Source organism: Eretmochelys imbricata, chromosome 12 (assembly GCF_965152235.1).
Source record: "Eretmochelys imbricata isolate rEreImb1 chromosome 12, rEreImb1.hap1, whole genome shotgun sequence".
Lineage (NCBI taxonomy): Eukaryota > Metazoa > Chordata > Testudines > Cheloniidae > Eretmochelys > Eretmochelys imbricata.
The window spans coordinates 11358235-11477570 of record NC_135583.1 but is presented as its reverse complement, the minus strand read 5'-3'; the positions used below and the strand labels follow the sequence as shown (position 1 = coordinate 11477570).

Genomic DNA, 119336 nt, shown 5'->3' with positions numbered 1-119336 from the left:
CTTGGGCAACACATTGTGATAACAAGCCAACAAACAATCTGTTAGCTTTCAGAGCCATAAGTCACTTTTCCTCGTCTGGGTCCTCAAGGATGTTGAGTTGCCAAAAGCCACAGGCCATGCAGCTGCCAAGAACCATCTTCACTTTGCTCTGAAACCCAGACAGGGCAGTAGGCATGTTGCTCCTGGCTACTGCCCTTTCCACAGTGCTCTGAAACTCCTGAGAGGTGAAGAGCAGAGTATGTGGGGCAGTTAATGCCCTTCAAGCATCTTGAACCTTCCACAGCTTCTTAGCCCTGGTCTACACTAGGACTTTAGGTCGAATTTAGCAGCGTTAAATCGATGTAAACCTGCACCTGTCCACACGATGAAGCCCTTTATTTCGACTTAAAGGGCTCTTAAAATCGATTTCCTTACTCCACCCCTGACAAGTGGATTAGCGCTTAAATCGGCCTTGCCGGGTTGAATTTGGGGTACTGTGGACACAATTTGACGGTATTGGCCTCCGGGAGCTATCCCAGAGTGCTCCATTGTGACTGCTCTGGACAGCACTCTCAACTCAGATGCACGATTGTTTGCCGTTGCTCTGACGCAGGGAGGGGCGACTGACGACACAGCTTACAGGGTTGGCTTGCAGGGAGCTAAAATCAACGAAGGGGGTGGCTTTACATCAAGGAGTATTTCAGGCAGGACTTCACAGAGGGTTCCAATAAGAAATGGTGCACCTAAGTTATTGTTCTTATTGGAACAAGGAGGTTAGTCTGGCTCTGATTGATACATGGCTAGATTTACCTCATTGCACCTTCTCTGTGAGTGACTGCAGTGTGACCTAGAGGAATGAGTCCCCTAGACGGGGGAGAGGGGGTTTGCAAATGAGTACAAAACAAATCTGGTCTATTTCTTGTTTTGATACACTCCATCTACCTTTTACATCTTTGGCTGGCAGCAAACGGTGCAGAAGGACTGCATGCCATCCACATCTAATGGCTGCTCGGCAGAAGATGGTACAATAGGACTGCTAGCCATCCTCATCTCTTGCCTGCCCGGCAGAAGATGATGCAATAGGACTGCTAGCAATCCGTATCACCCGCCTGCTCACCATAAGATGGTTCGATAGGACTGACTGCAGGACTAAAGAGAATGACTTGATCAAGTCACTCCAAATTTAGTCCCTGCGCCCATGCCTGCCCAGACGCTCCTGATCAACCTCACACAGGCAACCAGGAGCACCTCGGACATGACGATGACGGCTACCAGTCCTACTGTACCGTCTGCTGCCAGAAGGCAATGGGTTGCTGCTGCTGTGTAGCAATGCAGTACCGCGTCTGCCAGCACCCAGGAGACATATGGTGACGGTTACCTGAGCGGGCTCCATGCTTGCCGTGGTATGGCGTCTGCACAGGTAACTCAGGAAAAAAGGCGCGAAACGGTTGTCTGCCCTTGCTTTCATGGAGGGAGGGAGGGAGGGAACGGGGGCCTGACAATATGTACCCAAAACCACCCGCGACAATGTTTTAGCCCCATCAGGCATTGGGATCTCAACCCAGAATTCCAATGGGCAGCAGAGACTGCGGGAACTGTGGGATAGCTACCCACAGTGCAACGCTCCGGAAATCGACTCTAGCCTCGGTGCTGTGGACACACTCTGCCGAGTTAATGCACTTAGAGCATTTTCTGTGGGGACACACACACACTCGAATATATAAAACCAATTTCTAAAAAAACGACTTCTATAAATTCAACCTAATTTCGTAGTGTAGACATACCCTTACACTCATTCTTCCACAGTTCTTGAGAGAGACCCTTTCGCTTAGAGCAGCTCCTTTTCTCCATCCCACCTTGGCAATGCCCTGTTTCACCCAGCCATGGGTTGCTTTTTTGTGGAGAAAGAAAATACATCTGCTCAGACAGCATACTGTGTTATCATTCCCCTCATCCTCCAGACCCCCAAATGACCATCTGATGTTATGCATCCTTTCACACTGCCTGGTGCCAGCAATGGTCCCTGCAGCTTTCAGTTAAGAGAAAGAGCCAGACAAACAGGATGAAGTTTTGAAAGTCAGTAGACAAAAGACAGACAGGGATAATCTCCTTATGGTTCTCCAGATTGCATTTAATGCCAAAAAGTCAGTCACTCTTCCAACAATGGGAGACAGACAGAAAGCAATGAGCCATTTCCTTTAGCTTCCCTCCAGAAGAGAATTCTTACGCAATCTCTCAATTCCATGCCTCCTCTAGCACCTTGACAGAAGTGGATCTGAGACTTGTACCTACACCAATCAAGACAATCACATATAAGCTGGCAACCAGGCCTTAAGTCTTTACAAATGTGCAGCCTCAGATGCAAGGATCCTCAAGTGAGACAGGAATTTGTTTTTAATCTTGACCTTGATAAAGAGAAAATATTTCCAAAGCGTAAGGGTTTTGTTGTTGTTGTTTGGGTTTTTTTGCAGCCCTCCCAGTAATCTTCTCCAAACGTCTGATTTTAAATGTATTTTTGTTACTTGCAAAGAAATCCTACATGCTTGCTATGCAATCAGTTAACAGTGAGCAAAGAGGGTTCCTTTGGTAGGATTCTTCCCTGTACGAAAGAAAGAGAGGTCTAAGGAGTTTAAAAGTAAATTTATTCATGCTACTGCATACAGACCAGACTCTACAGTTCTTTGACTCTCCAGATTCCAGATAACACATAACTTGTGCTGCCTAATGTCACCACATAGGGCCATCCTAAATGCTGACCTGAACAAATCAGACATGAAAGGCACTACAATCCTATATGCCAACAGCTAGCCACACCAAAATCATGTTCATGTTAGCATTGCCTGTGTGCTAGAATAAGTGCATATAAAAGCCAGGTTCTCACAGACCAACTGGGGGAACTACAGTAAAATACAGTCATGACTAATAAAATAAGGAAAGTTCTTTTACCAAAAATGTAAACAATTTCCTCTTGTGAAGGATATGGGAATTTAATAAGCAGAAAACCACTTGAAGTTATAAGAGCAAGAAATATCTGTTTGCACTGATCATGGTAACTGAGTGGATTTTATAACCTTTTTTGAGGCATTTGATTTAGTACTACGTGTCATTCTGATTAAAAAATTTGCACTATAAAATACCAATACAGCACAAGCTAAACGGATGAAGAGTTGGCTAACTGACCAATCTGACAATAGTCAGGGGCGGAGGGGATGTTTCCACACATTCGTACTAAGTCTAACACTTTTCAACATTTTCATCAACGATCTGGAAGTAAATATAAAATCATTGCTAATAAAATCTGTGGAAGACACAAAGATTGATGGAGTCGTAAATGATGAGGACAGGGCAATCATAAAGAGTGATCTGGTTCACTTAGTAAGCTGGATTTATTCAAAGCAAATGTGTTCCAATAAAGTCAAATGCAAAGTTATGCATTTAGGAACAAGGAATGCAAGCTATACCTACAGAATGCAGAACTGTATCCCGGAACACAGTGATTCTGAAAATAATTTAGGGGTCACAATGGAAAAGCAACTCAACAGGTGCTCTCAGTGCAATGTTGTGGCAAAAAGGACATGCAATTCTTGAATGAGGAGAGAAGTGAAAAATTGTCAGGAGGTGATTTTACCTCTGTATATGGCACTGATGAGAACCAATACTGGAATACTGAGTCTAATTCTGATGTCTGCATTTTAAAAAGCATGTTGGAAAAACTGGAGAGGGAACAGGAAAGAGCCACAAAATTATTTGACGACTGGAAAAAATGCCATACAGTGAAATACCTTAAGAGCTCAATCTGTTTAGTTTATCAAAAAGATTGAGAGGTGACAGATTACAGTGTACACGAAGCTTCATGGGAAGAAAACACTGAATACTAAGTTTCAGAGTAACAGCCGTGTTAGTCTGTATTCGCAAAAAGAAAAGGAGTACTTGTGGCACCTTAGAGACTAACCAATTTATTTGAGCATAAGCTTTCGTGAGCATAAGCTCACGAAAGCTTATGCTCAAATAAATTGGTTAGTCTCTAAGGTGCCACAAGTACTCCTTTTCTTTTTGCTGAATACTAAGTGGTTCTTTAATCTCATGGAGAAAGGCATAACAAGAACCATGGCTAGAAGCTGAAGCCAGACAAATTCAAATTGGAAATAAGGCTCAAATGATTAAGTATTGGAACAAATTTCTAAGGGAAGTGATGAATTCTCCATCTCTTAATGCCTTTCTGAAAGATATACTTGAGTCAAACACAAGTTGTCAGGTTCAGTACAGAGGAAACTAGGTGAAATGTAATGGCTTTAGCCTCGGTGAATCTATGGTGGACATATGAGGAGCCATGAGTTTCCATCTTCCTTCCTATTCTTACAGCCATTCCTCACCCTACCTTTACTCCAATGTAAAAAAATTAACAAAACCCCAAAACATGTAAATTTGGTACCAATGCATTTGTATGTTATATCCTCTTCCCCTTCCCAGAATCAGTTCTGAATCAGACTAAGCTTCCAGGAACCAATTCTGAAGCACTTGGAGGAGAGGAAAGTGATCAGGAACAGTCAGCATGGATTCACCAAGGACAAGTCATGCCAGACTCATCTAATTGCCTTCTATGACGAGATAACTGGCTCTGTGGATGAGGAGAAAGTAGTGGACGTGTTATTCCTTGACTTTAGCAAAGCTTTTGATACGATCTACCACAGTATTCTTGCCAGCAAGTTAAGAAGGTGTGGGCTGGATGAATGGACTATAAGGTGCATAGAAAGCTGGCTAGATCGTTGGGCTCAACGGGTAGTGATCAATAGCTCCATATCTAGTTGGCAGTCAGTATCAAGCGGAGTGCCCCAAGGGTCAGTCCTGGGGGCGGTTTTGTTCAATATCTTATTAATGATCTGGAGGATGGCGTGGATTGCACCCTCCGCAAGTTTGCAGATGACACTAAACTGGAGGAGAGGTAGATACGCTGGAGGGAAGGGATAGGATACAGAGGGACCTAGGCAAATTGGAAGATTGGGCCAAAAGAAATCTGATGAGGTTCAACAAGGACAAGTGCAGAGTCCTGCACTTAGGATGGAAAAATCCCATGCACTGCTACAGACTAGGGACCAAATGGCTAGGCAGCAGTTCTGCAGAAGAGGACCTAGGGGTGACAGTGGACGAGAAGCTGGATATGAGTCAGCAGTCTGCCCTTGTTGCCAAGAAGGCTAACGGCATTTTGGGCTGTATAAGTAGGGGCATTGCCAGAAGATCGAGGGACGTGATCATTCCCCTCTATTCGGCATTGGTGAGGCCTCATCTGGAGTACTGTGTCCAGTTTTGGGCCCCACACTACAAGAAGGATGTGGAAAAATTGGAAAGTGTCCAGCGGAGGGCAACAAAAATGATTAGGGGACTGGAACACATGACTTATGAGGAGAGGCTGAGGGAACTGGGATTGTTTAGTTTGCAGAAGAGAAGAATGAGGGGTGATTTGATAGCTGCTTTCAACTACCTGAAAGGGGGTTCCAAAGAGGATGGATCTAGACTGTTCTCAGTGATAGAGGTTTTCAAGGTCAGGCTTGACAAAGCCCTGGCTGGGATGATTTAGTTGGGGATTGGTCCTGCTTTGAGCAGGGGGTTGGACTAGATGACCTCCTGAGGTCCCTTCCAACGCTGATATTCTATGATTCTATGATTCCAGGGACAGGGATTGTTTCATCTTTATTTGTAAGGCTCCAAGCACAAAGGGGCTCCCAAACCGAGTTGAAGCCTTTGAACTACTGTATATTGTAATATAAATGTTTACTAATAATCTAATGCAGCATGGCACAGACTCATTAAGCCAGGAGTAGAAGCTCCCATAGGAGCTTATTCCCATATTTGTAGCAGGTTACAAGATGTAACAGAGAACACTAGCAAAGTAAAAACCTCACCTGAATCAAATGTAGCCCAGGACTTGAGTTACAGAAGCTGCAATGTTGTTTACACTATCAAGGCAAAAGAGAGTCAGCTGAACAGAGAGTTGTTTCACTTCTCTAGTGCCCGATTCTGTGAGATGGTGAGGGCACTTAATTCCCATTGACTGTGACAGAAGTTAAGGGGGTTCAGACTCTTTAGGATCTAGCCTGGATAATTTTATCACGGAGAAAGTTATCGTGGCTGATGATTCTTATGGAAAGATTTATTCATAATTATCAAATTATTTGATAATTCAGAATAAGAAACTATTCCTAATTGGTCAGAGTAGGTTCAAGAACCAGGGCACAATATCAAACCTAAGTGCGATTAACTAGAAAATGCAGGCACTGCTATTTGTCACAGAGCAGTGAATATGCAGAAGTTAATACTATAAGGAACATAAAACCCAGTGGTATCAGTTTAAGAAATTGAGCTAATGCATTTCATAGGATTTGGAGTGGAAAGAACATAGTAAGGATAAAACAAAACGGATTTCCCTTATTTGGCCAGATCACTATCAAAAACTACGAAGTATTATTTATATTTGGTTGTGACCCACAAAATGGCACGATATAGCAAAAACATCAGGCAAATCCTCCATTTAGGAATATATTCTTACTGGATTATTTCATTATTTCAAAGCTGTTCATGAACGGTCATTCAATTTCCACATTATTCATTGGTTTCATGTTGGTACCATTTGATTAGCTATTCACACAAGTTTTTCACACAGGTGTTTGGGAAATGGCTGGTCTTTACACTGATTCCAATACCTTCATGCAAACAAAGGTATTTGTGCGGGAAGCCATTTGTTATTCTTCTATTTAGAAAGTTTCATTGACTGAATCAGGGAGCTGGAATGGCGTGACAAGTCACACCATGATTTATAGCCTGCAGCACATAAGGTAAAAATTTGTCATAAACTCAAAGTTATTCATCCAATTCAGGGTAAAATTCAGACAACTCACAGAGAAAAGTCAGGAAGCTCTGATAGCTTCTGTTCTAAACATTACATGAAACAGACCTGTGCTCTTAGCATGGGAATTATGTATAAAAAGGGTTAATGTGCATTATGTGGGAGTTTTTCACAACAGCACAGTTAAGATTGTGTTACAGATTTCAGACTTTAAAACACTTAAATTTATGATTATGTGTGTTTGTGGGGAGGGGGTGGGTCTTTTTTGGGTCAACGAAATTCACCGCTATGCAGTGTCTACATTACTTCTGAGGTACCTCATCATCTGTGCATTATCTAGTAATGTATAGAAACAGGTTACTTTACTCGCCAGTAACATGAATAGGAAAATGGATAGAAAATTGCAGTGGGTCCATTGTAAGCAAAGCTCCCTCTTAAATGTAGCAGAGATAATCACCATGGTAACTTTTCAGTGCAGAAGCCATTAAACCACAGCGTGACCACTTATATCTGTATCTTTTTGCCTTAAGTGGCGTATTGTAGTATTATCTAGAAAAACTGAATAAAAGGATTAGTTACATGGTAAAAGCCCATCACTTATTTAGTGGAGTTAGTACAGAATTTTTTGATGTTTTAAAGACAGACAGTTGCCAGGATATATCCTGTTGCAAGAAAGGGAAGTTTTAACAGAGGAATAGGATAGCGGACGCTCTTGGGTACCATATATTAATGTTAGTACTATGGCCTAACAATATATGCACTTAGTTTCATGATTTCCAAATTAATCCAGGAATGGAAGCCCAGAACACAAGCAAGAAAGATTTTTTTGCTCACACTGTAGCTATGTGAATAGCAAAAAAAATACTCCTGACAAATTACCACAAAAACTTGCAACCTTTTGCCATGGTTGTCTCAACTAAAGCAGATGTTATGGACCCGCTGTGGTTTTCATCACTGCTGAAGCTATCTGAAAAAGTCCGTGTATTCTACTACTTCTATTTATCTAGGCATCAGATTGCCGACTCATCGCCGCGGCACCTCCTGCTGGTCGTCCAGGAATTAGCTCAATTCCAGCCTCAGAGCGCCTCCTGCTGGCCGGTGTCTCTCCTGCCTCAGGCCCTGTATCCCTCCCAGACTTTAGTGCCCCTTTCCCTTGGGGTTCTGCCCACCACAGTACCCCCACACTCTGGGTCTCCCCTCCCAGGGGAACCCCCAACCCTCTAGGCCCACCTCACCTCAGTGGCTACTGCCACTCATCATCTAGCCCCCTTTCTTTGGTGCAAACTGCAGTCTGTGATGGCCACTCATCACTGGCAAGGGGGTTGGACCAGCTGCCTCTGCTTATCCCAAGGCTGCACCTCTGCAGCCCCAGGACCTGCTTAGGCCTTAAACAAGGTCTTAGCCTGGGGAGTTGCTAGACTGGAGCTCCCCAGCTCCTCTTGCCCTTCCCCAGCACTTTACACCAATTCCAATACCTTCATGCAAACAAGGGTATTTGCTCTGCCCCAGGTACCCTATACTTCCAGGCAGCTAGGTCCTTCTCACTCCATGACTGGAGTGAGACTGACCTGCCTTCTGGCCCCACAGGTCTTTTATAGGGCCCGCCTGGCCCTGAGTGGCTACCTCCCAGCCTTTTCCTATTGGCTTTCAGCCTCAGCCCTCTGCCAGGGCTGGCTTTTAACCTTTTCATGGCTGGGGTGACTGCCCCACTACAGTCCCGCTCTAGAGTCAATACTGACTAAGCTGGAGCCTCCCCTTCAAGCACAAGTGCACCTGCACTGACCAAAGGGCAACATTCAGGACAGGACAGGCCACGCCAGGAAGCTGGTGCAGACCTCAGAATCACAAATGAAGGGAGAACCTCAGCACTTTAAGTGAAACTTTAATAGCATCACTACTTCTATTTATTGGGGCATCTATGCTGCTCACACCAGCACAGTACCTGGGCATCTAACAAAAGGATTATCAGATCGCCAGTCTTAAGTTTGCCTCCAACTTCCACAACTCAACATAGTTCCTGAAAAATCTAAGCAAACATTTGCTTCCACCTTGTGCTGAATCAAATTAATAATAATAATAAAATAATAATAATAATACCCAACTAGTTGAGATATACATTAACAAATATTTTAGATGCAAGGTATGTGTAGTCCGTCAGTTCAACGATAACGTTTTCATGCTCTCTCTTTTCGTAGATTCTGGAGCGACTGACGTCCAAACCATGACATGCATGCTCATGAGCAAACGGGGCAGACAAAGTCATGGGTGAGCATCTTGGTAGTTATAGCAGTAGTATGACTGCTTTTCCCTTGCAGCTAACAATCGATTACTTGTGTCCTCTTCAAAGGCTTGGAAAGCTCTGAGTGTTGTGCATAGCCATGCTGATCTATGTAACGCAACCTTCTCAAGATCATCCAGTTTTATTGCACCAAAGTGTATGCTGTTCTTGATGCTGACCTTGGAGCGCTTTCTGGGGTGGCCTTGATTCTGGTGTCCTTGCACCAATTCTCCTTGTTTGACTCCATTTGAAATAGGAAAGGAGTCAGTGAGATCTCCATTAAAAAGTGCCTGGCCTTGCATCCCCTCATGAAATAAATGAATGATCTTTACCAGTTTTGGTGGGCAACCAAGTTTTCTGAGAATCATTCATAATCCTTCTCTATCGACTGTATCAAATGCTTTTATCAGATCAATGAAAACACTGAAAAGACTCATGGTTTTGTTAAATACATTTTTCTTGTATTTGCCTGATACTGAAAAGCATGTCTATGGTGCTACAACCAGGGATCCAGGGTTTCCCTCTGTTCCCGGCGTGCCTGGGAGGCAGACACGACCGGGGCCACCGCTGTTTTTGCGTCCGTCCCCCCCCGGCCCCCATGTGCCATCCCAGCCGCACACCCATGTTGAGCTCCCCAAAGCTCCCATTGGCTGCGGTTCCCAGCCAATGGGAGCTGCAGGGGATGGTGCCTGCAGGCTTGGGCAGCACACAGAGCCCTCTGCTCCCCACCCACCCCCAGAGGCTGCAGGGATGTGGTGCCGGCCACTCCCAACAGTGGCTGGGACCAGGGCCTTAGCCCCACTGCGCCACTGAGCTGGCAATCCCGTGGGCCGGATTGAAAGCCCTGATAGCTCGGATCCAGCCCATGGGCCACAGTTTTCCCTCCCCTGGGTTAGACAAACACCTGGCAGGGATGGTCTAGATAATACTTAGTCCTGCCATGAGTGCAGGGGACTGGACTAAATGACTTCTCAAGGTCCCTTCCATTCCTATGTGACGAGAATTTTGAACCAATTAGTGGTGAAATAGGCAAAGCAGGGAATAGATTTTACAATATGATTAATCTCCTTGAAAAATGAGAAATTTATGCAAACGAGATTTGCATTTTGCCTTGACTAATTACTGATTTTCCCCTGAGAAAACAAACCAATTTTACATGTTTTAAATTAGAAGTTTTAAATCAGAAGATTTAGTCTTTAAAATTAACTGCTTGTAGCTGACTGGGTACTTTAAGTAACCAGCAGTCAATTGGTGGAATTAATTAATTATAGCAGAGGGTCACGGTCAACCACTTTAGCAGAATTTAGGGACTGACTCATTTCCATGATCAATTTGTGTTTATGCAAATAACAGTATACACATGACAAGCATAGTTAAATCATGGTTCTAGGTAAAGTTCATCTGCATTAAGAGCTGGAGGCCCCCAGGGTCAATCAGCAGAGTAGATCAGAACCTTCACACAGCTATTAATTATTCTTCTTGTAGAACTACAGACAGGGAGGTACAAGCCTAAAAGGTGGTTCGTCACAAGGCTTGAAAGTCTGGACAGCCTGTCAGATCTCTAAGACGGTTACAGGACAGTTACCTCCCCTAACCCATGAAAATTCAGTGTGCAGAGAGGACAAGGGATTGACATGCTAAGGCCTCTTTATATGTGTAATTAGAGGATTCAGCAATGCAGGAAGACAGAAGAGCAAAGAGTAATAATTGTGCAAAGATGTAGCTGAGAAATTAGAGTTCAGGTCAGATCTCATTGAAAAGATTAAGATTTTTCCCCCCTCACAAAGTTTTAGTTCTTAGGCACATATAAAAACTTGTATAAAATAGTTACTCAGAACTTAAGTTTCTCCTACCTCATCCAGGTTTAACTTACTGGCTCATGACTTGTTACTGAAGCCCTAACACCTGACATTGCAACCACTACACACTGTTATTAGTCCTACTCACATGAGAGCCCCCCCCGAACTGAATGATAATACTAATAAATAAGGTTTACAGGATCTATGAGTTTAGGGCCAAAACTTACATTTGGCTTCCACTTTAGGTTCTGATTCTGCAATCCCTTGACTACAATGGTACATGCATGAGCTAATGAGGGTTAGCAGGAAGCGCCTACAAGATTGGGCACTTAAAACATGCATTCCACTGAAATGATGGGCTTGTTACAGAGTGCTGTAATTAGTCACTTCCAAGTTTGGAAGTCTAATGAGATTTATTTATACAGTAATTGAGGGAAGACTATTTGCTTCAGTTAATGCATCAATAAATTCCAGGTATAATTTAATGTATTCAGGCAATGGCTGTCTTGCTAATTTGATGGCACTGATAGCTCTCATTTCCCTACAGTCTGGTGTTTAATTCTCAGTGACCTTACTTAGCACTGAAGCTAGCTCAGTGACTGGATGGTGACACATTACTGTCTTTTCTACAGTTAAGCTGAATAGTGCATAAAAGGCTGTCGCTCAGTCCCAAACAACACTGGCTCTGTTCTTTCATCGAACAATCAACACTCAACAGTTGCAGACACTTGGAATTAGGTAAAAGCAGGGACATGATTTTACAAGTGGAATGAAAATATTTGACTAAAAATCAGTATCTAATTGTGACCGCTCTTGTTCAGTCAACATGTTACATTTTTAGCAAAAAAAAAACATTAAGAAGATAGAAAGTATTTTTCAATGAAGTCCAGTTGACACTTTGAAACCAGTTTTACACTTTATGAAGTCACTAGTGTTTTTTAAAAAACCTGTATGTTACCAAGTGTTAAGCAAACAGTCCATCTGGTTCTCCACTATCACATAATCCCTTTTCAGAGTGGTAGCCGTGTTAGTCTGATTCAGCAAAAATAACGAGGAGTCCTTGTGGCACCTGGACTCCTCATTATTTTTACATAATCCCTTATAACTCACCAGGCCCACAGCTCCCAACAACGAGCCTTTATTAATTGTTATTATTACTACATCCTTTCCATACCAATGTTGACACAAAGGGCAGACACTACTCTTCCATAACTAGAGTTCTTATGATAATTACTTTTAGCACTTGCTGCTTCTAAGCTAGTTCCTTGTTTCTCAAGTTCAGACTGATCTGATATTTGTATAGCCGTGCATAGAGTTAAGTCTGTGTTTTATTGTTGTTGCTGTGAAAGGTTCTTGTCTACAAGACCCATAATTAGCCTTTACAATTTTAGCTTTACAAAGTAGCCTTTACAATTAACTTTACAAAGTAACATTTACAAATTTGCAAATGACCACAAATATCAATTTTGGTAGAACTGTGTATTTCATGCTGGTGAAAGTTGTCATATTGAGGCTCTATTTCTCTTTCAGGGCTTTCCAGAGCAATAGGAGCAGGTGAAGGGAGGCAGAACCTTGTCTCTTGCATCCTACAGATGGGATAACCAGGGGAGGCTGAGGGGATGGTTACTGGACAGGGGAAGCACACTAGGGTTACCAAAGACCGGCATTAGCCCCATCAGCCCAAGTCCTCTTAGGCCAGCTGTGCTCTCTGGGGCAATGAAGATCACAACACCGCGGATCAGAGGTGGTGCTAGCCCAGTGGGGGCCCCATGCAAGAATATTATCGGGACCCCTCTGACCTTCACCCCCGCCCCCAATACACTAATTGCATTATTTCCACAAACCAAAAAATATGCTAACCCACCTGTTAAAATATCCACATTAAACAAGATGAATGGTATTTGGGGGGTAATACTACATTGGAGGCTCATTGAGCAGCTTGGGTCCCTAAGCCATTGCTTAGTCTGCTTATGTCTGGCACCACCATTGCTCAGGATGAAGGATGTGAGCTGGGGCAAAGTGTTCTCAGTCAAGTGGATGGGCTACAGATCCAACTTGCAGAGGAGATGAGAAGAATCCAGAGCCTGATCATCTTTAGGAACCTTGCAGAGCCATCCTGTCTGAGAAAGCCTTTCCACCATAAGTGACACTCATGATATGAGCAGCCCTTTTATTCCCCCCTCTCCAAAAAAACCCCCCAAATCTTAAAAACCTACCTCAAGCAGAGTTCTGACTCCATAAGGAGAGAAGTGCTGGAGACTCAGTGAAGGCACTGGGGAGCTAGCTCCTGATGCTGATTTTACATGGGAGAACCCAGATACTATGATGATGGGCAGCAGGATAAATCCTTAGACAGAGGAGAGATAAACAGATTAGCTCTGTCCTATCAACCCCAGGCAGCTCCCCAAAAGCCCCAGCTCTCCCAGCACCCCCACCTCCTGGGTTGGGCACTAAGTCTGACACGCCCCACCCCACCCCCCGACACACACAGACACACACAGTTCCTCCATGTGGCTGAGTGAGAACCAGCATTGGGGTGGAGGGAAGGGGTAGAGAATAGGCACCGGTGGAGGCAGAGGCTGCAGGCTCAGCAGATGCCACAGCTGCCTGTGGTGGCCGCCAGGAGACACTACAGCTGGTACCAAGCCCAGCTGGATGAATGACATCCAATCACAATGGGCCGTGGGGCTGCGAGTGACACTCTGCTGCCTCCCCCACGGTCCAGAATGTTGCGTAACTTAGATCGATCCCCCTCCCCCCCCATGTAGACCAGGCCTTCCAGTGCTTCTGTGGCTGGCTGGTGTTTCCTTCTCTCCGCTTCTCTGGGCTTTCTGCCTCACCTTCACTACCACAAACCTTCACACAACAATATCCAGAGAAACCCCTCACCCTCCATGCGCACTGCATAGGACATTGTTTTGGGCAGTAACATTTGCCTGTGTACTGAGTGGAGGATGTTGTTGTTTCAGCTAGGTGGTTCCACGAAGGAGTTTAACTGTTTCTTAATCTATCCCAAATGAAGGGTGGCTGTTCTACCCATCAGTTTCAGTGAGAATTAACCCAAACCATAACACTACACAATAAATAGGCAAGTATTTTGCCCTTCATGTGTGGATATAGTAAGACTTGCCATCTGCCAATATCTCCTACAGTGCGTAAGCAACTCAAAGGGTACACACTGCAGCTGGGAGCATGCCTTCTACCCCCCATGGACAGGCTCCAGCTAGTGTGCTAAAAATAGTCGTGTGGACATTACAGCTCAGGAAGCAGCTCTGGCTCTCAAGACAACCCATTCTCTTGGGTCTGAGTTTGGGTGGCTAGCCTGAGTCTGTGGCAGAATCGCAATGTCCACATTGCTCTTTTAAGTGCGCTAGCTCAAGCCAAGCTATCAGAAGTCTGTCTACCCAGTGTGGGAGCCGGAGGCTTGTTCCCAGCTGTTGTGTAAACATATCCAAACAGCCAATGCAAAATACATTTATTTCAATTCCATAATCAGCTGTACTATTAATGAAACTTCATGCCAGTGCCTGATTAACTTAACAGTTTGAGAAAAGATGGGCCAAGTTTGATGACTTCAGTAAAAGAATAAAATTACTGTCACTCAGAGGCAATACTGCCTCAGCTCTGCTGTCTTACCTCGCCCTTGTATGATAACCTCTTGCAATAATTGGTGGGAGGGGAAATCAATTCTACTGCCAATTGTCATTAATAAAAAGCTTGAAGGGTTGAAATCTCAGCAATTTTTCCTAATTTAAAACCCCTTTCTTAAAACTGGATTTTAAATTAAATAACCCCTTAGCAGGACTAGGGGGAATTTATCAAGGCTCTTTAATAGGGATTTATCTTTCCCAGAGAAAACAAGTAGAGTATAACAGAGAGGACAATAGCTTGTCATTATATTACAAGTGTTTTTCCAAGAGTCTGGAGGCTTAAAGTGCTAATGTTCAGCCATCAATTTAACCACAGCCATCAATGTAAGAAGTGGTTTGTTAGGTACCTCATATTCCATGTAATTAGGAGATGTTACTCTTATTAACATTCACATACAAGGAAAATGATTCTGTACTTTTATTCACAGGCTGCCTGAATGTTACCAATATGATCTCAACTTTTACTACTTTTTAAACACAGGCATGCTGCTTTTCCCCTTCTTAATGTTGTATGCATTGTTATGACTGGGGGGGCAGGGTATAGGTGCTGGAAGTAGGATTGCTGGGGGTGCTGCACTCCTTGGCTTGAAGTGGTTTCCATCATATACAAGATTTACAGTTTGGTTCAATGGCTCTCAGCACCCCACTGTACAAAGTGTTCCAGCACCCCTCAAGTCCCCTCCAGCATGCCTTTTCTTGTTTTTAAAGCATCTTTCTCCAAAAGCTTTGTTCCTACTGCTAAAACAAACACATCTTTTGTTTTAAGACAGCTGTCTGATCTCCGAGTACCACTGGTCCGGCTCCCAGAGGAGAGAATCACAGATTTCCAAACTCATTTGGACCTGCAGGGTAAGAATTGTGGATGCCCCCGGACCAGTCTAGAAGTGGGAAATTGCAAAATTCCATTAAGATGGGCCTTATGCCTTTACATAACACCTGAGGAGATGCACTCAACCCAGAATGGGGTGCAGTTACCCCTGTAACTGTGACAGATGGGATGAAATCAAACAAAAAAACCTCTGAGGAATTATCAGAAAAATATCCTAGCAAAATCATCTTTTATTCTGAAGAGAAGCAGAAAGCCTCGCTCTTGGGTGATTTAAAATTAGAATGGACAAAGCCATAAAATACAAAAGGGAACAATCCAATAGAATAGACTACAGGACAAGTAACTTGAGGTCTTTTCCATGTCTGATTTACTCACCTTCAAAACATCCCTTGTATCAGGTATCCAGCTCCTAGGAAATGATTGCAAGGTTTAAATCTGCTGAACTGAAGACCCTTCATCCTAAAAACAAACATCAATTGCTTTAGCGCCTATTTAAAATTTCTCTTGTACAATAAATGCTAATATTAGCATCAACCACCTTTCATAATTAAGAAATCGTTTACTCTATTGTAGTGCTGCTAAGGAGCGCACCCCTTTACAGATTGCTCAGAAAAGCATGCTGAAACTCAAGATTTGTTACACCCTTATGGAAATCAATGCATGGGAAAAACTGCACCACTCAAATTAAACACAGTCACTTTTTGAGGAGTTTCATTCACATAGCTGAACTGCCTCATAGCTGCTCAGGCATTTACCTCTCCTCATGTATACACTTGAGAATAAACTGCTTCTCAACTCCCTGTAACCTGTTACACAGCTATATTGCTATTCTGATTCTAACAGTGTGCCCCAAAAGATAGCAGGACTATGCCATGGGCTGCCACTGTTAGTTGATCCTTCAGTGCAGTGGCGTTTTGCAGAACTCCATATCTGCTTCTCTGGCATAGATACTCCTTTGAGGGAAACTCATACTAATCCTGGACTCTTCCCATTGGTATTAAGGATAAGGAACAAGTTTCCCTGGTTCCGAATAACACCAATTAAATGTCACTGGGAACTTAATTCCTGATTGATCCAGAAAGGGAAGGGGATGCCAGCATTTCAGTGTGGGGGCACCAGGTTTCCCAAGATGAGCTCAGTAATTCATTAGAGACAAGCCAGCAAAGCAAGTCAGTTCTAAACTGCAACAGTTAACACGCCTAGAAACTAAGGGACCACATCCTTCTCCCAGTGAAATCAAGTTGCCATTAACTCCAGCACGAGCCTACCATGCTGGCACGTCTGTGTTGCATTGTGCAGGAGATCCTGTAGGTACTATCCATGGGGTGCAGGCAACGCTGGATCCTAACGGACAGAACAAAAATTTTAACCGCAATTTCCACTGCCTATATGGAGAACCAGAATTTGGTCCACCCAACAAAAGGCGCTCCATGCTTCCAGACTTTTGTGACCCTGTTGCACTGAGGTCTGAATTTGTTTGCACTAGTAGCAGTTATGCCTATGCTCTATTTAGGTGTTTAGAATTTTGTGAGCATCCAAGAACTGTCAGAAGCTAGCTGCTCATTCTGGGTTTTTGCTGCACTCCTGCCAGGATGCAGCAAGGTCCAGCTAGTTTGTGCACTGGCATCAGGTAAATCCCTTCCCTTTTGATAGTGCAATTTAAGGGCTGGCAGAATCCAGGTTTTACAGCTCTAAAATCCTGCTCTTACCTCTTTCCCTGTCCTTGCAACAGGTGCTCCCCAGCTCTACTCCTTGGGAGGGCCGTACAGATTTTCCCTGGGCAGCTGCTGTTGGATCAGCCTCTTTAAATCAGAACTCATCTTTGCTGTCCTCCCCCTTCCTCACGTGCATGCCTGCCGGGGTGGAGGAGACCGGGGCTTCTCCTCTAAAGGAATCAGGGCCCGGACAGCTCCCCGGTTAACTTAGCTCCATTGCTGTGAGCGCAGCTGGGGACGGGAGGGGGGGCGGCAGCTGGATAAGTGTGGGTGGAGAGGGGAGGCGTGGAGCAGAGGAGCTGGAGCAGCGCGGATTGCACTCAAAGCTCCCAGTGCATACGCAGCCCCTCTGGCATGTGCTCCATTCTCTAGTCCCTCTGCTTCTGGCACATCACCACCACCGCCAGCTGCTGCTGAACCCCCTGCACTGTCAACAGCACCCAGGAGCGGGGTCAGAGAGCCTGAACAGAGCCCCAGAGAAGAAGCCCCCCAGGAGCCCAAACCCTGCAACTGGAGGAACCTACATTCTCTTCACCCCCTGCAGAAAGAGTCCAGGCAGAGACACCCCAGAAGGAGGGAGCTCTTTGAAGCAGGGCCACTGAGCACCAAATATCTCAGACAGACCGCCGCTGTGGGCACTGGGAGTGGCCCCGAGCAGGCACCCCCAAGGATCCAGTCTCTCCCCTGTACCTACCCTGGCTCCATGGAGGAGGAGGAGGCTGTACTGTCTCCTGGGGCTAACAGCACTGAGTGCGGCGTTGGGGCTAACTGGACAGGCACCCCAGTGTGTTGGCTGCAAGTGTCGGGGGGTGGCCCCGCGGTCGTGATTGTGCCTGTGCTCTTCGGGCTGATCTTCATGCTGGGCATGGTGGGGAACACGCTGGTGTTAGTGGTGCTGGGGCGAATCCGATCTGGGGGACGCCCTTCACGCAGCGCCACCAACATCTTCATCCTCAACCTGAGCATTGCAGATTTCTCATTCCTGCTCTTCTGCGTCCCCTTCCAAGCCACCATCTACTCCCTGCCCGAGTGGGTCTTCGGCGCCTTCTTCTGCAAGTGGGTTCACTACCTGGCCATGGCCACCATGCTCGTCAGCATCTTCACCCTGGTGGCCATGTCTGTGGACAGATACATCGCCGTGGTGCACGCCAAGCGCTCGCCCTGCATCCGCAGCAAACGCAACGCCTCCCTGGGCGTGGGCATCATCTGGCTGCTGTCACTGCTCATTGCCATCCCTGTGGCCCAGCACCAGGCCCTCATGAGTGGCCACCAGCAGGCACCCAACAGCTCCTTCTGCTGGGAGCAGTGGGCTGATGATTCAGCTGCCAAGCAAATCTACAAGGTGACCATCCTGGTGGTGGGGTACCTGCTGCCCCTGGTGCTCATTACCTGCTGCTATGCCAAGGTGGGTGAAGGGAGAGGAGGGGGAGGTAGGTGGCGGTCTTATAAGGGGTTCCAAAATTGCCAATTTCCCTTACTTCCTACGCCAGGACTCATGATCAATCTATCCACCCCATATTCCCGACGGATGGAAATAACCCCCACCACTCCTTGTTCCTTTCCTAAAGCTGAGGCTATCAATTCCACACCAGAGTGGGAGTGGGTGAAAAGAGGGGAATGGGCAAAATTGGGGTAACATAACAGATCTCCAAATATTTATTTGCCTATTCCCTCCCCAGGATTGATGGGTGAGGGCACTGAAACAATCCCCATGTATGCCTTCTCCAGGATTGACAGAGACTTACCCCTTACCAGCCACCCCAACTCCCATGCTGATTTTTGTAGCTTTACAATCGTTTTCCTACTTTTGTAAAATGTTCCTCCCTGTGTTGCTGGGCAAGACCCACAAAAAAGGGAAATACTGTTAAGAGACTTTTTCTCAGACCGTTAAGCTACAGTATTAGGTAATGCTTCCAATTAAAGTGACTTAAGTTGCTGTCCCTTTAAGATTAACTGAATATTCTTCCAGTATAACAAATCTTCTTTTAAAGTGTATGCTTGAAATTTCAGTAATAGGATTTACATTAGAAAGAGGCCTTAACTCTTCTACTGTGTTTATACTGAAATCTCTAATCTCTGTCCCTGTGTGTGTGAGGGAAAAAAAGCCTTAATATACAATCTTTCAATAAAGAGCTTAGCTTCCCCTATGGTAGCTTAAATTGATGCTGGTTTCTTTCCAGTTCATTGCTTATGGTGTGTGTACTGGCAAATGGCATGCGAATGACATTTAATAGATGGATTTTCTTATAAATAATTGATTTAGGTACATTAGTCTCCTGGCTCCAATAGCCAGAGTATAATAATTGCCTGGTTACAGCACTGCTGTAATTGTGTTTTTAAAGGTTAATTTAAATTCTGTTAACGCACTGAATGGAAATTATCTTCTTAATAGTTTGTTGGTTTGTTTTGTTTTTTATAGTCCTGCATCTCTTTGAAGTCAGAACCTACAGGTATGTCTACACTTAAAATGCTACAGCTGCCGTAGCCGTTCAGTGTAGACTCTACCTACACCAACGAGAGGGGTTCTCCCCTCAGGGTAGGTAATCCACCGCTCCAAGAGGCAATAGCTAGGTCAATGGATGAATTCTTCCATTGACCTAGCACTATCTGCATGGGGACTTAAATCGGCCTAACAACGCAGCTCAGGGGTGTGGATTTTTCACACCCCGACCGACATAGTGAAACTGACCTAATTTTCTAGTGTAGACCAGACCTAGATAAGTAACTTTAAATTCAAGTTTCAGAGTGCCCAGTTAATAGTTATGCAGTAAGTGCCCTATACTGACTGGATGCAGAACTGACAGTGAGGTACTGACCATGTTACATCTTTATGGGACTTATAAATGTAGTTGAGTTAACCTGATCCAAAGTCCATCAAAGCTGCCATGGACTTCAACAAGCTTTGGATCACGCTGTTTATGTATAATGAGCAACTCCTTGTCCAATCTTAGCTTTTTTCATAATTTTCCCCAGGAAACAAGCTTTTAGAAGAAACCTTAAGAGTTAAAATCTGGAGCTGAAAATTTCAAAATGTATTTAACAAAGCATTGAAATAGACTTTTGTTGAACTCTAACATCTTCGCAAATCAGTTCTTTTCATTCTTAAATGTTTCTACAAGCTGCAAGGCCATAGACAAACACACGCAGCCTGTAATAGCATTTGTGCATGTGGTGTCTACTGCTAAATTATTATTTATTTTTTTTTAGGTTTTATATCATCTTCATAAAAAAGTGAAGAACATTTCCAAGAAGTCGGAGAGATCAAAGAAAAAGGTAAAATAAAAGCACTTCCTTAAGTCTGTGGAAGCAATTAATTATAAACTTTACTTCTATCATATCCTGAATATAATGTACTGCATATGACAGATCTTTAAACTGACTAATGGCTCTATATGCTATACCTGTGATTAGACTGGGGGCAGTCCAGGAGCACAGGTGAGAAAAGAGTGGAAGGGGCAGGAGCAGAGAAGTTCAGCGCTCCACCCACTGAAGTGACACTGTCAGCATTTATGTAGGTGAATGGGATGCTCAGCCGCCTCACTGCTGGGCTATACACAGTGCAAGACTGTGGCTTTACCTGCCTCCCTCCTTCCTGGAATTCCGTGAAAAGGCAGTAGCAGGAGTCAAGCTCTCTTAATTTGCTGGGAAGGTGAAAGGAGAAATGAATGGGTGGCCCATCCTCCCCCTGGGTTCCTGGAGAGGATTGCAAGGAGCAGCAGAGTTGCAGACCTGACAGGGCTCTGTCCCTCTCTTTCCTTCTGAATTCATTGGTGCTGCAGCAGCAGGAAACAGGCTTCGTTCTCCTGTCAGAAAGTTGAGGATGGAGTGAGTGAGAGATCCATTCTGCATGGAGGAGCACAGGAACCCATACTGATAATTATATTAAAAATAATTCCTTATAGGATATATCCCTGGAAACTACGTGGGAGGCCTTTAAATCAGAATAAGGGGACACATTATCTCATAAGAAAAGAAAGACATAAGCAAAAACAGGTAGACTTTTAGGAGCCAATTTATTAGTTGGCAGAAGCAATATTATTTGACTAATAATGCAAATTTACTCCAAGAGATGAAGAATGCAAAAAGAGGATTTAAAAGCACTGATAACAGGAAAGAAAAACAGACAGCTCTCTTATTTGCCAACCAAAGGCTTTATGAATGAGGGAACAAATCTGGCAGATTACTAGTCAGACCAATTTCCAACAGAAAATCCAGAACAGCCTTAAGGACAAAAAAATGGAATATTCCAAAAAACAAGGGTTCTTAACAAAGTGCTAGTGGAATATTGCTGAGAGAGAAATACTAGCAAATATGCAAACATGGAAGAACTGGGAGCATGTACTGCAGGATTTTAAAATGCCCAGACTGACACATAATGACAGAGTAGTACTACATGGCACAACAACACAGGAAAAAATAAAGATGGTAATCTCACTACTAAAATCCGGGGGGAAATCCTGGACCAGATAGTCATGTTGAATTCTATAAAATGTTTAAAACATGGGTAACTCCATTGTTAGCAAATGTATTTCAGTCTTCCTGAGCAACAGAGTGCTTACCAAATATCTTCTATCAAGCAGATACAGTTTTGATACCTAAACAAAATAAGGGCTTATCAGATCAAGCATTTTACAGGTTCATTTCTTTAAATATAGGTAGTACTATTTTAACTAAAATATTAGCATCCAGATTAGAGACAATAATGCCTAAATTAGTACACCAAAGCAAAACTGCCTTTATAGAAAAGGAAGAAGCCCTTTAAATAACATAGAAAATTCCTATGTGGTATAGGGTTCCAAGAGTGCTAATAAAGAAGCCTGCATTCTAACTATGGATGCAGAAAAGGTTTTTAACTTGGTAGAACACCCATTTTTGTTTAGAAATATGATTTTGGGGAACACTTTCAGAAGTGGATTGAAATCTACAAAAAATCCTATAGCATGTATGTGGGGAAATATCAAAAAGGCTGCATTGATACCATTCTACAGAGAAACAAGACAAGGGGGTCCCTTATCACTCTTATTATTTGAGGGGCATTGAAGAAATTCAGGCAATCAGTGTTCTGGGAACAGAAAACAAAATTTCATTATCCTTATGCTTGTTATACAAGATATAAATAAAAGTTGGCTAGTATCACAAGAAATAATCAAAGCTTTTGGTTAGGAATCGACACAGACTAAACTACTCCAGATCAGATACTATTCCTGGGCTTCAGAAGATACACAATAAATGATAAATCCCCACAGAAAAGTAGTGGATGATACTTTAATGACTAAATATGTAATTTTAATCACCTTAAGTGTGGGGGTGGGGACTAAATATTGAGTCATTAATGAAAATTATTTAAAAAGACTTGAAAGGGAGGCATTACCATTGACTTTGACAGGTAGAATTGTGTATTTTAAATGAATATCTTGCCCAGGGTCTTGTCTCTTTTTTCCATGGTTCCCTTTACACCTCCCAAAAATTAGTCAGGAATTTTTTTAAAAAACCTATTCGAAGATTCCTGTGGTCAAACTGGAAATCAAGAATCAAAACAGAATGGTGGGAATGTCCTGGTGCTATCAGACTTCAAGAGATATTATAGGGTGACGCACATTAGACTGGTACAGGAATGGATTTCTCAGAGAAAATCCATCACAAATACAGATAGAACAGAAAATGGCAAAACCCAATCGCATATAAATTGTGTGCTGGACTCTTATCCCAAAATTCTGGCACCAATGAAATATCGCCCACTACTTAAAAGTGCACTGACTGGTTGGGCATATGTGAGGTACTTGACCAAACAAAAATAAATATAATAAATAAAATAAATAATAAATAAAAAATAGAGCTTTCAAAGCCATGTTGAATAAGGAAGATTTTAGATATTGGGGCAAATATCTCTATAATAAGTGGAAGGATTTCTTTATGGATGGCCAACCCTTAAAAACAAACAGATGTCACTGAAATATTTTCTGAAAAAGAATGTGCAATCAGAGGGGTATGGAGGGCGGGAGGGGGTTCAGGGCTGGGGCAGAGGGTTGGGGTTCAGGAGGGGTCATGGGTGCAGGCTCCATGCAGTGCTTACCTCAAACAGCTCTCAGAAGCAGTGGCATGTCCCTGCTCCGGCTCCTATGCAGAAGCATAGCCAGGAGGCTCTGTGTGCTGCCCCGGCTGCAGGCGCCGCCCCTGCAGCTCCCATTTGCCACCAAGTTGCCAGCCAATTGGAGCTGTGGGGGCAGTGTGCAGATCCTCCTGGCTGCCCCTATGCGGAGGAGGAACATGGCGCTGCTTCCGGGAGCCATGCGAAGCCCTGGCATGCACTGAGCGGGGCAAGCCCCCAACCCCGCTCCCTGGCTGGAGCTTGAGAGTTGGATTAAAACCTCTGCAGGGCCGGATGCAGCCCCCGGGCCATAGTTTGCCCACCCCTGCATTAACCTGTATGTCTTGGCCAAAAGCTCATTTGGATAGCTACATGCTGTTTATCATGAAAATATCCCTGCCACGTCAATTGAATAGCTTCCTGCCCTAAACTGTCTAACCCAGGAGGTGGTTGCAGTGCAGTGGTGTAGGTGACCTGATTTCTCTGTATTATGTGCACTAAGTTAAACTCTGGGATTCATCAGGCGGAAAGTTGATGTTAGGAATACAGCAATCATTCTTTAAGTGTCTCAGGCAACAAAAATCAGGCAATTCAGAGGCAAGATTGAACCATTGTTCAGCCTGCACTTACTACATAATATTCCATTGTGTGGAGCAGAATATATGAAATTATTCTGTACAGTGATTCTGGAGCTAATCTAAAGTCCACTATCTACACCATTTTTGGATCTGTGTGTGCTCCCAGTAGTGAATCCTTTATTGATTTTACCTAACCGGACGGAGAGACTGCCGAGACTCATCAAGCCCTCGGATCGCTACCCCTTCCTGCTTCTCCACGTGGGCACCAATGATACTACCAAGAATGACCTTGAGTGGATCACTGCGGACTACGTGGCTCTGGGAAGAAGGATAAAGGAGTTTGAGGCGCAAGTGGTGTTCTCGTCCATCCTCCCCGTAGAAGGAAAAGGCCTGGGTAGGGACCGTCGAATCGTGGAAGTCAACGAATGGCTACGCAGGTGGTGTCGGAGAGAAGGCTTTGGATTCTTTGACCATGGGATGGTGTTCCATGAAGGAGGAGTGCTGGGCAGAGACAGGCTCCATCTTACGAAGAGAGGGAAGAGCATCTTTGCGAGCAGGCTGGCTAACCTAGTGAGGAGGGCTTTAAACTTTAAACAGGGGAAGGAGACCAAAGCCCTGAGGTAAGTGGGAAAGCGGGATACCGGGAGGAAGCACAGGCAGGAACGTTGAGGGGAGGGCTCCTGCCTCATACTGAGAACGAGGAGCAATCAGCAGGTTATCTCAAGTGCTTATATACGAAAGCACAAAGCCTTGGAAACAAGCAGGGAGAACTGGAGGTCCTGGTGATGTCAAGGAATTATGACGTGATTGGAATAACAGAGACTTGGTGGGATAACTCACATGACTGGAGTACTGTCAGGGATGGTTATAAACTGTTCAGGAAGGACAGGCAGGGCAGAAAAGGTGAGGGAGTAGCACTGCATGTAAGGGAGCAGTATGACTGCTCAGAGCTCCGGTACGAAACTGCAGAAAAACCTGAGTGTCTCTGGATTAAGTTTAGAAGTGTGAGCAACAAGAGTGATGTAGTGGTGGGAGTCTGCTATAGACCACCGGACCAGGGGGATGAGGTGGATGAGGCTTTCTTCCGGCAACTTGCAGAAGCTACTAGATCGCACACCCTGGTTCTCATGGGTGACTTTAATTTTCCTGATATCTGCTGGGAGAGCAATACAGTGGTGCACAGACAATCCAGGAAGTTTTTGGAAAGCGTAGGGGACAATTTCCTGGTGCAAGTGCTAGAGAAGCCAACTAGGGGGGGAGCTTTTCTTGACCTGCTGCTCACAAACCGGGAAGAATTAGTGGGGGAAGCAAAAGTGGATGGGAATCTGGGAGGCAGTGACCATGAGTTGGTTGAGTTCAGGATCCTGACACAGGGAAGAAAGGTAAGCAGCAGGATACGGACCCTGGACTTCAGGAAAGCAGACTTCGACTCCCTCAGGGAACGGATGGGTAGGATCCCCTGGGGGACTAACATGAAGGGGAAAGGAGTCCAGGAGAGCTGGCTGTATTTCAAGGAATCCCTGTTGAGGTTACAGGGACAAACCATCCCAATGAGTCGAAAGAATAGTAAATATGGCAGGCGACCAGCTTGGCTTAACGGTGAAATCCTAGCGGATCTTAAACATAAAAAAGAAGCTTACAAGAAGTGGAAGGTTGGACATATGACCAGGGAAGAGTATAAAAATATTGCTCGGGCATGTAGGAATGAAATCAGGAGGGCCAAATCGCATCTGGAGTTGCAGCTAGCAAGAGATGTCAAGAGTAACAAGAAGGGTTTCTTCAGGTATATTGGCAACAAGAAGAAAGCCAAGGAAAGTGTGGGCCCCTTACTGAATGAGGGAGGCAACCTAGTGACAGAGGATGTGGAAAAAGCTAATGTACTCAATGCTTTTTTTGCCTCTGTCTTCACGAACAAGGTCAGCTCCCAGACTGCTGCGCTGGGCATCACAACATGGGGAATAGATGGCCAGCCCTCTGTGGAGAAAGAGGTGGTTAGGGACTATTTAGAAAAGCTGGACGTGCACAAGTCCAGGGGGCCGGATGAGTTGCATCCAAGAGTGCTAAAGGGATTGGCGGCTGTGATTGCAGAGCCATTGGCCATTATCTTTGAAAACTCATGGCGAACGGGGGAAGTCCCAGGTCACTGGAAAAAGGCTAATGTAGTGCCCATCTTTAAAAAAGGGAAGAAGGAGGATCCTGGGAACTACAGGCCAGTCAGCCTCACTTCAGTCCCCGGAAAAATCGAGGAGCAGGTCCTCAAAGAATCAATCCTGAAGCACTTACATGAGAGGAAAGTTATCAGGAACAGTCAGCATGGATTCACCAAGGGAAGGTCATGCCTGACTAATCTAATCGCCTTCTATGATGAGATTACTGGTTCTGTGGATGAAGGGAAAGCAGTGGATGTATTGTTTCTTGACTTTAGCAAAGCTTTTGACACGGTCTCCCACAGTATTCTTGTCAGCAAGTTAAAGAAGTATGGGCTGGATGAATGCACTATAAGGTGGGTAGAAAGTTGGCTAGATTGTCGGGCTCAACGGGTAGTGATCAATGGCTCCATGTCTAGTTGGCAGCCGGTGTCAAGTGGAGTGCCCCAGGGGTCAGTCCAATATCTTCATAAATGATCTGGAGGATGGTGTGGATTGCACTCTCAGCAAATTTGCGGATGATACTAAACTAGGAGGAGTGGTAGATACGCTGGAGGGCTGGGATAGGATACAGAGGGACCTAGACAAATTGGAGGATTGGGCCAAAAGAAATCTGATGAGGTTCAAGAAGGATAAGTGCAGGACCCTGCACTTAGAACGGAAGAACCCAATGCACAGCTACAGACTAGGGACCGAATGGCTAGGCAGCAGTTCTGCAGAAAAGGACCTAGGGGTGACAGTGGACGAGAAGCTGGATATGAGTAAGCAGTGTGCCCTTGTTGCCAAGAAGGCTAATGGCATTTTGGGATGTATAAGTAGGGGCATAGCGAGCAGATCGAGGGACGTGATCGTTCCCCTCTATTCGACATTGGTGAGGCCTCATCTGGAGTACTGTGTCCAGTTTTGGGCCCCACACTAGAAGAAGGATGTGGATAAATTGGAGAGAGTCCAGCGAAGGGCAACAAAAATGATTAGGGGTCTGGAACACATGACTTACGAGGAGAGGCTGAGGGAACTGGGATTGTTTAGCCTGCAGAAGAGAAGAATGAGAGGGGATTTGATAGCTGCTTTCAACTACCTGAGAGGTGGTTCCAGAGAGGATGGTTCTAGACTATTCTCAGTGGTAGAAGATGAGAGGATAAGGAGTAATGGTCTCAAGTTGCAGTGGGGGAGGTTTAGGTTGGATATTAGGAAAAACTTTTTCACTAGGAGGGTGGTGAAACACTGGATTGCGTTACCTAGGGAGGTGGTAGAATCTCCTTTCTTAGAAGTTTTTAAGGTCAGGCTTGACAAAGCCCTGGCTGGGATGATTTAATTGGGGATTGGTCCTGCTTTGAGCAGGGGGTTGGACTAGATGACCTCCTGAGGTCCCTTCCAACCCTGATATTCTATGATTCTATGATTTTAACCCTGCCTCAAATTAATCTCTGCTGAACTGTTCACCCATGCTTTAATATTTACCCATGAGTATCTCAGCTACTTTGTGGAATTGCCCACCTACAGGAGACAGGACCAGATCCAAAATTTTATGAGGAGCTCACTGGATCTCAATGATTTTGTTACCTATTTTGAATAACTAAAGGCAGTTCACTGTAGCTTATACAAGATGATAAGAAAATCAAATTAAGGTACTTTACCAAAACGTTCCTCCATCTCTTTGTACTTCTAATACTTTCCACCACAATATTGTCTTTCTCTAGCCAGTAATGCAGGCATTATTGTCCAATTTATTAGCTCACTACAAGTTACTGTTATCAGAATACAGAGACAATGACCTAAGCTAAAGTGCTGCGGCTATAGCAATAAATACTGTGGCAGTATTAGAATCCAGCAAAAGCAGTTCTCCAAACATTTGTTTAATATCATTAAATTTAACATCCCTGTGGTGGGGAAAACACCACAGCAGCCCAACACTGTCGCATTTAATTTCAGAAAGGGGGACTATGCAAAAATGAGGAAGTTAGTTAAACAGAAACTAAAAGGTTCAGTGCCAAAAATGAAATCCTTGTAAGCTGCATGAAAACTTTTTAAAGACACCATAATAGAGCCTCAACTTAAATGTATACCCCAAATTAAAAAACATAGTAATAAAACCAAAAAAGTGCCACCGTGGCTAAACATCAAAATAAAAGAAGCAGTGAGAGACAAAAAAGACATCCTTTAAAAGTGAAAGTTAAATCCTAGTGAGGAAAATAGGAGCATAAACTCTGGCAAGTGAAGTGTAAAAATATAATTAGGAAGGCCAAAAAAAGAATTTGAAGAACAGCTAGCCAAAGACCCAAACAGTAATAGAAAAAAAAATGTTTAAGTACATCAGAAGCAGGAAGCCTGCTAAACAACCAGTGGGGCCACTGGACAATTGAGATGCTAAAGGAGCATTCAAGGATGATAAGGCCATTGTGGAGAAACTAAATGAATTCTTTGCATCAGTCTTCACGGCTGAGGATGTAAAGGAGTTTCCCAAACCTGAGCCATTCTTTTTAGGTGATAAATCTGAGGAACTGTCCCAGATTGAGGTGTCATTAAAGGAGGTTTTGGAACAAATTGATAAACTAAACGGTAATAAGTCACGAGAACCAGATGGTATTCACCCAAGTGTTCTGAAGGAACGCAAATGTGAAATTGCAGAACTACTAACTGTAATTTGTAACCTCTCATTTAAATCAGCTTCTGTACCAAATGACTGGAGGATAGCTAATGTGACACCAATTTTTAAAAAGGGCTGCAGAGGTGATCCGGCAATTACAGGCCAGTAAGCCTGACTTCAGTACCGGGTAACAGGTTGAAACTATAGTAAAGAACAAAACTGTCAGATGCATAAATGAACATAATTTATTGGGGAAGAGTTGCAGATGATACAAAACTACTCAAGACAGTTAAGTCCCGAACAGACTGTGAAGAGCTACAAAAGGATCTCACAAAACTGGGTGACTGGGCAACAAAATGGCAGATGAAATTCAATGTTGATAAATGGAAAGTAACGCACTTTGGAAAATAACATCCCAACTGTACGTATAAAATGATGGGGTCTAAAATAACTGTTACCACTCAAGAAAGAGATCTTGGAGTTGTGGATAGTTCTCTGAAATCATCCACTCAATGTGCAGCGGCAGTCAAAAAAAGCTAACACAGTGTCGGGAATCATTAAGAAAGGAATAGAGAATAAGATAGAAAATATCATATTGACTCTATATAAATCCATGGTATGCCCACATCTTGAATGCTGCATGCAGATGTGGTCTCCCCATCTCAAAAAAGATATATTGGAATTGGAAAAGGTTCAGAAAAGGATAACAAAAATGATTAAGAATATGGAATGGCTTCTGTATGAGGAGAGATTAATAAAACTGGGACTTTTCAGTTTGGAAAAGAGACAATTAAGAGGGGATATGATAGAGGACTATAAAATCATGACTGGTGTGGAGAAAGTAAAAAAGAAAGTGTTATTTCCTCCTTCTCATAACACACCATCTAGGGATCACCAAATGAAATTAATAGGCATTAGGTTTAAAACAAACAAAAGAAAGTATTTTCTCACACAATGCACAGTCAACCTGTGGAACTCCCTGCCAGAGGATTTTGTGAAGGCCAAGACTATAGCAGGGTTCAAAAAAGAACTAAATAAGTTCATGGAAGATAGGTCCATCAATGGCTATTAGCCAGGATGGGCAGGGATGGTGTCCCTACCCTCTGTTTGCCAGAAGCTGGGAATGAGTGACAGATAACTTGATGATTACCTATTCTGTTCATTCCCTCTGGGACACCTGGCATTGGCCACTGTTGGAAGACAGGATACTGGTCTAGATGGACCTTTGGTCTGACCCAGTATGGCTGTTCTTATGTTCCTATAGTCAATCCCTAGCCCTTTATCAGATGTGTTTTTTCAAGTCACCTGATGTTTTGTCAATAGGCACCACAAGTGCTGGCAGAGCAGGTGTCACTACCCCACAGAGGTGCCCCAACACTGACTTGGAGGTGCCACCTTCTGGGATGATGGGGTCCTGCCAACAAGTATTCCAGGTGGTGTTAATGTTGGTGGTTGTTGCTAAGGAACTGGATCATTTACTTCAGAGACCACTGCACAGCCAGCAGATGGTAAGGTAACAGAATTTAGGGACCTATTTTACCATTCTTATTCAAGTAAATCTTCCATTGATTTCCATGGAAAATGAGCCTCAGTAAAGAGTGTAAGATCAGGTCCATAGTCGATTCAGATTCAGGGTATTGAAAAGCTAGTGTCCTGGCTATGAAACGCCATCACTCATGAGCAGTCCCTACACCTTAATATTGCAAAAAATTTATCAAGTATTGTCCATGGTATTCAGTGCTTGCCAACACAGGTCTCTTACAGTGGATCTACTTGTTCAAAAGCAGATTCAGTTTTAAATGATGGGCTAACACAGCAATACATCATTTGATGACACTGGTATAGTTATAGTGGAAACTCCAAGTTTACGAAGGCTTAAAACAACATTCTAGTTGAGTTTTAGACCTGTAACTCAGCATTTCTACTGATTCAGACAGCAAAACCAGCTGCTGACTCACCAGTACATAATTTAAAGCTATTGCAGAGATTCTGCCAGTCTTTTATGTGAATAAATTGTTGAGTTGGGGCTTTAATACATAATCATCATAACCATTTTCATTTAACTATATGTAGCACTTATTATTTCCATTATATATAATATATATGGTTTTCCATATATTGTATTCAGTAGCAAACTCACCCAGTGTAGCTAGGTGCTGTACGTACATGATCCCTGCCCCGAACAGTTGACAATCCAAGTCTTAGTAAGTTACTTGTGTAGACTTTTACCCCTGTTATGTGTGAAATTGTGCAGACTTGAAGGGGTACCAACTGCAGCCCGGTTTGAAAACGTAATGCTGAGTATAAAATGACTTGTAAACATATCCTCTAGAAGTACTGTAAAATACACAACCAGTTTTCTGGGAATTCTGTTTACCTACTGCTCGGTAATGAGAAACTAGCTTAATTTTCCAAAAGTGAAGCTAAGGAAGATCAGAAACTATATTAGAATAATTCTCCTTGGGATCTTTTCCCCCTCATAATTAGCTTTTAATAGCTGCATTAAATTGCTCATTTCAGATGCAAGCTATTCTCCCACTATTAGAAATATACTGCTAACTGCATTGTATTATCCATTCTATCTTAGAATTAGGTATTTGTTCTAATAGTGTTTTTATAGCCAGTCCTGTCTAGGTATTCAGGAACTTTCTTACTTACAAAAGTGAACTATGGTGGCAAGTGTAACAGTGACTGGACAAGTTTCTGACTTGAGGTATAGTTCCACCATTTAAAAGCTAAAAGACTCTTTCTTTTACTCTGACACCATGAGTCTCTTCTCCTTACCCTAAATTTACTGCTCCACTCATCAGTCATAGCTTTGAAAGCTGAATCAGAAACATGAGTAAACAGATGCTATTCAGTAGGTGCCGAGGAAATACACAAATCACCTTGCCAATTCTCTTTTTTATCCTACTCTTCTCTCCTCTGCTTTCTTACCTTTTGTCAACAGGGCTTCCATTTGCCATGCTATCATGGCAATTTGAAAAGGCTCATAGGACCTAATGAGGCTGGTTATTCTGAAGTTCAGTGACTGATTAAACTACATGTAGTGTGAAGAGTGGAACAAATAGCAAAGATAGGGTGTAGCAAATAGCAAAGACAGCAGTAAAATGCTCAGAGAGGCACACAAGTGTGGTAACGTCTCACTCTAAAAATGTGTGCCATACCACGGAGTGGCAGCAGTAGCTCCTGCTATAGAAAGTCGTGGTGTGATTGCAGTGTACATCTTCTTGGTTATCCATCACTGAGGGAGCAAAAAGGACAGTGCTTTTGTACCCGTGAATGGTGGATCCCAGCCATGCGGGTTTGTGATGCTGGAAGATCGCTTTAGGTAAGAAACTACTTGAGACAAGGATTTTAGCCTGGCAAAGCTAAATTGAGACTCTAAAAAGCGTGCTTTGCTTTTGTTTCAGATGTAACTATTTCTGTTGCCACTATTAGCCCTACTCAATATCTCTTACCCTTTGATAATAAACTCACTAACTGTATGTCAATGCTCTGATGTGATAAAGGACCTGATTCCAAATTGTACCAATCAAACGGTGTGTGTTCCATTCCCTTGGAAATAGCGAACCTGATAGGTCTTGTGAGTGTCCAGTGACAGGGGCTGAATATTACAGGGGACACTTCAGAGGTGCCTAAGGACTGGGGCACAACAAGTGTTAACCTGCAAGGCAAAGGAAGGGCTAGCAGATCCCTGAGGAGATGGTTTAGGTGGCTAACAGACTGAAAGTGTCAGGGAGCTGACACCCAGGTTAGCATCAGCAAGTCTCTCTCTCACTATGTGTGTGTGTGTGTGGGCGGGGGGGGGGGGGGGCGCGGAAACAGTGACATACAGTCCTGGGCACCTTGAGAAAAAGTGTCACAAAGTGATCACCCATTTTTATGTTATTAGTACTTAACATGAAATCAAACTTACTCTTCAGTGTGAGTCCTGTCTTGTGGTATGACACCTTTTACTTTCTCATTTTGGTACTCTTCACTCAGCAAGTGCTCTCACATCTCCCTGCTTTTCACAAGCAGGATTGGATTGTCATTTTCTTTCCCAGTTTGATTCAGCCATTTCATTTCCCCTCATAAGCAGTCTCTACTAGGCAGTTCTCTCAGGCGTTCTCAATTCTTGCATGTTCTTTCAAAATGTTTTTAAAACATGTAGAGTGTCAGCCACTGGCACAGTAGGTATTGCAAAGAACACTTCACAACAGGCCTTGACAGAAATTGAATTACTTCTTGTAGTTTTTATTAAACTACCTTCCCTCTTATATAACTAATTGGTCTGGTAGAGCAACAAGCGGATTTATTACAAACCTGGTCTTAAAAACAAAGCAACAACTCTAAAAGATGAACAGCTTTCACTTTACTATTTTGTTTCAAGCTGTCTGCACAAAGCTGCTTGCTTCATGTCTGAAAGTCTAAGAATAATTTGGAAGCTCCAGAACCTCTAGTTCTCTAAAATATGCTTATAATTCCACAGTGATCAAAGCATAATTGCCTGAATTTATCAAATGTAAAATTAGCATAAAAACATGGTCTCTTTGAATGAGGAGACAGTTTTATGTCTGGACTTGATTTGTATCTTCCGCTAGCACATTGAGATGGAAAACAAAGTGCAGTCATCTTAACTCCATGGTTAGTGGTTCAACCATCACTCCCTTCTGCCTTGCTGCCTGACTACCATAATTTCAGCCATTATTAGCTAGAGTGGTTTTGTTCAATGTTTTTTCCTCCCCTGTGCAGAACCAGCAAAAATAAAATAAAATAAATAATTTTTAAAATCCAACCATCCCTTTTGATTTTATGGGAAAACAAAGGGTTGGCTTTGTGAACCTTTACCCATGCAAGTCTCACTAACTTCAGTGAGTCCAGACATGATTAAGGGCTTCAGGATCAGGCCTAAAACCTTGCCATACTTACTAGAGCAAATCTTCACCTGAAGTGGTCAGGGCATAGTAGCCTGCATTACTGTTTAAAACAAAACTCATTGCTAAGTGTCAAGTTCCAATAGTTTACTTAAATGAGATGTTTAACACTGTTATCTTATCAATGTTTTGGACTGTGGATTCCATATGTAATATTCTTTCAGATTAGGAACACACTGAGGGCAGGATACAGCCAATACACCATAAAAGCACACTAAGGAAGATAAACATAAGGGATGTAAGGAGGGAAGCAGGTACCAATGGACACCACTCAGAGCACTTACCAGTGGAACTCCAGTCATTGCAGCCAGGAGCTCAGTGCTGGGTCAGAGACTCCCCTCCATGCTTTTCAGGGGCATTATCTAGCAGCCTGAAAATATCTGCAGCTGTCAGTGACCTTAATGGAATTTGTGTTCATCATCCCTGAAAAGAAGGCAAGGAGATCAAGGAGAAGAGGCTTAGGCGGGATAGCTGCCTCCATCTCTAACAAAGGATCAGCCCCCCTGATTTGACTTAATAAGTTCATGTGCATGAATGTGTGCAGGAGGGGAACACTTCAAAGCTACCTAAAAACTGGGTCCTGAGCTGCTAAACTTGGCTCTCTAGCCAAACGACCTGAAAGATCAGAAAGGAGTTGAGATTTGGCCTCAGATCTCAGTTGGGCCTCGCCAGTGAAATTCAGATCACTATCTAAATCCAGATGGAGCAAATGTACACAAATCAGAATGGGAGAAGGTGTTTGATCTAGGGTAATTGTTAATAGAGACATTAAACAATTGATAAAATGGTTATTCATAAAATGCTGCTCATATTCTTCAAATAGGCAAGTAAATACTTGACTTTCTTTATTTTTTTTTACACCAGCTTGATAAACATCTTATGTAATAATGGAATTAAGTTGATATCAGTTGTAAAGTACAATAATAGTGCTGGACACTTATATCAGTGCAGACCAGCCTTCTCCCTCCACTATCACTTAAACAATGCAGATGGTTGTAGCAGTATATATCAATGTCCTTTAGAAAAATTCTGCTTTTCCCTTTAGAAACTTTCTGGCACAGTCAATATCGCTTAATGTTTGTTGCTCATCCAACATATGCTGCCTCTTTCTGTTCTAGAGATTCTCCATCTGCTGTTTTGGCACCTTTCCTGAGTTCTTCCTCCATTACTTTGTTATGTGTTCTCCCCACACAATATGAAGTTCCATGGTCTTCTTGCGTCTGCTTCTTCACTGCTGCTCTCTGAATTGATTCTCTTCTTTGACATCTTGCCTATTATGTGCAATCTGCATCATAGCGGAGGAATAGTACCCGATATTTGGGCAAAGCTGTGCACAGCGGCAAATGTGCATTAGTTATATAGTTAGGGTTTATTTTTAGACTCTGAGATCATTTGAAAAACTAAAACTAAAATTGCTGCATACTTGAGGGCAGCTTTGATGCAAACCCTCTCTGTCTCCAGATTTATGCTTTATTTGCCTCATTGAAGGGTCTCTGACGTATACTGTTCATACAGCATTTTTGCCAACTCCTAACATTCAAAGAGCTAGAATCCTTTATGTCAATGTACTAGACAGCTATACGTAATATGAAATGGATCCTTACAAAAAATGGATCCTTATTGTACAAAGCTTGTTCATCATCCTCTATTCCATTTAGCTTCCAAAATGATTAGTGCATGCTCCCACTCATCAAATCATGAAGTAATTGAGAGAAGTTTTCAAATGTGATATTTATGAGCACTCTTTCAATTCACTTTGATGTTCAGGGTGTACTGCTGAAGACAAACTATTTACTCAAACACCTTGAACCGAATATACTGAGATTGAGCTGGGTGGGAAGGCCTATGGAAAGCATGCAAAGCAGCAAAAGAGAAGTGGAGGCTGTGCTGAGTCCCTATCAGTTATCTACTAGTAGTGAGAGGAAAGACAAGGTTAAAAACAAAGGGTGAGGTGCAGAAGGTATTACTAGGTTTAGTTGTTTAAAAAAAAAAACCTACTTAGGTGACCTCATGTTCTCAGAGCGGGCAATGCCTGGATTGGGCGTGCCAGAGGGAGCACTGGGCTTCCCATTCAGAGCTGTATCCATTCTGCCAGTCAGAGTTGGCAGCAACAAGGGCCAGGTTCATTATCTAGGGGTTCCTTTTCAACAATACAACACAAAACCAGCTCGAACCCCCACCCAGTAACCTGGGACAATTACACACCACCCCCTGGGAACCTCTAAGAAGCAATAGTTCCCCTCTTGTAAGCACAGAGTCTGAGTATAGCAAAAAACTTTTAATGAAAGGAGAGAAGTAACTCAGCATTAATTTGGGAAAACACCGAACTAGGGCTCAAACACAAACCATGAGCAAAAGACCCATCCCCAAGTAAGTTGGGCAGTGTCCTTTTTCCCTCAGGTCCTTAAGTCCAGCAACCCAAAAGTCCCTTCTCTGCACCCCACTCACAGTTGCTGTCCTTGGTCAGTGCAGACAGAGTTCAGAGGTTCATCCGCAGAGTTCACCTCCCACCCTGGGTATAGGGGGAGTGGGTAAGGAGGTACCTTACATGCTCTGCTACTCGGGCACTCACTCGCTGCCCCTCTCCGCCAGCCAATTGCCATGCCTCTCTGTAGGGCTCTGTTCAGGCCCTCTCCACTGCTCACTGAGATGTCTTCAGGGCCCACCACTTTACAAAGCTCTCAGTGATTTCAGCTTTCAGTGGGGGAACCTCACTGCTGGTGCACACTGGGCAGCCTCTTGCATCAGAGACACTGTCCCACAGAAGGTCTAATGCTTTGTCCTCGGTATCAGTGATTTCAGCTCTGCAGCCTGTAACAAGACTCTCAATTGAGTCTAAATTAGCTCTTTTATTACACAGTGGAGAGAGGAAGGGTCAAGTGGTGCCTATGACCCTTAAGCAGGGCCCACACCACCAGGTTCAAGTACCTATCCCCACCCTCTCTCAACTCACTAGGCTTTGGAACCCATGTCCCCTGCCTAGCAAGTGCCATTTAGTTGAGGGTGAGTCCCTCCATAGGGATATGCCAAGTCCAGCTCTGCTGCCCTCCAGCCAAGAATTTGTCATCCCGACAAATCACACTCCATATTATACCAAATTCATTAGTTCCCCCAAAGGGCCTCAGGAAACCCACTATGGCTTTCACAAGCCTGTGAGCTAAGTGTATCTCCATGTACATGTGTGTTGTACTCCCACCGAGTGCTTAGAGTAAGGGTCTTGTATCCAGTTCCAACTTTACTTTGAAACTAGCCCAGAGATGTGTTTCATACTGAATACTTGAGCTCAGCATACTTGACAACATAAGTCCATCCATGGCTATAATGTAAGAGATACATCTCAAGGTTTTTCTATTCAGATACTTCATTTCAAACTTAGGGCACGGGGGAAACTTTGAAGGGTCTCACATGATGGATATTAGTCACTTTACAGTATTGATTTTCAAGTGTTTTCAGTCTCCTATTCCAAAGGGAGCCCTCAAGCAGCAGTAGGGAGTCTCTGAGAATTCACTCTCCTGTTTCATTTGGTGGCACAACCTGGTCCCAGCAAAAAAATAAAAGTCGAGGATCTCAGTTCAGTATGTTAATTTGCAAGTATCATGAGCAGAGTAGTTTCACAGATCCACAGGGTCTGGTCTATGCCCCAGCCTGTAACCAGGCCCTTGGGAGTTACTCCCCTCCCCCGTTATTGTGCCAAACCCCAACGTTCACACAGCTCTACAGGGGCATGCCTGTGGCCTCCAAGACTGAGCCTAGGGGCTGTAGTACTCTGGCTTCACACCTTGAGCTCTGCCCAGTGGGTTCAACTGACACAGACTCCTGGTCAGAGGCTTTTACATTCTTCAGGGACCAATGAACCTCAGCAAGTATTTTCAAAACAGAATAGGATTTAGTCAACGGGAGCACTGCATCGGAAGGCCTTAGGTTAGCACAGAGAAATAAAGGTTAAGACATAATCCATTCTGGGCAAGCCACTGCAAGCAGCCATCCAAGCTGCCATGGACACCATTTCAGGCTCTGTCTCTGTCTTTGTCAGTCCAAGGCGAGAACTCTGTGTCTCTCTAGAGGGAAGCATTTAACCGCACCATCAGACACCTTCCCCTTTCTTCTCAAGCTGGGACCTCAGTTCAGTTTCCTTGTGGAGAGGTGTGGGGGTGTAGGAGGGAGATCTCTTTCCACTTGGTTGCTAGATATGAGTGCTCTGGCCATTGTGGCTTCTGCTGTCGTTTTGGATTCTCCATTGACATGGGTCAGTTTTGAGCCAGTTGTTTAATGATCCATTCAGCCTGCCTGTGACAGTTACATGACAACAACTCTGTCTCCTGCTCAACCCCAAGAGCAGATTTATCCCGTTTGCACTGACTAGGTAGCAATGCTAAGTACAGAGAGAAACTGAGGAACATACAGGCATAATAAATATTACAGAAAATTCTCACTTTGTCACAATAAGGAAAGCTCGGCCTCATGAAAGTTGGACTGCTCTTGATAACTACGTTTTCCAACACTTCCTGTTGAAGTATGTGATTTTTTAGGACTTATTGCTGCTGCTATATTAGTCTGCTTGAAACTGCAGATCTGCTTTCCAAATGCTATTGCTGCCCAAGAGAAAAGGAAGCCTCACCTCATTCATTATGGTTTGTTGACTAAGTGTTGTATCTGTTTTCCACCACATGTGACGAATACACCAATGCCTTGTATAGAAAACTAGCAGAATTCCTACAGATGCACCTTTAGTGTTTCTACCATTAGGCTTCTTCTCCCAGTATGACTGGCCTTCCTTGGCGTCAGACACCTCATGCTCAAGGATTCCGTTGTCTCTCTTCTATAGCTCTGTAAGCGGAGTCTGAATGAGCTCTCCGCTGACATCTAGTGATGAGCTGTGGAGGAGGACTTCAGGAGCTGATCCTGTTTGCACGGGCACACCCACCCTGCCTAGGTGCTCAGCATGATGGCATTGCTTGCCCAAATGATCACTTTTGGCTGGTGTTGGATCCCCAGTCTCCTTGTTGGGTGAATTGAGAGCAGCAGAACTGTACTTGGCATAAAACTTTCTTACAGACAGTATTATGGGTATCTGACTCCACATCCTTGTTCAGGAACAACAAAATATATACCAGTTAGTGTTCTATCAAAGTATTAATGGTTGCAGCTTGCCAAAAATACCGCATTAATTTCTCTACTTTTTTGTAAGAAGGAACAGGTTCTGATGAGGATTTTTCTTAGCCGGTCTACAAATAGAGCTGTGCAGATTACCAATAAATCCTTCAATTTTACCTCTATTTTTCATTTAGCAAAGTACAGATGTGTTAGAGCTTCCAGACCAAATGCAATATCATTGCTCAGTTCAGTGTGTAGCAAGTAGGTGAGTGTTTTAGTAGCTCATTGTGGTAGGCACACAAATCCAGCAACTGTCATCCCTGTTTCAAAGAGCTTAGAATCAATCTCCACGGAAGATATACAACTGTCCCAGCCATGCAGTTGGTTTATGTGCATGTGTCACATAGCTACAGGGTTAAACTGACCTTGAGTGAAATGTCTAGAATCTGCACCAAAATGTTCATTGCTATTGTGAATTACCAGATGACATTCTAGCAAATGGAGCAAGCTTGAGATAGTTTCAGACTGCATCAGTCAAAAATAAGGGTAAAGAACAAGAACAAGAACAAGGGGGGAGGGATAGCTCATGGGCGGAGGGATAGCTCAGTGGTTTGAGCATTGGCCTGCTAAACCCAGGGTTGTGAGCTCAATCCTTGAAGGGGCCATTTAGGGATCTGGGGCAAAAATTGGGGATTAATCCTGCTTTGAGCAGGGGGTTGGACTAGATGACCTTCTGAGGTCCCTTCCAACCCTTTGATATTCTATGATCCAGAATCACAACAACCTTGATAAACCTGCGTATCCTACAGTGCTTAGCTCCTAATATTGTCACTTAGGAAAGGCAGAACATGAAAGGCTTGATCTAACTCCCCAGCTACCTCCATGAAATGATGAGCAGTAGTCTGGGATTTAACAAAAGGATGCATGTACTCCCATTCTAAACATACCAGAGCATAGTAGGTTTCTGGGGACTTGAGTGATCTGTTCTGCATATTTAATACAAGTTTTATTTAATGGGATACATCTGTTTGGTTTACATTCTTTGCTCTTTTGTCAGTTTGATGGGAGAGCTCTCCCGTCAGCTTAATAACTCCTGCCTCCATGAGAAACGGTAGCTATGTCAGTGGGAGGAGATCGATGGGGATGGGGGACAGTCTTCAAATATGTGAATATCCGTTATAAAGAGGACTATGACCAATTGTTCTCCATATCCACTGAAGGTAGGACAAGAAGTAATGGGCTTAATTTGCAGCAAGGGAGATTTTGGTTTGATATTAGAGAAAAAAATTCTAACTATAACGATAGTTAAGCGCTGGAACACACATCCAAGGCAGGTTGTGGTATCCCCATCACTGAAGGTTTTTAAGAACAGATTGGAACAACACCTGTCAGGAATGATCTAGATTTACATCAGCACAGGAGGCTGGACTTGATGATATCTGGAGGTTCTTTCCAGCCCTGCGTTTCTATGATTCCAGGTTCCTTCTGTGCCTCAGCTTCCCAATCTGTGAAATGGGGATAATGATACTGGCCTCCTTTAAGTGCTTTGAGATCTATAATTATGATATTATTTTCCTTGAAATGTATATACAGAGCTAATCCAGATTTTCATCAGTAAATAGAAAAATCTGGTTCTTTGTCTTTTTCCTGGAGCCTGATACCTGCCCAGCCAAAGAATCCATTTCATGTTTTTCCCAAGACCTTGCTAGGCCAGGACTTGAGTTTCAGTGATTGATGTGGGCATTCAACCATGGTGGATGTGGTCAAATCTGACAATTCATTACATTAATAAATACTTCTTACAGTACTAATGGCTACCAGTGAGCTAGCGTACAACAGCCACATCCTTCCTAGTCCTGCTATCCTGATGTCAGACAGTCTAGGTAGGAGCAGGGAGGGTTTCAGAAAATTAAAATATGGCCATTGGCCTGCTGGATGACCTATGGATTTTACTAGTTCCACCAGTCTTGACTGAAACCATGATCAAGTCACCATTTGTAAAATGGGTGTCCAGCGCACATCACCTGAGTGACTGCCCTGTAGGAAGACTCCTTGAGAGTTGAGATTACCTTGAGTTCCTGCGAAAGGCTCACTCCTGTGGGAGGCAAGTAACGCTTGAACAACATGGACTGTAGTACACACAGTGCCTCAGACGTAGTGAGGCTTATTTAATGACTTTGTGACTTTGCACTTCTATCGCAGCTCTCAACAAAGGGGATCTCAAAATATTATGTTACCAAATTACATTGAATATTGCAGGATGGTGAAAGGCTCAAGGTTGACATTGGAATGCCACAGTCTCTCAGATCTCATCTATATGTGGACACAGTTTCATGACATGATTCCTTCCACTTAAATCTTCAGGAGAGCTAGTGCATGTGGGTGTGAGGACGTCTACTCCTGCGTGCCATGGAGCCCAAATCTGGGTGTAGACCTGCCACTACCTAGATCTTCTGCCATTGCCCCTTGTTCTAGTGTGGGTGGTAAGAACAGCTGTAGCAGCCAAGACCTTGGGGAAGAATCCTTTTGATCCCCCACAAAATCTCCCTGTGCCAAGTCCACCTATTGGAGCTTGGCACTGATTTGAACTTCTGGCAGGAGAGGAACTATTCCACCCTTATGTCCCTTCAATTCGGTTTAAGTAGTCAATTACTTTCTTTTTTCTTTTTTTTAAAAACACCACTATAAATTTGCTGTTAGGAACACGCTTGTCAGAGTTAAGTGTGAGAGCAGTTAGCAGTCACTTTCCCCGCTACCACCATGTGTGTTCCTCTCTCTGGACAGACTGACACCTGTGCTGCGTCCCACTGCTCCCGGCATACTTGTAAATATAACAGTTTTGTTGGTTAGCAGTAGGAGGTGTTCATGCGACAGGCCCTCAACAACTTTTTTGGACAACACAGTGCTGTAGTCCCTCTCTTATCAAGTGTTGTAATCACGAAGCACAACGTTAATAGTCGGAGCGTAGTGCTGGGAGCTTAATAGGAAATTCCGTGGTCTCATCACAAGAATGAAATTGGAAGTCTTGCTTGCTTTCCCAGAAAGGCAGACCAGGGTGGGTTAAATGCTACTAAGGCTATGTCTATACTGGCAGAGTTACATCGCAGCAGTTACAGCGCTGCTCAGAGAGCGCTGAAGGGAAACTGCTGTTGTGTGTTCACAGTGAGCTGCCTGCACAACAGTGTGTTCACATTTGCAGCACTTGGATGGGTATTCGGAGCGGTGCCCTCTGGCTAGCTATCCCACAGAGCACCTCTTCCTCTTTGGCCGCTAAGAGTTGTGGGAAGGTTGAGGTGGTCTTGTCCCAGTGCCCTGTGATGCATTGCTTCGCATCCCAGCAATCCCTGTGCTTCCATCTGCATTTGGTGTCATCTTTCAACGGTTTGTGTATTGTGTGCTCTGCCTCTTCGGTCTACAGGAATGGATCCCGTATTGTTGACCAATATGCTGCTTGCTCTCACTAACACGTCACGAGTGGCAGTGAAGTTATTCCTTAAACTACAAAGGCAGGAGGAGTTCGACATTGATCTCGCCACATGTAGTAGCTATGACACGAGATTGCTTGTGTATTCATGGAGATGCTGACCACAGTGGAACGCTGCTTTTGGGCTCGGGAAACAAGCACTGAGTGGTGGGATCACATCGTCATGCATGTCTGGGATGACGAGCAGTGGCCACAGAACTTTTGGATGAGGAAAGCCACATTCATGGGACTGTGTGAAGAGCTTGCCCCAGCCCTGCGGCGCAAGGACACGAGAATGAGAGCCCTGTCATTGAAGAATCACATGGCAATTGCACTGTGAAAGCTGGCTACTCCAGACAGCTACCGATCGGTCGCTGACCAGTTCAGACTGGGAAAGTCGACTGTTGGACTCATATTGATGGAAGTGTGCAGGGCCATTAATTGCATCCTGCTCCGAAAGACCGTGACTCTGGGCAATGTGGGTGACATTGTGGATGGCTTTGCACAAATGGGCTTCCATAACTGCGGAGGGGCGATAGATGGCATGGATATTCCAATGCTGGCACCAGACCACCAACTACATTAATCGGAAAGGGTATTTCTCTAGGGTTCTCCAGGCACTTGTGGATCACCATGACCATTTCACAGACGTTAATGCAGGCTGGTCCAGAAAGGTGCATGACATGCATCTTTGGAACACTGGCCTGTTCAGGAAGCTGCAAGCAGGGACTTTCTTCCTGGACCAGAAGATCACCATAGGGGAAGTTGAAATGCCCACTGTGATCCTGGGAGACCCTGCCTACCCCTTAATGCCTTGGCTTATGAAGCCATACACAGGGCACCTTGACAGCAGCAAGGAGCAGTTCAACAACAGGATGAGAAAGTGCAGAATGACTGTGGAGTGTGCTTTTGGCCATTTAAAGGCCTGCTGGTGCTGCCTATATGGGGGACCGGACCTGGCTGATGACAATATTCCTATGCTTATAGCCATGTGCTGTATGCTCCGTAATATTTGTGAAGGGAAGGGTGAAAGCTTCACTCAAGGCTGGACTGCAGACATTCAGCGCCTGGAGGCTGAATTTAAACATCCAGAGACCAGGGCTATTAGAGGGGTGCAGCGTGGGGCCCTAAGGATCAGGGATGCCTGGAGGCAGCACCCATGGAGGTGGGGTTGCTCTAATACAGAGTATTTCAGTGGAGTTTAAAGGTCTGGCTCCTTTTTGCCTCCTCAAATATTTCTATGTAAAGATTTCAAATAATGGCAGGAACATAATAAGCCCCTGCCAATTTCACATGAAATACTAGAGATTATAGTGATGCTGCTCCAGTGCGCTGAGGAACCGCTAGATATACTAGTACAAGTGGCGTCATTTAATCAGTTCACTAGAAAATTATCCCCTTTCTAGGAAAATAATTACATGTAATCCACTTGAACACATCATAAGGATCTGTGTTAACAAAGAACAGTGAAACTGGATATTGAAGTTGCATCAGGCCAGTGCATTAAATATTATCAAGCCAAAACGAAGGCTTGGGTTTACCTGACCTGGCTTTTTAACCAGCATTGTTTTGCTGCTACATCATTTTTTGTGCTCTTATGACAACTCAGTGTCTGTCTGTATATAAACAATGTTGCATAAAGGTATTAAGGTGGTTTAAAAAGTGTAAATAATTATAGAATACTAAAATTATGCATTTGGAGGGGAAGATGCCCTCCATTTCCCTTTATGGGTTAAAAAAAATTGGTTACTTTAACTTAATTTAGACAGCATGTGGTAGAAGGACTGTGGTGCTTTGGGGGTTCACCCAGACTGGTTTGGGGTTCTGTCACCGCCTGCCTTGTAACCCTGGGTGCTGTGCAGCTTTGGCTCAGAGCCCTGACACCAGCAGCCTGCTCACAGCATCCTCACACTGACTTCCACCACCTTGGCTATTCCTTGCAGGGTGACACCAACAACCCTTCCTGTCCCAAGCCGCCCCAAAACGGTCTCCCCTGCAGTGTCCATGCCCAAGAAGTTAAGTTTGCTTCCTCCAAAGTGACAGCACACATCAGCCTGTTAACATAGGACTTGAGTACCCAGAAAGATAATAGAGAAAATAATGAAGCGATTTGCAAACACCTAGAAGATAGTACGGTGATAAGTAACAGTCAGCATAGATTTGTCAAGAAGAAATTATGTCAAACCAACCTAATAGTTTTAGTTTTTTTACAGGGTAACAAGCCTTGTAGATAGAAGTGCTCAGTGTGGTATATCTTGACTCTAGTAAGGCTTTTTAAACCATCTTGCATGACCTTCCCATAAACAAACTAGGGAGATATAGGCTAGATCAGTGTTTCTCAAATGCAGCCACCATGGCTGCATGCAGCCACCGGGGCTTTTCTTGCGGCCACAGCCTCCTGGTTGGTGATGGGGGAGAAATGGGGGCTGCAAGGTGGATTTGGCTCTGCCCCCCCCCCAACTTGAGCCACTAATGTAGGAGGCAGTGGGGCTCAGGCTTCCTGCCTCAGCCCTGGTGTGGCAAGCAGCAGGCTCTGGCCACACGGTGGCAGGCTCTGGCCAGGAGCTCTGACCATGGGGCTTTGGCTACACAGCAGTGTGCTCCATCCCCCGGCCACTGGCCTTCAGGCTCACACACACCCTTATCGCCCCTGGCCCCCGTTGCCACCCTTGGCCCCTCACCATCCATCCCATCACCCTGCCCCCACCGTCTTCCTTCCCACCTCCCATCCAACACTTAATTTGTCCCCCAGCTTGCCAGGGCTAAGTAAGTCTGCTATGAAAAGTGATATTTGTGTAGTTGTTAATATCACTTTTCACTGCCACCCAGCTAGCTAGCTAGCCTCTGCTGTGAAAAGTGATATTAACATACAAATATCACTTTTCACAGAAGCAAACTTCCTAGCTAGCAAGTCTACAAAAAACAAACAAACCCCACAACCAAAAAAGCAAAAGAAACAACAACAAAAAGACAAGAACATGCAAAGCACCTTATTTGTGTTTCTATTCTGTTTAGGGCCAGTAAAGAATGGAGACAACTTTATGTTATTACTGAGACTGCAAAAACACCCCTATATAAATTACTGTGATTGGACATTTGTTTTCCCTAAAATTAATTAACTATTTTAGGAAAAAATTGTCAAAGCGTCCACCAGTGAGAGTCGGTGGCTGCACTCTGAGGCCACCAAAAAATTTGTTGTGAGAACCCCTGGCCTAGATGGAGCTACGGCAAGGTGGGTGCATAACTGGTTGGAAAATGGTTTGCAGAGACTAGTTAGCAGTAGTTCACAATCAAGCTGGAAGGGGACAGAAAATGGGGTCCCATAGGGATCAGTCCTGGGTCCAGCTCTGTTCAATATCTTTATTAATGATTTAGATAATGGCATAGAGAGTATACAAAAAAAGTTTGTGGATGATACCAAGCTGGGAGAAGTTGTAAATGCTTTGGAGGATAGGATTAAAACTCAAAATGACCTGGAGAAACGGTCTGAAGTACATAGGATGAAACTCAATAAAGGACAAATGCAACGTCCTTCACTTAGGAAGGAACAATCAATTGCATACATACAAAATGGGAAATGACTGCTTAGGAAGGAGTACTGCAGGAAGGGACACAAGGGTTATAGTGACTCACAGGCTAAATATAAGTCAACAGTGTAACACTGTTTAAAAAAAAAAAAAAAGGCAGCAAACATAATTCTGGGATGTATTAGCAGGAGTTTTGTAAGCAAGACACCAGATGTAATTCTTCCACTCTACTCTACGCTGATAAGGTTCTGTCCAGTTCTGGGCTCCACATTTCAGGAAAGATGTGGACAAACTGGAGAAAGTCCAGAGAAAAGCAACAAAAATTATTAAAGGTCTAGAAAACATGAACTATGAGGAAAGATTGAGAAAATTGCGTTTGTTATGCTGAAAAAGAGAAGGGGAACAACAGGATAAATTTTCAAGTACATAAAAGGTTGTTACAAGACCGAGTGACAAATTGTTCTTGTTAACCTCTCAGGATAGGACAAAAAACAATAGATGTAAATTACAGCAAGGGAGGTTTTGTTTAGCCATTAGGAAAAACTTAACTGTCAGGGTGGTTAAGCATTGGAACAAATTGCCCAGGGCAGCGTCTCTCAAATTGGGGTCTGCGAGGGTACTCCAGGGGGGTATGCCAGCCCCGCTGATCAACTCCTCTTCCTCCCCAGTTACAATAAAACAAAACATGCTTTCTAGAGATTAAAACTTAACTTCAGCAAGTTACAATCTTTGTCTAAACAGTTGCTCACTTATAGTCAGTTCCAGTTACTCTCTGGTTTTCCGGCCAAGAGGATCCACTTTTCATGAGCTCAAAGGGCACTGCTATCCCTTTGTTCTTTAGGTGATGGATGCCAAAATAGCTTTTTCTTTCTGCTTATATTTCACAGTCTGTCTGTTTCATGAGACAGGAAGGCTTCCTGGGGGTGTAAGCCCCATCCCCTCTTGTGATCATTAAGTGGTCTTCCTCCCCGTTCATTACCTTGATGGCTTTGTTTACCTTATATATAGATGTACTTTTCACCATTCTCTAAGTTATTACCTGGTTCAATTTACACTGAAAACACAGGGAAACAGAAGAAATGCATTCCTTTGCCTAGGACAGGCTGGGATTATATGCTGCTTGCAAAATACCTATTAAGAACATATTTCCAGCACACATCTATAATTCTTTATTTACTACCCATACATACATCACTTAATAACATTAATGACCAGGGTATTATCAGTTTGTATATGATGCTGTATAGGACACCTTTTAGATACAGATTATAACAACAGCGTGTGTGGGGCAATGAATGTGTCAGGCCTAATGTGTCCTCTGCAGTTTGCATTGCAGAGCTCCCTGGGTCGCAAGGGCAAAAAACACACTCCTATATTTCTGCAAGTGTGAAATTCTTGTGGCTATGTTCTCACCACTGGTTGATGCAGTAGTGCAGCAATGACTGGAACAGATAACTGAAGATGGACACCATCGTGATCAATTTCTCAAACACCACTGCCCCTCCTATTTTTTTTTAAAGACTCCTGAGGCCAGATTGACTTGCTCTACGTAGGGGCTAATGGTAGGGAAAACACAAAGAGACCTCCCCATTCTCTGTACCCCTATACAGGAGTTGGCCATAATGTGGCTAGGGAGCAAAAAGCCTTCTGTTCCTTGCTAGCGTTCTCCATTTGTGCTTACCTCAGGATGCCAATAAAAGGGAAATGTGCCCTCCCCAGTCTGTCACCAGCCCCATGCTCTGCTCCCTTTGCGTAAGTCTGAGGAACAGAGCTCCCTGCCTGTAGAACTCCAGGCTAAGAACTGGATGTGAAGAGATCAGGGTGTCATTCTCCTTCCAGTGGACCCCTTGAAGTCTGTGGGTACAGAGAATCCCCAGTAGTTTCAAAACCTTCTGGTGGAAAATCGTTTCCATTGACAAACTTCCCAAGTGAACGGATAGAGACTTGAGAGGGGTCTCTGCGCAGGGAAAAAGGGCTAGTAACTTTTTAAAATGTAAGCTTAGGCATCTATTGATGTGTTCCCCCTCTGCTTTCCAGAACAGTTCCATAGTGACGTTAAATTCAAAAGTTAACCAACTAAATTAGGCTCCTGGTTCTGAACATTCGATTGAAATTAAAGAACAGTACAATTTTAACTCTTCCCCCTTATTCATGTATTTTTGCTGCAAAATGACAAAATAGGTAGCCTTAAATCACTAAACACCTCTCTTTGTGTCATTAATCACCTACTTATCAAACTCAGGTTTTCTAGAAAAACCTCTACCTCAGTCCAAGATGTAAGGATGTAATGGTCCCTTCTGATCTTAAATGCTATAAAATTACAGTACAGCAAATAACTACAGTAAATTTTTTAGAGCATGCAGTATTGTAAAATTCAAAAGCTTAGTAGAATATTTGACGGTTCTCAGGGTAGCCAGGACTCTGAGTCACCTTGTTACCCCACTTCTCCAGCAGCAGGCAGACTTGCCTGCGCTTAAGTGGGGGTCAGCTGCCCGTGGAGGCTTGGAGCTCCGGGGACAGGCACAGGCGGTAGGGGTACCCTGCAGCTCCGTGCGGCAGGAAACAGCTCCTGACCACCGCAGGCTGAAGACATGGAGGTCGCTGGAAGTCATGGATTCCGTGACTTCCGCAACCTCCATGACTAAACCGTAGCCTTAATTATTAACAATATTGCATGATGTATGTATGGTTAGTGCACAAAGAGTTACATAAGTGTCCTGAAAATATGTTCCTTAAATATAGTCAGTCAGACTAAGCACTCTAAGTAGAGCGTATAAACAGGTTTGGGCTAGACAAAAAAAAGTAGATTCACCAGTCTACTGGGTCAAGCTTTGTAAGCCAGAGACAACGAAAACACATTTGCATCTAAGGTAAACAAAGTAATCACATCAGTAGGATGAGCTGGTTTTCAAGAAGATAGCATGACCTCTGCACATCAGCATGGGAGAATTTTATCTGGTGACACACTTTAAAAGAATACATTTGAAAGGTTTACTGGACTATTAGAAGGGAAGAGAACCCCTCAGTTATCCATCACTTAAGGGGCAAGAGGCCAGCTCTCCTGGAATCCTTTAGCCAGGGTGGAGTGAAGATGCTGAGAATTGGTGTAGATGAGAAACTGCCTGAGACCAGGATTGTAAACTGCTAAGTTTTAGACCCTAGAAAGCATTTTTTACTTTTGTTTGTAACCATGTTTCTTTTTCTCTTGGTTAGTATCACTTAATATAGGATACTGTGAGCTAGTGAGGAAATATCTCCTTCTGCCCTGTCTTATTTGTAATTCAGAATAACCAACTTATTATCCATATTTTGTTTTCAGTGAGCTTAAGGATATTTCAAAGTTTTGGGGAGAAATGGCTTACTGTATAGATCATTGCAGGCTGACATACCATATGAACTGCTATACTGAAACAGACCAATTCTCCTTGAAATCTAGTATTCGGTCTCCGACAGTGGCTTAAAGTAGATGTGTTTCTAGGAAAGCACCTTGTATGTTTTCTTGCATTTGTATGTAATAACCTGCCCATTAGGGCAGTAGGTTTCTTCCTAAGTTTATGTGGTTGGCTTATTTTATAATACAAGTTTGTATCACTTCAATTTTGATCCTACATAATGTAACTACAGATAGGATATTCCTGATGCTACAACTTATATAAAAGTCTCATCCTCTCAATCCTGCTTGGCCTCTCACGTGGCAGTTCCACAGGTTATGCATTGTGCAAATTATGTCTTCTCCTCAAGTCTTAATTTCTTGAGAATTTCATTGGGTGTTCATTGCCTCTGAGCAGCATGGGTGATGATCCTTCCAGATTTCACAGTAATTACTTAACACTTTTACAGCACCTTCACTGACACAGATCTCAAAACACTTCAGTTAGTTTATCCTGTGTCTTTGGAGTATTATTTCAACTTTTATAGACTGGTTCCTCATGTTATAGTTAAGTGACTGGCCTAAGACTGCATGGGAAGTTTGTGGCAGAACTGAAAACAGAATCTCTGTTACCCAAGTCCAAGTGTGTTTGGGCTAGAAGACCATCCTCCCTGTTTAAGGCTTTGTCTTCAATTCAAGTTTTTTTTTTTTTTATTTACAGTGAAAAAACACACAAGTGATAGAATTTTACAGTGAGCTAAGTGGAGACAACGCACTGGAAGGGTTTACCTTGAGGTAGCTAAGCAAGGTCAGCACCGTACCTCCTTCTGGGCTTGACCTCATCTAGTTTACATGGCAGTAAAATACAAGTGCCTTGTCTTCTGTTTCCATAGAGGGCTAGCTAACACACAGTAATTATCAGCTGGTGCTAAAAAAACAAAAGCTCTTTTCCTGTCAGTGAGCCTTTACAAGTAGGAATGAAGATCCTGACAACTTATTTAGGAGGCAACCTGAAAGCATGAAGAAAGATGTGAGGGTGGTGGTCTATCAGGTTGCATTCTTCCTTCTGAGAATATATTGAACCAGAGTTCCAGCAGTGTATTAAGGGTTATGGTGGCTTGAATTTCTTTCAGAGAATAAAAAAAATCATCCAAGGTCCTGACCTGAGGTAATTAAATCTCATTATTTAACCTGGGTCTGTTGGTCCACCTCAATTCCATTCCACCTATCCAAAATAGTGTTCCTGTGTTTCATTACACAGCTGCTGCATTTCAGTGATGGGTGAAGTGGTCCACTGCATACAATACCTATTAGTAAGCACTTCAGAGAGCTTTGAAAGGCAGGCACTATAGATCTGCATAGTGGTAACATTAATGCTCTGCAGAGTTCAAAGAAAAGCATGAAACAGAACTAAATGTGGTATTGTTTTTAGCATTTTGAAAGCATAGGATTTGTCCTACTGGATTTGATCACTGGTCCAGCAGTGGCCCGTGCTGCAGGCAAGGGGGAAAAGAAACCTTATAATTCATAGACAAAACAGATCATCTCTAGCACTGGCTGTATCTAACACGTGGCTTTGTCTTTTCCAGACAGCGCAGACAGTGCTACTTGTGGTTGCTGTATTCTTGATTTCCTGGCTGCCGCACCACATTATCACCATGTGGGCAGAGTTTGGTCAGTTTCCCCTGAACAACATCTCCTTCACTTTTCGCATCATCTCTCACTGCTTAGCCTACGGGAATTCTTGCATTAACCCCATCATCTATGCTTTCCTCTCGGAGAACTTCCGCAAGGCCTGCCGGCAAGTCTTCACCTGCAAGTTCCTCCTGCGGCCAACTCCTGCTGAGAAGCTTGTGAGAATACGCCTGGAGAACTTTTCTACCACCCACTCAACGACTAATGTGTGACCTGGGCATAAAAAATGAAAATGCATTTCAGTAGAATGTACTGGAAAAACAGAGAAGATGGGGAGAAGGAGGACCCCACTTTTATAGATATGATTCTGGAGCAGAGTGCCTCAAGAGTAATTCATTCATCCTGTCAATGGAATCATGAGCCATTCCTTAATGCAGCTGTTAGCATACTTCACACAGGAACAGCTGCTGCTAACCACTAGATTCTATATAGCAGAAGTGCTCAAACACACCACACAAGCTCCTAAATACTTCCAGATTCACACAAAGAGGCTGAGGCATAAGTTTAGATGGAAGGTGGAGTTTTATATCTTATAAGAAAATAATTCAGTTCTGTGTCCTGCAAAGAGCAGTCGAGCTGAATACAAACTGGGATGTGGTTTATTAATGATAAAAAGTATGGGGAGAGATGGCTTGAAGTAGTTAGGAAAATGTCTTGTTGCAAAGTCTCTAATGCTACTGTTGTATCTTAAATCACATCTGGATGTCAGTGTTTCTAGTGTATGTGAGCTGCATTTATTTTTAATTAATTTGCTGAGACTGGGTCTCCCTTCTTCATGACAGGTTTTCCTAGCCCTCTTTGACAGAGTAAAAGCAGCTCAGTGCATTCATGTAACTGACTAGAGTCACAATTTATGTCTCAGAGGTCTGAATATTTATATTTGTCTGCTCTGTATCACCTTGTATATTTCCTGGTTTGAATGTTAGTACCAGTTATATTCAGGAAAACATCATCAATCATTGTCTCTAATGCTGGTCTGTTTAGGACCAGCGAGGGGGAGACAGCGAGATTTAAAACTAAAACTCTTAAGAGTATATTGTTAAGTGTCAGTGTCTTTCTGTTCAAAGGTATTGTTTACACAAGGTTTTGTTTGTACACATACTGTGAGCCTACCTTGCCAAAGCATCAACTGTACCATAGCAACCATCATTCTGAGGCCTTTGAACTGAGCATTATTGCTGTAGAAAGCTGGTGTTTGTAAATATACAAAGTGCCATGCTAGTTCATTTTTTACATTGTATGGCTGAATATTTTATTTTTTCCACTGTTACGTAATTTGAAAACATTGCATTAAACATTGTGTTTTACAATTCAGATTGAGCAGTGTTGAAGTGACCCAACAGAAGGGGGGGGGGGGGGGGGGGACACTTGCAAGCTGCTCAAGGGACTTAAAATAAAATCCTTTTCACAAAACATTACAACAACCACCTTTATTAAGGTTTTATGGTTTTCAAAGGGTTAATAAATGGTTTATTGATTAACCAATGTGCCAAACAGGTTGCTTATACCCACGTATAAAAGCTTCTACTGCTATAATCATCTGTAACATATACTAATGTCTGCAGCATGGTTATAATACCGGTCAATCACTTAACCCTTTACCACTTTATAGTTTGTACCTTAATATGTGAGCAAAACATAGTTCACAAATTTACTGGGATCTTAAGACCATACCAAAAAACTAAGGCTCTCTTCACTGTCCCTCATCATAACCTGAGGGCAGAATTATCTTGTCTGATCCACATAGTGGATACCTTATTACATTTCTTCGCTCATTTCCCTTGAAGAACTCTTGATATCAAGGAAATGTGTGTAATGGGGAAGAAAGAGCATTATCGAGTAGTTCCAGCATGGGACTGGAAGTCAAGAGTCAAAACTCATGTAACTGAAAGAGTCAGGGTAGCTCAATTTCCCCTGTAACATGGGGATCCTATATACCTCCACATTGGCTGGTGGGAGCTTAAACTGGTTAACTACAAGATGTACTATACACAACCAAGATTTGCAACAGTGAAGAATGATGAATTTTGTCCTGAGAACTTAATTCCACGATGAGACGTATAGTCCATTGCGTACAACAGCTAAATAATGGGAAGAAGATTCAAACTCGGTATCAAAAATCCAAAACAAAAGCCTTTACTAAAAGTAAAAAGTCTGCTCCATCTGCTTAGCTAGTAGACACAGCCATTAAACCTAAGGAGGACAACACATTCCATTAGACTGGTGCCAACTGAATACAGAAGCTAATGAAGTAAGCTGCTACAATATAGCTTTGTCCCTTGTCTTGTATTAGATCAAAGACATTTAAACACCACATGCATTTCAGGCTCCCTTTCTCAGTGAACCTCTGACAATGGACTGGAATAGAGATTCAGGCTCTAAGTGTCAGCATTTTGCCTTCAGAGACATGTAGTTGCCCAAACAAAAATATACAGCCTCCCTCTTTAGCATCAGACAGTCTTGTAATCTTTTAATGGAGCACAAAACACTGGAAACAGGAATCTGAAAAGGAGAAGAAGTTTGAAACCAAATAATAGAATCTAAAGCCAGAAGGGACCTCCAGATCATCTAATCTGATCTCCTGTGTATCAGAGACTACCAACACCTTCTAGCATTCGCACACCAAGCCAGCAACAAAAATTAGATCACGGTTAATTACACCCCTAAGACGACTAAACTATTATGTACCACAGGCAGAGAATAGGTGGGACTGAGGAGCGCCAATGCTGGAGGCATTGCAGTAACAAGGGATTAAGGGAGAGAGACCCAGATGATCCTGACAAGCAACCCACACACCACCCTGTAGAAGAAGGTGAAAACACCCCACAGGTCATGGCCAATCTCACCTGAAGGAAAGTTACTTCCCAACTCCACAGATGGCGATCAATTAGCAGCCAGCTAAGCACCTGAGAGAGTGAATGCTCACTACCGCCTCAGCACACCAGATTGAGTGTCCCACTGCCAGCTGTGGCCATCTGATGCTTCAGAGAATGGAGATAACTCCAGCACATATGCTACAGGGCTTCAGCCAATCACCTGAGATTTTAGGATCAGACATAAACCAGAAGAAACCCTCAGGGCTGCATCCCACCATCACAAGCCACCTTATCATATGATCCCACTCAAATTTGTCCAGCTCTCTCAAAACTAGTTAAGTTGTTTGCCCCAACTCCTCTGAGCAGGCTATTCCAGAATCTCACTCTGATGGTTAGAAACCTTCTAATTTCCAGCCTGAATTTGTTCATAGCCAGTTTATACCTATCTGTCCTTTGCTGTCATTTAGCTTAAAAAGTTCTTCACCGCTTCTGAGGTTTATCCCCACCTCCCCCACAATGTATTATAGAGACCAATTATATCCCCTCAGCCTTCTTTTTGCTAGACCAAACAAGCCAAGCTCATTCCAGTCTCCTCTTATAAGACAGACCTTCCATTCCCCTGATCATGACAAGTAGCCCTGCTCTGCACTTGTTCCAGTTTGAATTCATATTTCTTGAACATGGGTGACCAGAATTGTACACAGTATTCAAATGACCAGTACCTTATAAAACAGCATTAATACTTTCCTAGAAATGCCTTGCATGATACATCCTAGGATCACATTTACCTATTAAGGTCCATCTGTAGCTCACGAAAGCTTATGCTCAAATAAACTTGTTAGTCTCTAAGGTGCCACAAGTCCTCCTTTTCTTCATCCCATTTCTATTACTCCAGTCTTCAAGGTCATTCAGTTCCTCCTCTATAATATTCTGATTCTCTTCTGTATTGACAATGCCTCAACACACTCCTACTTTTTGTACCAAGATCACTAATGAAAACATTAAATAAGACTGGCCTTAAGACTAATCCTTGGGGAATTCCGCTGGTGACTTCCCTCCAGTCCAACAGTTCACCTTTCAGCACAACCCACTCCCTTCTGCCCATTAGCCAGTTTCTTACCCACCTTATCATTTGTTTATTAATCCCCATCTTCTCTAACGTAACTAATTTCCCATGTGATACCACAACAAATGCTTTACTGAAGTCCAACTATATTAACTGCATTTCCCATTGCATTTCCCTGATCTGAAAAATCATTAAACTTGATTGGGGTGCCCTATTTGTCTTAGAGAACCACATTATTAATTATTATTATTACTACAGAGTGCAACGCGAAACACACAGAATTACAGGCTCTCTTTCCATAGCATGACTGTAATTGGGTCACATTCATCTCTCACAAACGTTCCGTGTGCCTGCATTCACTTTCTTAAGTTTGTGGTGGGTCTTTGGTGACTTAGCCCTCTGGCCGAGTCTCACACTTTGTATGTGAAATAAAAACTCCTTCCGGGGAAACAGTCCAACCGGGGGCTCTCAACCTTTCAGGAGTCTGATTTGTATTCTGTACCCCCCAAGTTTCACTTCACTTAAACTACCTGCTTACAAAATCAGACATAAAAATACAGAAGTGTCACAATACTATTACTGAAAAACTGCTGTCATTTTTACCATATAATTATAAAATAAATGGGAAAATAAACATTGTACTTACATTTCAGTATATAGTATGTCAAACAGTATAAACAAGTAATTGTATGAAATTTTAGTTTGTACTGACTTTGCTAGTGCGTTTTATGTAGCCTGTTGTAAAACTAGGCAAATATCTAGATGAGTTGATGTACCCCCTGGAAGATCTCTGTGTACCCCAGTTGAGAACCACTGCTTTAAGGCTCTCTCTCTGGAGGCAATGTCCTCACCTTCTCTGGGCCTTTCAGGCCCCAGCTCTCCTGCTGGGCCTCTAAAAGAGTTCATTTCCCCATATGGGATGCATCAAAGTCAAAGCCACTTCCCTAGTGGCTTCGGGGAGGGGAGGAACCCATTCTCTACTCGATCCCAGCTCAGCCCAGAGATCCTAAAGATAGCACCTGTCTGCCGTGCCCCTTTAACTAAGATGCATTGCTGCTATGATTCCCCGGGCCATTTCCTCACAGTCCAGGATGTTCTTCATCCTTACCTCAGGTCCCAGCAACCAGTCCAGAGCTCCTTCAACCAGCCAGACACATCATCTATGCTTCTCCAACTCCAGCAAGGAACTAATCTCACACTGGCCCTGCAGCTCCTCTTATACTAGACTGCTGGGCCCTGATTGGCTGCCCCCTGCAGCCCCTTTCTGATTGGCTGTTTCCCACACAACCACTTAAAGTAGCTTGGAAGACTCTCTCCATAGCCCTTCTCTGGTGTGAGGTGTGGCAGGGTCATGAGGCCTCAAGCAGGGGGCATTAGGGCCTGGTCCACCGTGCCAAAGTGACCATATATCCCATTTTTGCCAGGACAGTCCCATTTTTAAGCCCTGTCCCGGACATCATGCCATTTTTGGTAAATCTGGGCATTTGTCCCATTTGCTCTTACCCCACAGGGGCGCAGAGGACTGTTCGGGCAAGTGCAAATGGGACAAATGCCCAGCTTGGGGAAAAAAAAAGTTTTAACGGCCCCTCTGGCCAGTAGCGACACAAGCCCTCTTGTGCCAGCAGCCCCTGCAGGGCTGGCCTGAGCCACCTGGTGTTGCCACTGCCTCTCTGAAGAAGTCAATTGTTATTTCTGCTTTTAAGTAAGTTGCATCTAATAATCACTGCCTACTTGAGGGAATATTGTGATTATGCACCGATACCTTATCCTGTACTATGTTCAAGACTATAATAAATCAACTAATAGGTAATATCTTCAAGTCATGCCTAATTTAAATCGAAATGAAAATTACAAGATTTCAGGAACTGATCAAATGCAATGCAGCCCTTACTAAACAGAGGAAAAATTTAGCATTTATTTATTAGTTGTGGAGTTTGTTACATCTGTTTAGATTTAAAAAAGCATGAAGTAGCAGTTCATACTGATATGCATCAGTGCACCTGCCAGTAACTAACCAGGCAGAAGTGGTAACTTTAACACTTTTGTTATGTTGTTTCTTCGCACATATCCTCATTTTGACTCACAAAACTAAGTTTAGCTGATTTAGCCTTCAATAGACGTCATTATCAGTACCCTAAATCCAATTTGAACATTAGCATTTCATTCTTCGTCAGCCTGAGTCGGATCTGTTTTAGGCAAAGGCTCCTTAATGGCAGTCTCCATCCCAGGGAGACTGGTCCTTCTCCGGGCTGCAGTCTCTATCTTCCGCACCAGATCAACATCCCAACGATGGGTTACAAAACTAACCACAGTCCCAGGCACCTTGCTGCCTACACGCCCAACCCGCCCCACCCGATGGAGATAGTCCTGCAACGTGGATGGGAAGTCATAGTTGACTACAAGCTCCACACGGCTGGTATCCAGTCCACGGGAGGCTAAGTCTGTGCAAATGAGGACATCCCTTTGTCCCTTCTGAAAGGTGGTGAAAATGCCTGCTCTCATAGCTGCAGGCATCTGTCCCTGGAGCCTCAGGTGCTTGATTTTGTGATCATCTAGGATGTAGCCGAGCCAGTTGACGGTGCTGGCATTGTTACAGAAGACGAGAACGGCTCCGCTAGAGGGGCCCTGGTCTTTGATGAGCTGCAGTAGCTCAGATGACTTGTCGCTGCCTTTGAGGCGGATGAATTTCTGCTTGACATGGGGCAGGAGGTGGTGCAAGTTCTGGCTGGTGAGAGTGATGAAGTGGCCCAGATCGGTGACCTTGCTCAGCAGCTGACCTAGCCCTTCAGGGAAGGTGGCTCCGACGATCACTAGCTGGGTTTTGATGTCCCACTGGTCGGCCACTTCCTTGGGGCTGTGGGCGATGGGGGCTTGCATGAGCACCTCCTCCACCAGATCCAGGAAAGAGGAGTCCAGCAGCGTGTCAGCCTCATCCAGCACCAGACAGCACAGCCGCTCCAGCCTCACCATCCGCTTCCGCAGCGCCTTGCACAGGGCCCCAGGCGTGGACACCAGCAAGTCAGCATCGGGGTCCGAGCGGAGCTGGTTTTTCACGCTGGCCATGCCCCGGCCCCCGCCAATCTCCCGCACCCGCAGTCCCAGGGAACGGCCCAGGGAGGAGGCCACGCTGCGCACCTGCTCCGCCAGCTCCCGGGAGGGCAGCAGCACCAAGCTGCGAGGGGAGGGCGACCAGGCCGGGCCCAGCGCGGGCCGAGACAGGAGTTTCTGGAACAGCGGGAGGAGATAGGCCAGGGTCTTGCCGCTGCCCGTCTCGGCGGCGCACAGCGCGTTCCCCCCGCGCAGCAGGGCGGGGATGGCGCGGCGCTGCACGGCCGTGGGCTGGGTGACGGAGAGGGACCGCAGGGCGGACACCAGCGCCGGCCCCAGCCCCAGCGCCTGGAAGGAGGCGCCCCCTCCCGCGGCTCGGGGAGGCTGCGGGGCCAAGGCCGGCGCCTGCTCTTGGGAGCGCTCCAGCTGGAAGTAGTCCCCGCAGGCGCGCCGGTGCTTCCAGCCCGCCGAGACCAGGAGCGGCCGCTCCCAGCGCCCCAGCGTCAGGCAGCGAGGCTGGCTCAGCTGCGGCCGCCGGCTCCGCAGCAGCAGCTTCCCCGCCCGGGTCGGAACCACCGGCACCTCCCGGCCCCGCCTGCGCGGCTCCCGAGCCAGCCGCAGCTGCAAGGCCCGGGGGATCCGCACCACGTTCTCCGGGGGCTGCGGGCCGCCGCCCTGCGCCCAGCGCACCAGGAGGAGCCGCGCGGCGGAAGTCCTGGCCCCGCCCAGCGCCAGCTCCCCGGGGGCCGCCATCAGCCGCCCGGCGTTGCTCAGCGCCATCCCGGGCGACTACCGCGGCCCCGCGCGAGAAGCACCCACGTGGGGAGGCGAAGGCGAAGGGGCGCCCCCTGATGACGTGCGATACGAGCGCCGGGAGGGGAGGCGCATGCGCAGCGGGAGCCGGTGCAGGCTCGGGGGGTGGTTGCGGCCGTGCAGCGCGAGGGCGAGCGAGGTGCCGCCGGCCAGGCTCAGTTCGGCAGGTGAGCGGAGCTGGCGAGGCCTGGCTAGGGGCGGCGTTAGCCGGGCGGCTCCAGTGTGTGTGGGGCGCCCTGCCCTGGTGGGCTGGTTCTCCGCGATGGGGATGGGCGCCCGCTCCCTCTCCCGCCCCTCAGGGCCGGCCCTGGGGCTCCCGCCCGCCCCCCAATAGCTGCCTCAAGCCCTGCTCGGCCGGCCCAGGGGGTCCCCTTCCCTCTCCGGGGCGCCCTCCCGCCCCCCCCCCTCGCGGCCCCCTTCCCTCCCTGGGGCGCCCTCGCGGCCCCCTTCCCTCCCCCCCCCTTCTGCTCCAGGTCCTTCCCCATAGGCCCCCATTCTCATAGCCCCTTGTGCCTCCACACACACCCCTGTCCCCAGGCTCACCCATGGCAGGCTTTGTGCCCTCACAGTGCTCCGGCTCCTCCCTCCCAGGTCCAACCCCTCCCTGCGGCTGCCCCAGTGCCCCTTTCCCCCCTTTATTGCCATGGCCACCGCCCTGTCATATCCCCCTGGGCTTTTAACATCCTCGCAAATCCTTACAGTTGCTATAATCTCTCCTTCCCCTGGCGCACCGGGCTGTTACCCCCATCTCCATGGCTGCTTCAGTGGCCCGCGTTTCTCCCCATTTTTATAACTGCTCCAGTGTCTGCTTCTCTCACTCCCCTACCCCTGGTCTCCTTAGTCCAGGGGTGCTCAGATTGTCAGTATAAAAGATGCAGGCCCTTGAGCACCATCCGGGACCAATCCCTTGGCAGGAATCCTTGTTATTGGGTGGGAGCCAGTACTGAGAAGACCGAGCTGCGCCCTAGGGCACCATGGTGATAGTTTGTAGAGATAGAGATTACAGTGGTGCTTAGCATGTGCCAGGCACTTTCCAGTCACTCCCTGCCTCGTGCAGTGAGAAAATTTTTTGTCTCTTCCACTGCACTAATGGCTTCTTTCTCCACCCCCAGATCTTGCTGTATCCGCTTCTAACTAAGAGGCTTAGTAGTCACCTCTAACTAGTAGATATCTGCCCAATTTTTAAACCATAAGGTTGTGTTCTTCAGATGCATGCGCAGATGGTAAGCGTTAATAATGCTAATGGATGTTGCATGTATTGACAGAACTCTTACTGACTTATCTGGTAGCAGAAGCAGGTCCCTTGTTTGTAATTAAAATTGGTTGGAAATAAGAAAGTGATCTGGTCAATAGGGGCCTCATGCACCACCCATGGAAGTCAATGGAAAGACTAATTGACTTAGTGGGCTTTCAATCAGTTCCTGAGAGAGTAGCAAAGTATGCTTCAAAATATCTGAATGCAAATCATTATTAAAGGTGATGAAGACAGCTGCAACAACCTCTCCCAGTTTTTATTCGAGGGCACTGGCTCCTGGCATACTTGCAACTTTAAAAGTTAGATCACGTGCAGATGTTATATTACACGTTACAAGTTGTTTCTAATTAGCCAGTTCACCTAGATAGGAGCTCCTTTCATATATAGTTTAGACTTATTCCAAATATGCTGTTTTCCTATTTATTCCAAACTCTAGTTGCCTACTTTAGATCAGTCTTAAATATACGCTGACCCAGTAGGCAAAGAAGAAAAACTATCCCCCAGACCTCTTACCATGAATTGTCATCTTGCATTTGTCACTTCTTTTGTGGTGAGGAACTGCTTGAGAATGTAGATTCTGGGTGCTCTGATTCTTTAGGCTATTGACTCTGGTTCTGCTAATGTGTCAACTTTTGCCTCTGACTTAAAATTAACTGATCAGTTGTGTGAAAAATTGACTTTACATCCGCAAGGCAGAGGATTGAAACCCTAATAACGAGAGGCCAATAGGAAAGATGAAGAGGGACTTTCACAACAATGAGATCCAAAGATGAAATGCAATGGCAGGAAAATGTCAGGGGGAATGCTAGAATAGATCAGTCTGTTGTACCAGAGAGCCTCAGCCCCCTACACCCAAAACTCCCCTCCGAGCCTTCCAAACACCCATCCCACTGAGCACCACCCAGCATTAGGGTTGCCTTGGTCGGTGGCTCATACCCTGCACTGGGCTCAGCTGCTAGTCCCGGCTGAGCTGGGGGTGGGGAAGGAGCACAGTTCCCCTGCAGGGAGTTGCTGGGACTGGGTCAGACCCACCCCCATAAACTTTCCCTGGCTGCAGGAAATGCTGCACCCCATCTCCCGTTTCCTGCGCCCATCACTACTTAGCCACGGGGGAGCTGCCCTTCCGTCCGCCCAAGCCCTCCGCACCCAGACTCCCCCGCTGAGCGCTCCAGACCCCCCCTGCTGATCCCCATTGCCCTCCAACACCCAGACCCCCTGCTGAGCCCTAACCACATTCGTCTGGATGCCCTGCATAGTCCCATTGCCCCTGCACCCAGAACCCCACCATCAAGCCCCTGTGCATCCAGATCCTTCCTGCACCCGGACCCTCCACTGAGCCACTTGCACTCAGATTTCCCCATACACAATCCTCTTATCCCACACCTGGAACACTCCCCCCCCCCCCCCCCCCCCGCTGCCCCCTCACACACACACACTAAGCCCCTCCACACTTGGATCCTGCTGGGCTGAGCTGCCTGCCCACACCTGGTGCTCCTGGCACAGAGGGGCAGAGCCCTGGGATGTGCCTCACCACCAGGGGTGGGGGGTGATGTCCCACCCCTGGTGAAGTTAGTGGCCTATTTCTCACTGCAGTGCTGAAGCCTCCACATTTATTTATTGACAAATAAAATATGCAAATTTTTGCAGAATTTTAAAATAGTGTGCACAGAATTTTTAGTTTTTTGGCACATAATTCCCTCAGGAGTAGTATGTAGCTGACTCCAGCTACTGTAACAGTTTATTGTGAAAAAGGACACAAGCAAGATAAGGCTGCAGAGCTTGAACTCCACAGCTTCTGTTGCACTCAGCATCACGTAGGAAGCCTAGTGCAGCTGCTGAAGAATTGGTGTGATGTGATCTCCATAGCTGATGTCTGATGGATGCTTTCTACATCAGCTGAAAGTGAGCTTGAAGTATAGCCCTAGCAGAAGAGTATTGCAGTTCTCCAGTCTAGAAGTCTCAAAGACGTGGACTGTTTATTCACATAAATTCCACACCACTTCTTTTAGTCAGATAAACTGAGTTCTACTGTGTATATCAAATACACAAACTAAACTGAAATAACATTATTAAGGTTGCAGAGTGAAGCACTCAGAAGTAAGGAAATGCTGGAATTGAGGTTGTCTGTGTAACTTTAATTCACCCCTCTCTTGTGCATATTAATTGTGATAGTCTTTGATTACATGTTCACATGGTATTTTTTTTTTCGATGGTACCTGATCACTATAATGTTTGTGAAGCACTTGCACTCAGATTTCCCCATACACAACCCTCTTATCCCACACCTGGAACACTCCCCCCCACCCCCCCCGTGAAATTCATTCACACTAATGAATTTATTTTCACAGGAGATCTGTGAAATGAGAGGTTATTATATCCCCATTTTACGGATGTGGGGACGGAGATTAAGATCAAAAGCATCCATAAATTGCCTAGGACTGAGTTTTACAGACTCAGTAACATTATGTAGGACTCTGTGTTCACAGCTCCAATTGACTTCAGTTGTAATTGTAAGTAATCATCACTTTTGCAAATCACATGCCGAAGTCTCAAGTCAAGTATCCAGAAAATAAGCAACACGTAATTAGTGACCACCTTTGAAAGGTTTGATTTAAATGAGTTGCCTAGCATCACACAGGGACTCTGTGGCAGAGAGAATCCAGTTCACCAGGGCAGCATTCAACTGCCTTAACTATGAGACCATCCTTTCTTTTCCTGCAAGCCCCTGTTCAGTTACTATACACTTTCCAGATTCTGCAACAAATGAAGCAGGGGTCCTACAGACAACAGTCTCCTTCATTACACACCCCTGATTCATCCACAGAGCAAGTCTGTCCTGTACACTGAATGAGGGAGGAATGCTTTGGAAAAATGGTATGTAATTAAAGTTTGTATCGTAATGCATATGCTCAAAGGAGGCAAAGTAAGGTTTCCCAGGCAACCTTAATTCTAGCAATTCCTAAATCTTGAGAGCTTGACTTTGCAACTATAATGTTTTCATCTAGTGTTTTTGATTTCTGTGTAATTTCGTAGGCTATAAAAAACTAAACTGCAAAAGCACAAATTCCATCCTGTGACATCTTATCAACCCCTACATGGGTCATCAGTAGAGTTAAAGAACCTTTAATTCTACCGTACACACCTCTGGTACTTGAGCTAATGGAGTAACTGATAGTTGATTGTAATTCTGTATGTGTACCAGCAGTAGAGCGAAATGAGACGCTTTGTCAGAGGGTTTCACAAGTATTTGGTGACAGCAGAGGAATGGTTAGACTCAGGCAGAAATCTTTGGTTCCATTGCAGGCTCTGGAAGGGAGTGTGCTGCAATGGGCACAGACCCTTCTGCTCATGCCATCCAAGCTTTATCCCTTTTGCCTTGTTCCCTCCACCCTGTCCCTGTCCTGGTCTGCTCACACAGCCACTTCCACGCTCCACTTCTCCGGCTTCTCATGCCAGTCTGTTTGCCCAGACATTCCAAACTCTTCCTCCACCTTGTCTCCTGTCTTCTTACCCAGCCAATCTCAGTTCCTCCCTCCTGCAGCTCCTTGTCGAGTCTGTTTTTCCCATCCTCCTCCTGGTGTCCAGTTGACTCCTCTCTGCCACCATGCCTCATCAACAATAACTGTGCTCCTAGACAAAAGATGTACACCGCTGCATGGACGGTACTCCTGTCTATGAGTGCGCAAGCTGCTTGCGCACACTAGCGTGACCAAGGACAGCTACTGGTGAGCCTGGTGCCCACTGGAAGCAGTAAAGCCATGCTGGAGGAGCTGACCGGGCTGGGTGCTGGCTCCTGTGAGCGGCATCCCGACATGCTGCTGCAGTTCCTGGTAGAGCCCTGCATCTCCACGGACATCCACTTTATATCCACAGATATCCTCATCCGCCGATATAACTAGAGTCGTGTGCAGATACAAAATTATAAGTACACAGTAGTACTTATAAGGCTGGGAGTGAAGGCCCACCTGTATTTCTGTTAGATGGTTGGCTTATAAAACAATCTACTTTGCTCCTTAGCAGTCAAATGCAGGGATTCCTGAAGAAACTCATTTGAGAAAATGTGAGGTTAATCCCTTTAGCTAGATCCATTTTCTATCAAAATGAAAAAGCAAGCTGACAACTTTTTTTTAGTAATAAATTGTAGGTTTAAAAAAACAAGAACGTGAATTTTGATGGCAGTGGGGTAAGGAAATCTTGATTCTACATGTACACTGGCAGAGAGAATGTTTCTCTCATTTGTTTTGCTTTCTGTTTCAGAGCATACAACAAAAGGAATGACTGTGAACACTCCAGCACTCTGTTTCAGAAGCAAGAAAATTCTGGCTCCTATGGTGCGGGTTGGAACATTACCCATGCGTCTTTTGGCTTTGGATTTTGGTGCTGATATTGTATACTGTGAGGTATGAAGGCTAAGGAGATGGGGGAGGCTCTGTTTTCTTATGATATGGCAGTTTTATGAACAATATTGGTTTCTCAGTAGTCGTATCCTCATGGATGTTAAAGGGATTAGCATTGTTACTGAATGGTCTTCAAACTTTCATGTGTAGCCTTTTATTTTATTTAAAGTGAATTTTGTAATGTGGTATTACACCCCCATGGGTTTGGCTCTGGTGGCCACAGTTTCAAGCTTAATGGAGTGAAAGTCACCTCTGCTATTTGCTTCAGATTTAGCTTCTCTAGGAACACATAGGGACCAAGGATAGTGACCACTCATACATTTACAAGTATAAGTCTGTTTTATAAATTTTATTAAAGTTATGATTACACACACACATATATATATAAATAAAAATTCTATAAAGACCTCTGCACAAGTTACAAGTATAGTTATACTCACATCCTAAACAATATTCTTATGGTCTGGTGGCTGCCTTGCCAATTGATCACTAGTAGAGGTATGGTTCCTGCTAGAGTTTTCCATAGGAAGCTCAGTTTTTCTAATCTGGGCAACCTCATTTTATAATATGATTCTGACTACACCTCATTAGCATTTACACAAATAGTGTACCTCGTGGTAAGAGCATGTGTCAGAAGAATGTGACTACCAGGTATCTTGTCAACAAAAAATTATTTTACTGTTCATTTTTCGCAAGATCACCCATAGGTGCATCTTTTCCTTTAATCTTGTGGCATGGGGTCATTCTTTGGTCACTTACCTGTGTCAAGCATTTCTTAAGCCAGTGGCCTAGTATAGCTAAGCTAACATTTTACAGGCCTCAGCCTGTAGGCCTTGCATTTCAACCCTACTTACTTAGGGTATGTCTACACTAAGAAATTAGGTCGAATTTATAGAAATCAGTTTTGTAGAAAGCATTTTTATACAGTCGATTGTGTGTGTCCCCACACAAATGCTCTAAGTGCATTTAGTCGGCGGAGTGCGTCCACAGTATCAATGCAACCGTTGACTTCCGGAGCGTTGCACTGTGGGTAGCTATCCCACAGTTCCCGCCACCCATTTGAATTCTGGGTAGAAATCCCAGTGCCTGATGGGGCAAAAACATTGACGTGGGTGGTTCTGGGTACATATCGTCAGGCCCCGCCCCCCCTTCCCTCCCTCCCTCCTTCTGTGAAAGCAACGGCAGACAATCGTTTCGGGCCTTTTTCCATCACAGATGCCATAGCACTGGGAACATGGAGCCCGCTCAGATCACTGTGGCAATTGTGAGCACTATAAACACTGCGTGCATTATCCAGCAGGATATGCAGAACCATAACCTGCAAGAAAAGTGAAACCAGGCGGGGAGGAAGCGACTGCAGCGCAGTGAGGAGAGTGAAGAGGACATGGACATAGACTTCTCACAGAGTACGGGACCCTGCAGTGTGCACATCATGGTGTCAATTGGGCAGGTTCATGGTGTGGATCGCTGATTCTGGGCCTGGGAAACAAGCACAGACTGGTGAGACCGCATAGTGTTGCGGGTCTGGGACGATTCCCAGTGGCTGCGAAACTTTCGCATGCGTAAGGGCACTTTCATGGAACTTTGTGACTTGCTTTCCCCTGCCCTGAAGCACAAGAATACCAAGATGAGAGCAGCCCTCACAGTTGAGAAGCGAGTGGCAATAGCCCTGTGGAAGCTTGCAACACCAGACAGCTACTGGTCAGTTGGGCATCAATTTGGAGTGAGCAAATCTACTGTGGGGGCTGCTGTGATGCAAGTAGCCAACGCTATCACGGAGCTGCTGATATCAAGGGTAGTGACTCTGGGAAATGTGCAGGTCATAGTAGATGGCTTTGCTGCAATGGGATTCCCTAACTGTGGTGGGGCGATAGACGGAACCCATATCCCTATCTTGGCACCGGAGCACCAAGGCAGCGAGTACATAAACCGCAAGGAGTACTTTTCAATGGTGTTGCAAGCACTGGTGGACCACAAGGGACGTTTCACCAACATCAACATGGGATGGCCGGGAAAGGTACATGGCGCTCGCAACTTCAGGAACTCTGGTCTGTTTCAACAGCTGCAGCAAGGGACTTACTTTCCAGACCAGAAAATAACCGTTGGGGATGTTGAAATGCCTATAGTTATCCTTGGGGACTCAGCCTACCCCTTAATGCCATGGCTCATAAAGCCATACACATGCACCCTGGACAGTAGTCAGAAGCTGTTCAACTATAGGCTGAGCAAGTGCAGAACGGTGGTAGAATGTGCATTTGGGCATTGTGGGAGGACAGCATGAGGTCAGAGAACATTTCATCGTGAGTGCGTTTTTTTCACCTTCTAATCTTTACTAGCCTCTGGGAAGGAGAAACATATGCAGCTGGTGGAGGGGGAAAAAAGAAAGGGAGAGTGGTAGTTAAAAAGACACATTTTATAGAACAATGGGTACACTCTTTCATGGTAAACCTTGCTGTTAATATTACATAGCACGTGCTTTCATTACAAGGTCGCATTTTGCCTCTTATTGAAGGTATGCCGGTTTGGTGTGAGAGATCACTCATGCAGGGCCAGGCAGTAGAATTCGGCTTGCAGGCAGCCATGGTAAGCCACAGTCTTTTGGCTTCTTTAACTTTCATAACATGTGGGAATGGCTTCAAACAGCAGCGCCCTCGTTTCCCATACGAAGTAGCCATTGGGTTGCCCATTAAAAATGGGTTGGCAATTTAAAAGGACGGGCTGCGGTTTCCGGGTTCATGTGCAGCAGAAACCCAACTAACCCCCACCCCCACACACACCCAGTTCTCTGGGATGATGGCTTCACCCCTCCCCCCACCGTGTGGCTAACAGCAGGGAAGTTTTCTGTTCAGCCACAGGCAAACAGCCCAGCAGGAACGGGCACCTCTGAATGTCCTCTTACTAAAACCACCCTATTTCAACCAGGTGACCATGAATGATATCACTCCCCTGAGGGTAACACAGAGAGATAAAGAAGGGATATTGTTTGAATGCCAGCAAACACCAGGACCATACGCTGCAATGCTTTGTTCTGTAATGATTCCCGACTAGGTGCTACTGGCCTGGCGTGGTAAAGTGTCCTACCATGGAGGATGGAATAAGGCTGCCCTCCCCAGAAACCTTTTGCGAAGGCTTTGGGAGTACATCCAGGAGAGCTTTATGGAGATGTCCCTGGAGGATTTCCACTCCATCCTCCATCCCCAGTAGCTGAACTGGCCGCGAATGCCAGGGCAAATTAATCATTAAACACACTTGCTTTTAAACCATGTATCATATTTACAAAGGTACACTCACCAGAGGTCCCTTCTCCGCCTTCAGGGTCCGGGAGCCCGCCTTGGGTGGGTTCAGGGGCGGGGGGTACTGGGTCCAGGTCCAGGGTGATAAACAGATCCTGGCTGTTGGGGAAACCAGTTTCTCCGCTTCCTTGCTGTGAGCTATCTACAACCTCCTCCTCATTATCATCTTTCTCGCCCCCAAAACCCACTTCCATGTTGCCTCCCACTCCTGGGACGGAGTCAAAGCACAGGGTTGGGGTAGTGGTGAATGGCGTGCAGCTCATCATAGAAGTGCGGCATGTCTGGGGCTCTGAACCGGAGTGGCCGTTTGTCTCTCTGGTTTTTTGGTAGGCTTGCCTGAGCTCCTTAATTTTCATGCGGCACTGCTGCAGGTCCCTGTTATAGCCTTTGTCCTTCATGCCATTGGAGATTTTTTTCAAATATTTTGCATTTCGTCTTTTCGAGGGGAGTTCTGCCAGCACGGATTTGTCTCCCCATACAGCGATCAGATCCCATACCTCCCGTTTCGTCCATGCTAGAGCTCTTTGGCGATTCTGGGACTGCATGGTCTCTTGTGGTGATGATCTCTGCGTGGTGACCTGTGCAGGTGAGCTCGCCACACTGGCCAAACAGGAAATGAGATTCAAAAGTTCACGGGCCTTTTCCTGTCTACCTGGCCAGTGCATCTGAGTTGAGAGTACTGTCCAGAGCGGTCACAACTGAGCACTCTGGGTTAGCTCCCGGAGGCCAATACCGTCGAATCGTGTCCACAGTACCCCAAATTCGACCCGGCAAGGCCGATTTCAGCGCTAATCCCCTCATTGGGGGTGGAGTAAAAAAATCGATTTTAAGAGCCCTTTAAGTTGAAAAAATGGGCTTCATCGTGTGGATGGGTGCAGGGTTAAATCGAGATAATGCTGCTAAATTCGACCTAAACTCGTAGTGTAGACCAGGCCTCAGATATCTAATACATACTTATCACTTCTAATTATTGATCATTCTTATACTTCTATAATCCTACAATTGAAATCTATGTAGCATACAATGATTATCTATGATATAGCATATGAGTTAATTATAAAATCACACAACACTCAATAAATGAATGATAAAATGGACCGATTGGCTACACATGCACTCCCTTAATTAAAAAATAACTTTAAGAGGAAATAGATGACTCAAGATATTGGTAGATATAGAGCCTTTCATTATGTTGCCATTTGAATCCAGCACAGGTTGGTCATGAAAGTTTATTTGATCACTGTTTGGGAGCCTCAATGAAAGGAACATGGTGGTTTAATTTTAGTTGCAAATGGAAAATTGTCTATGAACAAAAGCCATCACCAGAACTACCTCTAATTTTCACACTTGTTAGCATTCTTGGAGGAGAGGCAAAGGATTGAAGTGGGCTAGTATTATGGGGTTTGTCTATAGTACTTCTGGGAGTGAGCCTTCCAGGCAGAGTAGAGAAACTTGCGCTATCTTGGCTTGAGTAGCAGTTTCCAACTCCTGTCTCTGAATGCTCTCAGAAATTACCAGGTAAGCTGGCCCCAAAGAGAGAGTGTACACACAGCTTGACTGGTACAACTCAGGATCTGGTCCTTAATAACATTGCAACACTGAAATATATTTATAGTAAAACTTTAAAAGATAGTGAATAAGGCTGATAAATAGAAATGGTTACATATATAAAACAAAACATAAAATGAAATCTTAGGTCTACACTTATTAGTAGTTCCAGTTCCTGTGTAATGAAGTTGATTTTCTCCCAAGGATTCAGTCTTTGACAGAGCTTCTGGTTTTCAGTCAAAACAAGGATCTGAACTTTCATGAACACCCTCACCCTTCAAGGAATTTCCTCTGTGAATTGATGATAAAAATTTCGCACTTATTGCTCAGTTATAGTTCAGTAAACCTTTTGAAATGCTCTCTGATTTTAATCTACTCTTCTTGATAATTTCACATCCCCTTGTTGGTTGCATATACATATGGGGCTTCCATTGTATTGAATAATAATGCTTAGCTTACATCTGAAACAGAGAGAGGTGACTAAACATGCTTTTTCAGGCAAAGAACTTGTTTATGAACTCTGCCATGTTACAGCTTTTAAAACGTATCTTCAGTGTGTAAGTGTAACTCCTTATATAGTGTCTATACGTTCATTTCACAATGATTAATTAATGAAGGGTGTATCATTTGATACCTTACATTTAATACCTTGCAAGATGCTATTGATTACTCCTCCGGGAACTCTGCGCCAAAAAAAATTATGCACACAATATTTTAAAATTCTGCAAAATGCTGCAAATTTTATTTGTCAATAAATAAATGTCTCTCCAGCATGGCATGGGGAGCATAGACCACTAGCTGCATTGAGGTGGGAGATCACCCTGAAGTTCCAACCTCCATCAGTACAGAGACTCAGCAGTGAGGCTTCACCTGACCCTGAGACAATGCAGAGCTGGGCCTGCCCCAGAAACATCCTGGGGCCCTGTCCCTCTGTGCCAAGTGCACCAAGTGTGGGTGGGCAGGCTTAGCCCAGCAGGATCCAAGTGTGGGGGGATCCAGGTGTGGGGTGAGAGGGTTCTGTGCGGGGCAATCTGGGTGTGGGTGGCTCAGTGGGAGATCAGGATGCACAGAGGCTTGTTGGGGTGTTCCAGGTACAGGATCAATGGCATTCTGCAGGGGATCCAGGTGAAGGTGGTTGGGGCTCAGGAGCGTGGAGCTGGGTGTGGGGAGATGGGGCTCGGTGGGGGGGGGGCTGGGTGTGAGGGGGCTCATTTGGGGGGTCTGGTTGCTGGGGGAGTGGGGCTTGGTGGAGTGGGGATCAGTGTGGTGGGGGTCTGGTTGTGAGGGACTCCTTGGAGGGGTCCAGTGTAGGGGGGTTGGGCTTGTCAGGATGAAGGTTTGATGGGCCTGCTTAACAGAGGAGCACCAGCTTCTGCCGAGCGGATGCCACCTGCCGGGCTCCAGCTTCCCCCAGCGATTCTCCTATCCCCTTTTCTTCTCCATCCCCCTCCCCCATTCCAACCCCCCTTCCTTTCCCACTGCCTCTGCCCCCATCCCTTTACCCTCCTTTCCCTCATTTCCCCCACCTCCCCCACCCAGCCCCACCGCGGGCACTCACTGTTGCACAGAGTAGAAAACAGGAAGGCTCCCAGCACACAGAAATGGTGTCTGACTGGCACTAGGACCCAAGAGGCAGCGTTCAGCTGCAGTCAGTGGGAGCTGAGACACAGCTTCCTTCAGCTGGGCAGCTCTGCGCTTGTGGAATGAGGGGGGCGCAGTGGCATGTTAGCCCGTGCCTTGCCTCTGTTTGGAGGGGGGCAACTGCCCAAAAAAACTGCATCCATGGGTGCGCAGTCCCACAGACTCCCCCCCCCACGAGTATATTGATGGATAAATACTATGAAAGCAAAAGGAAAAGGAGTACTTGTGGCACCTTAGAGACTAACCAATTTATTTGAAACTATGAAAGCAGTATGTTAGGTGTAATGAGCTTGTCTGGCCTGATAGAAGTTGCTTTTACAGAACAGTGAGCCCTTTGCCAATTGGCATTAAGAAGTTCTGATGATCACACACACTCCCCCTTACAATGAAACAGCATAGTCAGCCACCAGCTATTCTGCAGGCTTTTGGTCATAACCCTCTTGCCTGGACGAGTATCTGCCACAATATTTTTTCTTCCCTTAATATGCACAATTTTCATGTCATAGAATCATAGAATATCAGGGTTGGAAGGGACCTCAGGAGATCATCTAGTCCAACCCCGTGCTCAAAGCAGGACCAATCCCCAATTTTTGCCCCAGATCCTGAAGTGGCCCCCTCAAGGATTGAGCTCACAACCCTGGGTTTAGCAGGCCAATGCTCAAACCACTGAGCTATCCCTGGCTCCCCCCCTGCATTGTAGTTCACTTTAGAAGTGAATGTAGTTCATTCTCCTGAATGTCCCTGTGTAGAGAAGACCAGAGAAGACAAATCATCCCCAGTTCATAGATGGGGAACTGAGACACAGATGACTTGCCCAAGGCCATGCTGAAAGTCTGGCAGAGTTAAGAGCTGAATGCAGGTTTGTGTCCCAGTCCAGGGGAAGCAGCTGAATCAGTTCATACTCTAGATGCTCTGCCCAAGCATACCCTTTTACTGGCAGCCCATGCCAGTTTTCTGGATTGTACCTGCTGACTTTGGGTTCCTTGGCAAAACAGTGTTGTGGATTGTCTGTGCTGCCAAAACACCCTTTTAGGCTTCCTGCGGTCTGGGGTCTTGAAGCTTTGGTTTCCAGCACAGAAGCCTGCAGAAAAGAACCTATACATTTTAATTCCCAGGCTGAGACACTTTTTATAGTTACAGCCTGCAGCTTTACCATCCAAATTAGAAGCCCTGAAAAATTGATTTTGTAATAGAAATACTGGCAGACCCTTTATGTTGATTGTGGAATGGCCATTGTAATAGTCTTCAAAATTATCACAGGATATGAAAATGTCCTGTTCTGCGGGCCCCGCAGACCCAGAGTGGCCCGGGGGATTAGCGGGGGGCTGGGAGCAGCCCGCTCCGCTTCCCTCACCCTGGCCCCAGCTGTGTTGCTCGGGGGAGGGAGCTTGGGGGAAGGGATCCCTCCCCACACACACTCACCAGCAGCGATGGAGGCGGAGCAGCCTGGCTCCAGCCCGCTCCACTCCGCCAGCTCCCAGCCACGGTGTCTGAGTGCCTGTCAGGGGGCAGGGGTGTGAATAGGTGTCGGGGCAGTCAGAGGACAGGAAGCAGAGGGGTTGGGTAGGGGATGGGGTCCTGGGGGTGATTAGGGACAGGGGGTCTCTGGAGGAGGCGGTCAGGGGACAAGGAGTAGGGGGGCCAAAGCAAGTTTGATATAACGCGGTTTCACATATAACGCGGTAAGATTTTTTTGGCTCCCGCGGACCGCATTATATCGGGGTAGAGGTGCGGTTTGAGCAAAGACAAAAAATCATATTTATTGTTGCCTCGTTTAATGGCTGTTAGATAGTGAAGAAATGGAGAAAAGTTGTCAGTAAAATCTGATTCTTTCAGCATTTGAGAATATCTCCAGGAAACTGCAGAGTTTCTCCGATATAGAGAGGTGGGTCCTGGGCTTCTCATCAAGGTAATGCTACTGGACTTTGCTGATGAGAGGTTGCCCCCTTTTGTATCAGCCTCTGCATGATAGGATTAGTCTCCTGGCTATAGGTGTCTGGTCACTTTTTGCCCCAAGCTCTAGAATTACCATAGGATAGTTGATTAGATAGGTCACTGATCTAGTCTGCTGTTATAACATTTCTGTACATATGGTTATGAAATCTAATTGTGGTCATAAACTATTGTATTTTACAGTGTTTCTTTAATTTTCATTCATGTCCTCTTGTGCTGTTTCTCTAGAGCTGAACTATAATATCTGTCATAAGAGGCAAATTAACCAATTTTACGTTGATAAACATGCTAGTGTATTTTTATTTTGTTTTTTTAATTCACTTGCATATATTTCTGATCTTATTCTAAGGAGCTGATTGACATAAAGATGGTGCAGTGCAAAAGAGTTGTAAATGGCAAGTACAATATATTTTGATAAAAACTTTCAAGTACCATTTTTCTTCAGTAAATGCTGAGAAATGCTCGTTTACTTTGTTGATTTGGTAGCTAGAGACACTTAAGCAGTAGCTACAAGAGGTGTTAATATTCCCATTCCATTGTATAAAGAGTTAGAGGGACACATTTGGGTTAAAAATAAAATGGAAAAAAAATAATTTCATTGCTGTTATTCATAATTACTTACATTATTAAAACTAAAAGGTTAAGATCTAATTTGTTTTTAGCAACTTGCACATAATTGGTGAAATCTTTTAAAATGACTTCTTGCTTAAAGAATGAAATGAGTTTATATGTTCTCCAACAACTGGGTCAGTTTGCTCAGCTTACAGAGGATTTTGGTTTTTTTTTTGGTCAGGTTTTAGTTCTTTCTGTTATAACAGTAATAAAGTTTCCATAACTGAAATTTAGTTGATAATTTGGTTGGTGTCACATTATATAGAAAGATTCCAGCTTGCTTTGCAATGGATGTATACAGCTAACAGGACTGAAAGCATTTTTAGTAATGTTTACAGATAGAATTTGAAGACGAGGGCTGGTTGATTTTTTGAATGCAAAATGTTTTAATAAAAAAATCTCCTTTTTGTAATGGAAAATTAGCACCAAAAATGTGGGATTTTTTCCCAAGTTTTCTGGTTTTCAACTGAACTGGAAAAATAATTAGTCTTTTTTAATGTATTTTTTAAAGTTATCCCCTATTCTCTCCTTTTTCCCCTTCCCCTTTTATTGGCAAAATGGAAAAAAGAGTGGGGGGAAAAAAAAGGAAAAGGGTAGGGGGGGAGAGGAAAAAGGAAGAAAATTACAGTGGGGTTGTGAAATGGGGGTTAAAGGAAAAATTAAACTAAGAGAGCAATGTTTGAAACTGAAAATTTTCAAAGAAAATATTGTTCCATTTCAAAACCTGCAAAATTAAAATGACTTACAAACTCTTATAGAAAATATTGAAGTCCTTTTAAGTGTACTTCTGCTTTTGACCAGCTCTATTGAGGAAACATTGGGAGCATTTATGTTGAATTATAGATTCAAATTAACGCATTTACAATTTTGTGCCCTTTTACCATTTAAACTGAGGTGGTTTTAAGTGCACTCAATGCACTTATTTCCATTAAATGTACGCTGTGTTTTATCTCTATATATTCAAACTCATTGGTGCTGAATAAACTTCCTCCTTAATAACTTTATATTGGGAGACCTCCAGTGAGCTACATCACATATAGTAGTCTTCTGATTAAGGATTTAAGTATTAAAGCTGAAATACAGTGGGTTTTGGGTTGTTGTTTTTTATGAGAAAACCTAGAGGCAATTATTAGAACAGACCTTGGAACACACAAACATTCATGTTCGCTGTTAGGATATAGATATGCAGGCCTACCTGTAAAGGCCTATACTTTAAGAATTTAGGTATTTGTTTATTATTTAGCTAGTTATAGAGGTATAAAAGAAAGAATCAAGCCCCCTAACATTCACAAATAACTATACCAAGCAGTCTCTTCTTTAATGTGATAGCTCAGAGGGACACTCAAGGATAATAGTCTTTAACATAGAGCTATTCTCAGTGTAGGTCAGTTTTTTGAGCTCTTGCCTTGGCTATTTGGCTTGCCCCTCTCCCCATTCATAAGCTGAAAACCTACAATTTCTATACTGTTTTAAGGTACATAATGGTGAATATCACAATAATGGTGCTGTACAACCCAGAAAAGCACATGGTGAAATTTTTGACTATCATGTAAACATGTAGCAAGCTGGGTCTTGATTTGTTTTGTTTCATAAATGTTTGTTTTAGTAAGTTAGTTGAAAAGAAAAGATAAGATACACCTGAATTGTTTGAAAATGACAATGGGGTGACAAAGGTGTACGTCAATTTTTACGTTTCAGAATAGTCAACTAAAATAGTGGCTTCCACTTTTGTACAGTGCCTAATGCAATAGGGTCCTGACTTGGTTGCCCTTAAGGTGCTACTGCAACATACATTTAAAATAATGAGTGGTGACTGCATGAAAGGGGTGAAGAACTGGACTAGAAACAAGGCAGAGCATACGTATTAATGGACCGGATGGAACACATTCTGTGTAGATTTATATAGTTAATATAGTCCTGTTGGCTCTAATGAATTTTGCTGTGTAAATCATTACAAGATGACCCAGTTTATGTTAACAGTTTGAATGAGAAGGGCTTAACTGACCCTTCTGAAAGCAGATAAAATTTGAGTCTACAGGTATATGCTTTCAAGAAATAAGATTCATCCCAGTGTGAATGATCCCCACAATGCTCTATACACCTCTTCTGCCCTTCAGAGAGGATCTTAAGAGATAAAGGGGGACTGGCACCTTCATCCTAAAGGTGTCAGGTGAAATTGGCAATTATGACTTCTAAGGAATTTGTATATGGTGTGGTGTATTAGTATACTTTGTCTAATATTATTCTTATTTTTGCTAAAAGACCACATTTGTTTTCCTTAGTTGCTGACACCAGATGTCAATCTATTTCATCTGTATTTATAATGATTTTTCATTAGGACGTTCTAGGTGGCATCTGTCAGCTAATCACATGAAAACTGCTGCTGCATAATAAAATTCTTTAATGTTCCAACTCAACCTTGGAGTCAGTTTGCTAATTTTTATATTAGAGAGTTATTGGCTAGAAAATTGTATTTTTTTCCCCCATCAAACTTACAGATTAATGGAATTAAAGCCAGAAAAGGCTATTGTGATCCTCTAGTTTAATCTCCTATATAACACAGGCCGTAGAACTTCCCCAAAATAATTCCTAGGGCATATCTTTTAGAAAAATATCCAATCTTGATTTTAAAATTGTCAGTGATGGAGAATCCACTGCAACCCCTGGTTAAATTGTTCCAATAGTTAACTGCTCCCACTGTTAAAAAAATTTCTGCCTTTTTTACAATTTTGAATTTGTCAGGCTTCAGCTTCCAACCATTGGGTCGTGTTATACCTTTCTCTGCTAGATTGAAGAGCACATTATTAAATGTTTGTTCCTCTTGTATAAACTTCAACCAAGTGACCCCTTAATATTCTCTCTTTTAAACTCTAGGTTGAGCTCCTTTAGTCTCACTATAAAGCATGTTTTGTAATCCCTTAATCATTCTCGTGGCTCCTCTCTAAACCCTCTTTCATTTATCCACATCCTTGTTGAATTGTGAACACCAGAACTGGACACAGTATTCCAGCAGCGGTCACACCAGTGCCTAACACTGAGGTAAAATAACCTCTACTCCTACTTGAGATTCCACCATTTATGCAGTCACAGCTTTCACTTTGAACACTTGGAGTTATGGTTTTTCAACCTTTTATCCTTCTGCTAACCCACACTGAATCACTTTTTCTGTTCTGTGATCCCATATTTACTACTTGCAGCCAGTCCTCAGTTACACCTCAGAATCCTGTGTGCCATTTTCCATGAGAACCAGTATAGTGTTTTATGGGTGCATTTGGCACCTGAGGACTGCTTTCAAGTGGTTAAGGAAAACTGGATGAGGAGAGCCATTTGCTTGTGGCCATGTTTTTAGAACCGCTCACCTAGATTAATGAACATAGGCCAAATTGAGCCTTGGCATAAGTGGGTGCTACTCCCATTGAAACCAAAATGGAACTGCTCCTACTTAAACCATGGTTTAATTTGGCCCCATGATGGGAGTAGAAAAGGGGACGTTTGAGGTATTTGATCCAGCCCACTTTAATATAGGAATATCAGCAGTTTTGAAAAGGTAAAATTAGTTACTGTATTTTGATATATAATCATCTATAAAAATATTCAGTCTGAACGAGTAGAAAAATAAACCATTGAATCAATGTTACTTACAGCTTCTCAGTGGCTTGTCTGTTTTCGTCTTGATCATGGAGTTAAATTCAATTGTTTTATACTCAAATGAATTCACTGTATTAAATTCAAGGCTTCATAACGCATGTGCAATTCTCATTAAGACCTTTTATCAAGAAAATTTTAGAATCTGGTAATTTCTGTAGGCTAATACAAGTCACTGTTTTGCTGTACCATACCTCTCTTCAGAAATGTTTTAGAATACTGCCGTAATCCTTTTGGATTTAGCACATGGATTTTGCAGTAGTGATCACAGCTGCAGTCCTTCCCAGAGGACCTGGCAGTGTTTTGGGGAGAGGAAGAATGCTATGTATGCTTTCAGTAAATTACACAAATTTGAGATGCCATCAGGTTAGCTTGGGCTCAGTATGTTTTCTAAAAACAAGATTTAAAAAAATTGAATTTTTTTCAATTGGATTCAAGTCGTTTTAATTCTAGTATAGGGTAACGGTAGGAGATGTCTGGAGTCCAGCATTCTCCTGGGGTATCCATAAGCAACACTGCAGCGTTATGTCTGGTGATTGAGAACTGGAGCGTGAAAGTGACTAGTTCACATGCATTGTGCAAGGTGAGAGAAATTAATGAATATTAAAGGTTCACATTTTAAACTACTTCTCGCTCTTATTAGAAATTGAAAGAAATTAAACCTATAAACCTATTAACCTAAATGTTAACGTTCCAAGTGTCTTTGACATAGCTCACAAAGGCAAATAATAAAACTAGTAACTGTTGTTTACCCCAGGAACTACACATCTTTACACAGGCTTTAATCCTTAAGCCTCTCTCTCTCCAAAAGCCTTGGCATGGCCTGAAAATCAACAGACATATTTTTTGTTTTATTTTTTCCAGAACATAGGCTAGATTTTAAAGCTGAGGCCGCCTCATAATGAAGGCTCTACCATCAGCTTCTCCTCTAAATCAAGAGAGATCCAGTTCAGGTTCTTGCGCTGATTGTGGGTGGATCAGTATGGCATGAGAGAGGGACATGGACAGTCCCTCAAGTAGTCAGATTGTAAGACATTTAGGGCTTTTAAAAACCAAATCAGTACCTTAAGCTGGACTAGGAAACTAGCCAGTGCAGAAGATAAAAGTCCATGTCAGTTCCTGTTGGTAAGCACAGCCTGCCAAATAGGCTGCCTCTGGTTCTGCATCAGTTTCAGCCCCCTGGTTGGCTTAAGGTGCATTGCAGAAGCTTACAGTTATATTAGTAGCATTGACCAAGGAATTTTAAAAAATACATATTTCAACATAAAATTGTCTTTAGAAAAGCTAGCCAAAGTGCATCACTAACAGACAGAGCAGAAGAACTGCTCTAGCCATTCAGGGAAATAACTCATTTATTTCTATGTCTGCTTTCATAAACAAGTTTTGTTAAAATTTCAATAACATCAAGTTAATAGTTTAGACTCGTGAACTAGGACATTCAGCAGTAAGTCTTGCATTTCATGCTCTGATTCTAAAACCACTGTTTTTCACAAATATCTGTGTGAGGGATGAAGCATTGGTTGTAATGCTTAATTGTCCGTTGTATGACAACCTAATGAACTTTTTGCATATATGACTCAACTCTGCATTGTTTCTTGATAAACTTTGATTCTGACAGTGAGGTGTACAGCTTTATTTGGTAGAAATTCATTTTATATGCACATTGTATATTTTTAATTGCTTCGGCTGGCTTATTTTGTGATTATATTTAGCTATATTATTTTCTCCCATTTTTTGTCTCTCTATCCTATTTCACGTAGAGGTGCTTGAAACAGTGGACTTTGTAGCTCCGAACGAAAGAGTTGTTTTCAGAACCTGTGTGAGAGAGAGAGATTGTGTTGTCTTTCAAATGGTAAGACACCAAGAACAGTTACATTTCTGATTAATTTTATTGGCACTGTACTGTTTAGATATAGCTAAATGTAGCTCTGTGTCAGATGTTAAGCAGCTCCCAGATTTCTCAACCGGTGTTAATCTTTCTGGACTCTAATTTCACACTGAGTGCATTGCAAGATTTCTAAACTAATTGTATGCAAGCATACACAGAATAGGTGACCAATGTGTGTATTGTGGGCCACAGATGTAGCTTATTTCTACACAATGTCATCTTAGCTATGTGTTCAAACATACTGGTACCAAAACTAAATTACAGTGAAATGTGATCTTACCATCATTTGTAATTTCATTAAATAGAACTCATAGCTAGACATCATTTGTGTTTAGTAGTTTTAATAACGTTTAACACTTTTTTTATCAACATTTTTTGTTGTTCATTCATTCAGTTAACTGGTTCATTGGCATGTGTCAATCCTGTAAATAACAGTGATGTTTAACATTTCACAATGCCATACAAGTCACAGAAGAAAGAAGAACATTGTTCCCGCCCCAGATAATACAAGTTTTAGACAACGCAAGCAACGTTTGGTGGGCAAGGATTACAGAGCTACAGTTACACAGGTCTCAGTTTAGGCATATCTGTGTCATGGTGGTTCAGCTAAGATTTGCACATTTAGAAGAAAAAGGGACAATATTTATTGTGAATATAATGTTTTTATTAGATTAAAACAAATTCAGTTTTGACTTTTAAAATGCAGGACAACATGTGTGTTACATAGTGGGCCCTGATCCTGCAAAGATTTAAGTACATTCTTAACTTCACACACTATGCTGGCTTCAGATTTGTCTTTAACTGACTAATTTTGCTACCGAGTAGTGGACCTCTGTCATATTATACATATACCCACTCTAAAAAGTGTATAAAATATGTATATCTACACGAGGAGTGGCCAACCTGTGGCTCCGGAGCCACATGTGGCTCTTCAGAAGTTAATATGTGGCTTCTTGTATAGGCACCGACTCCGGGGCTGGAGCTACAGATGCCAACTTTCCAATGTGCCAGGGGGTGCTCACTGCTCAACCCCTGGCTCTGCCACAGGCCCTACCCCCACTCCACCCCTTCCTGCCCTGAGCCTTGAGTGCCCTCGCTCCTCCCCCTCCTCCCCAGAGCCTCATGCACACCACGAAACAGCTGATCAGGAGTTGCGGGGAGGGAGGGAGAGGTGCTGATTGGCGAGGCTGCCGGTGGGTGGGAGGCACTGGGAGCGGGGTTGGGGAGCTGATGGGGGGGCTGCTGACGTATTACTGTGACTCTTTGGCAAAGTACATTGGTAAATTCTGGCTCCATTTCAGGCTCAGGTTAGCCACCCCGATCTACACAAAAGCATTTATTATAAAACAGAATCAAGTGAACAAATATTAATTATATCCTTTTTGCCCCACAGGGATCAGCAGATGCTGAGAGAGCCTTGGCTGTAGCCAAGCTTGTGTAAGTTCTCATAGAATCTTACCTGAAAATAATTTCTTTCCCTGTGGCTTGCTGGGGTGTAATTTAATTTGTAAAGACTAGTTTTCAGTTTTATCCAAATGCAGCTATCATTTGAAACCAGGCATTGATGCAGTTTGATGTATTTTTTTTATTTGTATTATTATTAGTAGTAGTGGTAGGTAGGTAGTTAGTTAGTTATAAGTTTTCAAGGGGAAATTAATATTTTTAGAGGTCAGAAGTAAGGTATGAGAGTCCTGTGTGATTAGCAGAGCTACTAGGGTAAAAAAAAGTTCGACTAAGCGTTGAAGCAACTGCTCAGCAAGTTGCAGCAGATTTCGCCATCTAGAAAGATCAGTGGGGGAACAGCATGAACAGGCTGTACTCCTGCTCCCATTAGCAGTAATGATTTTTTTTCAAGGCAGTAGCTGCTCAAGCAATTACTTTTCATGCTAGTGACTGCTGTGCAACTTTGTAATAGGCATGCCAGGTCTCTGTCCTCAGCGTGTTTTTTTTTGTGATGCTGCACACCTGCTGATAAAGCCCTATTGACCAATTTCTTGTGTTATTTGTGATTTTAAAGCTCTCAACTGGATGTGTGTTAAACAGAAGAAAAACAGTAGAAGTTTTGCTTCAGTGGTGAGGAATATAACTTTTAAACCCACATAAAATCACCTGAGAAATCATGAGAAATTTTTCTTGTTTATTTTTGAAAAATGATATAAAACAATATTTTGCAGGGTATGAGTTTGTAGGGAGAACATCCTAGCTATGTTTGTTCCCTAAGAGTCAGTAAGAGTCTTTGAATTCTTCCATAAGGGCAAATGAAATTCTTATATACGTATTGAAGTGGTTTTGGAGACCACTGTATAAATATACACAAAATTTAAACTAGTGAGGAGATAAAAGAAAAGATTCAGAGGTTTGGAAAAAATCTCCAAACTTCAAATTCTCATCTAAACCTCTTGGGGATGGAAAACTCACTTAAGCAGGCTCTCTGGCAAGATGCTTTTTTCCTTTTCTAGTCTGAAATATTTGTGGGGATTTTTTGTTCTTTTCTTTTCAGAGAGAATGATGTAGCTGGGATTGATATCAACATGGGCTGTCCAAAAGAATATTCTACTAAGGCAGGTTGATTTTAATCCCTTTAAATATTCTCTTTTCCTGCTTACAGGCACAGGATGCAACACATGTTCTGCTTTTCTGGTTCTGGCAAGTTGTTATTTGATTTTCTCTGTTCTGAATGTTCAATTATTTATAGTTGCAATGAGTCATTCTATTCTTGGCTGCAACTGTGATCTCTTAACATTCAGAAATAAGGGCAACTGTATTTGTCCAGACCATTAGAATCATCAGGCCAGCCATTTTATTGTTGCTCCCTTTTCCCTGATCTGTTGTCAAAATTTGGGGCCTTGCAGGCTATTTTAAATTAGCAGAAGAATGAAATTCAGGTATTTCTTAGGTGCAATCCTGCTTTTTTACAAAAAATGTACATGCAGTCATCTTTCCCTGAACACAGTAGGAACAAAGAGGAGGCAGTTTCCTTGAACAGAATTTCAAGTCTCTTTCCAACCAGTATTCTGCTCAAAAAGAATCTCTCTCTCGGCTTTCTCCTAGGGCCATGTTAAAAGTGTTTCTCTCGCTGTCTGCTGGCTTACCTGCTATTGTGCCCCTACCTTCCTTCACTGCAATTCAATCAATCCCCCTGTTTCTGTTATCACTAAACAAAAGGGAATTTCGTTGCTCCCTCACTTAGGCTGAATGAAAGGCTGCCAGAATGCTCTCCAGCATGGCATCATAATTGGAAGGTTCTTTTCAGCTTAAACAATATTTCATCTTTAGGGATGCCGCGGCTTCAGAAAGCTGCACGTGGTGGCTGTTCATCAGGCCAACCTATTGACAGGAATAATTAGCTTGTTGTATGAACAGAAAAGCAGGGAAGCTTTGCTCCAAGTAGATATAATGCTTCTGGGGATAGGGGACAGAGGTGTTAAGTGACCCCTGATTTCAGTGCATCTCAGTTCTCTATTGGAGGGTTACAAAACCCAAAATCTTAGCCTTCTGGTTATCGTTGTTGGCTAAAGAAATTTAGTTTGGTATTTCAACTTCCTTTAAGTGAAATATATTGGGATTTTGGATCAGTTCTATTCTAGCAAGGTGATGCAAAAGAGTCTGACTTGCAGCATCCTTTAACTAGATATCAGAATTAGCATTAACATTGACTGGTATTTTAATTGCTGTTATTACTGTCAGTTATAAAAGAAAAAACTAATATTTATTCCACTCTTAACATGAAAAAGGAACACCTCAAAATGCTTCATATAAAAATTATTTTATTAAATAAAGAGATAGCAAAGAGAATTAATACTGTCTTTCTCAGAACCAAAAATCTATTTTATTGAGGAGGAAAATTTCATGTTTATATTTACAGCTCATTAATATTAAATAAATACCAAATATTCATTAGTACCAAATGATGCTGATTAGTTAAATCACACAAATAATCTTTAACAATAAAATGATTGCTAAATAACCAGTTAACTGGGAATCAATGATATTTTAAAGACAATAAAACCACAACATTTGAATAGAATGATCAATTTCATTAGAATATAATTCTTGATCAGTTCCTATTGTCCATATGACATTTTCATATGCTAATCTACTTATGGTTATTTATAACAGGGTAATGTTTCTCCTGTGGAATTATATCAAGGACAGAAGTAACAAAAAAGTTAAATATAGATTATATATTTTGGATCTGAAAATCAGATTTTGATACCTTTGAGCAGTTTGTAGCTGAATTGTGAACAGTATTCTTTCTGCTATAAAATTGCAAATAAATGTGGATAATCATAATTTTTAGGATATACATGTTAACATATTTCAGAACAAAATTGGTACGTCTCTTTACAAGAGAAGAATAGATAAAATATTTTTTGTACACGATAGTGGTTTTCATTTTGAAACTATAATAAGAAATTTACCATCATCTTCAATTGTTGAATTAAATGAATATGTTGTAATCAGAGAGAATGTTTTAAGATTGATAGGTTACACAGACGGCTGGTAACAATGCCTATAGTCATGGTTTTCTAATGCTTTCTAATTGTAAGACTGTTTTCAGTTGGAAATTTCAGGTTGAAATGTTCTATGCTGGTCATCTGCCTCAACCAGAATATTTTTGGAAAGTTCTATCGAAAAAGATTCAGCTATTTCCAAGAACAAAGTTAGGAGGAAGTGTTTTGCTAATATTAAAAAAAAACAGCCTACCCAAAAAAACCACCCCAAACTAACCCAATTTGTTGAGAAGCATTAGTTCCATGCTTGGAACAGGGACTTAAAATTTGGCAGGGGTCACTTTGGGATCCCCATGATCGTTCACCCAAAATTGGCAAAGTTATAAACCTCCGAAAATCACCATTTGCACATGTTTAGTAGGGGTTTGTTAGTAGTTGGCAACAAAATTTTCTGAACATTGCGTCTGCAGGGCCTGAGCAGTATTTTCCCTGCAGTTGCTCTTCCTGGTTGCTGTGATCCCAGTCCCCAGATCTGAAGGCACAGATGCTCTCTACTGTATTCTGAATGCTTTCCTGCTGTTGCCCAAGCAGGATGGAGAAGGAATCAGCCTTACTTAAATGCAGGTGAAACTGGAATAGAAGGGGAAATGGGGATGAACAGGGCTGGAGAGACTATAAGTTCCGAAATACTCTCTTTCAGAATTGAGCCCAAAATTCCAGAGTGCCAACGTTACTCTCTTGTTTAGCAGATAGCTGTGAAGCACGCTGAAAAAGTTCATAACTCCTCCCCTTCTAGTGGGTAGCCACATATAACAACCTACTATTAAGGTACCAGTTGCTCCAATAGCTCAAGTAATAGAGCTCTGTACTGTGAATCTAGAAGTCCCAACCCTGCTTATGATCTATGTGAGATGACTGATATGGTTCCACATGATGGAATTTGCTTTTTTCAATTTTCCTTTTTTAAAAACTGAATTTTTAAAGTTTGTAATTTCCTGTGGTACGAGACCATTTAGCCCACTCAAAAGTTAGGAAATTGCAAAATTCAGGTTGCTTGTGCAACCTTAATTTGGCTCCCTTGTTCGTGTGTTGTGGCAGTCTTTTAATTACATAATCTGTATTGGTCTATTCCATGGTAATTGTAAGATCCTTCTTTAAATATACAGGTGTCGTTTGAAGAGTATCAGCAAGATATTTTAATTTTGCTGGGGACTTATTTAGGTTTTGCATTATTTTCAGGTAATGGATATGTGATTTTGGGTGATTGTATGTTGGAAGGGGAAGGTTGTTGTGGAGTTGTGGGGTCTGAATTCCTGTAGGTATAAAAAAAATTCAGTGTCGTCAACTTAAGGTGAGATTTTAAACCAATTTAGTGAAACCAGCACAAAAGACTATATGAACATAGACAAATCTTGTGTGCTTTGGATATTTTGACCCCGATCCAGCAAAATACATAAGCATATTCTTAATTTAAGCATTTTGCAAGTTTGCTCTTATATTTTACTGAAAGGACATGGTCTTGAAGGGAGGCTAGTATGGATATTTAATGTTGCTTAACTGGTGATTTCCTTGATTTTTAGTGGTGGCATGCCCAGGAAACTTAACTTTTTTAAAATGTAGGAATATATGTCACTGAATATAAAAGAATTCTGTAAATTATGATCTGCAATATTGACTACTACATTTTAAATAGAATTTTAGTTAAATCAACCTTACAAAACATAGTTTCCCACTTTCCTGAGGCAAATAAATTCCTTGATGGATGAGTATAATATTTTCCTCCTTGGCATAGTAAAGATGAGTGGCTCAGATTTAGATCGAGGCAGGTAAACTTTAATGACAGTTTTGTAAGCCTGAGTTTATGTAACTGGTTAGTTTTAATAAATATGTTGGGAATGAACAAATCAAAACACTACCCCTACACATGCAACATTAAAATAATCCTAAATCTTCTAAGGTTAATTTGCATTAAATTAAATTTTTAACTTTTTGACATTTCTAAACCAGCTGAAGTATAAATAGAGCTTTTAACAGGCCACGTTGCTCCACTTTAATGTCAGGTACACAAGCAGAAGAAAATGCAGAAATGTTGCAGCGATTGTCACAGCAAAGAGCTGAAGCTCACACAAAATGACTTATGACGTCATTCCAGAGAGAGAGAGAGAGCCTGGTTACAGTGTTAAAACACTATATCCTGCTGTCCTTAATGCTGTTGGCATAGTTAATAAACCTCCTGTGAGATGTAGCTTTCAGGCTTCATCTTGCAGAGACTGAAAAGACAAAGCAGCTTCACAGGTAATAATTAAACATTGTCATTCTGTATAGTTTATATTAGAATGTGGAGTATTTTACCATATGATTATTATAATGTTGGGATAAGTGAGTGTTAAATCTCGACTTAACCTGCTGATCAGTGTTCATTTAGCTAGAGCCATATTAAAAAAACCCTTAACTATTTTCATCTAAAAGCTTAAGACCAGTTTCTGTGGTATTTTATTATAGCTAACCTGTGAATAGTCTTAGAAAGCTGTTTGAAATCAGACCTTCTAGTATTCCAGCTGGTTTGAAAACATTGCCAGTAAAGTGGGGAATAATAAAAATGCCAAGGCTCACATTGCCAAACATGTCCCTGTAATGTGTATTACCTTGATATTGCACAGACTCTGTTTTGCAGTGCAGGCAGAGCTCTTTTTTCTATTTTTCAAGCAACAGGAATAGGATACTTATATCTGAAAGGACTCCTGTTTTCTGGAACATTTCTTTTTGTCAGACTGTTTGAAAAGGAAAGGTGTTTATTTTAGGCCGCATGACCTTAGTGAGATGGAAGAAAGGTAGAGTTGTGCTGTGCAATAGGTCTGTTTTATAGTAGATGAACCAAAGAAACATAGTGACCTTCTGCAGGGGATATTAATGGGTAATAGTGCTTTTTCCCATGCCGAAAATTGTGTTAGCTGTGGACACTGATGACTTAAGGAACATAAGAACATAGAAGTTGCTTTGAAATAAGGCATCTTAACTTAAACACTCCAGTTAGTCCCTTATCTAGGGTCTGACCGTGGTGAATATCATATGACTCAGAAGACTGTGCAAGAAAACTTACAGTGTAAAACTATAGAGTATCCAGTTCCTAGGAAAAGTTTCTTCTTAACCCCTTTTGGTCACTTGTTGGCTTATCCATTGAAGCATGAGAGTTTATATCCCTTCTAAAAGTGTGTTTTATCTATTGTAACTATGGATAGTCTCATCTTTATAAATGTCTAATCCTTTTGTTTGAATTCTGCTAAACTCTTGGCTTCGACAATAGATTGTGACAATGAGGTGCACCAGTAAATTATGTATTCTCCAAACAAATACTTGCTTTTATTATTTTTAAACTTGTTGCATTTTAATTTCATTGACTGTTCCCTTGCTCTTGTATTGTGAGAGGGTAGATCAGAACCTCTCTATACCATACATTATTTTGTGTGCCTTCCTTTTGTTCATCTTCTCCCTAAACTAAACAGTCCTAATCTTTTCTATGTCTCTGTTTTCATCACCAGTCTCTGACTATTGCCCAATCCTCCCACTCCCACCTCCGCCCATTCCTGCTGAGTTTTTGAAATAAGGTGGTATTTTCTCAGCACAGTATTTTGGGCCATGGTGCATCATTGAGTTACAAAATGGCATTATAATATTATCAGTGTTGTTTTCTTTTACTTAATATTTTCTTCTGTATCTTAACTAGAACTGGGTAGAAAACAGTGTTTCTCTGAAAAACTTGCATATCTTTCTAATCAGGATGAAAGGACAAAAATATTAAAAATTTTGCAGGAGGGAAATACTGAAGAAAATTATTTTCAGAAGATGCAAAAAGAAATTTTTTGGCATGTTCCCTGACAGCTTGTCACAGTGGACAGGCAAGACAGCAGGAAAACAACCAGAAACCTGCCTGGTTTCTGGAGGAAGTTTTGCCGCAATCAGTGTGTTTCTGGTTTTGATTTCAGTGAATCTGCTTTTTCTGACAGAAAAGTATTCCATCCAAAAATTTCCAAACTGATCTAATGTTAACACTTACAGCTAGCTGATTGGGTGTCTGTGTGTATGTAGACAGGGTGATCGAGGAAGAACATCCAAATTAGAGGAGTGGAAAGTTATATTTTAAAAATATTAGTAGTTGTTTTGTGCTGCCACTTCCTTTTGTGTAGGTACATAGTATGGGAGACTGTATTGGGACCATTGACATTTGGGGCTCATCAATCAATTGAATGGTGCTAGGGAGAACATATGAATGAAATTTATCATCTAATAGGAAGAAACAAAGCAATTCGTGCTTACATGAAAACATTTTTCTTGTATGGGAGGATTTAGTTTTGCTGTAGTTTCCCGTTGGGCAAGATGCTTCTTACAAAACGAAGAAAGTGTTGATTTTTTTTTTAATGTTTTCCGGTCTGTAATTTATTCTGTTGCCATGTGTTTCCCCAGGGAGGTATGGGAGCAGCACTGCTGTCTGATCCTGACAAAATTGAGTGTGTAAGTATCCAGTTTGTTGGTTTTATTGTGCCTAGGAAAATATGGTGCTTATGTACAATAATTGAGTAATTCTTGAGCTGCTGGATTTATTGGAGTGAGAGAGAATTGTGTGAAAAGCAGATATGGGAGAGTAAGGGATGGAATAATGTCTAAAGTTTTGCAGGTTCAAATGAAATCTACTTAGATTATACTGCTGGTTTAGTTTCCTTTATAGCCACAGGAACAACAATATTGCTGCTGACTTCCTTTTCAATTTTTAAACTTGCACCTTTTGGTGCTGTAGTTGGATTTTCTGTTTTTCTGGTCATTGACAACCTTTTATTTTTAGTTTAATTCTAGCACAAAGCACAGCAAACACTTTACAACAGCATGACACAGTCCCTGCCCCTGAGTAGCTTTACAATGTTTAGTTTTCAATGGCCTACACGTTGGGAGAGCTCTGCAAGAACTCTTTTATATAGCCTTAAGATTTGGCTCAATGAGGAGTAGTGGGAAAACTGAGTATATTCAAGTGAAAATATAACATTCCTTAAATGTCAGTCAAATTGCTTCTATATGATAGCAATCAACCTTAGCTGATGTGTTTAAACTATAGTTCCACATGCCAACAAAAAGTTACAAATTACCTTTTGAGCAGTGACATTGAATGGCCTTGTTCGGCTCTCCATGTGGCTTTTGTCAGGTAAGGGTCTGGGCAGTGGACTCCTCTTTTCCTTTGCCTCAGGCAAAACATTTAGAATGTAAATCACAGGAGTACACACTTAGCATATGATTTGGTATGAAGAAAGGGTGCTGTTGGGATCCCTCCTGAAAGTCAGAGTGTAGTTCCCTTCTATCCAGTAGTTAGTTAAGAGTGGGGTGACAGACAGGAAACGGGCGGTGGAGTAGGAGGGAGCTTTCTCAAGCAAGTGTATGGCTCCATTCAAGGCAAGAGTTAGGGGAATTAAGTACACTGGGGCTATCCCTTTCTCTTCCAGCAGTCAGAGGAAGCAGAGCAAGGGGACTGATCTGAAAGCACCTTAAGAAGGAGATCAGTATCCTTATCCCCATTTTGCAAAGTGGGACACCGAGGCTCAGAGCGGTGACGTGTCATGGCAGAGCTGGGAATAGTACAGAGATCTGAGTTCCAGTTCAGTGCTCTACCCACTAGGGGAATGTGGAAAAGACTGGAGTGGGAGAGGTTGCAGTAGGTAAGGCATGAGATGAAGTTTTACACTCATGGACTTTAAGGCCAGAAGGGACCATCATGATCATCTAGTTTGACCTCCTGCGCATTGCAGGCCACAGAACTCATCCCCACGCACTCCTGTAAGAGACCCATAACCTCTGGCTGAGTTACTGAAGTCCTCAAGTTATGATTTAAAGACATCAAGTTACAGAGAATCCACCAAAGGTTTTAACAGTGGTAATAGAGAGAATGTGGAGATGAAACTGTCAGGATTTAGTGATTAGTACTTTTGTGTGTAAGGGAGATGAGACCTCAGTCTAAAGAGTTTAATCTCACACAACCGAAAATATGTTGTCCTTATATGGCCAATAATTTTGTCTCTATCTGAGTCAGAGCACTCTTCTTGACAGAGAAGATGCAAGTTTATGGAAGCAATCTTCATAGGCTGATAAAAATGTTGTCTATTTACTGAAAGGCAGATGGGTTGATTGCTTCTAAAGTGTGTTGCAAGAAGTTCTTCTACTTTTATTGCTATTGGGTGTCTTCAGTTTAGACACACAGGTTACCTTTTAATGTGTAGTGTAAAAACATTTTTCTCATGTCGGGTGACTGAAGGGATGACTTAGTAGCAGCTTGCCATTGCCATTTAAAATTATAACCTTTGCACCTGTTATCCTCAGTATATGCAATCAGTACTTCTTACCAGGTATTTGAATTAAATCTGTTCCTCAATATTTGACCTTGATCCAAAGGCTGGCCTGGATAGCTCCCACCCTGTTGTTATGGAGGTTTGACCTAAAGACAATGGACTTCAAAAAAAGCAGACTTGAACAAACCCAGGGAGTTGGTGGGTAAAGTCCCATGAGAAGAAAATTAAAGGGAAAAAGGAGTTCAGGAGAGCTGGCAGTTTCTCAAGGAGACGATATTAGAGGCACAGCTGCAAACTATCCCAATGCAATAGATAGGAAGAACAGTAAAGGCCAATATGGCTCCATAAGTAGTACTTTAATGACCTGAAAATTAGAAAGGAATCCTACAAAAAGTACAAAAGAATAGCACAAGCATGTAGTGGAAAAAATCAAAGGCTAAGGCACAAAGTGTGTTACACCTCGGAAGGGACATAAAAGGCAATAAGATGAGACTTTTTAAAATACATTAGGAGTAAAAGAGAGACTAACAAAAAAATAGGTTTTCTGTTTACTGGGAAGGAGAGCTAATAATTGATGATATCACGAAGGCTGAAGTTTTTAATGCCTCTTTTGCTTCAGTCTTCACTAGAAGGATTAATGGTGACCAGATACTAATATTAAAAAGGGAGAAGGAACTCAAGCCAAAATAAGGGAAGAACAGGATAAAGAATATTTAGGTAAGTTAGATGTATTCAAGTTAGCAGGGCTTGATGAAATTCATCCTAGTGTACTTAAGGAACTAGCTGAAGCAATCTCGGAACTGTTAGCTTTTACTTTTGAGAACTCATGGAGGATGAGTGAAGTTCCAGAAGACTGAAGAAGGGCAAACACAGTACCTATCTTTTAAAAGAGGGACAAAGAGGACCCAAGGAATTATTGGCCAGTCAGCCTAACTGTGATACCTGGAACGATACCGGGACAAATTATTAAACAATGAATTTGTAAGCATCTAGAGGATAATACAATTATTAGGAATAGCCAGCATGGATTTTTCAAGAGCAAATCATGCCAAACCAACCTAATTTCCTTCTTTGGCAGGGTTACTGGTCTAGTGAATAAGTGCAAGTAGTAAATGTGATATATTTTGTTTTTAGTAAGGCTTTTGACACAGTCCCACATGACATTCTCAAAAGCAAACTAGGGAAATGTGGTCTAGATGAAATTACTATAAGGTGGGTGCACAACTGGCATATAAACTTTAACTAAATAAATGTATTGTAAAAAGCAACATTCCATTAGGGACCTTTATATATTTTTCTTTTGAGAAGTGTTCAAATGTCTTTATATGTTCAATAGAGCAAGATTTACTCATGTTGCTTCTGTAATAGTATTTATCCTCTCCTTTGTTTAGATTCTGAGTACCTTGGTTAAAGGAATTTGTAAACCAGTGACCTGCAAAATCCGAATCTTGCCTTCGGTAAGAATCTGTTTTATAATGCTTTGTTCCAGTTAATGTTAACCCTTGGAACCAGATTAGAATACCATAGACATTACAATGAAATTTTAACTGATTTTACCCCAGTGGATTAAGAGATACAGAAACATGTACTTTTATTCTGAAATAAGAGTGTCCACACATTGACACAATAGGACAATTCCACTGGTAGATAAGCCCAACGTAACTGACAGTGAATTTCTTAGAGAGGCAAGATGGTTGCAGTAATATCTTTTATTGGACCAACTTCAGTTGGTGAGAGATACAAGCTATCAACCTTACACAGAGCTGCTCTTTAAGTCTAGGTAATGTACTCAGTGTCACAGTAAATACAAAGTGGAACAGATTGTTTAGCATAAGTAGTTAACACATATTTCAAGGGACCATTCATGGTGAAGAATTTTGCTGACTCAGCCTTAAAGAATTTTTTCACAACAATGAAGATGCCACAATTACCACATCCCCACCGACAGTCATAAGAAAAAAAAAAAATCACCTGACTGGACACCCCACAGCGGACCACCACACTCTTACTCATTACATTGATTGCTTCCGGAAAAAAATTGACAAGGATATCCTTAACATACATCACATCCGTCACAATCTTTCCACTGCTGAGAGGACAGCTGTACAGTCTCTGAAACTCAACCACCAGATAGTGATTAAACCAGCAGGCAAAAGGTTCACCATCGTAGTCCTCCATTGTGATGCGTTCTTTAGCAAGGCCAACCAGCAACTGTCTGACTCTCCACCTACTATCAAGAACTCAAAGTAGACCCCACACCACAGTTTACCCAGGAATTTAAGGATGTCATCAAATCCTTCCTCAAACAATTCCAAGAGAAACTCTACAACCTCCTCCCCATGATCCCAACTCAGGGGATCTTCTCTGTTTTTCCCAAGATACACAAACAAGGAAACCCAGACAGATCCATCTCATCTGGCCCTGGCACTCTTACTAAAGAAATATCGAGACTCATAGAAACCATCCTCAAACTACTCGCCACACAAAGTGCCGGCTTCCTCCAAGATACTACTGACTTTCTCCACAAACTCCATAGCATTAACAATCTCACTCAGAACACTGTCCTTGATGATGCAGTTGGTTACAATTTACTTTTTAGTCACTAATTTATTTTGTGTAGAATAGAGTTTTTAAGCTCCAATAGTCAATTTGTCTTCCCTTTGGTAATTGCATCTGGTTATTTTGCAAATTACTGCCTAATTATGTGCATAGTTATTGTGACTGCACATGCAAGTTGAATGTATGTATATATGGACAAATGTGTAACTAGTTGTGTAAAAATATCTGATGTGCAATCAGTGATTGCATGCACAGATTAGGCCTGTACACATTCTTTAAAATCATGCGTACACTGATTTTACTTTAATACTTTTTATCTTCAACAATCTTCATAGATTCCAAGGCCAGAAGGGACCATTTTGATGATCTAGTCTGACCTCTTGTGTAGCACAGGCCATAGAACTTCCCCCAAAATAATACCTAGAGCATATTGTTGAGAACAACACCCAATCTTGATTTTAAAATTATCAGTGATGGAGAATCCACCAGAACCCTTGGTATGTTGTGTGACGGGTTAGATCACAGAAACCCCCTTGGGGCTGCCAACTGATGTGCCAAGACTACTTCTCCCCCTGCTTTCCCTGCCAGTCTGGGACTCCAAAACCCTGCCTGGTTGTGCCAGACACGCTTGCCGGCTACAGACACAGATCCAGGTCTGAACCACATCTCTCAAACTGCAGGCTTAACGGAAAGGCGCTTAAGAAATGTTCCTGTCTCTAACACTCAGATGCCCAACTCCCAAAGGGGTCCAAACCCCAAATAAATCCATTTTACCCTGTATAAAGCTTATAACAGTGGTAGAGAGAGATGCACAGCTTTTTGCCCTCCCCTCCCCCAGTATTAATACATACTCTGAGTTAAATAATAAGTAAAAAGTGATTCTATTAAATACAGAAAGTAGGATTTAAGTGGTTCCCAGTAGGAACAGACAGAACAAAATAAATTACCAAACAAAATAAAATAAAACACGCAATTCTATGCCTAATACAGTAAGAAAACTGAAAACAGATAAAACCTCACCCTCAGAGATGTTCCAGTAAGCTTCCTTTTACAGACTAGTCTCCTTCTAGTCTGGGTCCAGCAATCACTCGCACCCCCTGTAGTTACTGTCCTTTGTCCCAGTTTCCTTCTGGTATCCTTTGGGGGTGGAGAGGCTATCTCTTGAGCCAGCTGAAGACAAAATGGAGGGGTCTCCCGGGGTTTAAATAGACTTCCTCTTGTTGGTGGACACTCCTCCCTCCCCCAGTGTAGAATCCAGCCACAAAATGGGGTTTTGGAGTCACATGGGCAAGTCACATGTCCACGCATGACTGAGTTCCTTACCAGCCAAGCCACATTCCTGGGAAAGCTTAGATGTGGATTGGCGTCTCCAAGTTCATTGTTGGCTTAAGGGCTTCTTGATTGGGCACTTACTGAAAATAGTCTTTTCTCAGGAAGCTGACCAACTGCTTCACTGAGGCTATTTAAAATTAAACAAGTATACAGCCAATATTCATAACTTCGAGTACAAAAATGACACATGCATACACATAAGATGAATATATTCAGTAGATCGTAACCTTTACAGAGAGATGTTACATGGCATATGTAGCATAAAAACGCATTCCAATTATGTCATATACACATTCATAAGCATATTCCCATAAAGCATTATGGGGCGCAACGTCACATTTGGTTCATGGTTAATTACTCACTGGTAACAATGTACATCTTATTTCCCGTATGAATTTGCCTAGCTTCAACTTCCAGCCATTGGATCGTGTTATACCTTTTTCTGCTAGATTGAAGAGTTTATGATTAAATATTTATTCCCCATGTTGGTATTTACAGACTGTAATCAAGTCACCCCTTAACCTTCTCTTTATTAAGGTAAAAAATTATCTCCTTTAGTATATCATTGTAAGCCAAGCTTTCTAATCCTTTAATCATTCTTGTGATTCTTCTCTGAACCATCTCCAATTTATCCACATCCTTCTTGAATTGTGAACCCTGGAACTGAACATTGTATTCCAGCCATGGTCGTACCAGTACCAAATACAGAGAGAACCTACTTGAGACTCCCCTGTTTATGCATTCAGGGATCACATTTGCCTTTTTGGCCACAGAATTGCACTGGGAACTAACTCATGTTCAGCTGATTGTCCACCACAACCCCCTCTACAATCATGAGATCAAAGAACTAGCATGTTCCCTTTTCACTTTGAACTGTCCTAGATTCTCTTCCTTCTTGTTTCAAGCTAGTTTGCCTAGCATGTATCTTCCAGCAGAACAGGAAGTGAGCATCTGTCTCTACGTCCATGCTATCTGCTTCTCCCAAAGGCTGAATGTGCTACAGTAGAACCTCAGAGACATGAACACCTTGGAAATGGAGGTTGTTTGTAACTCTGAACAAAACATTATGGTTGTTCTTTCAAAAGTTTACAACTGAACATTGACTTAATATAGCTTTGAAAATGCTGCTTCTTCCCCCACCCTCACCTTTTTTTTAGTAGTTTATGTTTAACACAATACTATATTTGCTTTGGAGGTGGGGAGGAAGTCTGCTGCTGCCTGATTGCGTACTTCCGGTTCCAAATGAGCTGTGTGATTGGTCAATTCGTAACTCTGGTGTTTGTAACTCTGAGGTTCTACTGTACTTTCAGATGAACCACAGTCTACTAGCCCAACATCTGAAAAGAAGGTGAATCCTTTGCTTTTTCTAAAAGCTGCATAATTGCACGTAGCAAAATAAATTGGCGATGTCCTGAATTCCATCTCTCATTCATTAGGCTCATGTTTTCTCTTTGAAGGAATAGAAGGGTTGTTTTTTTTCTTTATTTCATGAGACAACCGGTAATGTATGGATATTAATCAAATTCTTCAGTCATGGGGGGCATTTTTCAACATCTATCCTAGGGAAATGTTTGTGAATATTTTGTGCATGAATAGATGTGAGTGATATCTCTTCCATCCAAGATGCAGTATATATGTCTTATAGCATATTCAGTGAAATAGTACCTGCCAATCAAGTGTGTTTTTATGTCTTTTAAAAGACAACCCAGAGACGTGTGAAGGGAATTAGTCTCAAATGTTGTATTCCCTGAGTCAAGCAGGTTCTTAAGCTGTAATTTCTAAGAGACATATTAAAAATGGCATGACTGGAATCCTGTTTTAGCCATAATAAATAGTTCTCAGTAAAGCTTATATTAAGGGTTATGTTCATCTTGGGTATGATCGTAGTAATGTAGGAATTGTGTACACTTCGATGGGAGAACAAATTTCCTGCATGTGTTTGTATAATGATCATGTGATGAAGAGCTCTTCCTCCATCAAACTAAAATAACATGTGTTCCGTTTTTTCCCTCCTCAGCTTGAAGACACTATAAGCCTGGTGAAGAGGATAGAAAAGACTGGTGTTGCTGCCATTGCAGTCCATGGAAGGTAAATATGTTTGTGTGGAAAGAATTATTATTACTGTTGTTATTTGTTGGCAGGTAGAGAGAAATAAACTAGGGCTAGCAAATTTACTTCACCTTGTCTAGTTCAGCTGCAAGGAAGTGGTTCTGATTTCAATGACAGCAGCTGGGTGCTTAGTACTTTCTACATTAGGCTTCTTATTCAGGAGCATAAATAGAGATTTAGCAGCTTAACTTTATGCTTCTGTTTTTCTAAAATCTTAGCCTTGGTAAAACCAAATAGAAGGGAAAAATTATCTAACATTAAAGGAATTAAATAGTTGCATGCTAGATTTTAATTCTCAGGTATGTGAGGTGTACAGCTGTGCACCCCAAACATTAGCTGCTTCACCTGCACAGGGAACCAAAATAGCAATATTTTTCAAGGTGTGTTTCGTGTGACGCAGTTTTACACCTTACATATGAACGTAAACTGAGACTGACTAGGTTTGTCACTACAGGACTGGAATTGTCTGCTAAGAGTTTACTTATGCACAATTTCCACTAGAAATCTTTGATCTTGTCTTTTTCTTTCTGTGTTGCGAAGGAAGAAGGAGGAGAGGCCTCAACATCCTGTCCACTGTGAAGTGATCAAAGCCATCTCTGAGGCAGTCTCTGTTCCTGTAATAGCAAAGTAAGTTAGATGGTCATCTTAAGCTATCCATGTCTGGTAGTAGACATTATGCCAAGGAAATCTAACTGAGCAAGAAGGGATTAAGTGCAGGAAACTAAGGGTCTCCTTATATAGGGCAAATGAGATAATTACATCTGTTGTCAAATCACAAGGTTAGAGTGAGGCTTTGGTATTCAAAGTTTGCGATCTGAAATGTCACTGTCTTTGTTTTAGTGCAAAAAGGGCTCCTTAATTATTATGCTGTGAACACCACTAGTATTGTGTCATGACATGGCCCAGTCCTCCTCCTCTCTGGGCAGACCCCAGTGTTCTGTTTTGAATCCAATGGCTGAATTCTATGTGCTTCTAAGCCATCTGGGTAGTGACTGATTACTGTTCCTAGCTCTGGGTTTCTCAGGCACTCTCCCTGGTGCAGACTTCTCCCTGGGCAACAGGACCCCGCTCTCTGATCGCCTAGGCCTTGAAACCAGTGCCACAGCCTTCCAAAGCCTTCTGTTGCTGAGATACATTTCCCCAAAGTACACCTGGCTGTGGGAGCTCTGGTTTCTTATCAAAATGTTGGGTAACTATCCTATATGTCAAAATTAACAGTAGCTCTTCATTTAAGGGGACCCTGAAGAATTTTTATGACTAGTTTTAGTCCACCTTCAAAGTGAGTTAGAGTGTTCTCAAAAAGAAATGGAGTACTTGTGGCACCTTAGAGACTAACCAATTTATTTGAGCATGAGCTTTCGTGAGCTACAGCTCACTTCATCAGATGCATACTGTGGAAACTGCAGCAGACTTTATATATACACAGAGAATATGAAACAATACCTCCTCCCACCCCACTGTCCTGCTGGTAATAGCTTATCTAAAGTAATCGTCAGGTTAGGCCATTTCCAGCACAAATCCAGGTTTTCTCACCCTCCACCCCCCCACACAAATTCACTCTCCTGCTGGTGATAGCCCATCCAAAGTGACAACTCTTTACACAATGTGCATGATAATGAAGTTAGGCCATTTCCTGCACAAATCCAGGTTCTCTCACTCCCTCACCCCCCTCCAAAAACCCACCCCCATACACACACAGACTCACTCTCCTGCTGGTAATAGCTCGTCCAAACTGACCACTCTCCAAGTTTAAATCCAAGTTAAACCAGGACATCGGGGGGGGGGGGGGGTAGGAAAAAACAAGAGGAAATAGGCTACCTTGCATAATGACTTAGCCACTCCCAGTCTCTATTTAAGCCTAAATTAATAGTATCCAATTTGCAAATGAATTCCAATTCAGCAGTTTCTCGCTGGAGTCTGGATTTGAAGTTTTTTTGTTTTAAGATAGCGACCTTCATGTCTGTGATTGCGTGACCAGAGAGATTGAAGTGTTCTCCGACTGGTTTATGAATGTTATAATTCTTGACATCTGATTTGTGTCCATTTATTCTTTTACGTAGAGACTGTCCAGTTTGACCAATGTACATGGCAGAGGGGCATTGCTGGCACATGATGGCATAAATCACATTGGTGGATGTGCAGGTGAACGAGCCTCTGATAGTGTGGCTGATGTTATTAGGCCCTGTGATGGTGTCCCCTGAATAGATATGTGGGCACAATTGGCAACGGGCTTTGTTGCAAGGATAAGTTCCTGGGTTAGTGGTTCTGTTGTGTGGTATGTGGTTGTTGGTGAGTATTTGCTTCAGGTTGCGGGGCTGTCTGTAGGCAAGGACTGGCCTGTCTCCCAAGATTTGTGAGAGTGTTGGGTCATCCTTTAGGATAGGTTGTAGATCCTTAATAATGCGTTGGAGGGGTTTTAGTTGGGGGCTGAAGGTGACGGCTAGTGGCGTTCTGTTATTTTCTTTGTTAGGCCTGTCCTGTAGTAGGTAACTTCTGGGAACTCTTCTGGCTCTATCAGTCTGTTTCTTTACTTCCGCAGGTGGGTACTGTAGTTGTAAGAAAGCTTGACAGAGATCTTGTAGGTGTTTGTCTCTGTCTGAGTATATATAAAGTCTGCTGCAGTTTCCACAGTATGCATCTGATGAAGTGAGCTGTAGCTCACGAAAGCTCATGCTCAAATAAATTGGTTAGTCTCTAAGGTGCCACAAGTACTCCATTTCTTTTTGCGAATACAGACTAACACGGCTGTTACTCTGAAACCTGTTAGAGTGTTCTGTTACAGTTAGAAAATTGTTGGGAGGGGAAAACAGGATTTTAAATTATTTTTAGCTTTAGATTGATAATGTTAGAAAATGATGTTTTCTAGCCATAGAACATGATACAGCGTAGCTAGAGGCAGAGCACGCTTTTTACTCACTGTTCCCCTGCCCATTTGCCTCAGACTTGAGCCTATGCTCATTCAATGTTAGTCCTTTCTACTACAATTACCAACAAGGGGTACCAGGTTTGGAGGTGCACCTGATCCACTGGAAATTGAACTAAGATCTTCAAATTCATCTTGCACAGGCCACCAAACAGCATTCTCTTTCCAGAACAGCTGACTTTTAAAACCTATTGTGTAGCTAATGAAGGTGGCACATACAAAATCAGCGCTTGTCTTCTTTAGGGAAACTAAGCCAATTTATGCTTATTGGGGGATGTCTTGAGTTAAGGAGAACTGTTCACTAGAAACTGGATTGGTACCACCGAACTCATTTTACAGAGGCTGCCTACCAATCAGTCATCAGATGCTAATAACTTTTGGTCACTACTGGCCTGGTCTGACTTTGGAAGGCTTTCATATCCCATTACTAATAATCCTTTAAGCCAGTGATGGGGCGCAGATTGCCCACCACTGCTCTAAGCCATCCATTCTCCCAGAGTGGTGCTGATTTCCTAAATAGATTATACCAACAATGAATAACATGACAGTCCATAAGCCTTCTGTATTATCATGCGTGCCCAGCTCTATTAATGCGCAGAATACACTGTTTTCTGCATGGTGGTGTCATGTTAATCATTGTTAATCATAACAAAGATGTTCGTTTTCAGTGGAGGATCTCATGACTTCATCAAAGAATATACTGACATTGAAGCCTTCCAACAAGCAGCAGGTGCTTCATCGGTAATGATAGCTCGTGCTGCCATGTGGAACCCATCCATCTTCAGAAGAGAAGGCCTTTGTCCCTTGAAGGAAGTCATGCAAGAATACATCAAATACGTACGTTTGGGAAGATTTTACCTGTAATTAACATAGTTTAGAGATGTTAACCCAAGTTTGTGTAGGGTGTCTTTAAGTCCTCATTGTTTTTCAATTAGTAAAGCTCCTGTAATATTTTTGCATATTGCATGAGATGAAAACTATTACAATTTTTACCAACTTTTCAGTGACTACATCACTGAATTTTTTGTCTAGTATACAGTAAATATTTTGTTTTGTTTTATTACATACTGTGGTTGCCTATTCTCATTCTTGATGCCCAGGTTTTAGAAAGATTTCTCAGGCTTTTGGGATGCCCTCAAAAATCTCTGCACTTATGCAGAACTAGTGCCAATGTTGTGAATGCTACAACAGTGAATGTGATATTGAATGGAGTAGGAATAGAAAGATGAGTTCTATCTAGAAAGGCTGCAGAGTTTCACAGTTTTCTAAAGTCATTTAAACTACTCTAGAGAATTATTTTCCTCTTCTAGAAAATGTTAAGGTTTTTTCAAATGGCAGAAAAGCACAGAGAACGTTGTTCAGTCAGTTGTTTCATTATAGTGCAATTGGTGGGCCATCTACCATTTTATTGACAGAGTTGCTGTGAAGGAGCACAGAGACGGCTGCCAGGCACAGCAGGGGTTAAAGAAAACCTGTGGGTTCAGCTAGACCCGCCCCTTAAACCTGCAGCCAATGCCAGTCCTGGAAGGGGGAGAAAAAAGGGGAGCCTGGCTCAGTCAGGGGCTGACTGGCAAAGAGACAGGAGCTCTCTGTGTGTCTGCCTAAAGGCAGAGACGCAACCTGTCTGCCAATGCAACCACTGGAAGCAAGTAAGTCTTCCCCTGCCAACGGGAATCTACCGCCAAGCCCCAACTGTGGGGAAACTGGACTAGCAGGGCCACTCCCCAAACTAAAGGACTTACATAGGGAGACACGAGGTCCTGAGCCCCCCGACTTCATGGCTGGGCGCAAGATCCATCTCCCCTGTCAAGGGGTGTGAGTGGCCCAGGACTCTGAGCCAGGACCTGAGGGAAAGGAGGGCAGGTCCCCTCCTCCAGCCCCTAACCAATGATCTAGCCACTAGGGTGCCCGGCCACTGAAGGCCCTATCACAGATGCATGTTTTTAAAAAAAAACAGATTAAAAGAATAGGACTTCAGTGTCTTACTTTTTTTTCTTATTCAATTTTGTAACCATCATGAAAAAAACTACATGCTAAAAATCTAGAAAAGTTCAATTTAAAATAAGTTTAAGGCCTAAAATGCATCATCACCTTGATCGATCAGTCCTTCAGCCCTCGTATAGATTGCGCCGATCACAACACGTCTTTCATTCTGCTCGTATCCTGGCCTTCCTTCTCCTTGTGCCGCCATGTCTTTTCACAATAAAATCTTCCCATCTCTTTGGAGGTCGACCGAGTGGTTGTTTCGGTTCCTGTGGGTAGCACTCAGCAACAGCTGCAGTCCATTGATTATCAGTGAGCCTCGCTGTATTCCAGGCCTATCGCATTTTACTATGCCTGCTCTCAGTGACGACATCCTGCCTTCCACTCTGCTGTCTGATCACTTCACTGGGGACTCGGTTGTGGATTGAAATTCCCAGAATTCTTCTTTCCATCACCATCTCCATGACAGACAGTTGCTGCTCTGCTGTCTTCATTAGTGCCCATGTTTTGCTGCCGTACAACATTGCTGGCAGTAGCTGAGCTGAAGGTATTGTGTGAAAATACTGTCAAACTACAGAAAATACTGCTAGAACTCAACACAAAAAGCAGCCAAGTCGGACTGAAAACTAAATGCTCCAAAACAAAATGTATGCTGTCTGATACCTTGCCAAAAGCCCAAATAACAATCAAGGGAGAACAAATAGAAGAAGTTGACCAATATGTATGTTTGGACCAAGAAATTAATATGCGCCACGATCAGGAAGGGAACTCTCGTGAAGAAAGAAAGCAGGTTGGTGCGCATTCAATTCTATCAAGGATGTCCTTCAAGAAAAAATCACCAAGGTAACATGCGCCAGCCTCTTCAAGTCAACCGTACTGCCTGCAATGTTGTACAGCAGCGAAAATGCATAATAAAGAAATAATATTTTCAGCCCTTCAAAAGGTGTGCCAATTCATTTGTGCTATTAATTCCATTGTCATTGGCGTTAAATCAGAGATTAATTTGGCCCAGTCTGTTGAGTTACCTGTGTTACGCAGTTAAATACCAAAGATTATTCCTAAAGCAGAATTTACAATACAGCTCATACTTTTGAACTATCAGAGGTGACTTATGTCCAGATCAGCAAGACATTTGTGAATGTGAATAGTCCCATTGACTTCAGTTGAACTGCTTAGGTACCTTGCTGAATTGGAGACTTGGCTAACAAGGCCACATTTGCAGTAAGTGCAAGCTGTATTTATTTTTATACCAAACCTTTCCCCCTCCCGCGACCACATACAGCTTTGATCTGTTCAAATCATGAGGGTAAAATCAAGGAATGGAAAAGGACAAAAATCAAATTAGTCAAACTTCCACTGCACCCAAAGGTGTACATCCATCAATTTGAGTAGTAAAGTAGTATATGTGTGAAATTCTTGTCAACTACTTTCTTGTTTTTCTCAAGTGTATAAAGAGCCAATAATAAAATAATTCAGATTTTTTTTCCAGAAAAAAACACCAACCCAGTTCTGGACTGTGTTAATAAATGAGAGTACTGAGTAGACTTTACTTTATTGAGAACTGTATACGCTGTGCTGTACATTCCTTAAACTATCTTGAAATGTAGCCAGAAACATGTGAAAGGTTAGGTAATAGGAATAGTTCTTTCTTTAGTGTATTTTTACATATTACATATCTCTTTCCTTCAGGCAGTGAGATATGATAATCACTATACCAACACAAAGTACTGTCTTTGTCAGATGTTAAGAGAACAGTTAGAAACCACAGAGGGAAAGAAACTGCATGCTGCACAGTCGACTCAAGAAATCTGGTAAGCATTTTATATAGGTAATAGGAATTGCCATACTGGATCAGACCTCGGAGTAGCAGCCATGTTAGTCTGTATCTGCAAAAAGAAAAGAAGTAAAATTTGTTAGGCTCTAAGGTGCCACATGTACTCCTTTTCTTTTTGTGGATCAGACCTGTGGTTCATCTAGTCCAGTATCATGTCTCCAGCAGGTGCCAGCATTTCATCTGCTGGTACCAGAGGGATGAGCTTTCCCTTGACTCAGCTAATTCATAGGGGATTTTTTCTGCCACTGTCATAGCATAATTCTGTGTTTGCAATATGCTGTTTTACATCTTTAGGATAACCGTTTACCTCCCTTTCTTTGGTTATCTGGTATGCTACTTCCACAGCAACGAGTGGCAGTGTTGCCCAGAATGTGCTCAATGCAACTGTAGGCAATGTGTCCTTGTCTGTCTGGCCAGAAGAAAAAGGGGCTGTTGCCTCTTTAAGGGCTCCCTGTGTAACTAATAGCGAAAGGGGAAAGTTTACCCAGTCGAAGGTGGGGGCTCTTACAAAAACTGATTGTGTTAAATTTTGGATGCATCTAGAGAAATGAAAGGCACAGTTTATAAAAATGAAATAATTAAACAGAGACCTTCACTGTATAAGAGCAATGTTGTGCCATTTTGAAAATACGTTCCATAGCTTTTTTGCATTTTTGTAGACCTCGAAAGAGATTGACCAGGAAGCAGTTTCACAGACCTGTCTTAGCGGGTCCATAAGCCTTTGAAACAATGTTTTGAACAGTCTATTTAATCACTACATAACTGAAGAACATTTAGTTCTTTTTAAAATGAGAAAACATCTCTGTAGATAGTAATAAGAAAAGGAGTACTTGTGGCACTTTAGAGACTAACCAATTTATTTGAGCATAAGCTTTCGTGAGCTACAGCTCACTTCATCGGATGCATACTGTGGAAACTGCAGAAGACATTATATACACAGAGACCATGATGGTCACGAAAGCTTATGCTCAAATAAATTGGTTAGTCTCTAAAGTGCCACAAGTACTCCTTTTCTTTTTGTGAATACTGACTAACACAGCTGTTACTCTGAAACCTGTAGATAGTAATGTGATTTAACACTGCTGCCTAGTGGTGTTAACGCTAAATTGCCACCAGTAAAAGTTTTAGCATACTACAGAGTTTTCATTCTAATTGAGTGCTAGAGTGTGCACTAATATATTAAAGTCAGAAAAGAGTTTACATGGCCCAGCATATATGGACGGCCTTGTCCACTCTAAGGAACCTCCTCACTTACATAATTATTCATCCTCTATTGTTCTACTGATAACACCAACAATGGAGACCATAGTGTACACAGCACACATGCATTTTTACTATTGAGTTGCCTTACCCCACTATGAGACATGTTATGATACAGTGGTTAAAAAAATACTGAACATTGTGTACACTGCAGCTTTCATAGTTACTACCACGTGTGGGGAATTATGGATTCCAATTTTGCCAGTGCAGTTGCGCCTCTGATATATCTAATGCATAAGATAATCAGATTATCAGAAAAGGGACTGTAAAAATCAGAAAAGGGACTGTAAAAATATCATCTTGCTCAACAGATCTGCCCTCTATATGTATTCAAATTCTTTTGACAATGTTAACTACTTTTTGTTCCTACTAGCCTTTCAGAGCTGATACAAGACTGGGAGAGAGAGTTGGGATCTTTATTGGCTTATGCTTCTGTAAAGTTGTAATTTAATTGAAATTGCAGGGTCTGTGATGGCTTCTGGCTTGGCTTTCAGATCCCAGGTTGAGTCTTTAGGTCAGCAGGTAGAGGAATGAACTTCTTTCTTGTAAACTGAGCAAACTTTGCAAGAAGCCAAGGACAGGTGATGAATATAGAATCCCATGACTCTAGACAGCGTTACTTTGCAGCATATAACTGTACCTCAACTTAGTTTTCTAAGCACATGCAACTTCTTTGAAATACATTTTTAATATTTATTTTAGTTATTAAAATGGTGTGTGAACACACATAAATTGACTCCTAATGCTAATAATAGAAGTAATTTTTTTAATAGTGAAGTATTTGAAATGGGCGGTTTCTATGAAGAAACAACAGCTATTCTGGAAGCTAAGAAGGCATCATTAAAGGCCAAGACACAAGATGAAGATGAGCAGATGGAAGACACAGATGTGATAAAAATGGCTGTTAGATTTGACAAGTAAGCATGCAAAGTTTATTCTTCACCATCTTTTTGAACTTACGGTTACACTTTTTTGTCTGATCTTTGGTACCTGACAAAACTTTTATAGGTGAAAATCGGCAGTTCAAATATTACAGCACCTTCTTGGATAAACTTTTTAAGAGGAGACAGTCCATATGACATTTAATTAAATAGTGCAGTATGTTAATTGATGATGATAAATTTCAGGCACACATAAAAGAATGTGAACATTGATCTAAACAAAGCTGTTTTGTGTGTTAAAACTTCATAGAGTTTAATTCTTTTTAATGAAATTTAATTAAGCCGCAGTATATTTTTCTAAATACTGTGGGTTTTTTCTGCTGAAACAAGGAAGTTCTAGCAGGAAATTATGAAGTGCACAGTAATAAGCAGCCTCAAAATGCTTTTTCTATTAAGAAAATATATTTTTTAAGAAATAATGGTCAGTGATTAGTTAAGTATATCACTCTACTGAAACTACCTCTCCTAAACCTATGTACTGTGCAGGAGTTTGAAAGCACATTAATAATTTTTCTTTAATATGTACCAGGAGTCTTCAGAAGATATTTCTAGGCATTCCCTGAGACATTGAGGAACTGTGCGAATCACAGTTTGTAAACATTCTGTTATTGATCTAAGATCACCTAATTTTGAAGTGATCCTGCAGAATAATTTTTTTATACTTCATGTTTGTCCAGTCTCTTGAGAAACCTGTCAGTCCTGTCCCAATGAATCATAGAATCAGGGTTGGAAGGGACCTCAGGAGGTCATCTAGTCCAACCTCTTGCTCAAAGCAGGACCAGTCCCCAACTAAATCATCCCAGCCAGGGCTTTGTCAAGCCTGACCTTGAAAACCTCTAAGGAAGGAGATTCCACCACCTCCCTAGGTAACCATTCCAGTGCTTCACCACCCTCCTAGTGAAAAAGTTTTTCCTAACATCCAACCTAAACCTCCCCCACTGCAACTTGAGATCATTGCTCCTTGTTCTGTCATGTGCTACCACAGAGAACAGTCTAGCTCCATCCTCTTTGGAACCCCCTTTCAGGTAGTTGAAAGCAGCTATCAAATCCCCCTTCATTCTTCTCTTCTGCAGACTAAGCAATCCCAGTTCCTTCAGCCTCTCCTCATAACTCATGTGCTTCAGCCCCCTAATCATTTTTGTTGCCCTCCAATGGACTCTTTCCAATTTTTCCACATCCTTCTTGTAGTGTGGGGCCCAAAACTGGACACAGTACTCCAGATAAGGCCTCACCAATGTCGAATAGAGGGGAATGATCATGTCCCTCGATCTGCTGGAAATGCCCCTACTTATACAGCCCAAAATGCCGTTAGCCTTCTTGGCAACAAGGGCACACTGTTGACTTGTATCCAGCTTCTCGTCCACTGGGTCCTTTTCTGCAGAACTGCTGCCTAGCCATTCGGTGCCTAGAGTACTGGTTGAGTATTGCCCAAGATGCCTTTCAAAGGCAGTCACTATGCTTTCAAACTCAGCAGGAGTGACTTCCTAAAGACTGAGCATGATGTGTCTACAGTATTTCTGTTCTCTGCCACACTCTAGGAACCATACTCCCACTTCGATAGTAGAAGCAATGTTTTATAGAACCAGTCTCACTTCTTCTCTTTTTTTCCCCATTAATAAATTAATTCCTGTAAACGTTTTTAAACCACTTTTGGAAAATATTTATGGTAATTATCAAAAACCCCTGTGGTGCAGCTTGTCAGATTCAGTCCAAAACGCAATAGAATGCAGGCAATTTGGCCCAGCTTTCCTATCAGTACCTTGTCACTGCTTGTATGACTGCACCGAGTGAAGGTGGGAGGTGGTAAATAAAGAAACAATATTTAATAATAGTTTTTAGATACCAATTTAAAGATGTATTTATTGGACAGTTCCCTGAGGAAAGGGATGGGAGACCTGTCGCTTGGGAGTTTTAAAATTAGACTGGAAACAAAAACTAGTAAAAATACTATAGTACCAATCCTGCATTGATAGAGAGATTACCTGTCTAACTTAATATAGGTCTGTTCTATAGAAATATTTTCTGTACAAACCTTTTCACTACAATTGTGGGATTATTTTGTATTTCATTTTTCTGTCTAGGCGAGAATATCCACCACAGATTACTCCCAAAATGTATCTCTTGGAATGGTGTAGGAAGGCAAAGCACCCTCAACCTGTTTATGAAACTGTGAGTCTCTGCATTTGTCAACAAAAGTACAAGGCAGATCCTTAGCTAATACATTTATGCCATAGTTTACTGAGGACTATCAGGAAACTGTGAATTGATTGGTTTGAAACAAGACGCTCTCGAAGTTTAAAAATGCTTTTTTATTTTTAAACTGGAGTTTTGTTGACACAGTTGCTAGATGCTTTGGTATGGACACACATGTAAATTATGGTGCGTTATAACACGAAATTAGCACAATTCTACAGCATAGAAACATTTCTCTTTAGGTGTAAAATTTAACCTCCCTTAAAATCCAATGAAAATGTCCTTATTTTTTCTGTATAAAACTAGTGATCTGTTTTAGCACTAATGATAGTGAGGAACTCAAGTATTGGGCAAGCTTCCCCCTTACAATTCTGTCTATGTATCTCAATTCTGACCTGCAGTTCTTCCCACTGGCAACCCCCCGGCCCATGGGTACCTCAAATGGAAATGGTCAATTGTGAGGTAATTTTGTAATACACAGAGTAGGGGATATGGATGAAACCATCAAATTTATTTATTATATTTCACTGAGCCTACATTTGAACTCATTCTTGTGTAGGTAAAGAAGTAGTGTCTTATTTCATTGGGCCACCCAGTCGTTATGTCCAGATTATAAACATTTTTAAATTCACTAATAGCATTTTCTAAAATGCTATTTTGCTGTGTTCCTGAAAAAAATGTGTGCACTGCCTGTCTGAATTTTCCTTGTGTCTCTGGAAACACATGATAAATGATACTATATCTAATATTAAAAAGCTAAATGAGACATGGAATATTAGAATGTAGCACCACTGAATTCCTAGAATTGTGTTCATTCTTGCTAATGTCATCTGGTATGTCACAAGTCTGCTTTTTCTTTTCTATCTAGGCAGCAGCAATTTTTGCAACTGCTGTGGTAGATAAACAAGAAAAACATGTTTATAAAATGAGAGAGTGAACAACTATTACAAAAGGACATCTTAATTTCAAAATTCTAACAGTCTACTCCATGTCATAAGTGCTATGCCAGGTAGTTCATGTTTGCATGATCAGGTTTCTAAATGATTAAGCAAAGGTAAGGAACCCTGTCGTGGTGCGATTTGGTCCTGTAACTTTTATCGGTATAAGTTTTACAAAGTTTGGATTTAGAGTCTCTTTAATACAAGAAAAACTAGACCGGTAATGAAATTGAAAGGCATCTGATTTAAAACTGATAAAAGGAAATACAGTTTTTTAATACAACACAACTTACTGTGGAATTCATTGCCACAGGATATGATTTAAATCCAAGAGCTTGGCAGGATTCAAAAGGGTTAGATGTGAATAAGGATAATATCAACAGTTTTATTAGATGGCATAAACATATAAAAGAGACAAACCCTCCATCTTTTACTGACTAGGGTTGGGAAGAAATTTCCAGTATGCACAGGTTATGATATAATTGTTACAGGGTTTCTTGTACTTGCCTATGTTGCATCTGGTGATAGCTGTTGTTAGAGATATGGGTAAGTGCAATGTGCCTATCAAGCAGTTCTTGAAGCAACTCTAGTTTGGACAATAGATTCCTTGAGTATTTTGAACACGTGAGGGGAATTTTGCAGTGTGAAGGCTTGGAATGTTAATGGTGTTACATGCTCCCAGAGTAAAAAGAAGACTAGGAAGGACTCTGTTGCTCGTTTTACGAAATGCAATAAGTTACACCTGTAATTCTCTCCTTTCTCTAGGTTCAAAGACCATTAGATAAATTATTCTGTTCCGTTGTCACAGTAGCTGAACAAAAATATAGATCAACCTTATGGTAAGTCTTCTCTGATGTGTTTTGTAACTGGGCCTTAGTAAAATATTTGTTTGTGATGTACTGTTGGAAAGGCAACATGTAAACATGGAGAGGAAAAAATACTAAGTAAACTTTACTTTATAAAGGTATAATGGAAAGGAAAAAACTTTAAAATGTCTCTCTAAAGTGGGACATGATTAAATGAGACATGCCAAGGAGGAGTGAGTTCCATAGCTGAGGGCCCTTCATAGCCGAAAGACTGTCTCCAGTAGTAGGATCCTTAAAAGGTAAATAGTGTGTGAGCCCATGTTTCCACTAGGACAGTCCTCAAGGTGGCCTCAAATAAGGCAAAGGCCTCCAACATTAAGAGTTTTAAACTATGCTACTGGAAAAAAACACTTCCCCACTAATATTTGAGCTACAAGCTTTGCATGGAAACCTTTGTCAAAGTGATGCAATACTTCTTAATCCTGCCCACTGTTTGCGTAACGTTCCCTCAGTAAGCAAGGGATTTTTGAGGGAAGACGTGGCCGTCTTCATGGCGATAACCTTTACGCAGCAGCAAGGCTTCTCCTTTTTTCAGGGTAGAGAACAAGATACGATCCAGTTGGCAACTAGAGCTGAGTGAACAATTGATCAGAAGAATTTGGTTTGTTTCTAACCAAAACTGTATTTTTTTTGCTGTTTTTCTTGCTGAAATGAAAAAACAAAAATATTTCCTTTGGGTCAGTTAACATTTGACATCTTTGAAAGTAGATGGCAATATTATCAACTTTTGCTCCAGAGCAGTGACACAACTTTCTGGATTCATAAAGCAAAAGAGATAGTTGCATATCAGCAGCATTCTGATGATACTCATCCCAGTGTTTAGGAATATTATGTATCTATTTCTTTGAACGAAGTCTTATAATGGTTCAGGCCTGGGATACTCGAGCTTATATTGAAAATCAGATTACATTAATTTAATTGTTTTATGGCAGTGGTTCCCAAACTTGTTCCACCGCTTGTGCAGGGAAAGCCCCTGGCAGGCCGGGCCAATTTATTTACCTGCCTTGTCTGCAGGTTCAGCTGATCGCAGCTCCCAGTGGCCATGGTTTGCTGCTCCAGGCCAATGGGAGCTGCTGGAAGCGGCGGTCAGTATGTCCCTCGGCCCATGCCACTTCCCGCAGCTTCCATTGGTCTGGAGCACTGAACCGCAGCCACTGGGAGCCACAATCGGCCGAACCTGCGGACGCGGCAGGTAAACAAACTGGCCCGGCCCGCTAGGAGCTTTCCCTGCACAAGCGGTGGAACAAGTTTGGGAACCACTGTTTTATGGAATAGATTTAACAAAAATGGGTGTATATTGCAATATAGGAAACACAATGAAACAGACAAATTGTAATCAAATATATTGACTGTAAAATATCTTTGTATATTGTGTAACTAGTCAGCTTTATTTCACCACACTGCCCCTCGGCATTTTGTCCTCTCATCTACACAAACTTTTCCATGTGCTTACTGAAGATCCCCTTTCCTGCTCATTCCTTCTCACTTTGAAGACAGGAGGAGTTTTTCCATTGATTAGAGTTGGAGCTAGATTGGACTCCTAGTCCAATTTAGGAATATTTACAAATCCATATTTTTATAAATGTTCTGCCTTATTGTACTGTGAATACCTTCAGTAACTCAATAAATAAAATAAAGTGAAATGGTACATAAAGGCATCCAGATAGCAACTTTTTAAAATGTTCCCTGTCCCAAGACCATGTTAAAAAAACAACCAACCTAAAGCTGGGAAGAAATCTGTCTATAGTTTGAACTAATTAATGTATTGAAACACTGAATCTGAAATGCCCATGATAAAAAATACTCCACACTTGAAAAGTATTCTTCATCCATATATCCCATCAAAGATAAGTAGTATTCCCATTTTACATATAAAAAATGAGGCAGAGAGGGGTTAGATAACTTGCCAGAAGTCACAAAGTGAATCAGTAGTTGCCTCAATTGATGCACTAAGGTTCCACAATAATATTTTATAGAAGCATCTATTAATAATGAAATTCCTTGAGTTTGTCTCAGGAAGATATACATAGGGTTGCATCTAGTAAATTGCAAATTGAAGATCAGTGTTAGACAAATGCCCTTTTAATACGTATATGCAACAGACAGCAGGTTATTTTAGCATTGTACTTCCAATGCTATAATTGTCAATCAGTATTCCTATGAACTACTCAGACTTCAGCAAACTTCCAGCTAGACCATAATTCTCATTCCAGGCTTAGCTGAATGAAGAGAAACAGAGAATCCTTTCATGTGTTAAGTTTCAAGAACACATAACCTTGTCCTCAAAGCTAGTTTGTTGGGTTTCAGTCCTGGTGGAACTGTGCCCATTTTAGCTGACTTCAGTGGATTTAGGGATACATTTGGACTTGAGGCTCTTTCCATAAATTCTTTTAAACTCTGTGTGCTTTATTCAGGGCTTTTGATGTTAGTGGGAGTAAGGATTGCAGCAATTGGGCAAACTCCCACTGGCGTCCTACCTTCTGAGCAAAGACAGTTGGGACTGCAGGATTTGGCTCAGTATTCTTAGACAGCGTTTTCCTACTTGAAGTGACACCTTAGAGAAGCACAGGCATCTAAAGAGATGTGAATGTGCCTGAGCTCTTTCCACCTGTTAGGCTGTCATGAGTATTGCATACTGTTTGTTTCACTGTGTTGCAGCAGAGACCGGAAATGAATTCTTTCAGGCATGTAATATTGTACTTGGCAACATGCAGGCTTTGCTTCTACCTTTACCTGTGCTCTGTCTTACTCTTCAGGGACAAGTCAAAGAAGCTAGCAGAACAGGCTGCAGCTATAGTCTGTCTTAGGACGCTGGGTCTCCCAGAGGGGAAGCTTAATGAGGGAGAAAACCACCTGATTAACAAACGCAAGAGAGAGAACCAGGAGTTCTTGAACAACAAAGAACATGAAGATGACCTACTTGTTGAGGCTTCGCATAAAAGAGCTCATTTTACTGAGGGAGCTTCTGACTCCAGCTCTTCTGAGGTGCCACGATAGCATGAAAAGCTTATGCTCAAGTAAATTTGTTAGTCTGTATTTGCAAAAAGAAAAGGAGTACTTGTGGCACCTTAGAGACTAACACGGCTGCTACTCTGAAATCTGTGTAGCTACCGATTCACTCACTTTTTTATATCCTGCTGTTGTATTTCATCTAAAGTCTGTCAGTCGGAGACAGGTAAACTCTGCCCGATTATGAAAACCTACTGGACTGGGTAAATGTTTTTTGTGTTCTGCTTTGGTGCCTTTCAAACAGGATACATTAGCAGCCTGGGTTTTAAATAAGAATGAGAAGGTGATCCCAACATTAAATTCTGTTTCAATAGCAAACTATTTTCAGTTTAGCTTTTGAGGTTTTGAGTTTTTTGTTTAATATATTTTATAAGTAGAAAGAAGAGTTTTAAACACACACGAGAGAGGTTCTTAACAGATTGTTTCCAACTGTTGGAGTTTTGAGGTAGTTTCTATTAACAGGGATAAGTATGTTAGAAGTTGTCAGCTCTTGTCTGAAACAAAGCAGGTTGTGTCATGATCCCTAAAGTAGTTTGTATGAAGAAAATATTAAGAACATAATTCATTGTTGATGAACTATATCAAAGTGGCTTCCCTATTTAAAAATAATATACACCTTTATTTTAAATGGAAGTGTCTTCGCTAAACCATTGTTTTCAAACGGAACAGCAATATCTAACTGGGATTATGTTTAGAGTTTTTAAAAGATGTACGTGCATATTGAAGTGACTGCTACTCAAATCTCTGAATTTTTAATAAATCTGCATAGTTTGCATTTAACTGAAAAATAATTGCAATTCGTTTCCTACTTTGTAGACTGCAATAAAAAAAAAAACAGTTTTAAAAGCTGCTTTCATAACTAAATGTTCCAGTTTCACACAATGGTTTTAGTCACAGAACACTTACTTCAGAGCAGTGACAGAAATTGTAGTCTAGTTAACAAGCCATAAACTTCAGGAATAATCCTTTCCCCACTGAGATTCATGTCTGGGCAGGAGCTTTTGTCAAGGCCATTTTTATACCATCATGAGGAATGGTCATGCAAATACTATACCAGAATCTGATTCATTCGCTGAGTTTTCCTGGCAGAATGCAGGTTGCAAGGCCCAGTGATAAGAAGCAGCGCAAGTTGTCTGCAATCCAGCTCTGCTGGACAGGTCAGAATTGAGCAGTGCATCCCCAGTTCTGAGAGAAGGCCTAACTAGGGAACCTGGGAGATCCACTGGAGCTCTTCTGGATCACCATCCAGAGTTTCTTGGCAGAAACTGGCCAGGCATATTGCAGAATCACCATCTATGCTACCGCGGAGGAAACTGCCTCAATGGAAGTTGCAAACTGCAAATCCTGCACCTCTGGGAGGAAGTTTATTAACCCCAAGTCTGACCAAAACTCTAATTTCTTGATTCTCTTAGTTTAAATAAAGCTGTGTGTCCTGGAGAGTGGTGATGTATCCCTGGATGAGGATGCTGCCTGACAGTAGAGACCAGGTGACTTTTAACAGCCACACTTTAGTGTGGCCTTTTCCGTCCCATTTGCTATGGCATTCCCTTCAGGAGGCTGTGGGGTTGGAAAGCCAGAGGGCATCCTGTCAAAGGGAGCAGCCTTTGAAAAGTCTTTGATTCAGCTTCCTAGTTTCTCTCTTCCTGTGAATCTTAGTTTGCATAAACAGGCTTGTCCTCCTCCATAAGATCTTGTAAGTGACCTAATTTGAGGTCATTTTATGTTTGCATGTCAAAAATAATAGTGTTTTAAAAACACTTTTTTCCTGGAAAGCCAGGGAACTTATGGCCCTGAGTGCCTGCATAATACTCACATGAGCCTTAATATCAGTGCTGCCTTCACCACTAAAGGTTTATGGACTATTTGGGCCAAACTGTGTCTTCAAACACGAGAACCAAAGGAAGAGCATAATGGAATGTTGTGACTCCCTTTGAAGCACCCAGAGAAGTCACTCAGCAGAAGGTCTGCAACTGAAAGCATGGGGCATTCCAGGATGGAAGTCTAAGAGCCCTGGCCTGTGTTGCAATGCTTTTACACCATTTTCTTGTCCTGGCAATTGGCCTTATGTGACACCCCCACAAGCTACACCTCTCCTACAGTGTAAATTTTTCTGCTCCTGGCAGAAACAGTGTGCCTCGGGAAATAGACTTGTGAAGGGAACCACAGCTAATCAGCACACAGATGCAGGCTAACCCTGCTTTTATAATATCTATGTGCACCAGTTCGGGGGGTGGTGAGAAAGGGGCTATTTGGTATATGGCCTCTTATGGGGAAGAGAGAATACAAAAATTAAACATAGGGAAGTAATAGAAGATCAGAGAAGGTGCTGCCTCAATTTAATGTCAATGTCCAAAGAAAATACGATCAATGTTTTTAGTGTGCAACTACAAAACATGTATATAATGATTTGACTGAATCAAACTGAAGTGTCGTTGAAATAAGTTAAATTGTCTAGAAGACTTAACGCTTGCAAGGTAAGTGTTTAAATAACTACGTGATAACAAATCATTATTTTATTTATCTAGTGTAAAGCTTGTAGAAGTAACTACAGTTAGTTGAATAATATATAATTGTGCCAAGATAAACGGTGTAGCATCTGCAAACAAGAAAGTGAGATGCTGCTTTGCTAGAATGAATATTTCAGACTAAATTTGGCAGTGATGTAAATGAATGGTCAGAAAATGGGTGCATACAAAGTGTGATTTAGAGTCCCATTTGATGTCCTTGATGTGGGTCAGGAAAAGCAACTAATGGGAGTCTGTAAGTGTGTTTTAGGGAGAATCCTTTAACTGAGGCTATGATTACACTGCCCCATGGTTCAGACTTTGAGGGCGTGAACAACAATGTACACCAAAGTGCTGTGCAGTAACTCCCCTATGTGGGCACTGTGGACATAAACTAAAAGGTTCTTTTTTTGCATTAATGTCTTTCTGTTTGAAGAGGACTACGTTAATGTGAACAGGGAAGTTCACACCTGAAAATTCAGGCCTGAAATGGCCTCACAGGAGAGTTACAGAGTGCAGCACTTTGGTGTGCACTGCTGTTCGCGTCCTTGTAGTCCAAACTGCAGGGCAGCATAGATAAGCCTTAGTTGCTCTTCCTGCTACATTCCTCCTAACCCACTTTCCCCTGCTGTGTAACTTTTTGCACCATTCACATCGCTGAATTCATGCTAGATACATCTGTGATAGTGGCACCTGCATATATACCAGTTCTGAGGTTTGCTTTTGATCTTAAAACAGGTTCTTATTCTGGGGAACAAAATGCCTTTTTTCTAGAGACTGTTCTATTCAAGGTATTGGATTGGAACCATATCTTTTGTAAAATAATAATAATAATAATAAATTTTAAAAAATCTAGACCGTGGCTCATCTGTAACATTTGTCGTTTATATTTTCTGCATTCTCTCTTGGCTAAAAAATGGATCTATCTTCTGCGTATTCCTTGTATAAACTGGAGATGGCAGATGTCTTTTGTGCACATGCCAATTCCTGTACTAATGTGACTTAGCAGTACAGCTGCTGCACTACTACATTCTTGCGTAAGATGGCAATCCAGACCACAGCTTGGATTTCAAGAAGAAATTTAACACCAATCGTAAGAAATTGTGTCTGCTTAACTTAATGTGGCCATGTTACATGAATATGGTAGTCAGATAATACTGACCGAAGTTATTCTCTGTTTTAAGCATTTGTTTGGTAAAGGAATTTCACTACTAAATTGTCCTTGGAATTTAATGAAGCAATTGTTCTTTTCTGTCACAAGGTAAAAAAATATGGGAAGCTGTGCTTGATATTGATGGCACTGGGACCAGAAAATATAGGTAACAATACCCTGCAAAGTGTGAGGATTAACTGTACAGGATCTCTGTGTGTAGGGAGCAACCTATCCCCATTCCACCCATGTATATACTCTGTTTATTTGTAACATGAATGGGAATGTGAAGGCGTTCTTCTGAGTCTTTTATCTTGGATGCTCCCAAGTTGGAGACTACCTCCTGAGGCCTTGTTGATGGAATGCTTTTTGGAATGTCCCAGGCTCCAAGCCCAACCCTGCCTTGGAATGTGAGGTTAAATGTTGGCGGTACAAACACAGTTTGAATATTTAAATTGTAGAGTTCCCTAGTACTGCAGTTTCAGAAAGCTGGCAAGTGTCAGCTCAGCTGCTGTCTGATTCAAAGAGTAAAAATGCCTTTGGGTTTGTTTGGGGGTTTTTTGAGCGGAGGGTTCACTTCCCCGTTATGACCTGCAGAGGAGCACAGTTTTCAAAATGCTTTACCCAGCAAGCCTGCAACTGGTCACAAACAGGTGCTGGCTTGTTAAAGAAGCCCTCATTCACAAAAGTGTGTTGTCACTTTTTTTGTTGTCAAAGCCACAGGCCCGGTGTGTCTGAGGATATGTCTGCATTGCAGTAAAACACCCATGGCTGGCCCAGGTCAGCTGATTCAGGTTCATGGGGCTATAAAACGGCAGTGTAGTTGTTCAGGCTCAGGCTGGAGCGTGGGCTCTGGGACTCTCCCCACTTGGGTTTCAAAGCCTGGTCTCCAGCCCTAGCCCCAACATCTACATTGTCATTTTATAGCCCTGCAACCAAATCCTTATGGGTCCAAGTCAGCTGACCAAGTGAGCCATGGGTGTTTTATTGCAGTGTAGACATACCCTCATAGACCAACTATCATGTTAAACAGGGAACCTGTTTGTAATGGTGTTTACAAAAGGAGTCCAAGGCAAGAGGAACTGTTCCAGGCTGGTGATGTGGGTTTGTAATGTTAGTGGTGATCTCTCTGCTGCTATGCATGAAGTTCATGTTTGAGTCTTATCCTCTCATTGAGGACAGAGCTGATGGAAAATAGTGAAGGCAACATGAGAAGCCATTGAGGAGAAGAGAGTCCCTGTATTGTTGATCAGCAGTTTCTTAGGTCAGTTAAGGACTGGAGTTGATGAGCTGCTATGGGAGTCAAGACCAGCCATCCTTACTTAGAAAAATAGTAACCTCAATGGCTGTGAAATAGCAGACTGAAAAAATACATAGCATTCATGTCTGCGTATAGTATTCAGTTAACTGGCAAATGAAATTGTCAGTGCCAGAGAGTTAATGGGAATCTGCCTGTTCAATATCTGTGGATCAATAAATTAATGCTTGCCCCCTGTCCCCAGGTGGTGGGGGAGAGTCTGTTTTCCTTGTTTTTAGCATGTTCTTGTCTCATTCTGGCAAATCTCCTATTTTATTCCTGTGGTATTTTACAAACTACTATGTCGTGAGTGACATCCTTCGTTCACTCTGAATTTGTTTTCCATTTCAGTCACTCCAAACCAAATGATGCAACAACTCCAGATTTTGTGTGATTATGTGAAAGAGGAGGTTGCTGATTTACTGTCTTTAAAAGTTTCCACTTAGCTGGTGATTGTAACTGAAACAGTGATCATGTAACAGTGGACATGTATACTGACTGGTGTTCTGGGGGCAACTGTTGGAACTGGACCTGGACACTAATCTGCTAGCTCGATCGGTAACCACTAGTCTTAGAGCTGTGCACGTATATCTGACTATTGTATAGTAATGTCTTTGTTGATTTGCAAAATAGTAACACGCACATTACCTTTAGTAGGAATTTTGGGCCAAATATAAATTTGCATGTGCCCATGTTGGTGAAGAAAAATTTGGTAATTTTAGCCCAACTCTAATCCTGGACTGTGGCTGTTGTCTTTTGTTTTTCTTTTTCTTTTCTTGTGTGCATGGTTAATTTCACTTCATATTGAAAATGAGCTAAAACAAAGGAATCTGCCTTAGCCCTTACATCTATATAAGGGGTTGAGGAATAGTCTCTGTGGCCTTCCTAAGGTTCTCTGGAAGAATAGGAGAAGAACTTGAGAGATAAAGGAGGCTTGAGAATGTGGGAGCTGGTGTTGGGTAACAGTGGTTAGGGAATACTGGAGCCAGTGTAGCCATAGAATTTAAAAATAATTCACAAGGGATACTCTATGACCCTCTGCATGAAGTTTTCCACAATGATGCCTTTATATACTGAGTTCATAACTTTCAACAGCATGTGGCTACCACAACAAAAATTATATAACTCAGCAAAGACTTTTCAATGCCTTGGGTGCATACAGTTTTTTATGAGGGCCCAGTGTCAGTGGTTCCCTGGTGTCCTACACCCACAAACTCTCCCAGCCAGCTAGGAGTTTCAATAGCCAAAGATACACTAAGGAGCCTAGGAAGGGGAGCCCCCCCCCCCCCGCCCCATTCTGGGCTCCCAGTTAGGTCTGCAGCTGGAGTACATGCTTATTCCACCAAGTTTGCAAGCTCTGCTTGTGTAGGGGCTCTGCTTTGGCTGGGCAAGGGGTTCAGAAGACGTGCACTTTGAAGTTTCTCCAATTCATAGGAGAGGGATTCTCTTCTGAAGACTTCAGACTGTGCCTGGGATGGTGGCCCTGTGCTCTCTAATATTTCCAGACTATAAAGTTTCTTTTAAATTCTCGTTTGTTCAAAACAATCTTAGGAAACTCCACATAAATATTTATGGTGAAACAAACTTAACATTGCATACATAGTCTTAACTCTGCCCTTGTACATATGATTTTTAATTACCTATCACATTTCTCAAAGCAATAGAATATAACATTTTTCTTTTAATCTTTGATGCACTCTTTACTATTCTGTGCAGCTAGTGGAAGTCATTTTGTGTGAAAAGTACAACATAAACTGTACTTTCACAACATTGTTCAGATTTAGTAAAATAGAGCAATAATAAGAATATGCTGGGGTATATAGCATACACAAATTTGTAGCTAAATTAGTTCCTTAATTTTTAGAGAAAAACAGCTATTTATTTTTTAAACTGTCACTTCATCGCCAGTATTTGTTTTACAAATGAATTATAGTAACGATTACTAAAGAAGCATGAAGCAGCTCTCTTGACTGTGTGCTGACATTTGTGACAGGAGTGCGCCCCAGCATTTGAATGAGTAAGAGAAGCTGGTTTTCGGGTAAGCTCTATTCATTAAAAACTTTTTAGTTCACTTAAAATTGGTTTAATATTTAAAATGTGTGTGTATAGAGAGAAATTGAATGGGGATAAATATTGGAGAAATTGTGGTGAAAGAGGAGATTTTTATACATATATGGTAGAAATGTCCACTCATTAGCTGGGATGTTAGATTTCCGTGATTGGAAAAAACAAAATTGTCTGATTAAAAAAAACCTGTGTTTTTCCACATTTAAAACAAAACACTGAACTTCAGTTTCCCTAGCCACGAGATATATAGGTGTCAGCTGAACATGTTTATTGTACATATTCACAATTTTTAAGCAAGTTTGAAGCCTACCAGTGCCATCAATCATTATAATAAAATTAATAGAATTGCAATTTGTATTCTTACATATACCAAATACTTCTATGTCTGTGTCCTATATTTTCAGAAATTTTTTTAAATGAACAAAAAAAGTGAAAATTGCTTTTATATTAACATTACTCACTTTCTGAGTTAGTCCTGGAGGGTGAAGTGAAATTTGAGGTGCATTAAAACATGAACCCCTATACACTGTTGAGTAACCTCTGTGTGCCAGACACAGTTTACTGGAGTATGTTTAGCTGTGTAAAATTAAAGCACATTCAAAATTCAACCCCCAGAGGGGGAGGCTGCACCCATTGAATAAATGAGACTGGTACTTAGACAGTAAAATGTAATTAATAGTTAATATATATTTTTATTTTTTCACAAAATGAAAAACTAAAGATTCTCTGTAAAAACACTGTGTAGCAATTCCTTTGTTACAAGTTACTGGTGAAATCCTTCCCACCTGGATGTGCAGGTGCACAAGTTAGCAGAAGTATGTACAAAGCTGCTCATTAGTGCACAAGCAGTAGTGCTGGCGGGCTATGTGCTGGCAGTTAAAACTGCAGTGGGGTAAGCCCTATGCCCGAAGGGGGAATAGTGGTTCCATCATCCATCAAGTACATTTGCTACTCTGAGAGCGCTGAGAGGCTCCTGCCATGGATCTTGCTGGCTCGCTCTGTGATGAATAGCTATGCAGTGGCAGGATCTTGAATGTGCCACATACATATGGCTCCT

The 119336-nt window shown here is 42.5% G+C and overlaps 3 protein-coding genes across 6 annotated transcripts; 2 read left to right on the top strand and 1 right to left on the bottom strand.

Moving 5' to 3' along the window:
* The first annotated feature begins 17794 nt into the window (after positions 1–17794).
* On the top strand, positions 17795–50771 carry LOC144272970 (galanin receptor type 1-like). Its single transcript, XM_077831406.1, has 3 exons — positions 17795–18496; positions 20299–20364; positions 50454–50771. The coding sequence occupies exons 1-3, from the start codon at positions 17795–17797 to the stop codon at positions 50769–50771; spliced, it is 1086 nt and encodes a 361-aa protein (XP_077687532.1).
* A 5563-nt stretch (positions 50772–56334) lies between these two features.
* On the bottom strand, positions 56335–58320 carry DDX28 (DEAD-box helicase 28). The gene has a single exon (XM_077830762.1). It carries the CDS (start codon positions 58267–58269, stop codon positions 56602–56604), a length of 1668 nt encoding a protein of 555 aa, XP_077686888.1. The 5' UTR covers positions 58270–58320; the 3' UTR covers positions 56335–56601.
* On the top strand, positions 58311–114616 carry DUS2 (dihydrouridine synthase 2). Of its 4 annotated transcripts, none has more exons than XM_077830764.1 (16): positions 58311–58469; positions 63815–63888; positions 72739–72784; positions 78407–78498; positions 79928–79971; positions 81035–81099; positions 87454–87497; positions 90706–90771; positions 95223–95293; positions 95855–95941; positions 98906–99074; positions 101910–102031; positions 104088–104231; positions 106337–106424; positions 108152–108225; positions 111009–114616. In XM_077830764.1, the coding sequence occupies exons 1-16, from the start codon at positions 58376–58378 to the stop codon at positions 111247–111249; spliced, it is 1521 nt and encodes a 506-aa protein (XP_077686890.1). In that variant the 5' UTR covers positions 58311–58375; the 3' UTR covers positions 111250–114616. The 4 variants fall into 4 exon arrangements, with proteins under 4 accessions (XP_077686890.1, XP_077686889.1, XP_077686891.1 ...); XM_077830763.1 differs by having other exon boundaries at positions 58312–58469; positions 63815–63957; XM_077830765.1 differs by lacking the exon at positions 58311–58469 and adding an exon at positions 59412–59525 and having other exon boundaries at positions 63815–63957.
* Positions 114617–119336: the final 4720 nt, after the last annotated feature.

Coding starts and splice junctions, on each gene's coding strand:
- DUS2 (XM_077830763.1), top strand. CDS start 58,376: ATGCGCAGCGGGAGCCGGTGCAGGCTCGGGGGGTGGTTGCGGCCGTGC. Junction 81,100..87,453: donor AGAATATTCTACTAAGGCAG/GTTGATTTTAAT, acceptor TTCCCCAGGGAG/GTATGGGAGCAGCACTGCTG. Junction 106,425..108,151: donor CTCAACCTGTTTATGAAACT/GTGAGTCTCTGC, acceptor TCCTTTCTCTAG/GTTCAAAGACCATTAGATAA.
- DDX28 (XM_077830762.1), bottom strand. CDS start 58,269: ATGGCGCTGAGCAACGCCGGGCGGCTGATGGCGGCCCCCGGGGAGCTG.
- LOC144272970 (XM_077831406.1), top strand. CDS start 17,795: ATGGAGGAGGAGGAGGCTGTACTGTCTCCTGGGGCTAACAGCACTGAG. Junction 18,497..20,298: donor TTACCTGCTGCTATGCCAAG/GTGGGTGAAGGG, acceptor ATTTTTTTTTAG/GTTTTATATCATCTTCATAA. Junction 20,365..50,453: donor CGGAGAGATCAAAGAAAAAG/GTAAAATAAAAG, acceptor TGTCTTTTCCAG/ACAGCGCAGACAGTGCTACT.